Consider the following 138,645-nt stretch of genomic DNA (forward strand, 5'->3'; position numbering starts at 1 on the left):
ACACTATTTCTTTTTTTATCCATCCTAATCTATTTCCCCTCACGTGAGGTTTTTCCCTCACTTTGATTTTGGCATCTTTTATGCAGTTTTCATACAAAAGAAGGCACTTTTTCATATAAGGAGTTTCCCTAGGAATTTGTTCCCAGATAGTGAAAGCAGTCAACTTGGATGGTTTTTAATGGAATTTGACAAATTCATGGAGGATAAGGCTCTCAGTGACTACTAGCCACGAGGGCTATCTACTACTTCCAGTGTCAAAAGGAAGCATGCCTCTGACTGTTATTTGCTGGGAAACAAGGTACAGACAGTTGCTGTTGCAGGCATCTCACAGGCCTCTGAATGCCCACTGCAAGAGGAGGATACTGCACTTGATGGGCTTTTATCACAATCCAGCTGGGCTCTTCTTTCTTTCTTTTTGTAACGAAAAGTAGGAAGTTGGTGGCGGCAATATAAAATAACCTTTTGAGATGTACAAGTTTTCTGTACTACTTTTAGATGCTTAATATATTTAAATGCACCAAAGCTAAAATAGAATTTAAAAAAACCCAATTCACCTTTATGTATAAAAATGTAGGTCCATGTTTGTTAGGCCGTGACGTTCTCCAAAACCATTTGCCCGATCGCGTTCAAATTTGGCCACAGCGTCACATGGGGATATCCGAGTGTTTAGATTACCCACGTCACACCTGTGCCACAAAAACCAGGTAAAACCCACTGGTTTGGAACCCTGAAATCAGAGGGCCGGGGAAGCTGGGAAATAGAAGGCAGAAGAGGTTGCAACACAGCGCCCTCTAGCGGCGGCTATACTGGTACTGCAGCTACTAGGCCGAATGGAGGCTCGCATTTACAGACTAGGCCAGGCATCCCCAAACTTCGGCCCTCCAGATGTTTTGGACTACAATTCCCATCTTCCCCGACCACTAGTCCTGTTAGGGATCATGGTAGTTGTACGCCAAAACATCTGGAGGGCCGCAGTTTGGGGGTGCCTGGACTAGGCCGAACGGAGCTGAGGACTTGCCTGGGTGTGGGTTGGGGGCAGGATAGGTCATGGATCGGGACAGGGTGGGGGGAATCACAGGGATGAGCCACAGCAAGGCGTGGCTTGGCCAGCTAGTTTTCAATAAAAGTCAATGTAATAATAATGAGAATAATAATAATAAATAAGAATAAATTTTTATTTATACCCCAGCCTCCCCAGTGAGAGCTGGGCTCATGGCGGCTGACATCAATAAAATTACCATTACAATAAAACATAAAAGAAAAAACAATTGATTAAAATACAATTTAGATTAAAAAAATAATAATGTAGGGAGAAGATGCTTTCCAGAACCAATCCAGTTACTCAAGATTTCCAATGTTGGTCAGGATATTTACCTAGGAAAGGAGGTAGGGGAGAGAGAAGAGCAAGAATTTTAATTCCTCTGTTATTTGTTACATTAGCACCTTTTAAATCCAGTGCATACTAGATTACAATGCATACATTTAAGCTTTACAAAGAATTATCACAACCTGTATCTCAGCCTTGCGTTTTAAAAACTCACTTGGACACCACAGGCCAGCTTTCACCGGCCTGGTGCCTATTTTGCACAGCTGGAGGGCATGAGGTTGGCAAAAAGCTGCCACAGGCAATAAGAAATTCCATTCAGGCTAGCAAGCTGGCTGGTGGAGAAGGTAGGGACCCACTAATCTGCATTCTATGTTGGCTGCAGAGTAATGAGCTTTCTTTTTTGTGTGACCAAGATGATAATAATGTATTTAGGCTGATATGAGGGATGTAGTGATATGAGGGGGGGGGTGATGCAAATCATCCCCCACCAGCCTACTTGATTTCTATGCTGGCTCTGAGAGGGCAGGCCTTTTCTTTTGTGCCCAGGAGGGAAATGAAGCAGGGAGACAGAGATACTGATCCCACACCTGCCAGTCTGCCAAGCTCAACAGAGGCAGGACATTTTTCTACTTGTTTCCCAAGGGACAGGTAGAAAAAGTTCTGGATAGTAACTTCTGCTGCTGTACACAAGGCTGCTGTGCCCCTTGCATTTCATGAAAAACTTAAACTTCTGTTTACAGTTTCTCCCTCTCTACCTATTCATCTGCCGTCCAAGGATAAAACTCCATTCATCTAATGTGATGGACTCTACTCCAGATAAGCTTATAGCCACAGTGACTGAACTGAATTAAATACACACCTTCAGAAAAGAAGCTACTTGTTTGGCAGAGATGCCGTCGACTTTCCCAAGGTCCTCCACCTGAGAAAAGGAGGAAGGAGAAATGTGTAGGTAACACAAAGCTGCAAAATCATGGAGATACTTAATTATTAAATTTGTGTACCACCCCTCATCCATAGATCTCAGGTCCACAACAACAACAAAAATATTCTGAGGGAATAGCAATACTGCAGTAGTAGAGCATTTTGCTTTGCTCAGCACCTGGCATTTCTAGTCTCTCTCAACAATTGGCCACAGTAGCCAAATGAAACCTCCACATTCAAAGGTAATATTTATTTTTTATTTCATAAAATTTATACACCACTTGATTTTTTAAAAAAATTACAACCTCAAAGTGGTTTACAAAAAGATAAAACAAGAAAAAGGAGAAATATTCACAACCCTACTGTAAAGCATACAAAAGTTAAAATACTAAAACAGATTAACATTACCTCAACTTCCTAAGTATCTGGGTAGGCTTGCCTGAACAAGAATGTTTTAGCAAGCGCCAAAGAATACAGTGAAGGCACTTCTTGATCTCAAAAGGCAGGGAGTTCCAAAGTGCAGATAATAATAATAATAATAATTTATTATTTATACCCCGCCCATCTGGCTGGGTTTCCCCAGCCACTCTGGGCGGCTTCCAACAGAAAAATAAAACACAGTAATCTTTTAAACATTAAAAGCCTCCCTGAACAGGGCTGCCTTCAGATGCCTTCTAAAAGTCTGGTAGTTGTTTTCCTCTTTGACATCTGTTGGGAGGGCGTTCCACAGGGCAGGCGCCACCACCGAGAAGGCCCTCTGCCTAGTTCCCTGCAACTTGGCTTCTCACAACGAGGGAACCGCCAGAAGGCCCTCGGTGCTGGACCTCAGTGTCCTGGCAGAATGATGGGAGGTGGAGACACTCCTTCAGGTATACTGGACATTAAACAATCGGGTTCTTACAAATGCAGAACGGGTATTATGTGGCAGCTTGCCAATTCTGCCAATTGAACCGGTTGAGTGGAAATATGTGGGGCAAGACGATCTTGTAGGTAAACTGGTCCCAAGTTGTAAAGGGCCTTTATATACTAATAGTAAAGGTAAAGGGTCCCCTGACCATTAGGTCCAGTTGCGGATGACTCTGGGGATGTGGCGCTCATCTTGCTTTACTGGCTGAGGTGGCCAGCATGACAAAGCTGCTTCTGGCGAACCAGAGCAGCGCACAGAAACACTGTTTACCTTCTCTTTATCTACTTGCACTTTGACGTGCTTTCGGACTGCTAGGTTGGCAGGAGCTGGGACCGAGCAACAGGAGCTCACCCTGTCGTAGGGATTCGAACCGCTGACCTTCTGATCAGCAAGCTCTAGGCTCTGTGGTTTAACCCACAGCCCGGTAGGAAATTGGCAACCAGTGCAGATCTCCAAGCACAGGTTTTATCCACTGACAAGGCATCACACTGCAGCATTCTGCATTCTGCAGAGGGCCTTCTCGATAGTGGCGCCCGCCCTGTAGAACGCCCTCCCATCAGATGTCAAGGAAATAAACAACTACCTGACTTTTACAGAACATATGAAGGCAGCCCTGTTTAGGGAAGTTTTTAATGTTTTATGTCTTATCATGTTTTTAATATTCCATTGTGAACCGCCCAGAGTGGCTGGGGAAACCCAGCCAGATGGGCGGGGTACAAATAATAATAAATTGTTGTTGTTGTTGTTAGCCTCCCAATTCTAACTGCCGGGGTGGGGGGTATTGCTTCCGTGCCATGCTGGTGGGCTTCCCAGAAGCTTCTGGCTTGCTACAAAAACGTTGGACTAGATGGACCTTTATTCTGACCCAGCTCTTACGAGAATAGGGAGCTACTCCCTTCCCCTCCCAGATTTAAGAATGAGCAGGAGTCCTCCAAGACTTAATGCTCTGAACTTGAGCAAGGTCTGAACGTGTTAAAGCCTTGCATGGCCTACCTCCTACCTGAAGATGAATTTCCTCTGCACAGTAGCTGCACCTGCACACACCTCAAACGATGGAAGAGCAGCTCTGTCCTCAGAGCCCACTTACCTTTTCAAAGGACCCATGCTCTCCTCTCCAGGCCATAATGCGATGAGCCTTCTTCTTGCCAATCTGGTGCAGGGCCATGAGATCCTTCACAGAGCCTGTGTTCAGGACAGCCAGGATGTTCTCCTTGGTGCGGGCCATCAGATCAGGCCGAACCACCATCTCCCACTTAGAGGGAACCTTGTTTTCAGAGCCAGGGGCCGAATCCTGGATATAGCATGCATCATAAAAAGAAGTGGTGTGGTGTCGCACCCGTCTGTTTCCTGACTGGCCCTCATCTCATATTCTTTCACTGAATCACAAACATACCCTGGCTTCTCAGATCTTATAAATCTCCTGCCTTTTACTTATCAGGGGTTCGTCAATGAGATACCAGGCATGCAGAATAAAGTTCTCCAGAAGATAAGACAGACAACTGTCACTGCTGAGTTTACCTTCTCTTGTTTCACAGGCCTGTGTCAGGGTTTTTGGAATCTGCTGAGAGCCATGTCCCTGAAGCAGGCCCACTGGAAACTGCCGGAGCCACCTTATTAATAGTATTTATAACTCTGCCTTACAGCTGAACGCACTCTCAGAGAGGCTTACAAAAAACACTTCTCTCAGGCTGATGGTCTAGACCAGAGGTCGGCAACCTAAGGCCCATGGGCCGGTTCTGGCCCATCGGCCTCCCGGAACCAGCCCATGGCCAGTTCTGTGGATTGGCGTGGGGATTCCAAGGTGGAACCTCCTCCCTCCTTGTGCAGCAAATTGCCAGCCAATCGCCTGCTAAGGTTTGAGGCCCTGGCCAATGGGCGAGCGGTGGCTGCGCATGGTTGAGAGGAGGAAGGGGGCTGGGCTTAGCTGGCCAAGCACATTTCCAGCAGCCCCTCGTCGGAGCAAGCTGTTTGCCGCCGCCACTGCCTTTGCCATCACTCTGCCAAGTGCAGCTCCTGTGCCTGCCCTTGCGAGTGGTAGAGGCTATCGGTGCTGGCGGAGGAGGAACGAGCAGCTCGAAAGCAGCCCTTTCGGGCTGCTCTTTCCTCCTCTGTTGCTGCTGCCACCAGCCTCTGCCTCTCGGCAGCACCCTAGGTAGGCAGGGGGCGGGGGGGGAGAGAAGCCCCCTCTGCCGTGTGCGCATGCGTGCACACACACAAACGCACTCTGGCCCACCGGGAGGTTTGTGGTGTGGTGAACTGGCCCACCCCCCAAAGAAGCTTGCCGACCCCTGGTCTAGACCATCCTCCAGGATCCTCTGTAACGTGTCCTGCTGCATGCTTGGCAACATGGAAAGTCTGAAAAGCACCAATACAGCCCATGCCCCAAGTTCAGTCTCCAGTGAGGCAGCTGGACAGGGTGAGCTCTGGCCTAACAGCTGAGAGAGAGAGAGAGAGAGAGAGAGAGAGAGAGAGAGAGAGAGAGACTGCTGCTCTGAGGCAGTGAGTCCAGAACTTTGATCTGGCTTCCTCAAGACACTTGCAAAGCTACTTTCTTTCTGTTCCTGGAATGAACCATTTCAGGCTGCTTCCCACCAACCTTACCCATAAGAATTTAAATTTGCTTAAAACAGGGAAAAGGGGGGGGGAAGCATGTGGTCAGCAGGAACAGCCCTGATTTTTCTGATCTGGCTAATGCTACCTGTTCCACTCCCAGATTTGATCCAGAAACACGGTGCGTGGGTGAGGGCGGATGTGAATTCTTCTGGGTAAGGCTTGATATTTGCCCCACAGCTAAGAATAAGGCTGTCTGAACATGAACCAACAACAGGCAATAGGTAAGGGAATCTGTTCTTTGTTCTAGGGCAGAAGATCTACAGGAGGAAGCCTGCTCTGGCAGAATCCATATATAACTTTATTAAACCATGTTTGTAAACTGCCTCAAAAACCTAAGGGGTATATACACCTGTTAAGCAACTCTGCTTCCCACCATCACCAGCCCCAAGTTCAACAAAGCCCCCACCCCACCCCCTTACGCACCTTCTTCTTTCGACCTCCCTTCTTTTGCTTTACAATGATGATGCTATCTTCGTTCGCAGAGTTCTCCGGGTGCTGCACTGGAGAGGTAAAGAAGGAGAGCTGTGATCTCATAGGAGGGAGGAGCATGAGAAGGGAGTCCTGCTTTCAGACCCAGCACCCTTTTACCTTGCTTGAAGGGCAATACCACTGGTCCTTGGTGTTTGAAAGGCACCCATGGCCCATGTCCATGCTTTTTGTCCTGCAGAACCTTGGTTTCCATTTCCAGCTGCTGCTTCTTAAGCCTCTGTAGGGAGAGGAAGAACAGAATGAGCACAAATTCAGATGGAGGGAACGGGGTATGCGTTCGGTGGCCTCCAGGAATGCGTGGGGCTGCCATCAGGTTCCCAGCCCAAAAAGAATCTTATTGTATAAGTTGCCAGGGGCATAATGAAGCTGGTTCTCAGTGCAAGATGGACACAGTTCAATTTATATTAGAATCTCCTCCTACAGGACGTACTTAGTGCTACATCTCTTTCTTCCTTCAAAGCCGGCCTTTACATTGGAGCCATTGGCTTAACCAGAGTTGCCCTGGCAGGGCCTCCTGAGTTTAAAACAACAGCAGCAGCAACAAATAGCCCTCCTAGAAAAAAGCTAAGAAGCAAAATGTGTAGGTAACATTCTAAAAAGCTTCTGTGACTTGAACCAGCTTGGCTGTTCTCGCCCATCATTGTTTGTAGCCAATGAGTGAAGTTGAAGCTGTGATTGATAAGTGAGTTGTTTGGACACCAGGCAAAAGGAATCTCTGGAGTCCTGAAGAGCTGCTGTTCCCTCACTTTCCCTTTAATTGCACTTTTCCTGCCCCTTTAACTGCTCTATTTACCGCCTGCCACTCACTTCAGAAGCTTTTTTTTTTATAAAAATAAAAAAGTGTGTTGCTGTAAGGGAAGAAACATATTAACCACACATAGAAATTTAAAAATTTGATCAACAAATGAAACACCGCAGACCTCACAATAAACAAGGCATTGCGTTTGTTTACGGGAGTTAGCCCATTGCAGTCTTTGACAGATCACGATGGGACATAGAGAAAGAGCAAACCCTTCACCTCCAGCTCACGCCGAGTCTCATCCAGCAGCCTCCGCAATTCCAGCCGCTCCCTGCGTGGGGTGTTGAGGAGGGGCAACGCACAACTCTTTGCCCCTGCCTGCTGTGTTTCCAAGGCCTCCAAGTGCAGCAGCTTTTCAGCCAAGGCCGGCTCAAGATTCTCCATTGGCAGGAGGGAACTGGTGGGGAAAGAGACCAGAAAGTAGGGCCTACCTTTTCTAACAAGCCAGAGAGAGCTGCTCAATGCTTTAAGGGGGGGGAGTGACCATCCTCATGAAGTGGCAGGAAAGAATTTGACCGCACCACAGAAGCACTGCTTGCCTCTTCACCAAAACCTATAAAATGTTTGGTGTCTCACCTGAATGGCTTCTCTTCAACCAAGCTGGGCTGTTCCTCCTCTGGACAAGGTCTCTTGGCTTCAGGGCCTGCATCACTAGAAGCTGGGCATGGTCTTTTCGATGCTGCTGTGTGGGGAGGATGTTTTTAATTTATTTGATGTGTTTATTGGACCTTGGAGCCTGCTCCACCTGGACTGCCCTCCTTCACCACCACTGGGCCTCCTACCACCAACTGGGCTCCAGAAAGGATCCTGTTTTGTTTGGATATTCTTCGCTGTAATTTTCCTACAAAGTTACTAGTAAAATGCCTTGGAATAATTTGTATTCCCAATGGTGGGATATCAACAAAGAACAAATCGTGAAAATTATCCTGGCCTTATCAGAAACATTTCGAGTCACCTTACAAATCACCAGCTTGCAAACTACGTATCAGAATAACTTAATTGATATTAAAATATTTTTTTTAAAAAAATACCCTAGGGGGGGAAAAGCCACAATCACAAAATATAACTAAAAACACAACGAAGTTTTTTAGTTCTTAGTTTTTAGTTCTTAGTTTAGTTTTTAGTCCTATCTGACGAAGTGTGCATGCACACGAAAGCTCATACCAAAATAAAAACTTAGTTGGTCTTTAAGGTGCTACTGAAGGAATTTTTTTATTTAAAAACACAACGTAAGTGTAAACATATCCACCCTATGGGCAACCAAGGGCACCAAGGGCAAAAATGCTTTTACTTGATACCTAAAACATGGACCTAAACCAGGCATCCCCAAACTTCGGCCCTCCAGATGTTTCAGACTACAATTCCCATCTTCCCCGACCACTGGTCCTGTTAGCTAGGGATCATGGGAGTTGTAGGCCAAAACATCTGGAGGGCCACAGTTTGGGGGTGCCTGACCTAAACCCTTGACACCACTCACATAATCTCAGTAGGCACAGGAATCCAAAGCAGACCCTCCTCCCCAGACGACTGCAAGGCACAGACTGGTTCTGACAGGAGTCAGCTGGTCATTGATGAAAAGGACAGACCATGAATGGTTCTAGTGTATATGTATCTGAACCATGATAAAGAAATATGGGGCAGTGAATCTGTATACTACACCCCACTCTGTTCTGGGGTAGCCCAAGAATCCTGCCCTTCCTTTCTCAAAAAACAAACAAACAAAACAAAACCCCTTGTTTTGCCCCCCTTCTGCTGAATTTTGTTGTTTTCAGGCCAGCTCCCTTCCTCACCGACATCCAGCAGAGTTTCTTGCGTGAAGGGTTTGTTCACCACTTGCTTGGATTTGGCAGCAAAGTTGAGGCTTGTGAGCGTGTCATAGTAGTACTTCCTCTCAGGGGCGATATTTGCAATGATCAGGCTGTGAGCACTTCCACCCAAAGAATCCTTTAAGGAAAGAGAAATATGCTCAGTAAAATAAAATGCAGCTCTTCCCAAATCCACAGCCCCACCAATGAACCCAGGCACCCCAACTACCTGCAGCAGGCGAGTGAGTTTGCTGTCTCTGTAGGGTACACGAGGCAGCCCCTTGTTGAGGGCATCGACCACCTTGCTAAGCACAAAGAGTGACGTGTTGATGGCCCCGCTCTCCTTCAGGCGCACCCCTCTGTTGCCTGTCCGCCGGTTGTCCTCCGAGCCGGCTAAGTCGATAAGGCAAAGCTTGGCAGCCCGCTGGGCATATGGTGGCCAGCCCTGGGTCTGGCTCACGTACACCAGCAGGACAGTGTGACTGCGGCTCGAGCGATGATTCAGCTGTGTGGATGCCACTGTACGGTTGCTGCTGGCAGGCAAGAAATGTTTCTCAAAGTCTGAGAAGTTGGTTATTTCTCTCTCCGTCAGACCAGGCACCAGAATGTGGTGGTTTTGATCCTCCCGGATTGGCAAGTCACGGAGGGAGGGCTCTAGGAGGTCCAAGACCTGGGGAACAAGCAGACTAGTGTTTTTTTTTATTAATAAACATTTTTATTAGATTTTCCAATTTAAATATCTAATCCATTTTCAAATTATACAAATTATACAAATATCAATTAAACAATTAATCCAAATCTTCTGCCAAATTATACAAATTTAAATTTGACTTCCATGCTTCAGACTCAGAAAGCCTAGTCCTCTTATAGTCACTGCTTTCTATCCAAGAGTCTATTAAAATCCTTCTATCTTCTTTCAAGCCCCCGAGTTTTTCGAGCAAGCAGGCTCCCACGGGGGCTTTCCACCCAGTGCCCCCAGCCTCTCCTTCCTTCCGAAGTCGAAGCTGGTGGTGGGCATCTGCGGATGAGACTGCATCTTCCTGTACCCCGGAAAGACTTCGGGAGGCTGCATACTCCCCTTTACAGCCTCATAAATTACCCCGTGGGAACCGGAGAGATGGTATTTTCAGCCATCTTCTACGGCGATCCAAGCGGAAGTCCCAAGCAGACTAGTGTTGGTCCAGGTGACACCTCAAAGCCTACCTCACTTACTGGTAAATCCCATGGTTTCTCAAAAGCACATGGAGAACAACATAAATTTACTTGAACAGATTGTGTGGTTTAATCAAGTAGGGTACAAATCCAGCCTTCTGCAAACACCGAATAAGTTCTCTAGTTTACCTCTTGCCCTCCTCTGTAAGAGACCTGCTTTCTCCTGGGCACTTCTGGCTCATCACCTTTAGTCTCCATGCCATGCTCTGTTCACTCCTCCAAATTTCCCCCTCCTCCCCTGTCCTTTCTACACTTGTATTCAATCATTCTCCTCCTTCCCAGGCTCCATTCTGTCTGCTTCCCCCAAGCATCAATAACCTAAGGCTCCCCAGAGCTTGTAGGACTCCAACTCCCCTCAGCATGCCCAATGGTCAGGGAAGATGGAAGCTACAGTCTGGCAATATCTGGAGGGCCAAAGGTTCCCCACCCCTGCCTTACTCCATCTGTCTTCCCTGCCCTTCTACTGCTCTTTCCTTTCTTCTCTCCCCCTTTGCAGCCATTTCGGCTTGCTTTTGACCCAGCTGCCCAGTCTCTTTTCCCATTCCCATCAGCCACGCCTCAGTTCTTCACCAATCTTCAAGCAGGCCCAGAGCACACATATGACAGCGTCAGCAGGCACTGAGACGGGACCCTCTCTAGATCAGACTAGTAGCAGATGACTCACGGATCTTCTAAATACCAACCGGGAACAGAATGGAGTTTTGGTCACATTAACGAACTTCCCAGGGGTCAAAACACTGCCAGTCTTCAATACAACAAAAAAGGAGGCCAGAGTGTGTGCAAATCTGTTGCCAGTATCACTTGCTGTAGTCTAATTAGGTCATGCCCTCCCCAATACATCTGGCTCCTCAGCCCCATCTTGTTCTAAGCTGCTTTCTTCCCCAAAGATCCCACCATTCTTATATACTAGGCTCAGTTTTCCCCTCTTATGCATTTTGTCCAGCACCCGTTACCTTCTCTTGGTAGATTTCCAGGTATGACATAGAGACTGAGTACTTTCGCTCATCCCCCGAAGCATCCCTTGTCATCTGCAAGAGATTCTGAACTGCTCTTGGAATCACCCCCGGCTGCTCCGGACTCCCCAACATGGTGTGCGTCTTTCCTGCCATTTTAGGGAGGGGGAACAAAAGAGATGTGAAGAGAGAGGGGAAACCATCACGTCCACCCTTGGCGCAATTCCAAGCCCCAGCCCACCCGCTGACCCCCAGCAACTCTAGGTTGGGTTCATCCCTTTGTGCACTGTTTTATAGTCACCTGCTCCGGTAGGCCCATATGCCAAGATGCTGGCATTCTGCCCTTCCAGCAGATGGTGCAAGATAGGCTGAACTGACCCCATGTAGACATCATACTGCGTGGCCGTTGCACTGTAATAAGCGTCAAATCTGGTGGGAATAGAGAAGTGGGATTGAGGCCTGCTGGCTTCTCTGAAAGTTCAGCAATTTCTACAGCAGAGATAGGTAACAGGGGGCTTTGCAGAAGGAGTGGCAGGTGTCCCTTAGGAGCTTTCCCCCTAGCATACCCCCATTCGTCATGTTGTACAGACTATTATCAACATAAGAAGGCCCCTGCTGGATCAGGTCAATGAGACACCATCCTGTTCTCACAGTGGCCAACCAGATGCCTGTTGGAAACCAGAGTGCTATTTAGGGCTGTGCAATAAATTGCTATACAGTCCAAAGCCGATTTTGAAATGACATCAACTGTTTCAACCAACCAATATATCAAGAGAGAAATGTGAACGAAAGGTAGGGACTGACAGCTTCTCAGGGTGGGGTGGGGGATTCAACTGAACCAATACTTTTCTCAGCAGGAAGACATCCACCATCTCTCCCTCCTTTGTTCACTCTCTCCCTTGCCTCCCTCCCCTCACGCTGAGAGGGCAGCCAATTTCACCGATAAGCCCTCGCCTGCAAGCAAACAAGCCTCTTTAAGCGTAACTTCCTGCTCTCACCCCAAAAACTTTCAGAGCTCAGCCAAATATGCAGAGCCCGCTAACAATCCGGCAGCAACCCATCATGCCTAGATAATCAAAGAACAGCAGTGGCAAAACAGGCAGAAGCAGTCACTTTAAGCCAGTGGTTTCCCTTACCTATCCTGTCAGTTGCAAGGAGAAACAAATGGCAGCGAGGGGCCTAGAGGAAGGCTTCTGTTGCTTCTCATACTGGAAGAGAAGGGCTGCTATTCCTCCAGACACTGCTCAGTTCCAACTAATATCCCTGTTAAAAACCATTGTTGTAAACAAAATCTGCCCTTATTCCCTTATGGGGTACACAAGAGCCCTTTGTAGGTTCTCCATCGGAAGGAGAATATAACAGAGGCCAACCAGAGAAAATTGAGAAGCAAAATCTTTATTATAGCTGTTGCAACAGGGTGACTCCCCTCACATACAGGAGAGGGACCCAGAGCCATGTGTGCAAGCCCTTATATAGACATTTCAAAAATCCCTCCTGGAGTCCAGGCACACCCCCAGAAACCTCACACACACATCACAGAAGGGTTACAGGTAGTAGCCGTGTTGGTCTGACGTAGTCGAAACAAAATAAAAAAATTCCTTCCAGCAGCACCAACTAAGTTGGTCTCTAGGGTGCTGCTGGAAGGAATTTTTTTATTTTGTTTCGATCACAGAAGGGGTGTAGCCCAGATACATCATTGAACTTCACACTATAACATTTTGTTGCAGGTCCAATTTGTACTTATTAGTATGTTCCAACCCCTTGTCTCAAGGGTTGGGTTTCTTCAACAAATATACAGTACTGTACATCATGAAAGGGGAGGTCTAGTGGCAGTAATCTGAGCATCCTGGACCCTGCCCCATGCCTCCTCTTGCCCTCTACCAAAAACCCATCAAGTGAAACGAGATATTTACATTTCCCTGTTTCCGAGCCAAGTTAATCACACCCTTTTGTCTTCATCTGGGTTCTGGCCACTCTTGTCATTATAACTACTTAATTCCTGAATATAGGTCACAGGCTCACACCCTGTTCATATCTTGAATGTGCCCTTAAGACAGGATTAGTGAGGACAGCAGAGAAATATTTGGTCCCTTTGCTGCCTTAGACATGTGGCCTATACATTCATGTACAGTGGTGCCTCGCAAAACGAATTTAATTCGTTCCGTGAGTCAATTCATTTTGCGAAAAATTCGTCTTGCGAATCGCGGTTTCCCATAGGAATGCATTGAAATTTCTTTTTTTGCCCATAGGAATGCATTAATTAAATTTCAATGCATTCCTATGGGAAATCACGATTCGCAAGACGAATTTTTCGCAAAACGAATTCGTATTGCAAGTCACCATCAGATCGCAAAACGCATTCGTCTTGCAAAAAAATCGTCTTGCAGGGCATTCGTCTTGCGAGGTACCACTGTACTGTACATGTTTGCTTGGTACACTTATGAACATTTATTATATATCCAAGACCTCAAAATTCCTATTACACCATCAACAGGGGTACCATAGGGCCACAACCTACATGAAGCCTGCTTCTTCCCAACCCTCTCTGCCCAACTCACTTGTATTTCATTGTCTCCATATTATTTCTCACGTTCAGGATCTCCAGGGAGCAGGAGTCCACGCCACGTACACAAGGGGCTTCCTTTCCCTCTCCTGTTCCCACGCTTGGCCGCAATCGCACACAAACCCTAACTCGAGCCGGTGCATTGCTGGGGGTTCGCTGGGCTTCATAACGGCTTAATCGTTTATAAGATGTCATTGATATCTAAGAAGAGAAAAAGTGCAGGGTGAGATACAAGTACCAGAAGAAGCACTGAACTCCGCACCAGCTCATCTGTGAACTGAGATCATTATTGAAGGTCCCCTTATAAAATTTATAGGTTATAAAATTTTAGGATGCACACACACTCCACAGAAAGCCAATCCTTTGTCCTGGAGAGCCAGTGTGGTGTAGTGGTTAAGAGCTGTAATCTGGGGAACCGGGTTCGCATCTCCGCTCCTCCACATGCAGCTGCTGGGTGACCTTGGGCTAGTCACACTTCTTTGAAGTCTCTCAGCCCCACTCACCTCACAGAGTGTTTGTTGTGGGGGAGGAAGGGAAAGGAGAATGTTAGCCGCTTTGAGACTCCCTCGGGTAGTGATAAAGCGGGATATCAAATCCAAACTCTTCTTCTTCTTTGTCCTTCAAATTTTAAGAATTATTCCCTTGAGAAAATCACACATTATTTTAGCACACAAAACAATCCCAAAAAACCATCTTGGCTCCCCTAATGTCTCTAAATATTTCCTCTATTTCAGGCATCCCCAAACTACGGCCCTCCAGATGTTTTGGCCTACAACTCCCATAATCCCTAGCTAAGCGGACCAGTGGTAGGGATGATGGGAATTGTAGTCCAAAACATCTGGAGGGCTGAAGTTTGGGGATGCCTGTCTTAAGGGCATTTTTGTGCAGGAAAGGGTGGCCTGTGACCTGGATTCTAGAACAAAAGCATTTACCATCTCAAAAGAATGGACAGACTGCCCAGGTAATGCAATCAGTAAAACATTATCAGGTATCCTGGCCACTCTCTCAAATTTCTGTGGTAGAAGTATGCTGAGTATGGGAAAGAGGAAGACTGAGAGGAGATAGGATAGCCACCTTCAAATATCTCAAGGGCTGTCCCATGGAAGAGGGAACAAGCTCGTTCTCTCCTGCTCTGGAGGGCAGGACTCGAACTAGTGGCTTAAAGTTACAATAAAGGAGGTTCCGACTAAACCTCAGGAAGAACTTTCCGACAGTAAGAGCTCTTCGACAGTGGAAAGGTCTCCCTTGGGAGCTGGTGGATTCTCCTTCCCTTGGAGATTTTTAAGCTATCTGCCATGGATGCTTTAGCTGAGATCCCTGCATTGCAGGGGGTTGTACTAGATGACCGCCGGGGTCCCCACTTCCAACTCTTAAGATTCTATGAACAAAGGCTCTCGCGGTGACCAGCCGCGAGACCACAACGGGAAGCCCCAAAGCAGGCCGCGGGCACAGCGGCGACCCCGCTTCGCTCGCTACAACCGGTAACTAGCGCCCAGAGACGCGCAGGCGGGGGGACACTTACCTTCCCAGGCGGGTCCTTCACCAAACGCATCTCCGAGCAGCTCCCGGACTTCGTTTGAATTTGACTCTAAGCCCGCCCCAGGAGGGAGAAAGCGGCCAATCGGAGAGAGGGAAGGACCCAGCCGTTGATCACTGCGCCTGCGCAGAGATCAAGTTCCGCCGGAGAAAAAGCGGCCGCTTCCTCCCCCCTTCCCTTTTAAGCCGCGCGTGCGCAGTTGAGAAAGTGACCGGTACTTTTGAGTACCGCCTCTCAAGGCAGCAGCCCCAGCAGCGTTCGATAGTTCTTAGACTCGACTTTTGCGGGCTAGTTTTGGGTGATCGGTTGTGCGCCGCTCAGCTTTTGATCCTTGGTTGGTCCGGGGCGAAGGAAACAGACACGGAAGGGAAGCGCGCGAGCTTCGAGGTCCGGATAAGACCCGCCGCGGGTGGGTGAACGAGCCCTTCCTCCCTTCCCTCGCAGGCCACCTGCTGTGATGAAGACTTAATCAGCGATCGTGGTTCGTGTTTAGTGCCCAGCCGTAGAAGAAATGATCCGATGAAGTGTATTTGAGCGTGTGCAGAGTGACTTTGAAAAAAAATTAAAAAGAGGGGCGGGCAGGATCCTAAGACAATAGAATAGATCTTCTTTTAGTTGACTTTGAGCATGATCCAGCCGAAGTTAAGCATTTTAGGAGTGCCGCGGATTTATTTATTTATTTATTTCAGTGGCAAAAGTATAGAACCTCGTGCAATGTCCTCTTTTACTTATTAATACAAGGGAGCAAGATGGAGTGACTTACGGGTAGCTGTTCGGGCTTAACTCTGCCATTGAACTCAATGGGCCGTAAGAAATGCATAACTTTGGATCATGATCATACTTAACTAAAAGAAGGATGTAGCTTTGGAGTTAGCTGCACAGCTCTTCTCCAGAGTGGATAGTCAAGACACTTCTCTTTTAAAAAAATTAGCATAGGCCGGATGCCAAGCCCTGATTACTCTTGACTGGAGTAAAAAAATAAAAGCAACGGAAGAAAGGAATGTTAGTTTAATATTATAGCTGCTATCAGGTATGTTGAGGGTCCAGAATGACCAGTAGAAGCTCTTAGGAGTGCTTTTCTCCCAACCATTAACTTTCTGTAAGAAAATTTTAAGAGGCTGTGGAAAGTGGCATGCTTGGCAAATTCTAGTTCTGGGTTGGGGTGGGGTTCCTGCTTGAAACTGTGATGAAATAACATCTTTATGAAAAACTGTGGGAGAACTGGTGTAGAAGCTTCCTCTCGCTGGACTACTGATTTAAGGTCCTTGCCTGGCAGCAGTGGTTATATTGTTTGCCTCCATCTTCTATCCTCTACCCGAATATTTGGGAATAAACCAAATATTACAAAAATGGCACTGTTCTCCAGCAATGTCTTCTCCGAAAGAAAGCTAAAGCCATGGATCATTGCCCATGAAACTTCTATCTGCTTTTCTTGGAATGTCCAAGCTGATGTGTGTGTAACTTTATTCGCTTGCTGCATTTTCAACAATATTGTACTGTGTTCGGTTTATGCAACAACCCTGTGAGGTAGGTTAAGAGGCTGTGACTGGCCCTAGGTCACCCAGTGACCTTCATGACTAGGTTGGGATTTGAACCCTGGTCTCCCAGGTCCTAGTCCGACACTCAAACCACTACACTGCACTGGCTTCCTGGAGTACGTATGCCATTGGGCAGCTATATAACATAAATTAAATAGGTAAATAAATATGGGGAAAGCAAAATGTCACTTGGAGGAGGATCTGAAATATTTTCCTTGAAGCTTGAATTTGTTTTATTCTTTATTGCTTTATTTGACATTTCAATGTGTTGTAAACAGCTTTGAGACTTTTTCTTTAAAATATAAAGTGATACAGGAATGAAATGAAGAATAACAACAAATTTCATTGGGGGGATGGCACCTAGACATTCCATTGTGGCGACTGTAACTCATGTTTAAGGCGCCGTTTGGCGCTTAGCTTATTTGTCTGAGTTTCTTAAGGGGCTTTTGTGAAAAGTAATATTTTGCCTTCTAAATCACTGCAGGGTTGGGCTGAGACCATCCTCTTTAGGAAGCCGCAGTTGTGAAGACATTGCTTCTCTGCATATCAATTTTGATCTCCAGTGGAAGGGACTTTCCGCAGGGTCTTCCTGCTGACCTTTGCCCCTGCTTGGGCTCCTAAAAAAAGGTATTTTTTGTCGTTGTTGCCAGTGTGATGTTTGGGTCTGCTGGGCCATCTAAAAACAAAAACCCACAATGGAGGTCCTTATGAGCAGCTGTGAAGAACGAGCCCAAGGTCTAAATGTTTGCGGAATAGAGCTTGACTGCAGTGGTAGAACTTCCTGGGTCATATTGATTGCCTAAGTGCAGTGAGAGCGAGGAAGAGGGAAAACTCAGTTTCCTGGCAAGAGAACTGTTCTTTGGCTGCTGTCCTATTCTCAGTCTTCTGGGCTTGGCAGTGGAGCTGTCTAGCGAGGTCTGTGGCTTGACAGCCAATGTACTGAACAGCAAGGAAGCTGTCTAATGATGCCAGCCAGGGTTATCAAAAGCCTGAAGAATGATGCTGAAGAGCAAGTGAGCTGCTTATCAGGTTGCTGGGACAAAAGGATCTGTTAAATCTGGGGGCAATAGATGTATATTTGGGGGCCCTTTATAAAACTGCCACCCAGCTGATCCCCAAAATAGGGTCACACTACCTCAGGGGACTGTTGATCTAAAGTGAGCCAAGTGGAACTGAAAATGTGACTAGTGAGAAGGGACCAGCATGAGAGTCAGAAAGGTGACTGGGTAAAATGAGAGAGCTTCTAGGCCAGGCATCCCCAAACTGCGGCCCTCCAGATGTTTTGGCCTACAACTCCCATGATCCCTAGCTAACAGGAGCAGTGGTTGGGGAAGATGGGAATTGTAGTCCGAAACATCTGGAGGGCCAAAGTTTGGGGATGCCTGTTCCAGGCCCTAGGGAATTAGAGATTGGGCAGGTAGTCAAATCAAGGATGTCTCATCTGGACGTTAACCTGGGGGAATGGCCTTCCTGAATGGATTTGCCTATTGAGAACACTGACTATGGCGTGCCTCTGTCTGACTCATCTTGCTACCGGTAGTGTCGTCGTTCTATCTGGGACGGGGGTCAGCAACCTTTTTCAGCCATGGGCCGCTCCACCATCCCTCAGATCATGTGGTGGGCCGGACTATATTTTCGGGGGTGGGGAATGAACGAATTCCTATGCCCCACAAATAACCCAGAGATGCATTTTAAATAAAAGCACACATTCTACTCATGTAAAAACACCAGGCAGGCCCCATAAATAACCCAGAGATGCATTTTAAAGAAAAGGACACATTCTACTATGTAAAAACACGCCAATTCCCTGGCTGGATTGAGAATTGGGCCGCATCTGGCCCCCGGGCCTTAGGTTGTCTAACCCCTGATCTAGTATGCATTTGCAGTTTTATGGGATTCAAAGTTGGTTGTAAGGAGCTTGTCTCAGGAGTCTAAAGCAAGAGACTTCAGGACTTCAAAACCCCACCCCGGCGCTTTTTGTAATCAATTATCCCATCACCATTATTGCAACATAGCTCCCTGAGGAGGAGTTAAGTTTTTGGATCCTCGGGACTGAATAGAGCTCTGAACTGGATTTGCTTATGCTGCAGTCTTGGAGTGAATGAAGTTATAAGACCACAAAGTCAGGATGTGTGTGTGGGTCCTGTAAGGACTCTTGGGGTCTCCTGATTCTACAGGTTCTCTGGATGGAGCACAGGGTGGATAAAAAGCAATGTTTTATTTTAAAAAAATTAAAAAATCAGATTTTTTTATTGAAATAAAAAAATATTTAAATCATTTTTTTTATTTAAATTGGATTTTTAAAATAAAATGCTTTTGGAGTTACATTATAGTTCAAAGGCTATTCATCAAGAAATAAGTTTTTAATGTGTGCTAAAACTCAGTGTAAGTTGTTTTTTTTAATTGTTTAACCACATCAGTTAACAAACATGAATACATATGCTATAATGTTATTGTTTTAGCTAAATAAATCATAAATGTTTATTTCTGACTGACGGTCGAATAAAGTCTGATTGATTGATTGATTGGTTAAATAAATTGTTTAAATTGTTATTAAGGAAATGATTATTTTTCTCCTTCCAATAAAATACAGCAGAAAAGTTGTCCAAATATAAACAATAATTTCATAATTACCTGTTTTTGTATTTCTAGTAGTAAAACCAAATCAGTAATTTTTGATATAACTGTAAAAACTACTCCAAAAATTTATTATTCCAAAAATGAAACCTTCCTCTGGTTGTAAATATTAAGATTATACCAGCAAGAATGAATCTTTCTGTAAAAAATAATAATGATTTAAATCAAGTCTTACTGACTAGTGATTTAAATCAGGTTTTACTTAAATCAAATCCACCCTGATGGAGCATCTCTGAGTTACGGCCTTGGAGGGAAGGGGGTTGTTCCTCATGGTATCATCTCTCCCCCTCCCCCCCTGACCAGGAATACAGTGGGAGCTGTGGGAGGGTCTTCTCCGATATGGAGGTTGCAAGGATGGATGGGCCACCAGAACCTTGATTCATCTCTCAGTGGACAGGAGTCTGATACAAGGTCTGCTTGGTGCATCCTGAGACATCTTCCCCTTCTGTGCCTCTCCCTCCTTGCTCTTACCCTGGCATGAGCCACAGGCTTCCTGGTTCTTCTTGCAGCAGAATGAATAACAATTGGCAGCTTCAAAGAGATCTTTATCCGGGGCGCTTCCTCTGAACAGGGGCGAATTCAGCTTCATTATTTATGGGAAGGCTGGGGCAGATCAAGGGATTATTGATCTGAAAGGGGTTAAGAGACAGAGCTAAGATGCCTCTGAATTTGCTGGCGGAGGCAGCAAGAAAGAGGAGGCATGAGAAGTCTTCCCAGGACATACAATTTTTCTCTGCACTTTTCATGACAGCTAACTCTACTCCCTCAACTGCAGGCAACTATGAGAGGTATCTAAGGAGTTAGTTTGGAAACACTGTCAATTCATCTCCTTGAGCCCCATCTCTGCGCTCCCAAGAAAACTTCCATTGGAGGATGTGAAAGTTTGGAGAGGAGTCTCTGATGCCAAAAGAGAAAGATAATCTTGCAGGCCCAGCCTGCTTCTTGAACTGCTGCACCACGCTAGCTCACATTTTGCTGTAGGGGTTTTCCAAGATGGCCGCCCTCTTGTACCAGGCAGGTCCTTGCCCGGTTATGTTAGGGTCCTGAAGTCTCGCTGTTTGCCCTGCCTCTCTCAGTTCTGTGGCCTCTTGTCTCTCCAGCAGCCATGGAGGAGGCCAGCACTGTGGAGGAAGGCGAAGTCACCTCGGGGATGCAGTCCTTGGCAGTGGAAGATGAGCCCGCCTCAGAGCTACCTCCGACCACCGAGGAACAAGATGACGCACCCGGGGAGAGAGATGGGGAGCAGTCGGCGAAGGGAGACGAATCGGCCGAGGAGGATTGGTTCGTCCCCTGCAGCGATGAGGAACTGGAGTCCCCAGACGGCTGGATGCCTCCCCCTGAGGAGATCCGGCGCCTCTATGAGCTCATTGCTGCCCACGGGACCCTAGAGATCCAGGCAGAGATCCTACCCCGGCGCAACCCTACCCCAGAGCTTGACAGCGAAGAGGAGGATAAATCTGACGGGCAGCTGGAGGACCAGGAAGAAGAAGAGGAAGAGAAGTGAGAGCGCATGTATTTCTTTTTTGCGGGGAGAGGGGTAATATTTGACTTGAAAAGGAGTTTGGGGAAGGATCCAAAATTTGAGATGGTGTTGGTGACAGGAAAGGAGGGAGGGGCTACAGGCTCTGGTGCTGGGCGGATTCCAAATTTTCTCTCTTCGCTGCAGGCCCTACGTGCCAACAGAGTTTGACTTCGATGATGAGCCTGCCTCCCCTAAGAGCTCCTTGATCGATCGTCGAAGAACTCCTGGTATGTTGAAAAGGAAAGCCACCCGCCCACCCTGGCTGTATTGGGACGATTGGATTTCTCCCTAAACACACACACCTTCCAGAGAATCCTGGAGTCATGCTTGATTGTCCTTGTTCTCTTTTGAGGAGCCCCATTTGCTACCTCAAAATTTAGGTTATGCTCTCATGCACCTTGTTCTAGCCTACTGCTTTCACAATACTGACACTCCTCTCTCAAACCGAGAAGTAGGGAACCTTCCTCTTGCTTCAGTCGGGGACCATTGGCCCACCCATCCACCCCCACCTCAAAAAGTTAGGGTCACCTCCCTTTGTAGGGTTTTGAAAGTTTGGATCAGGCCTGCGGACATCCGACATGAGCAAGGCATTCACCTTCGAAGGCATAGAACTGCGTTTTCAAAAGTGCCCCTCTCCAAACAGGAAGTCAGCCTCTCACTTGGGGAAAGGTGTGAAGGTGCTCACAAGGCCCAGCTGTCAGGCAATCTGATCCACAAACATAAAGCTCTCCTCAGGGATGCTGGAAGAAATGCCACAATGGTCTGGATCTTGCACCACAAGCTGCAGATTCTCCTTCCCTATTTAAATGCCAGGAGTCCAGAATATTGCTCTGAGAATCCTGGCTGAAGGTTTACCGGTAACGTGTGAGACTCCCCTATGAAAGTTAAGGCAAATTGGCTGACAGTTTTCTGTTGTCTAGACCAGGTGTGGGGAGAACCAGTGTCCTTCCAGATGTTGTTGGACTACAACTCCCATCAGCCCCGTCAAGCATGGCCAGTGGCCAGGGATGATGGGAGCTGTAGTTCAGCATCATCTGGAGGGCCAAAGGTTCTCCACACCTGGTCTAGACAGGAACATAGGAAAAGCAGAATGGTATGGACAGGAAGACCTACACGGCATGCTTGCTTGCTTGTTTACTTACTTACTATTTATTTATTTTATTGGATAAAATTTATACACCACTTGATTAGAGAAAATATCAAAGCTTATTTACAAAATACTTTAAAGGTCCTCAAAGAAGAGATGGGGACATTTTAAAACTATGCAAACTGTAGGGACATGCAGACCCTCTTACTGCTGTGAAAACAGTGTAGATTTTGATCTACCTAGGGAAGAACAGTGGTTTCCTGGCACCTTGCATTTGAAGCCTACCTCTCATTTTTTAAAAAGCCTCGGCCCAACTTGCACTTCCCACTGAGTCCACAGATCCTAACTGTTGTTTATTTATTTTCAGGGACCTCAGCTAAGAGCCAGAAGAGGGAGGCTCGCATGGACAAGGTGCTGTCAGATATGAAGCGCCACAAAGTCTTAGAGGAACAGATAATGAAGACGGGCCGAGACCTCTTTGACCTTGACTCAGATGATGTACCCACTCCAAAACGGCCACCAGGTCTCTTCCTACGCCAGCGCAAATACTGAGTGCCGTGGAGGCGATGGGACCTTTTAAAATCCTTTCAGGCAAAGTGGAACTGTGTACTCCTGGGTTCAATGCGAGGGGAAGGAAATTGCTGGACGGACCCATTGGGTCAGACCATGTACTTTGGTTCGCATCCTGCACTGACTGGCAGGAAGCACCTGCTTTGGGTTATTTGAGTGTAAATAAAAGCTAGTGAGTTTGTTTTTACTTGTTAAATTCTTGTTTTTGTTCTTACAAACTTAAGAGTTTGGTGAGGGTACAGAGTGTCTTCTCCACGGTGGTGCTCTGCTTTAGAAGGCCTTGGAGGACCTTCGAAGTACAGGGCGCCTGCAGCAATAAAGCTCCACCCCCTCACCTTTGTGCCCCACACTTGGACCTGGAGAGGTGGGCAGGGGGTTGTTCCTGAACTCATGCTGTCTTTAGGGATGTGAGGTCAGGGAGGAACTCCTGGTACATACACATTGTGACTATCAAGGCCAGCCAAATTTTGTGGACTGCTACCCAGGAAAGCAGCATGAGCAGGTGTGTGTGTGTGTGGCAAGCTGTTCTCTCTTCCCACCTCCTGCGGCAGGTGAGGACGCAATGACACTCTTGCTCCTGGAACTGTATGTACCAGGAAGCAAATGTCTGTGTTCGATGTTTTCTGGCAGGTGCAGAAAAAAAACTTGTTCAGGAGGAACAGGGAAGAAAACTGGGTATTTCAGACTTCGACAGATCAAGTCAAAGTCTCTTTATTTTTTTAAAAATGGGAATGCGATGTGACTTTTCTTTCTAACCCTGTAGCAGGTTTTTGCCACTTTTTTATTATTTAAAAAAACCGATTTTTTTTAAAGAGGCTGGTATTGAAATCCAATGAGCGTGCCCCAAGTCATTTACAGTGCATGTTTACTTGGAAGTCTATCAGTGTCCACAGAATACAGTGGTGCCTCGCAAGACGAAATTAATTCGTTCTGCGAGTCGCTTCGTCTTGCGAAAATTTCGTATTGCGAAGCGCAACAGAAACCAAGGAAACCAAAAGAAAAAATATTGAAAAAAGGTTGTCTTGAGAAGCACGGCCATAGCAAAATCCGTCTTGCGAGTCACCAAAAAAATTGCAAAACTCTTTCGTCTTGCGAGTTTTTTTGCTGCGCGAGGCATTCATCTTCTGAGGTACCACTGTAATAGAATTGTCGAGTTGGAAGGGACCCCAAGAGCCATCTAGTCCAACCCCCTGCAATGCAGGATTCTCAACTAAAGCATCCATGACAGATGGCCATCCAACCTCTGCTTTAAAACCCCTAGCGAACCTCCCGAGGGAGTCTGTTCCACTCTGAAACAGCTCTTACTGTCAGAAAGTTTTTCTTGACGTTTAGTCGGAATCTCCTTCCTTGTAACTTGAAGCCATTGGTTTGATTCCTACCCTCAGTGGGGTAAAGGCTGCATTCCTAACCCCACTTATGTGGGAGCAAGCCCCATGGAGTTCAAAAGGGACTTGCTTTTGGGTAGATACGGTTAGGATTGCAGCCCTCAAGTGTGTTTTGGGTGACAGCCACAGAAACCGGGTGGATGGATTTTAAGCTGTCAAGAGTGATTCCACGTCGCAGCCGGCAAGATGGGGATGCAGGCAAAACATATGGATATAAAAGGCAGGCAGAAGGACTTGTCTTCTTTTGTGTGTCAGTATTCTGGTCATGGTGGAGGCCTGCGCCAATAATTCTCTCCCCGCCCCTCCCATGCATACAGTCATACCCATTATTTTAATAACTTGCATGCAGATCTGCAGTGGCATATCGCTCCCTGAGGCTATTGACGTCCTTGATCCAATCAGTAGACTTTTTTCCCAGACTGGATTTTGTCAAAGTTTCTGAGCAGTGACGTCTCAGTCTGAGGCATTTATTAAATGGCGGGGTGACAGCAATACTTCAGGCCACGGTTTGCTTCCTTCATGGCCTGTGGCTCTGCCACGCCTCACAACTCACATTGAGCCACTGGTAAAAAGGATTCTGATTCCTACACACACACACACACACACAGTAGAGAAAAATTGAGACAAGAGGCAGAGAGTTCTAATTATTTTACTGGGGTACAGGTTAATTAGCAAGGCTTTTTGGGATTAAATCCTGCCACACAAACGTCGCGGTAACAGATGCGGGGTTTGGAATTAACAAATGATCACAGACAGGTGGAAATAGTGCTCACCTTGGCTTGCTTCTCTTCCCCACCCCACCCATTTCCCCCCCCCCCAAAAAAGGAGACGTCCATGCTACTAAAATCAGGATTGTTGAACTTCAGTAGAACTCGGAGGCCTTCTGGTCCTGGATTGTAGACAGCAGCATCTGCACTTGAATGACCCCAGACTCACAGGAGATGAGAACAGGCCACAAGGACCCATCCAGATCAGCGTCTACCACCAACAGAATGGCAAGAAGAGGAACCAATGTATGCCATGTCACAAAGGTCTATAGAACAAGGGTTTTAGGTCACAGCATCACAGAGAGAGAGAGAAAAGGAGCCCCCCGCCCCATCTGTGATACATCAGATGCAGGACTCCAAAGTTGGCAGTTCAGTCTGCACAATGGTAAAATAAGAGTTTCCATTCCAAGGCAATATTGTGGGAGGCTTTGATGATTGTGAAGAGCAGCAAACACTATTGGTGGCATTATGGGGTGTCCCCCCCCCTTCTTGGCTACAATACCTGATCCTGAGCAGGCACCTACCGACCAGGGGCAAAGATATAGTCTAGCGCCTGTCGCTCAGGTCCTGCCACATTGGGATGCCAGAGATCAACAATAAATATCACCCGTGGGCCATCAGTGGGAGAACCTGCAAGAAATAGGGTTAGAGTTATCTTTTAGATGTAACCCTCAGATTATGAAAGATCCTTAGTCTTGTGAGGGCGTCACAAAATCCTGACAAGGCAGCTCAGCTGCATAAATTCACAGACCGTTGGTTGCCCATGGTGAGTAAAAGATCGACCATAGGTGATCAGCCATCATTGTGTCAAGCAGGATGGCATTATGTCACCTCCCTACTATTTTTAAAGAGGCTACAGTGGTACCTTGGTTTATGAACACAATTGGTTCCGGAAGTCTGTTCATAAACTGAAGCGTTCATAAACTGAAGCGTTCATAAACTGAAGCAAACTTTCTCATTGAAAGTAATGGAAAGTGGATTAATCAGTTCCAGATGGTCCACGGAGTACTTAAACTGAAGCGTTCATAAACTGAAGCGAGCTTTCCCATTGAAAGTAATGGAAAGTGGATTAATCTGTTCCAGACGGGTCCGCGGAGTACTCAACCTGAAGCGTACTTAACCTGAAGCATGGGTGTAATTGGTTCCGGAACTCTGTTCATAAACTGAAGCGTTCATAAACTGAAGCGAACTTTCCCATTGAAAATAATGGAAAGTGAATTAATCCGTTCCAGATGGGTCCGTGGCGTTCGTAAACCGAAAATTTGTAAACCGAGGTGTTAATAAACCGAGGTTCCACTGTATATCTCTTTAAGAGAAGTCACATGGGTGAGCGGAGCAGGCAGTAAGGCAGACCACCCCCTGACAAACGGATTGCCAAATCTGCAGTGACATGAATGTTTCCCCTCCCATTTCACAGACTGGGAAACTGAGGCTGAGTGTATAATTTCCCCAGGCCAACCCCTGCTATGATTTCTTTAAAAAAGGGTGGAGGGGGAGCAAACTCAGTTTAATGCCCTAGGCCAGCATCCCTCCATATACTTTGGACTACAACTCGCAGCATCCCTGATTATTGGCCATGCTGACTGGAGCTGATAGGAGTTGTAGTTCAAAACATCTGGAGGGCATCAGATGTATAGCCTTAGCCCAGGCACCCCCAAACTGCAGCCCTCCAGATGTTTTGGCCTACAACTCCCATGATTCCTAGCTAAGAGGACCAGTGGTCAGGGATGGTGGGAATTGTAGTCCAAAACATCTGGAGGGCCGAAGTCTGGGGATGTCTGCCTTAGCCTGTAAAGCCCACTGTCCATTCTCTTACCGTTGTGAGCCGTGGTATGCAGGAAGGAGTCGTCTACTAGGAGGCAGTATCCTTCGGACCAGCACTGAGGCTCACCCCCCACCACCAACTCACAACCAGGAGGTACCTTCAGCCCTAGAAATGAAAGAAAGAGGTGGCTGTAACAAGGAAGCTTCCTAAGTTTGTGTATTTATTATAAGTTTGTGTATTTTATGTGGATAAAATGCTCGTATGCAGAGCTCCTTCTAGAAAAGACTTCATGGTGGGTGGGGGAGAGAGAGAGAGAGAGAGAGAGAGAGAAAGAAAGAAAGAGAGAGAGAGAGAGAGAGGATGGGCACAAAAAGCAAAGCACATATAATTTTTTTGACAGTCTTGATCTGAGTCTTCGCGTTGTCTGCCTGATTTTACTTGCAAATGACAGAGCAAGACGGAAATATGTGGGTGAGGCATAACAGAACGTTTCTGGGGAGGAGGGACGCAAAGGCTGCATTCACACATCACAGAAGGCCAAACCATAGCTTAGGGCAAACAGAGGAGGAGGAGGAAATGGCAGCCATTTTGCTCCCTGACCCCCATTGGCTTTTTCAGTCATCACAGCATGGCAAGTAAACTTAGCATCCAGTCCAAATCCATGGTCAGCGTGTTTCATCTTTAACCCCGATTTGTAGCCAAGGTAGGCCCAATGGTTAGAGGTAGTGGTTAAAGAGAAGAGACCTGAAGTATGATCCCAGGTTTGAACAACACAAACCTTGGCTGAGCTCATGTCTGGTCTGACCCAAAAAAGTTCAGGGAAGAGCACAGCAGGTGCAAGTTCCTGTTTCTTCTGTGACATATTAGGAAGCCAATATGTTTGCGCCACACTTAGGCTTACAATGACAGGCAAACCAGGCCATTACCGGAGATCAGAAAGGGTGGAACAGGACTTGGTCTATTTATTTGTCTCCATCATTATTCCTATGAGCCTTTCTTGTAAAACCCAATCAAACGTTATGGAAGGAAGGAAGGAGCGAGCCTGGGGCAATGCAGGGCATACAAATTTGCCTTATGCATAGGTAAAGGTAAAGGGACCCCTGACCATTAGGTCCAGTTGTGACCGACTCTGGGGTTGCGCCACACATCTCACTTTACTAGCCGAGGGAGCCGGCGTACAGCTTCCAGGTCATGTGGCCAGCATGACTAAGCTGCTTCTGGTGAACCAGAGCAGCACACGGAAACGCCGTTTACCTTCCCGCCGGAGCGGTACCTATTTATCTACTTACACTTTGACGTGCTTTCGAACTGCTAGGTTGGCAGGAGCTGGGACCAAGCAACAGAAACTCACCCCGTCGCGAGGATTCAAACCGCCGACCTTCTGATTGGCAAGCCCTAAGGGTCTGTGGTTTAACCCACAGCACCACCCGCGCCCCTGCCTTATGCATAGCATACTAGAGCTCTTTTGAGAATATTGCATATTTTCAAATATATCTGAGAGCTAGAAACTTGCTTTTTAAAAATAGACAGATAGATAGATAGATAGATAGATAGATAGATAGATAGATAGAAGACACTCAAGCTCTGAACAGCTGTGTGATACCATTACATTTTCTTGTTGAAGGCAACTTCAGGTCTTCTGTTCCACTTCCATATATCCAACTAATATACTACTAGTACATGCTTTACAATGGTTAATGTTTGAACAGGGCCGGCTCTAGGTAGACCCCCGGTGGCACAGGGCACCACGGCGCCGGCCCGCCAGGAGGGTGCCGCGAGCTGCACCCGCCCGCTGGCCGGCCGGTCCGCCGGTTCGACAACCGCGCTGTGCCCGCCCACCGCGCTGGGAAACGGGGCGGGGGGCGCCGGAGGGATCCGTCGCTCCACGGCACCAGGGGCGCTTAAGACGGCCCTGTGTTTGAACCTAACAACTACACTGCAAGATAGATTATTATTTCTGTTTTCATATGAGGAAATTAAAGTGAGGAAGCAGCCAGTGACTCATCCAAAGCCACCAAAGTTTCCCAGACTGAAGGCCAACTCTTAACTGCCAGCCTCTAAAAAGGTCTTAAGAGATTCCTTTGCCATAAAATGATTAGGGCTGTTGCTCTGTTGAAAGAAATATTGTTAATTAACTGTATGAGCTTTAGCTGATTAATTGAAGCGTAAATCAACATACATTTCAGCATATAAAAACAATAGCTCTAAAGAGAAAGAAAGCATTCTTTTGATTTCTAGAGGTGTCTCACGGCAGAGCCAAAATCTTACTGGAAGAAGCATTCCCACGCACAGGAAGAAATGCCTCTTCTATGATGCCACTTTCCACCTGCAAGTTTTTTGGAAAGTACTTGCATTATTCCAAACAATTTAACAGATTTTCTAGTTGGCCAATTGATCTAGGGCACCTTTTCAGTCAACTGAACTGATTAGGCTGACTGATTAATCAACTATATATTGCAGCCTTAAAAATGACCCCTAAGGGGTGCTTATTTCTGATGCTTATAAACAACAGAAGTCCTCTGCCTCCTGTTTAGGGACTCAAGAATTTCCAGCAAGTGGACAATGCATGCATGGTGGAAGACTCGGGCCTTGCAAGCTTCCCCAAACACTGAAGCCCCCCCTATCTTGCCCGCCTTGCTGTTCTCCCAGCATTTGCTCACCTAAATGGCATCGCACCCGGGTGTTGGTTGGCCCGTAGGTCCCGGGCAGCACAGTTCCAGGCTGCAAGACGCTGAAGCAAGCGTTTCCAAAGCGGTTGGCATTGATGAAGGTGCGCAGAGCACTGAGTGCCCGGTACGTCCACGGGCAGCTGCGACAGTTCTGTGCCACGCACTCCCCTTGCCTGTAGAGGTAATAGCTATGGCAGCCAGGATTGGCATTGGCCGTCCACCCCTGCGGGGTTGGTGCTCCAGGCGCAAAGTCCCACGCGATGCTTTCGAACTCTCGCAAGATGGCCGGGAAGCTGAGTTCGAGGATCTCCACATCGTGGCGCTGGGACTCGCGGGGGAAGTAGGGGGCAGAAGGCAAGTCCGGGAGGTAGAAGGCGCTGGGCTTCTGGATCGCCAGGCGCTCGCCCAGCTGGTAATGGGCCTGGTCTCGGATGCCTTTGTGCAGCCGGTTCATGCCCGACCACGAGTAGCGCTTGGCGTAGTCTCGCAGGCTGCGATACAGGCGCTGGTTGGCAGCGTCGCTCCCGAGGGTACGGCGAGGGCATCGCTCCTCCGTGGGCATGCCCTGCTGGTGAGAGGCGGGGGCTGCTTGCCCGCTCCCCACACGGTAGCAGTACCAAACAAACAGCAAGGCCAGGGAGCCCAGCACGGCTATGGTGGGCTCTGGCCGAGGGCGCCAGGACGAAGTGTCAGGGAGAAGTGGCGAGAGAAGGCCGTGCAGACCCCAGTCGGCCATGATAGAGGGCATCTTCAGGTGGCCTTAGAGCACCCTATCAGCTCCTTGCAACCTTCCCATTCTTCAACGTCTGACCCCTGCCCTATTGGCCGGGTGCCCTTTTAACCCCTTGCTCTTAACCAGGTGCACCTCATTCAGTATTTTGCTCGGCCGCAGCTACACAGACCTAGCCATTCCTCTGCCGCTTCGCTTTGTTTTCTCAGGGCGGCTGGCTTCAAGCCTCATTGACTCAGTCATTTCCACTGCTACATTCCTCATTTCCTCCTCCCGCCACCCCAGCCATTAAGGTCTTAGCTCTGTTTTGCTGTATTCTGGGCCAGGAAATCTCTCCACATTTCCTCTTTGCAGCCCACCCACAATATTTCTAGGTATCTATCTCTCCACCCATCTATTTGCCCCCTCCTCATCCTCAACGCCCCCCTTAATCGCTCCTCCCTACTTGAGCCTATTCCCCCAATATTCTTCTTCTTCCTCCCTCCCCGCCTTTCATCCCCTCCCTCCCTCTCTCACCCCCTCCTCATCTCTACCTGAGGGCTTGCAGTCTCTCCAGTCCTCTGATATTGCTGCCTGCTCTTCCAGCTTCCCCAATCACTTGTGATCCTTCCTCTGATTTCCCCTCCGCCTCAGCCCGGTTCCCTGTGCAGCCTCCTCTATTGCCGTTTTCCTAATTCCTCCCCGTGCACGTAGGCTGCCGGAGACATCCGGGAAAAGATTAGGGTGCCCCCCTTCCCTTTCCCCGCGCACCCGCCGAGCACACCCTTCCACCCGGCCCGGGATGCCTCCCTCCCTTTGACGTCTGTCTCCTTCCTCGTATCAGCACCAGGCCAGGCATCGCTGCGTAAAGAGACGCGCCCCCACCCCCCACTCCACCCCCGGGATGATGCATCTATCTCGGCAATGGGCAACGGGGCCCTGCATCAACAGCCGCCCCCCCACCGCCCGCCCCACTCCCGGGAGTGAGTGCATTACAGCACATGGGGAAGGCAGCGGGGGTCCCTCCCTGAGTCCCACGGGGGGCACACGTGCACTGCAGAAGGCGCCAGGCACAGGTGTGCAGTAAAAGGGGGGGGCGTCACTGCCCTGGGGCCGAGCTCATCAACAGCCACCACCCCCCGCCTCACTGTAGCATGGGCTCGCCCACCGAGACCACCCCTAGGAGATCATCTCTGCCCCGGTGCCCGTAGCAACCTCCTTCCCTAGCAATGGGCCTAGCAACCCCGCGCCTAGCAACTGCTCCTCCCCAGCATTCACCTTGACCTTCCCAGCATCTCCATTGGTTACGCCAGCATTTCCTTCCTCACCCCATCCGTGAACCATGCCAAGAGGCCCCTCTGCAGTAGAGGTGGAGGGTGGCCTGTGGTGTTGTCGGGGGGGGGGGTCCCAACACCAATCATCGGGGTGCCAGCTTGAATAAAATATTGAATAAATGCTGCCAACTTGAAAAAGATACTGGGGGGGGGGGGCGAGGCATAATCGATCATAAGACACAGCACACACACACACACACACACACACAGAGAGAGAGAGAGAGAGAGAGAGAGAGAGAGAGAGAGAGAGAGAGAGAGAGAGAGAGAGAGAGAGAGAGAGAGACCAGTTTAATGGCAATGCCCATCAACTTGGGGGTGGGGGCTGAAACCCTCGAATATTTTCTTGAGGGGGCCGAACTTGGGACCTTGGCCCCAGGAGTTGGTTCCTACACCCATCACCCCCGACCGCTCGCTATCCACTGGATGGGAGTTGGGAGTCCAACCTCATCTGGAGGCAGGTAGGTAGCCGTGTTGGTCTGGGTCGAAGTAAAATAAAAAAATTCCTTCAGTAGCACCTTAAAGACCAACTAAGTTTTTATTTCAGATACCTATCTGAAGAAGTGTGCATGCACACGAAAGCTCATACCAAAATAAAAACTTAGTTGGTCTTTAAGGTGCTACTGAAGGAATTTTTTTATTCTCATCTGGAGGGTCAGAGAGTTGTTCCCTTTCCCTGCTCCATCAGTCCCGTAGAGCAGTGGTCCTCAACGCATGAGACTCTTAATCCCAGGGTCATGGGTTCGAGCACCACTTTGGGCAAAAGATTCCTGCATTGCAGGGGATTGGGCTAGATGACCCTCCTGGTCATCTCTGCATTTCTATGCTCTCCAGGGATAAACTGCTCCACGAGCAACTGCCATATTTAGCCCCTTGCTGGCAGCTACAACCTCAGCTGTGCCCATGGCAACTGACCCCCAAGGAAACTTCATGGACCACCCAATTCTAGAAAGCAGAGCCTGCCCCAAAAAATAATAATGCTCAAGTACTGTCTCCTCTGGTGGGCAGCAGCTCTCCAGGGCCTGAGGCAGAACTTCTTATGTTGCCTGCTACTGGAGATTTTTAGAGTGGTGGGCAGTTCCGAGATGGCGGTTCATTATGGTTCAGGGGTTGTTCAGCTCCTTGAGGTGAAACAACAAGTGGAAACACACATGCCAGTGTGCATAATGCCCAAGGCTGACGAGGATATTTTGTAACCCAATAAGATCCCATAAAAACAGTCTCCCTGGAAATAAAAAATGCAGTAATAATTAGCAGATAACAATGTGTGTCTTCTCAAAGCACCCCAAATCAGCTGCCTGTGGTGGAAACCTCATTCTGCCTAGTGGCAGGGCCAGGCAGCCCTGTGAGAAACCCCACAAATACGTTTTGCCCCTCTCTTGGAGTGCTCAGTGGTATCTGCCAGGAAGCATCTTTTTACAGGCTACACTCAGCAACACATACGAAACTTTAGTAAAAAAAAGACTTAAGAAAACAACACCTTAACTTCTTGTTCAGCGTTGGGAATCCGTTTTCAGCTCAAGGGCCACGTTCCCTTCTGGGGGACACATGGCAGTGGTGGGTGGGGCCAGAGGCAAAAGTGGAAAGACCAATATATGTGAAATTCATCTTCATATATTCATATGATCTTTTACACATACCCACTCCTTTCTATCCTCAATACAGCACAGCAAGAGGCATTATCACAGTTCAAGGACGCATTCCAATTAGGCAAAGCCACTCTGTGAGGGTGCAAAGGAGGAAGAAGAAGAAGAAGAAGAAGAAGAAGAAGAAGAAGAAGAAGAAGAAGAAGAAGAAGAAGAAGAAGAGGAGTAGTAGTAGTAGTTTGGATTTGATATCCCACTTTATCACTACCCAAAGGAGTCTCAAAGCGGCGGCTAACAATCTCCTTTCCCTTCCTCCCCCACAACAAACACTCTGTGAGGTGAGTGGGGCTGAGAGACTTCAGAGAAGTGTGACTAGCCCAAGGTCACCCAGCAGCTGCATGTGGAGGAGCGGAGACGGGAACCCAGTTCCCCAGATTACAAGTCTACCGCTCTTAACCACTACACCACACTGGCAGGTACTGCTGCGGCGGGAAGGTAAAAGGCGTTTCCATGCGCTCTGGTTTCCGTCACAGTGTCCCATTGCTCCAGAAGCAGTTTAGTCATGCTGGCCACATGACCCAGAAAGCTGTCTGTGGATAAACGCTGGCTCCCTTGACCTGAAGCGAGATGAGTGGCACACCCCATACCGTAGTCGCCTTTGACTGGACTTAATCATCCAGGGGACATTTACCATTTTACCATTTATTTTATTTATACCCCATCTTTCCTCCTAAGGGGTCTCAGGGTGGCAATACATTCAGTAGGAGGTGATGAGAAGGCCCTCTGCCTGAGACTCTGGAAAACTGTTGCCAGTCAGAGTAAGCAATACTGCACTAGATGGGCAAATTGTTCTGATATAAAGCATTTTTCTATGCTCAACATTTGTTTGCAAAGGAACTCTTGTAGATTGCAAAGGACTGGGGTGAGTGTGTGGGGGGGTATGTGTTTAGGATGCGCACTCACTTCTTGGTCCTCAGAACTGCCCCACATGATGAATAGGCAACTTGCCCTATAATGTTAATATTTATGATCTATTAGCACTATAAATATGCATGGCACTCTTAAAAACTACAGGAATGCTGAGATAAAGATGAAGAATATGTGTTCAGTTCAGTTATGTATGCTTCAGGTTCGTTTCAGAAGCCTAGGACTCACTCATCACTCCCTTTGGGTTGCATAGGGCAGGTGCAAGGGTGGTTGTGACGGACAACATGTTTTTCAAATAGGCTTGTGTGTCATGGGTGATTTTCTCAATGAGAAACCCAAGGGTGATCCAGAACACAGCTTGAAAACTAGCAGAATAAGACCCTTGCCTTATTTCCTGCTGTCCAGCCCCCTCTCATATTGCAGCCAAGCCCTGAAACTGCACATCCGTCATCCCTGGTACAGTATTGCCCTTAGCAACTTCCCTACCAGTCTCTGGTACCTATCTTAGCAACTGCCTGGCAACCACAGTGCCTCCCTTAGCAACCGCTCTCCCACTGCAACTCCCATAGCAACCATTGTGAGGGAAGATTAAGTTGAAGCAGCCAAGGAAGGGAGATTCCCCTCCTTTCTGCTGTTCCCCACAACAGCCACCCCACCCTATTCGAATGTCTCTCCATCCCACACACACCCCACCACCACTAGTGCATAACTCCTCTTGGCCCCCACATCCATTCATTTCAGGAACTTCCACACACCCACCTTGATTCTCTCTCTCTCTTTCTCTTTCACACAGTCTGTGATGAAAGGGGGCAGGGTTGTTGTTGTTGCTGCTGCTGCTGCTGCTGCTTTTGCCTTGCTGAAGAGGTTTATGGGAGTGATATATTTGATGGCAGAGGTTGTTGAGAGGGGTACCCAGATATGGGTACAGGAGGTTGCAAATCTAGCAACATCTAATTTTGGGAGAAAGGGAGATAAAATTAGCAGCTTCCTAAAGGACAGGGATGAACTGTAACCCCCTGCCCCCAATAATTCTGGACCACTGCAAAAAAAAAAAAGAGGAAAGGAAATAAAGGAAATAAACAGAGTGATGTATTCATCACTGAATACAGAGTGATGTATAAGGGTTTGAGGACAATTAACTACATTTGTGAGAAAACTGAGGCCTGTAGTTTGCACAAACCCATAGTGAGCTAAGATGCTGAAGGTGGCATAAAATACAGAGAAACTGACGTACTGAATACTGTAGATGCAAATCCAATGTCTCTGCCTGGATATCTGAGTTGAATTTGCAAGAACTGCATAAAAGCTGCTCTTCTTTTGCAAAATGGACTAAGCTACTTAGGCACCTTGTTGTGGTACGTTTTAAAGTGCTACCACCTGCATCTCTCAAAAGGAAGTACGGTATCGAAATATGACCCATGTTTAGCGGACAGTCATATAGTAGTCAACGTGGGTTGTTGTTGTTTTTCTTCTTCTAAAATTCCAGCCCACTGCCTATTAAAGAAGCATAGTTTTGCCTTTGCATTTCCCCCCTGCCATGTATTTATTTTCACTCTCAAAGAAAAAGAGATCTGCTTATCTGTAGGTATTATTTTGCAGATCCAAAGGCTGCATTTTAGTTAAGGACTCAGTGCTGCTTGCAAAACAAGCATTGCATTATCTTCATTTTTTTAAAAAATAAAAAAGGTCAGGTAGTTATTTTTCCTTCATTGCATTTGTAAGTCTTATAGGCACCCTCTAGGGTGGGAGTGGAGGATCTAGATTCCACATTCTGCAAAAGGCTACCCTAGGACCCAGAATAATCTGTAGCTACCGGCTGCATTTCTGTTGCAAATGCACAGGCTGCCATCCATTGGGTTTCATTGTCAAGGACAGAGAGAGCTAGAAAGAGAAAAAGAGAGAGAGCGCTACTTGATTTGCCAAACGAATTGATAGGCACCCAAGGTTTTACTGTTGTTGTTTTTTAAAGGGCAGATTACTGCATCCATCTGATCTCTCTTTTTTGGCAACTGAATCTGAATTGCTTTGGCAAGATTGGGAGGGGAAGGGGGGGGAGAAACAGTGTGCCATGGGTAATAAATGTAAAGTCTCTGAAATAACAGGAATCTATATGTGACTTTTCGGTTAGGTGTGTAGGTGGGCTTGTTCACAGGTTTTGCTGAAGGGTTTATAAGGTGTCATACGGGTTTGTGGAAAGACAGGACGATCCACTTCATTCATCCTGCTGACAAACCAGGGAGCCAGTGCCTTTTCATATGCAAAGAAATGCTTCTCTGCATCCTGCATTTTCTCTCTTAAAGTGGGCTTAGGTAGCTGCTATATTCTTAGGGCAAAAACAGTAAGAGAGACAGAGGTAGGCATTATTTGTCAAAGAGGCCTGGAACTGAAAAAGAAAAGGTGTTACGCTGCTTCACCTTTAAAATATGTATGTATATATATTTATCTAAAGGAAGGTGTCTATATGATTTATCTCTCTCTCTCTGTGTGTTTTTTTAAAAAATAAGTGTTGTACGTTTGCAAAAGAACAACTAATGAGCAGCAAAAATATTTCAGAAATAGCCGACTGACTGTTTCTGAAACACAAATCCTAGATTGCTTTTGAAAGGGAGAGGAGAAAAAGAGGAAGGAAGAAAATAACACCGGAATAGCCATTGCAAGGGAATCTACTGCATTTTCATTTGCTAAGCAGGCTCCTGGCTCCACGGCTCCCTTGCCTGGTAGGAGAAGGAAATAGCTAGACTAGGTATTCTGCAGGTCTGAAGAAATCCAAAATGGGCTGTTCGGAAAAAGCAGCGTCCAAAATGCTGTTCCTTCTGCTGCTGAGCTCTGTGCCTCTTCTACAAGGTAAGGGGGCCGGCTTTGTCGGGAGAGGGGTTTGGGGGTGTGTGTGTACCAAAACGGAATGGGCTTGTTGCATTTTGACAGTGTTTTGTACCAAAGGAAAGGGGATTGAAAATGCATCCTCATCTCCCCCCCCCAGGGTGCAAATGGCAGGTGGGTATGTTGTGAACGCGGTGTTGCAGGCATATGAGCAATATTTCCAAACGCACCTTTAAAAAAACAACAACCTGAAATATTTTTCTGCCTTGCATGGAAACACATGGATATTAAAACAGCTTTGGATATGAGATTGTGATGGGAGGGTACAGGAAGGCTACCAGGGTTATTATATTAAGCGCTTGGAAAATGAAACGAGGGATGGAAAAATTGTTTCACAGAGCTGGGAGGTTCTGTGCCTCCTTGCAAAAAAAAAAAGGGGGGGTGATCCTCTTTGGGGTTTGTGTTGGTGGAATACAGTAGCATGCATCAGTACTAGCAAACGAATGATAATCAAGGGTGTTCTAGGGGAAATGGACAGGGAAATATTCTGTTTAAAATATTACAAAATATAGTACAAAGGGGTCCATAAACTGCCTTTGCTTTTGATTATTAGTATGCCCCCCGCAACATTGTAAAGGGGAGCACAGGCTTCAAGGGAACCAATTATTAATAACGGGGGAGGGGTGTCAAGTTGTCGCAGAACATTGCAAGTGAAGCAGAAATTTGGGGCTGACCCTTGATTGATATGAGTGCAGACAGGACATTTGGGGTTGGGAGCTGAGTTGAATTTTGAAACGTGGAGGTCAAAGAATTGGGGTACAAATAGATGCTGATGTGTGTAAGAAAAAGAAAGAAAGTGGGGTGTTACATACAACACTGCAAAGAAAAACAGATTCAGGATTCTTGCATTGCTAAAAGGAGACATGATTTTTCATGCAACGTAGAAACAAAACAGGTTTATAAGGCCCCTCTTAATAAAAATGGATCTCTTTGCAAAATCAGAAAACGGGTGCCCAAACATAGGGATTGTGTTTCTTCTTCATTGTCATTCAGTTCTGGGGTGTCCAGCATGCAGGGTTGTAAAGAGCTGACTAGATTTGGGGAAATATGGCATAATGGAAAGGGGGGGGGCAGGCTTGCTTGGGCAATGCATTTCCAAACAAGGATCAGCGATCATGCAGCTTTGCAATGCAGTTAAGGTGGGGAAGAACCTCGGTGTTGCTGGACGTATGTGGGGGGCTCAGTTGGAGCAGCAAGCTGCTGCATTTTCAAGGCCTTAAAGTACCATGGCAGCAAGAAAAGTAGATGTGGGAAGGCAGAAGGGTTGTGAGGCAGAATGGTGAACGATGAGGCTAGGCCCAGGACTCCATGAAGGTTGGGGTTATTATTGATGCACTGCAGGAACTAAGGATTCGGGAAGCATAGATTTTTCCATTTGGGTGTGGAGACTAGATGTTTACCTGGATTCCAGTTAACTGTGTTCCTTCCTATTCTATCTTGAAATCACAGGTGTCACCCACCTTCGTTGATTTTTTTTTATTTTTAATGGCAGGGGGAGGTTATATGTGAGCAATCACTCACTTAGGAGATGCTGGGTGTGTGATGTGCCACCAAATTAATGTGGCCTTCCACAGAAGGTTATCTTTTCCTGTCTAACAACCATTCTCTTTCCCACCCCAGAGGCAGCTGCTGTTTGATTTTTGACATCTGTCTCCCGTTGAGGGGGTGGCTGGCTGGCTGGCTAGGAGTGGGTGATGGATCCCTAAATGGGATGGGCGAGGCAAGCCTTCCCACTCCGTGGGGGTCTCTCTGCCACTTTACTGTGGGGTGGCGAATGACTGGGCCCACAAGGCCTGCCAGGCAGCTGGCCTTCTTAATGGAGCGAGTTCAGAGCAATTAATGGCTCGCCAGCAGCTGCCAGGATCTCACATGCTGTCAGACGCCGGCGGCGGCGGCGGCTGTCACTGCCGAACTTGTCACATCAAGGCAGCAAGAGTGATGTGCGGGGCTCATCATTCAAGGCCCTTCAGCCCGTGATCCACAACCCCCCCCCCCTGCTATCCCATCCCTGAGCTGCCTCTTAGTGCCTGCCAACCACCTTTCAATCAGGACCCTGCGTCCTAGCCACAGGCTCTTTCCCCTTCTGTTTTCCCGGCACCAAGGCCAAACTTAATGTGTAAAATATGGAGCTAAATGACGCAGCCTTCTGCAGTAAAATGGGAGGAGGGAGGCAGACAGGCAGGCAGGCATTCACAAGAACACTTAACACACATTAGTTACCTCCCAGTTTGCATTTTAGCTACCGCTTTACTCGCACAAGATCACGTCTCTACAAATCACTTGCCTTCTTGCCACACTTCAGCTGCGCAGTTTGCCAACAGTGCCACTTTATCACAGATAAATTACTCCACCTTAAACACACACTAATCACCCATTTTGTTCACAAGGCCTAACTTCTAAATGAACGGCCCTCTTCATCTTTTTTTAACCAGTGTGTTCATCCAACCAGCACTGATAAAAACAATGAGAGTTCTTCCAATAAGAGTTTGTTCAGTAGATTTGGACCCTCTAAATGGTTATGAGAACACCACTGCTTGCATCTGGAACAGGACACATAGGATTATAGAAACAGACTGAATCAGTGAGGGGAAAATATCTCATTTTTACCACACTTAAAGAAAAGTGTCGTTTGGGCTGCAATCCTAGAACACTTTTCTAGTTTAGTGAGTAAGCCCCATTGAACTGTATGTTAATGACCGCACAAAACAATTCTTTTTGTCTGGATTAATTAACATCTGAGAAAGCAAGATAACCAGGGTGGGTGGGGAGGCAGGACTAAGAAATAGTTCCACTTTTTTTTTTAATGGGCCAGCATCAAATTCTTAGCATGCTCTCATACAGAACAAAGGCTTCAAAAGTCTTTCCAGCATTGTGAAGACCCCTAGGTGCCTGCATCAAACACAGATGCAGAATTTATTTCCGTTTGGGGCAATAAGCAGGCATGTGGCCCAGGGCTCCAGTTAGGGAAGGAAAGTTTGTGTGCATGGACCCTTCGCAGTCTGTAAGAACCACCTCTGTTTTAGCCAAAGCATCACCCTCCTGTAGCTTTCTAAAAACCCCAAAAGCAGTCTACACGAATGCTAAGAGGACCAGGGGTACCTCTTCTCCCTCAAGTTAAAGCACAGAGGTGCCAAATGTTATAATAGAAGTGGCGGAGCAATGGAAGTGGTGGCCAGTGTTATGCATGCCTTTCCCTCCCACCACCAAGCCAAGGGATGGACAGTTGACCTATGGGGGGGAGTGGCTGGGCTTCCATCACCACCGATCAGTGGCCAAGTGACTTATTCCTCCTCAGCCGACCTTGTGCCCACTCAGACCCACCTCTTCCTCCTTCCTAGACAAGGACAAGGGGCATGACTTTGAACGGAGGCGGATTGTCAGGCCTAAGTCCATGCTGCCACGAGGCCTGCAGCCATTTCCATATCCCACCAGGCGGGCCTTGCTGAAATTATGAAGCCTCGTTTCAGTCAAGTATTGCCAAGTCCAGTATGTGGCCAGGCCACACTGCTTCCTCTCTCCTACTCAGGATAGACCCACTGAAATGAAGGAACCTAAGTTGGTCATGTCTACTAACGTCAACGGGTCTACTCTGAGCAGGACTGGCATTGGCTGTAACCCACTGTGCAGGGCACATGGGTTAGTTTTGTTCTGTGCTGAGGGGACATAAGGAGGGCAATGCAAGATCTGGATTGTGGTGGACGGAGACGTGGAGGCCTGTATTGTTTGACGACTTATTCGTTTATTGCATGTCCTCCCCAGTCTTCCTCTGGGGAAGCTCAAAAGCTGATAGGTTTCCATTCACTCTTCCTTCGCTGCAGGCCTGCCCCTCTGGGAAAATGACGATGTGGTCCCGGCTACCCCCTCCCCGCAGCTGGAGGCCCTGTCATCGGAGGCCATGGGTGGACCCAAGGAGGAGGAACTGGGGGTTTCAGCTGAGGTGAGGGGGTCCTCACCCCCTAGCCCTGAAGGCCTCTCTGAGTTGCTGCAGGGGGCACTGCTGAGGAAGGAGTTTCTGGGGGGCGAGTTGATGGAGGAGCCCATCCCTGGTGAGAAAAATAAATAAATTAACTGGAGGAGGGTGGGAGAGGAAGGGGGAAGTCATGGCACCCTCTTTGGGCATGGCTGAAGTAAAATGGGGTGGCTTGTGTGGGAAAGTGTGGCTGGAGGACTATGGATAAAGTAGGTTTGATTATTAACTGGAATAAATATTCCAGTTTGGTAAATATTGGTAATAAATACAGTGGCAGCTGGTCCATTGGGGGGTTGGGTAAATAAGCCTCCTTACTTAACAACCAGTCAAGGGTGTGTGTGGCTGTGCCTGTCATTTGCTCTAGCGCCACCTACTGCTGGCCTCCCAGCCTTCCGCACTACCAGTCCCATTGAGCACCAGCCACCAACTATTTCTAATAGGTAGTCATTGGTTTACTGCCGGAAAAGTGGTATGCATTTTGCAGAGTGGCTATTGGAGGGGTGTGGTGGGGGGCTACAAATGTATGCGTGTTCCCTGTCATCCGTTCTGATTTCCCTTCCCCTGTTCTTTCCTTCTCTCCCACCATCGCCATTGTGCTGTCCTAGGAGGTAGCCCTTCCACGCTGCCCCCATTCCACCCTCCTGTCCAGCACTTGGATGGTGGGATGGTCCCCAAAGCCTCTGAAGCGGCAGCCACAGGTCCTTCCCCTTTGACCACTGCTGCACCGCCCACTGGCTTCCTCCTTACGACCCCTCCGGCTTCCACAGCAGCTGCACCCCCCCGCCTTCCACCTCCACCCGATGAGACCAGGTCTGCTGGCCAACACATCTCGGCCACGACCACGGCCTTCATCCCTGAAGGCGACGAGGAGACCACCACCACACTTATCACAACGACAACCATCACGACAGTGCACACGCCAGGTGAGGGATGAGGATGTGGAGTGTGGACACATTCCAGAATCGGCGGACTTGCTTTAAAGTGTGCTTCCTTAAGGCAGCGCGAAGCCATTTTTATTTTCATTGTTTGTGTCTTCCTTCCCAAGTACTGTGCAACAACAACATCACTGACGTGGAAGGCTACGTGGAATCTCCAGACTACGCGGGCGCTACTTTCTATGGGGGCCTGGATTGCACCTACACAATCTCTGTTTATATGGGCTACGGGATAGAAGTGCAGGTAAGCTACAAGAAAAAGTGCTAGTCTGAAGCTGAAAGATGTTCGCTGTTCTAAGTGTTTTTTAAAAGAGGATGAGCAGGTTGCATAAAACTTGGCCTTTTCCGGTACGGTACCTTTGGTTCTTGTCCTTCAGATTTGTCTTGTTTTTCTGTCTGTAAGACAAAAAGAAAAATCTGCTTGTTGGCTGCCAAAATACCTTGTCTCAACGTAGGGGTGCTGACTGTGACTGAAATTTATTTGCTTCCCTCAAAGAAATAACAACATCTTGCATTACAGTCTTTCTCGCAAATAGGTTTACATTTTGTGTTCCCCAGTCAGAATTCTCAGGTTTTAGAGCAGGCACCCCCCCAAACTTCGGCCGTCCAGATGTTTTGGACTACAATTCCCATAACCCCTGACCACTGGTTCTCTTAGCTAGGGATCATGGGAGTTGTAGGCCAAAACATCTGGAGGGGCGCAGTTTGGGGATGCCTGTTTTAGAGGAAAATAATGGTGTTCTTAATTTTTAATTCTCAGACAAAAAGTCGTGGTTGTGTTTGGAGGGTGGGGGAAGCTTAGACGTGTCCTTGTAAATCATTTGTTCTGGGTTTCGGTCCAAGAGAGGGAGAGCTCTTTTTTCTTACCTTCTTTGTCCTGACTTTGTCCACCTTCCACCCCCAGGTGCAAAGTCTGAACCTATCTAAGGAAGATTCGCTGACCGTAGAGGGCCTGGGAGGGGAGAAGCCTGTTGTCTTGGCCAATGAGTCCCTGATGGTTGAGGGGCAGGTGATCCGCAGCCCAACCAATCAGGTGTTGATCCACTTTCAGAGCTACCACACCACCACCCCTGGAATCTTCAAATTTCACTACCAAGGTAAGAAATGGACATTTCAGTCACCCCTTGAAATATGTGAAGGAGCAATTTACCAACCATGTTTACAATAAGTGGCTTTTAACACTTTAAAAACAGGCCAGTTGTTTTGTGAAGTTTTGAAGTGACTTGTTTGGACCAGGCTATAGGCTATAAGACATGCCTCCCTGACCTTTTTTAGGAGGAAGGGCATTATATAAATCAAATAAATAATAAAATCAGACCTGTTGGGAACCAATCCTTAGTTGGAGTAACTTGGGACCAAACTGGATCTTACGACGTGATGATTATTTATTTATATGCAGCACGACAACAATTGTTGTGATTGCGGTAGATCTGTTTGTCTAAATGCATGGCTCTCCAAATCGCATGTAAATCCTGTTTGCTTAAAGTCGCATATAAGGTGAGATGCAGGTCTCATTTTTAGATCAAAATTTTACATGTGGGTGAGCGGTCCTAGCCATTTGCTTCTGATAGTGAAAGTTCTGGTAGTACTGTAGAAGGGAGAGAAAGGTTCTAGGGGAGTGAAGCTACTGCAGACAGTAACTGGTGGACAAAATATAACCGAGGCAAAGTGTAGAATATCATTAGTCCCTGACAATGAAGAAGAATGTGAAAATGTGGTATTTAACTATGCTGTTAAGCCTAAATTGACTAAGAGTGACTGAGAATGATGACAAAAAATAGTAGACTTTTGTTGGGTTGGGAAACCATGGCTTGAATCCTGGCAGAGTAAAGCACACGCCTCTACAGAGATATCTCATTTATTAATATGGTGCAAGAGGACGTTAAGATGTAATCCGTTTGTTACATGATTTGTTTTTGTCATCAGTATGGGATTTTTAATGTCTGTGTACAGGGAAATGTTAACAACAACAAGTGATGGGGCAGACTCAGGTTTAAACCAATGGGTGTGCTGCCATTTGGGTCTAGTTTGAGCCACGTTATTATCCGATCTAAGAGTCACAGAAGCAGGGTCAGGGTGCTCTGCAAGACCTGAGAGAAATCCTAGAGATGGTACACAGTCCTAGCTTGAGAGTTAGAGATTGAGGAGCCAAGAACAGAAGGAGGATCTCTGGGACTTGGGCAACAACTTGGAGAGGACCTAAATTGTTTATTTGGGCGGCCTCTGTAGATGCGTGAAACAAAGGCCCTCATGCTTAAAGTGGCACATTTTCCCCCTGGCAGAAATGTTGTGGTTCATCATGTGATCAACATCATCTCTTTCCTTTACATTGGAATATGGCCTGACAATCCAAGAAACCTGGATCAGTGATTTGGATTGGAGCCTAAGGCTTACCAGTTGCTGGAAACCACGGGAGGCAAGAGTGCTGTTGTTATCAGGTCCTCCTTGCTGGCTTTCCATAGGCATCTGTTTGACCATTATAAGACTAGGATGCTGGAATAGGCTACTGGCCGGATCCTGCATGGCTCCTCATGCATTCTTATTATGCCTGCCAGTTACAAATCCTTGGTTGCGTTATTTAGCTTCTCCACCAACAGATGGGGCTGAAGTCTTTTATCCTTCTTAAGCTGCTGTTCTTTATGTTACCATATTGTTGTTCTTTTGACAGCCATGTTTTGGGCTGAAGGATTGATGTTTCTTGTTTCCGTAACTAAGAAGCAGTGTCTTTCCACCACACACTCATCTAAGGAAGTAGAGGTTTAGGAGCTTGTGAAAAACATGCAAATGTTAGCTTTTGTTTTGTAAAGCTAAGTTTCCAGCCCTCGTGTTTATGGAAATAAACCTGAAAATGTGTTGGCAGAAAGGGTTAAAGGCAAGGAGTCCAGAGTATAGCCAAATGTTGTTGTTTTTTTAACTCTCTCAATTTTCTAATGCTTATATTAAAAATTTTCAACTGACTGCCGAGCGGCATACAATTTCACAATAAAAACATTGTGGCAAAAAGCGAAACGTGCTGATCAGCTGTCATCCAGCATCTTCCAACCTTTGGAAAAAACTATATGCAAATTCAGCCTGGATTTTGATGGCAGTCATTAAATCAGTCGCTAAATGCTGCAAATTTCCCCCCTCCTCGATCCTTCCCAGTTCTCATTCTTTTGGCCTCGGGCCGTGTGCTTGTTTTTGACACCGCATTCCTTTGCTGCCCCCACCCTGTCCCCCAATTCTAGCTTTCCTACTGAGCTGCGGCTTCCCCAGCCGACCTGAGAATGGCGATGTCATGGTGACTGACCTCCACCCAGGTGGTTCTGCCACTTTTAAGTGCGAGTCAGGATTCCACCTGCGAGGGGAAGAAACGCTCGTCTGCCTCAACGTCAGCCGCCCTCGCTGGAGCGGCACAAGCCCTGCGTGTGTGGGTGAGTGAGTGGGCAAAGCAATGCGGGGTTGTGGCTCATTTGGCGCCGATAGAGCATGGTGCTGAAATTGCCAATGGGTTGTGGGTTCAATCCCCGTATGGGCCAGCTGCATATTCCTGCATTGCTGGGGATTGGATGAGATGATCCTCTGGGTCCCTTACAACTCTACAATTCTATGGTTCTAGAATGGAACAAGGTAGCCTTGGGGAAAGGCAGAAGTGGGGTAGACTGCTGACCAAAGAAAGGTCTTTTGGTCCGTTGTTCAACTCGGACACTGAGGTCCTCCTCTGAGGGCCTTCTGGCAGTTCCCTCACTGTGAGAAGTGAAGTTACAGGGAACCAGGCAGAGGGCCTTCTCGGCAGTGGGACGCCCTCCCATCAGATGTCAAGGAAATAAACAACTACAGTGGTACCTTGGTCCTCAAACTTAATCCGTTCCAGAAGTCCGTTCCAAAACGTTCCAAAACCAAGGCACACTTTCCCATAGAAAGTAATGCAAAAGATCAATCCATTCCAGACTTTTAAAAACAACCCTTGAAGCAGCAATTTAACATGGATTTTACTATCTAATGAGACCATTGATCCATAAAATGAAAACAATAAACAATGTACTGCAGTCACACAATCAATCAATCAATCAATCAATCAGTAGCTGAACTGGGTCCCACACATTCACAAAAACAAAAAAAGAGCTGCAAAAACAAAAACACAAAATAAATTGCAAAAACAGACAGACCTCAGCGTAACACTCAAAACGGAAGTGTGGCACTCAAAACAGAAGCATAACACTCAAAATGGAGCATGTTCAGCTTCCGAAAAAAGTTCGCAGACTGGAACATTTACTTCCGGGTTTGCAGTGTTTGGGTTCCAAGTTGTTTGAGTACCAAGGCGTTTGAGAACAAAGGTACAATTATCTAACTTTTAGAAGACATCTGAAGCCAGCCCTGGTTAGGGAAGATTTTTATGTTTGATCTTTTATCATTATGATCATTATTATTATTATTATTATTATTATTATTATTATTATACTTTGGACAGGCAGGTTAGAGTGTGACACTCTTTCTTGTGTTTCGTAATTCATAACACAGAGAAGAATCTTGTGACTGTTTAATAGGGGTTTATAAAAGGATAAGTGGTGCAGGGAGGAAATAAATAGAAAAGATTCTCTCTCAAAACAGTGGATGTCAAGGTTGTTCAGTGAGGTTTTTTTTTATTTTTATTACTACAACAACAACAAAAAAACACAGATACAGAATTACACAAAAGAATAACTATAAACACAACATTTTCTTACCAAACAATAAAACATAAGTTGGTCTTAACACTATAGACCCGACCTCCCGTCTATTCCTTATTTCAATTTCATATTACTTTTTGCCAATACACACTTTTATCATAATTTAACATTTTCTTAATATATCTTAACTCTTATATCTAACTTACTGAAGTTCCTCGAATGCTGCAACAGAGTTTAAACTACTATAATTATATTTCAAATATTCTTTGAAAACCTCCCATTTTGAAACAAATTCCTGTTTTGGTTTATTCTTTATTTTTTCTGATAGACCATCTAATTCAGCATATTCTGTCAGCTTTTGGACCCATTCATGTATAGAGGGGATTTCAGTACTCTTCCATTTTGCCGCAATGAGAACTCTTGCTGCCGCTGTAGCGTATAAAAAGATACTCTTCATTTTTTTGTGTGGAATATCCAAATCTGTAATTCCCAGGAGATAGGCCTCTGTTTTTTTTTATTAAAGGAGATCTTTAACATTTTTTGCAGTTCTGAATGAATACTCTCCCAGAATACCTGTATTTTCTTACATAACCACCACATGTGGTAGAAAGTTCCTGAATTATCTCTGCATCTCCAGCAATTACTTGGCATATTTTTATACATTTTCGAAAGTTTCCAGGGTGTTAAGTACCATCGGTGTTGCATTTTTAGAAAGTTCTCTCTAATAGTGTAACAGTTTGTGAATTTCCAATTTTTCTTCCACTCCTTTCCAGTCAAGGAGGAGTCGATAAGTTTTGGAAAGAGTTTTTCTTTTAGAATTTACAAGATCAGATTCAAATATGGAAATTTCTGTTGAGAACCACTTTTGTTTATCAGATTTAAAATTTTCAAATACCTGGTGGTATTGGAACCTGTCTGAGATGTATTCTCTTATTTCCTCGAAGCTTTTTAATTTTAGTTGGTTATCTTCGTCTTTTAGAAGTGTTTTATATGTTGGCCAACTTTCCTGGGTATTTTTCCTTTTTACCGCTATGGCTTCTATTGGTGAAGTCCACCACGGGACTTTAGGGGACTTTAGGCTCCATCAGATCTTTATATTTTTCCCATACTGTGGAGAGTGACTTTCTAATTATATGACTCATGAAATTTTTGTGAATTTTGGCTTTTCCATATATCAGGTAAGCGTGCCATCCTCATTGGTTATCAAAACCTTCCAAATCCAGGAGGTCTGGGTCCTGCAGCATGCACCAGTCTTTTAGCCAGGTGAAGCAGGCTGCCTCGTAGTAGAGTTTCAGGTCGGGTAGGGAAAAGCCTCCTCTCTCTTTTATATCTATTAAGATCAGGTGTTTGATTCTGGGCTTCTTCCCTTCCCACAAGAATTGGGAAATCTCTCTTTGCCATATCTTGAGGCAGCCCGCTTCACCCAGTATTGGAATCATTTGAAATAAAAAGATTAATTTTTGGTTGTACAGTGAGTTGATCATTAGGTTTGGGGATATATAACACTGCTATTACTAATATAACAATATCTGGCCTTTGTCCCCTGCTAGCTTCCTGTGGAGGGACAGTCCACAATGCCACTCGTGGACGCATTGTGGCTCCTGAGGCTCCGGGGGGCCCTCACGGCCGGAACCTCACCTGCCGCTGGTTGGTGGAGGCGCCCGAAGGCCAGAGGCTTCACCTGCACTTTGAGAGAGTGGCCCTGGATGAAGACAACGACAAGTGAGGGAATATTGATGCATGGGCGCTGCAGGAGAAGGAGATGAGGGTGGCGGAGAGGTAGAAAAGCCGACAGGGAGCAGACAGGAAGTATTTGCAGCTGGAGAGCAGAACCGGGCAGAGGAGAGAAAGGACAAGAAGTGGTTGAGGGGAGGCATGAGACGATGATGGCGAGGAAAGGGGACGTCAAGGGAAGGAAATGTGGGAACAGGGAGAGCAGGAGAAGGTAAGCACATTGGAGAAGATGTTCAACTAATTAAGGGGAGCTGGATGGAAGCAGTCAAGATCTCTAGGGCTTGGGGGGAGGAAGCAGTGGGAGACAGAGGTTTGGAGCAGTCTTCTTAAGTTAGATTGAAGCTCTCAGGAGCTTTGAGGTGAAAGAATACAGTGCTTTGAGGAGGAGCAGGCCCAGTCACGCAGGGTTTTTTCCCTCTGCTCCCCAGACTGATGATCCGCAGTGGGAGCAGCGCCTTTTCTCCGATCATCTACGACTCGGATATGGATGATGTCCCAGAACGGGGGTTGCTGAGCGATGCCCAGTCTCTCATTGTGGAGCTCACCAGTGAGGGCCCGGCCACACCCCTCATCCTTAGCCTGCGCTATGAAGGTGAGAACAGAGACCTCCCCACTTAGGTGCCCTCAGAAATGGCAGGAGCAGGCCAGCGTGGAGACCGGCATTTGGTATTGGTTGCTTCTTATTTGTAATTCTAGGTGACTGATTAAATCGCAGTAAGTATAATCAAGTGTACGTATTCATCACCTTAGAAACTATTGACTTGGAGAAAATCCAGAATATTGCATTTAGTGGACTCATAAAGTAAAGGTAAAGGACCCCTGACAGTTAAGTCCAGTCGCGAACGACCCTGGGGTTGCGGCGCTCATCTCGCTTTACTGGCCGAGGGAGCCGACGTTTGTCCGCAGTTTTTCCGGGTCATGTGGCCAGCATGACTAAGCCGCTTCTGGCGAAACCAGAGCAGTGCACGGAAACGCCGTTTACCTTCCCGCTGGAGCGGTACCTATTTATCTACTTGCACTTTGACGTGCTTTCAAACTGCTAGGTTGGCAGGAGCAGGGACCGAGCAATGGGAGCTCACCCCGTCGTGGGGATTCGAACCGCCGACCTCCTGATCCTCCTGATCGGCAAGCCCTAGGCTCAGCACCCACAACGCCACCCGCGTCCCTCATATAATCCTATAAATACACATTATATTAGAATTTTGGAGAATGGCTTAATCTGCAAATAGCAACAGGGTCCTAACATTTGAAGGTTGTCTTAGTAAGTCCAATTATGATTTAACTTTTTGGGTATAAGTGTGGCACTGCAGCAAAGTATTGCAGACTTAGGGTTGCAAAAACTCCATTCTTTCCCACCTGTTTTGCCTTTCCCCCCTCAGCTGTGAGCCAGCATTTCATTCCCACTGAACAGGCTCAGTCCTCATTAGGCTATTTTGTTTGGGGTTGTTGTTGTTTTTCTTCCCATTTTCTGGCAACCAGAATCAGTTGATGCTGGTACAGCTGAATGTCACATACTGATTTGAACTAACCACCACCAAGGCCTTTGCCTGCAGATTCCTAGTCAGCAAGGGATGTATGACTACTGCCATCAACTGGCTAGCAATGATACAGTAAAGGGAGGGGCCGGAAATTGGTTACGCACCTGGGAGGCTTTCCTGACTCTCTTGCTCCTCCTCCTGGCAGCTTTTGATGAAGACCGTTGTTATGAACCATTCCTGGCACATGGAAATTTCAGCACATCAGACCCACTGTATCGCATGGGGACTGTGGTTGAATTTGCCTGCAGTGCCGGATACATGCTTGAACAGGGGCCTTCTGCCATCGAGTGCATTGATTCAAGAGACCCCCGCTGGAACGAGAGCGAGCCCACCTGCAAAGGTAATCTCTCAACCTACTCAGCCGTGCCATTTGACGCCAACTCTTTCCATTTTGTTCTTGAATTTCTTTATAACTCTGCCTTATGAATGTGTACAAGTGATCAGCGGTGCAGTGCATCAAGATTCATTTTTCTGTTGTGTTTATCAGTTCACATAACTGCTTAGGGACATGGGCAAGACAAAAGGGGGCATGGGGGGTGAGAATGATTGGAAGAAGATTTATGTCATGAGAGATTGTGCTGGTGGCACCTGGAAAAGAAAAAAGCAATTCTGGGAGGACAGAAGGGGCAAAGTCTATTTCTAGGTGAGTGAGTTGGGTCCAACATGTTAAGATCTCTGAAAGAAAAAATAACAGTATTTGTTAATAATGGGTCCATAAATCAGGAGGGGGCATAGCTGCCAAGTTCTCCCTTTTTTTAAGGGAAATTCCCTTATGCTGAAAAGGCTTCCTCGCGAGAAAAGGGAAAACTTGGCAGCTATGGGAGGGGGTGCTCCTTGTTGGGAGGGTGGGGGCTGCTTGCTCTTGGTGCAGCCCTTGTCTTTATGAAGTCTGAAAACCAAAATGGAAAAATGGCAGTCTCATAAGTAGGTTTTGATGCCACTCCACAAGCAAGGCCAGGTAATTTGGTACCCCACTGTTGAAGAAGGATTTAGACAGAGAAAATTTCTCCTCAGACTGAAGCCTCCTATTCTACAGGTTGGCCCAGGAGAACATAGTATATTTTCAAGAATGATTGCATTTAGTGCTAATCCTGAAGGCACTTATCTGTCCGCAGGCGCCATTGGAATGAATGGGTCTTGCTTCCACGTAAACACATTTAGGGTAATTTCAGTTCACAGAGTAGACTTTTAGTTTTGCACAGCTGGCTGGTGTTTCGGCCTACAACATGACACTTCGTAATAGCCTTTGGGTCTCTTTGATATGCTTGCCGTGTCAGAAGTGGTGTAGAGTCACAATCTTCAGGGCGATGAGGTCTGGGGCTTGGGTTTATCTTCCCACAATTCCACAGAAGGTTCTAGTTTAGAACTGGTTTAGGTTGGCCGTGCCGATGCACCTTCTGGTTCATCATGTGGCCTCTTCCTGACTATTGTGTTATTTCCCCCTCCAGCCTTATGTGGGGGGGAGCTCTCCGAGTCAACAGGTGTTGTCCTTTCCCCTGATTGGCCCCAGTCCTATGGGAAAGGCCAGGACTGCGTCTGGGGCATCCGGGTGCAAGAGGAGAAGCGGGTGCTGCTGGACATCGAGATGTAGGTGCAACCACCATCAGCACCACCACCCCTTTTTGGGGGGCGGATCCTCATGATTCAGGCATCGACATCCCACATTGTCCTCACATGGTCTTCCGAAACCACCATCCATCATTAGATTGATTGTTCAAGTCATTCATCTCACCCATTTAATATGGTAAGGTCCTTGCATAAGGTTTGGAGATGTCTTATCTGACAAAATAGGATGCCTTTTGTGACACAGGCAGTGCCTGATCAAACCAGACTCTGTGGCAAGTTCTTGGTATTTTAAGGAGCAAGTTTCTACATTTTAGGAGGAGGATGTTGAAGGGAAGTGGTGTTCTTAAACATCAACACAAGCAGGAAAATTATTTAAACAATAATTATGCTGCTGCTCCTTGTGATTTTTTTTTTTTGGCCACTGGCACTGTAGCAGGACTTGACGGCAGGGCCATCTCAAGGATATCTGGCGCCGTGGTTAAAAAATCCCCCCGCCCCCCCCCCACATTCAAAGATCCCTCCGGCGCACACACATACACACCGTTTCACCTTTTTATAGCGGGGAAGAGGCGGAGGCTCCGGGGCTTGCCCTCAGCGGCCGGCCGCCTCCTGGCAACCCTCACGCGCTGCAAAAGTTTGGCGAAGCACGTGCACGTCGTGGTGGGCTTTGGCAGCTCCCACCGCCATGCCCTAAGGGCCCCTCCGGGCAGGCAGCACTCCGATAGGACGGAGGTTCCGGGTGCCGCTCAGTATGGCGGAGGCGGGCGAGGGCAGCAAGAGGTGCCGCGTCTGGCCTCCACCACGCGGCGCCCCCTGGCGGCCCGCCGCCCTGCCGCATTGCGCCACCCAGCCTTGCCTTAGGGCCGGCCCTGCTTGACGGGAAATGGCAATGACAAGGTCTTTCCCTCATGAAGTTTGCTATCATGATTATGATATATAGGAGTAAAGTGATGAGAGAAAATAATTGCTTGGTTTAAATGTTGCAAAAAAAGGAAGGTTATTTATTTATAATTCCAGTTTTAATCCTACCTTTCTCCCCAAACCCACATAAAAATCTGGAGGCCTGAGGAAATGGATCAACCCTCACACCAAGCAGAAAACAACAGCAATCCCTGTGTATGCAGTTACAAGTCACATAGCGATGAAATAACTATGTACATCCATAAAAAAAACCAACAACCTTACAATAGTTTGAACACTGTCTCTGAACAGGAAGAAACCACAGTGAAGTAATTATTTATATTAAAAAGGAATAGCTGTCTGCATGGCTGGATTCTGCTATCCCTTAGCCTGATGGTTGCCACACTGCTTTTGGAAATGTACTCTCAAGTACTCACTTTGAGGTTACCTGATTGAACACCACATTGTAAAACATGTCCCTGTTTCTGCATGCTAAAAACAAACTTCCTTTAAAGAACCTCATTTTCGTCAATAGTCCTAGAAAGCCTGTGGTTCTCTAACCATCCATTCATCCATATATTCACCTGTCTATGCATCCTTCCATTAGTCTAGAAGAGAGAAATGTTGGAGCAGGTTAAGCGACCCAATCCTGCCGCTTTGCTCTTCCTCTTTCCTTTTTAACGATGGTTCCTGTTTGTGTGCTTCTCTTCCCTTCCACCCCAACTCTCCTTCTAGCCTCAACATCCGCAAATCCGATGTGCTGACCATATTTGATGGGGGGGACCTGACAGCCCGGATCCTTGGCCAGTACTTGGGTCCCCACCCCCGCTTCAGCCTTTACTCTTCAGGCCCAGCTGTCACCCTCCAGTTTCAGTCGGACCCTGGGGACCCCCTTTTTGGCCTCAGCCAGGGATTCCTGGTGCGGTACAAGGGTATGAGAAAGAAGCCCTGAGTGATGGGTGGGAAATGATGGAAACGCCATAGAAAACAAACGTATTTCTGACACATCCTGCAAATATAGTCTATCATGCCAGACCCCAAAGTCGTTTGGAAACTTCATAGTGGGATCATGGCGGGGTGGTGTGGGGAGGGTGTTCTCATATGCTCTGCTTGTCTGAGATTCCCCACTGAAAAAGAAAGGAAGGCTGAAAGAGCAGGCTGGGAGGAGGGAAAAGAAAAGCATAGGGAAGAAGAAGGGACCATTCTTGCCCATTTTTAGTTTTGGGGAGAGATAGATTGGGAAAACATGGTTATCCCACTTTTGACACCAATCCTGCTTCCATTCCAGCCTGGATTGCTACATACCAATGTAGGTTCAGATTTTGTTATCTTGACAGTGTTATTGCAGGGGTCTTTTCCTGTGAGACAATCAATAACCAGAAGAACAAGATATTCTATGTTTCCTTCTCTCTCTCTCTCTCTCTCTCTCTCTCTCTCTCTCTCTCTCTCTCTCTCTCTCTCACACACACACACACACACACACACACACACACACACACACCGCTTGCTGTCCATATCAAGTCATTCTATTTGTCATGGAACAATGGACTTCACTCACCAGACAGAAAGCCCCATAGTGTTGTGTGAAGAATCCCTGACCTGGGATTTCCCTTCAGCTTGTTGCCATCTCACTATTATCCGAGGAGAGTTGTTTGGGGGGACGGGCCTGTAGGACTCCCCGCATACCACAGGAAATTGGGAGAAGGAGAAGCCTAGGTGGCGGTGGTGGGGAACATGGCCTGAGGGAAGGTAGTCCCTAACTCCTTCCTCTCCTCCCTGCTCTGGCAGAGGTTCCACGAAACGACACTTGCCCCGAGCTGCCCGAGGTGGAGTTTGGCTGGCGCACAGCTTCTCACGCTGCGGTCATCCGCGGCACAGTGGTGACGTACCAGTGCGAGCCAGGCTATGACATAGTGGGATCCGACATCCTCACCTGCCAGTGGGACCTGTCGTGGAGCAACAGCCCTCCCACTTGCCAGAAGAGTAAGTCTTCCCAGGACCAGCAGTGGGATGGTTTTCACCCCAGGAAAGGCACCCTTTTTTCCCTTTTACCCCCGGACTCAGAATATGCCAGCAGGGACCTGGGTAGCAGGAGGGTGAAGAAAGAGGGTAAGCAAACCTGCTGGAGAGAGAGCCGTTGTGGTGCAAAAAACATGGAAACGTGGCACCTACCAGGAGTCATGAAGAAGCCATGTTTAGTTTCTGAGTTTTCAAACAGACAGAGCCTATACAGCAAAGGTGGGAAACCTCCAAGGCCCAACAAGCTTCCTCATTTGACCCGCAAGGCTGTTTGGGGCAAGCCATGCTAAATCTGCCACCACTCTGGTCGCTGAGAGCTACACAAGTACAGTATTGTATAAAGTAAGATTGGATTCCCAAGCATCAGCTGATAAGGCAGCCCTGCTCATTTTGAGTGCGCAAGAAAGTTCGCTGCCATGCTAAGCAGGATTGACCTCCCCAACGCATTGGCTGATGCAAGGAGAGGCCAAGCCTGCTGGATTCAGATGCTCAAGAGCTCCCTGCAGGGAACTCTTATCGTGCACCCCAACAGCACTCAGCAGAATGGAAACCTCTGCGTCCATGAAGGGTCTGCCCTCCGCTTTGTTTTAGCTGCAGTTTCGGTACAACTTCCTTTCTGAACCAGGAAGGGGTTTGTGCTGAATCTTGCCTGTTTGGGACTTCAGATCACCTTGCAAGCAGCATTGCCTTTGAAGGGGTTTGCACTGAAACACGCCGCTATTTCCCTTCATTTGAACCATGCCATGCTTCCACCAAATGATGCCATATGTGACATCATATGTGATTGGCATTTGGGCAGCTCCACTCACCTATCAGATTTGCAGAGTTCCTGGTAAACATCTGGCCCGTGGAGCCAGAAAGGTTCTCCATCGCTGCCATGCAGGATTATTTTGACCACAACCCAAAGAACTAGAAACTTGTTTCACTTAAGAATGGAAGATAAGAGGCTGTGGAACAGCCACAGACCCCATGTCCCATGTCCGCACCATATCAGGAAGAATTTAGTTCCCACATTGTGAGGCGTAGCACCCTCAACAGGGAAGGAAGGGGAGATCCACAGGGCCCACTTCTCAAACTCGTTTTCCTTCCTCTCCCTCTGCTTCTTCCCAAAGTTGTGAACTGCGCTGACCCTGGGGAGATCAGCAACGGCAAGCGCAGCGTCTCGGACCAGCGTTTCTCCATTGGCTCCCACGTCCAATATTTCTGCCATGAGGGCTACGTGGTGGAAGGAAGCAGCACACTGACCTGCTACAACCGGGACACGGGCACCCCTAAGTGGAGCGACCGGGTGCCCAAATGCGTCTGTGAGTAAAGAAGTGGGGTCCTACTGAGAAGGGAAGAAGCTGTGTTGGCAGAGCTGGTAGGGGAAAAACCGTTCTAGGCAAGGGGGTAACTCTGGGCAGCACCTGGAGCCCAGAAGGGAAGATTCCAGGACTGTGGGAGGTTGAGCAGGGGAAGAGAACCATAGCTGCTGCGTCAGGATTTTTAAGGGAACGTGTGCAGGGTGGCCAAGTTGGCCTTCCAGTTTGGAACCGAAGGCCCTCGGTCTCTCTTGCAGTGAAATATGAGCCCTGCCTGAACCCTGGCGTCCCAGAGAATGGGTACCAAACGCTTTACAAGCACCACTACCAGGCGGGAGAATCCCTGCGCTTTTTCTGCTACGAAGGCTTTGAGCTCATTGGCGAAGTGACGATCACCTGCATACCTGGCCACCCGTCCCAGTGGACCAGCCAGCCTCCTTTGTGCAAAGGTATGGCGTTCTCCCTGCTCCAGTCGCCACCGCACGTGGCCCACCCACTCCCCATCCCACCCACCCCCTCTGTCCGTGATTGCCTCTTGCTGCTCTCTAAATGCGCCCCCCCCGGTCTCTTTCCCTCCCCCAGTGGCCTATGAGGAGTTACTGGATGGCCGGAAGCTAGAAGGTGAGGATGGGATTGTGATGGGGAGCTTGGGAAGGGAGCGCTGGGGCAGGAGGTGGGTGAATTTGCCGCTGGGTCTGCTGCTGAGGTCACTCACACGTTCCGGTCGCGCCTTTTGTTTTGCAGTCACCCAAACGACAGATCCTTCCCACCAGATGGAAGGTGGCAACATCGCCCTGGCCATCTTCCTGCCCATCCTCCTCGTTATCCTACTGATTGGTGGCATCTATGTCTACTACACCAAGTGAGCCGAGCCTCCACAGATGGGGGGGGCGGGCGGAGGGTGCAGTTGGGCCTTGGCCAATGGGTGGGCAAGGGCCGAGTGGCATTGGGTGTAATAGGTTGCGATGGAGCAACTTGCACCTGCCCAACGAAGGCAGAAGCCTGTGGTTCTTTGGTACTGTAAGAATCTTAAATTGGAATGGAGAGGAATTGTGTGACGTCACCGCTGGATATTGAGGGTGCTCAGCCCCCTTCTGAAAAACGGGGGGGGGAGGCCGGGGCCCCGGCAGCCCGACTGGCTTGCTTTGTTCTATCTTCTCCTTCTCCTCCTCCTTTCCCCCACCCTCAGGTTCCAAGGAAAGACCCTTTTTGGCTTCTCCTTCTCCAGCTCCCACAGCTACAGCCCCATCACTGTGGAGTCTGACTTCAACAACCCTCTCTATGAGGCTGGGGTGAGATTATCTTTGTCCTGCGGCAGGTGGGGGAATGGGAAAGAAGGTTGCTAAATGAGATGTGAATGTCTGTGAAAACACCACTTTTTTATTTTTAATCATTTTTGAAAATAATAATAGGTGGTAGAAGTAGTATAGTAGTATTTCTTAAAATTATATACTGCCCTTCATTCGAAGATCTCAGGGTGGTCCACAGGATAAAAAATGCAGGATAAAAACACAAAATAAATAGAGCAGAACAAAACAATAACCACCACGCCTTCCCACAAACACATTTAAAAGGCCATTAATCAGGCAAAGGGCTGGTTGGGTAGGAATGTTTTTGCCCGGCACCTGCCTGCCGTGCTCTGGTCTATGGGGTCACGAAGAGTCGGACACGACTAAACGACTAAACAACAACAACAGCAACAACAACAACGGTGTATAATGAAGGTGCCAAATGAACCTCCCTGGGGAGAGCATTCCACAAACGGGGAGCCACTACAGAAAAGGCCCGTCTTGCTTTATTGCAAGGGTGAGGAATGTTTTTCAGCCCAAGGACCACATTCCCTTCCAGGGACCACAAGCTAATAGTGGATGTGGCCAGAGCAATCGAGGGGCAGTTGGAGAGACTGGGAGGGCCACATTTGGACCTTGGTTCTCTATCTCTGCTCCGCATGGTGTGTGTTTTAAAATAAATATCAGGGAGATTGGAATCCAAGACATCTTATAGCAGTTTCTGGGGCATGAAAAGCTCCAGGGGCTACATCGTTGTTTTGTTTCCTTAGGGATGATTTTATATATATATAAACCACTGAAAAGTCACCCTGTTTTTGTAATTTTGTAAAATTTCTGTTATGCTCTGCATGTGTAAGTGGAGGTTGATCTGCTACCCCACATCCAATCCCCAGAGAGAGACTATCCACGACTATATTTTGTCTTCGGGGACTATAAACCAGGGTATGAGCATGCTGAACAACAAACTAGGATGCCAGAAAAATCACTCTGTAGCTTTTGAAAGCTAATGTTCTTTAACAGGGATGGGCAATATTTTTCTTTCCTTCTGGGGAAGCCAGTCTTCTAGGGGCCGCATGCCAGGAGTGGGAGGCAAAATTAGCAGAGCAAGAAATGGGAATTTTACCTTTCTACAGTAGACTAGCTTCTTCCCACCCGCACAGCCTTCTCTGTCCTCAAGGCAAGCAAGAAAGCCTTATCAGGGTTCAAGGGCACATTCCAGCACAAGATGTAGCAGCAGCCACCAACTTGGATGGCTTTAAAAGAGTATTAAACTAATTCAGGGAGGATGAGGCTGTCTGTGGCTATGTTCTCCCTTTGGAGGCTGTATCAAGGAGGGAGAGTGCTGTTGCATTCTGGGCCTGCTTCCATGGACATCTGGGTGGCCACTGGGTGAACAGGATGCTGGGCTAAAATGATGCAGCAGCGCTCTGCTTATATTCTGATGCTTTTCCAAACACAGTAGTTCTGGTTGGGGGTGCTTCCAATGCACATTCAGTTTCCAGAGGAGGAATTTTCCTCAGGATCAAAGCAGAGGAAGAAAATCCCCGTTCACTCCCGCTGCGGCCCCAGCAATTATCAACCCCACAAACTGATGCTAGTTGACACTTTTTACATCACGCGTGGTCGAGTTCTGAGCGATGTCTTGGACTAAGAGTGGCTTCCCAGAAGCATTTTGTAAATCAACCGGCATTAACTTCCTAGCTGCCAAATTCCTCTGATGTTTTGGGGTGGTTCGGGGCGGGGAAAGCGTTGGCAAAACTCCACCCGGATGATAACACGCCCTTTCCCTCCTCTCAACTTCTCTCCACTGGCAGGACACCAGAGAATACGAAGTTTCCATCTAGAAGATGTCAGAGGATCTGCGTTCTTCCCCCCCAACCTGAGCGGGTTTGAGGAGCAGCGACCGAGAACGATTCCTATTTAAGGAGGGAATAGTGGAAGGTGGTTTCGGGGGAGTTTAGGGGAAACGGCCGGGAAGAGGGGGAGCTTCTCCTCTCTGCCCCACAGATTCACCTTCCTCCCTTCCTCCCCATGTTGCTGCCTCACTGTCCACTCTCCCAGCTTTGGACGCCGTCCACTCCCCCCCCCACTCCTTGTAAATACCCTCTTCAATGTGCCAAACGTGTTTCACACACAGACAACACACACACACGCACACAGGTTTTTTTCCTGCTTTACCTGTTTCTTTACCTTTCTTTACTTCTCTGTTTGTTTGTTTGTTTGTTTGTTTACTCACTTCCCTCCTCCCCACCCGTTGTTTATTATTTCCTTAGTGGTTGAGAAAGGAGGGGTTGTGCCTCATCCCTTTCTTCCCTTGTCTTGTCCCCCACGTCTTTTCTTAAGGAGGTGGATATCAGTTTTAGGTGCTGCCATTAAAACAACAAAACAACAACACTTTGGAAAGTAGATTGTACAGTAACATCACTCGAAACCAGCATTTTGTGGCGCTTGTAGGAGACCTTGCCGTAAGCAAGCTGTACTTGGTGCCAAAGGGAATGGCATAAAACAGTAGAATAACACAACTGAAAACTGATAGATGCTGTAAATCTGGGTTGGTGGCTAACCTTTTGGGGGGGGCTGCTCCTCAGCTGATCCATGCAGATTATCTGAGGACAGAGGGATGGGGGAGGCTATTGCTCCCTCCCTAAACATCAAATGATCGATCTGGTGACCTGGGACGGGGAACCATTGGCATCCCCATTGAGGGCTGGGGTGGGCAGAGAGACGGAAAGCTCTCTGCCCAGCCTAGCACCATATCTACTTAATCCCACAGCTGCCAAAAATCAGCGAGGTCTTGGAGGGCAAGAAAAAATGGAGGAGCCACATCAGGCTCCTGGGCCCGGGGGTTAGCCACCCCTGCTAAATGAAGAAACCCTAATTCTAAACACTTTACATGGGAGTGAGTCCTGTTGAGTTCAGCAGAACATACTTCTGCTATGTTCTTGTGCAACGGAGAAAAACAATTTACATCCCCTGAAATAAAACCAACACCTCCTGTCATTTGAGGGGGGGGGAGAGAGCAGGTTCACAGAACATTGTACTTCCACCTGACCATACCATAGCATAGATGGATTTTGTAAAGGCCCCACATGGTGAACCGAGGTGGCCCTACCAGAAGGAAACCAGCAACGGGTTCGTGGAGATACTAAGGTGACACACTCTGCTTAGGTGGCACCTTTGTAATTAAGCAGTATATTGAGGGGGGTCTTGATAGATCCTGCAAAAAGAAGGCACTGCTAATAGCAGCTTTATAGTGCAACTCTTACGTATGTTTACTTGGCATGAAATCCTGCTGCATTCAGCGGGGCTTCCTACTAAGGGCTTTCTGATTACACTCCTGCCATTCTTCCTCTAATCCTCCTACCAACCCCCCTTAAAGCAAGAAAAAACACCCCCTGCCCCCTGCCAAAAAGGTCCTGCAAATTACAGATCCCACTATAAGATGCTTGCTTAAGAATTTTTGTCATGGTGAGGTGGCTCGGCCTCAGGCAGCAACTTCTCAATCATTTCGTTTGTTATCACATTGGAGAGGGAATCGTTTTTGATTTTCTGTCTGAGGCAAGAAAAGGTTTTGGGATGTCTGCCCCCCAAATAAAAATAAGACTCGTATGTCCTCATTTTTGAATAAATATTCCACTGGGGGAAACAATCATTGAGTCTTCAATCATTGCGGAGACTCTTAAAACTTGAAATCTGGTGGTCCATAGACTTTTAGGGCATGAGCCTCTGGGAAGTTCTCATGAACAAGCCCCATTGATTCACTTATGTGCTTATGTTCTTCGTTTTAATGGAGCTCCCACAAGAGAACTTCCCATTGCGTTGTAACTTCATATAAGTTTCCCATAATTTCCCTCAATTTCTGCCTTTTCAGATTAACACGCAGGTGGAAAATGAATCTCAGATTTGTCTTTTAAGAAATGAAGCGGAGTGCCTATTTCTCTAGCGAGCAAGTTCCCTTAAAAACAAAACGTTGGGCTGTAGTGATTTGGGGACAAAGGAATTTCTAAGGCTATAGCATAGGCAGGTATTTTTAATGACTCAATTAAAAAATAAAACCATGGAAAGCCATTAATATTACATCTGCTTTTAAGAACGATTGTGCCAATATTTATTTTTTATTTTAGTTTGCTGCCTTTTAAAATAAAAAAACCCCTGTATATTTCTCTAGCGTGCTTACAAAAAGAATAAAAGTAACTAGGCTTTCTAGCCTCTAGTTCTCCATAGTATCCCTTGAATGATAGAACACAGGTGGATATTTACATTTGAAAAATCGTTTTAATCCTTTTAAAGGCTGGTTTTCTTATTAAAAGGTGCCATACCCATTTGCCAGGAAAATTACATGTGCACTAGATGTTAGTGTCTGCTTTCTGGGCAGAAGGGCATTTACTATTTCAGAATACATACCAAAAGCAAGGGAGAGGTTTTCCCCTTTAATCATCAGAATAGAAAGTCATTAAATGTTACTTGACACCCAGTTTAAGGATGCTGAGAAAGCATTTTGTGTGGCTCTCCCCGCTTAGGTGTTTGCAAAGAAAAGAAAAGAAGGCAAGATCGACAGTGCCAAAATGTATGAAAATAATGTTTTAAGAAATCAAGTGCTAAGGAAGAGACCTCATCCCCTTAGGACATTCTCTGCAAGCTTATGGGAGAATCCCGATGGGGAGTGCCAAATCACACACCCTAGAGAGGGAATGAAATCTCAAGTCCCCCAAGGGTGTATATGGGGCAGGGGAGGCGTTTGCCCCCATTAATAACTACATCCGTCCACCTACCTCCAATATGGGGCTGGTATATAGGTATATCACTTCCCCATCTGTCCATTTCTCATCTCCCGTATTATCAAACTTGTTGGATCGACTCTTCCCTCCCCCCCATGACCGTTCTCTTGCAGTTTGGAAAATAGCGAAAGGGATCACTTCCTCCAAGTTCTCCTCACCCTATGTGGGCAACATAGTTCCCCTCATAGTTCCATTCATGTTGGGGAAAGGGACAGTGGGATGTAACCCACCCAACCCCGTCCGCAAGGGAGATGGGATTTCTGGGGAATGCTTCCTTTTGCATCCATAACCCCTTACACCCCTATTTTTCAGCCCTTAGGTATTCCCCTCCCCACCCTCATTTGCTTTTATTTTGGAGCAATAAATAAAACGCACCATTTGTAAAAGCCGTGGTGTCTGTACCTCTATGCTGCAAAAGGGAAGGGACGAGTGTTTGTGTGCGAGAGGGGGAATAGTTGGGAATAAGATAAAAACTTTGCCATCTAACCCAACAACAACAACACACACAGGTACACTGGGCAGTGCAGGTGGGTTTTAAAGCAGATTTTCCAGCTGCACACACTTCCTGTTAGGCACCCCACTCTAAAGAAAAGTGCCAAATGAATGCAAAAAAACCCAACATGCTTTGCTCCTTGTTTAAACCCAGTATCGGTGGTCATTTCTTCAAAGGACTCGGTAGCTTTTATACAGTCAGAGGACAATTGAAATTAATGAACGGAAGTTGCTTGTGTCCATTAACTTCAGCAGGCCTACTCTGAGTAAGACTAGCATGGACTTAATCAGTTTTCACCAAGATTTCCTGATAAGCACAAATCAGCGGGTGGCTTAAAGTGATCCATTTTGAATGAACAGTCCACAGGGCGTGCCGTGCAGATGTCCAGTACTGACCCCATATGGCGTTACTGTTGGCTCACAGGAGAGGGGCATACATTTGGGTAAAACAAAGCAGGGTAACAGCTTCCCTCCCATTCCCAACCAAAAGTTCTGTGTGGCTGTCTGGCTTGTGCTTGTCCTTGGCAGCGAGGAAACTGCATCAACTATCCAACCACGGCACTTGTCCTCTGCCTTTGAGTGTCTTGTTGCTCAGCCCTTCAGCGAAAGCTAGCCCTGGTTCTGCTAAGTTCTTGCAGCAGTGATTCACTGAACATTCAGTTTAGAAAGACACATCAGGGAAAGCCACAGCTCCTCTTCCTTTGCCAAGTCTTCTCTCAATTTATAGCAGGATGCCTCCTCCCCCCAACTAGAAATTGCACTGCGTACAGAGCTGTGCAGAATATGAGCCATCGGAATGTGAGCCAGAATATAATAATAATAATAATTTTTCATTTATACCCCGCCCATCTGGCTGGGTTTCCCCAGCCACTCTGGGCGGCTTCCAACAGAAAAATAAAACACAGTAATCTATTAAACATTAAAAGCCTCCCTGAACAGGGCTGCCTTCAGATGTCTTCTAAATGTCTGCTGGTTGTTTTTGACATCTGTTGGGAGGGCGTTCCACAGGGCAGGCGCCACCACCGAGAAGGCCCTTCTGAACCATCTTCCTGATCCTTTATCAGAGGCCAGCCTTTTTCAAAACATGGAGGTAAACCTGGTCACGTGTAAATAAAAATGCTGTTAGGAGAACAGCAACCTGCCCAGTTCCTGTGAGCTGCTGCCCTACTTTTCCTTCTCTGATGCCTACCACACATCTTCATGGTCTTGCAGCCTCCTTTCTCTCATTAACAGATCATAGGTTCGTTGCCCACACTTTGGAAAGCCTTGACAGTGTATTAAGAAGCCCATGACGAAACAGTTCACTCACATGTCTGTGGCTGCCACCCTCCTAGGAAGGGCACCCATGCACTTTTAAAGATCTGAATAGCAGACCTTTAGCAAGGGAGGCTTATCAATCTGGTTTGTCTCCCATGTCAAGGAAAGCTCCTGCAGATTATTGGTTTGTCAGCTGCTTGTTAAGGGTGCAGTAGCCACTGAGCCTCTTGGGCTTGCCGATCAGAAGGTCGATGGTTCGAATCCCCACAACAGGGTGAGTTCCCGTTGCTCAGTCCCAGCTTCTGCCAACATAGCAGTTCGAATGCACGTCAAAGTGCAAGTAGATAAATAGGTACCGCTCTGGCAGGAAGATAAATGGCGTTTCCGTGCGCTGCTCTGGTTTCGGTGCTCTGTTGTGCCAGAAGCGGCTTAGTCATGCTGGCCATATGACCTGGAAAAACTGTCTACGGACAAACACCGGCTCCCTCGGCCTGTAAAGCAAGATGAGCGCTGCAACCCCAGAGTCGTTTGCGACTGGACTTAACTGTCAGGGGTCCTTTACCTTTTTAGCCCTGCTTATATAAATTCTGACACTCAGCCTGGTATCCCTTAACTTCTTAGGCAGGCCACTTACCCCTCACGGGAGAAATACTACCTTAGAGGGAGAGTTGTGTCTAGTGCACTGATTAATATTTTGTGGAGTGTATCTCTCCTTTTTTAAAAAAGCAGTATTGCTTTAATTTGTTTAGTAAATGTGGTGGTATTTTACATCCAGAGGTCTATATCTAGACTTATACAAATACAAGCCTGTTGATTCCTGGCACATTTAATTCAGTAAAGTAGATCCCATCAATTCCCAGGTACATGCTGTACAAAGTAAGTGGAAGAATTTGAAAGGTGAGAGCTACATCAACAATGGCTTTGAGGAGGTGTGAGTGTATGCCAGTGTTTTGCCCTTTGCCTTCTTGGGTATTGGGACTGCTGACAGGCAGGAAGTTGCAGCCATAGCTGCCAAGTTTTCCCTTTTCTCACGAGGAAGCCTATTCAGCATAAGGGAATTTCCCTTAAAAAAAGGGAGAACTTGGCAGCTATGGTTGCAGCCAGTGAATTTCTCTCCCACCCCATCCCTACATACCAGGAAAAGTGTTACTTGGTGTGCTGGGGCTGTTAAAAAACATGAATGTCCTGCTGGACAAAACACGACCACAGTCCTTTGCTATGGGCAAACAGCAAGCCAGAGGCCAGCTTTTGCTGCTATGACAACTAAGCCTTTTCACTCCAGGAGACCTGGCAGTTACGATAGCGCTGGATTTCTAAACAAACAAGTGCTTGGCCTCAAACTGTGCTCATAATCCCAGACATATGAGAATGGGCTGTGGTAATTTAGTGTTGAAGGAACCTGCCTTTTGTACGTGGTCAAGTCCATTTTCTTATTATTTACAGGCATTTTCTAGTCTGAAGCACTGAAAAACACCGAATTTTCTGTGGTTTTGCTCTGGTGCAGGGTGACCAATTGCAGAATAAGCATTTCTCTTTGCATTTTATGCATTAATTAGCTGAACAGCCATTTCTTCTCCACAGGAGACCCTGAGAACAGCAGTCCTCTGAGGTAATTTAGGCATCACTGTCAGGCTCCTAATCAAACGACATTCCCCGGGATTATTGGGTGATGAAATGTGGGGAAGAGGGGACAGGGGATGTATTTTTCTTATTGAATGCCTTTCTACCCCACCTTTTTATCCACAGAGCTGAACATTGTCCTCCCCTGCTCATTTAATCCCCACACCAACCCTGTGAGGTAGGCTAGGCTGAGAGGCAGTGAGCGGTCCAAGGTCACCTAGTGAGCTTCATGGGTAAGTGGAGATTTGAACCCTGGCCCAACCCTGAGTCTAACCACTACACCACACCACACTGGGTTATATATCTATAAACTCATATAAGTTTGTAGAGCAGATGTAGCTGCGTAAAAGAGAGAATTTTAGCCGGCATGTGCAATTGGTCATCCAGGGATGAGAAAAGCCACTCTTGCTGCCATGTCCCCATCTACACATGGGAGCAGCCCTGTCATTAGGCAGTGAGAGATGGGCAGATGTCTGGTCTTCCTTTCCTCCTCCATGGTCCTTGGCTGGAGAACAGAGTTGTGTGTGACAGGCAGCCTGCCTGCACGGTGCTCCCAAAGCTGTTGGTTTATTGCAGGATGTTTATAGTTGCGCCCTGTTTCACCTTTTTATTCTGGTGTTTGTCTCACTAAGGGTCCTTCTTGAGTCTTTTATTGTGCGTCCCTGATTATTTCTGCTCTCGTGAGGTACTGGGTGGCTATTCCCAATCCTGCTTCCAATATTGTTTGTACCTGCAAAAGTTTTGGCGTGCATGGGCTGTGTGTGGGCTGTGATTTCCCCTGAAATCCTGCAGCTTTTTAGAACGCAAATCTTCCACTTTTTTTTAAACTTCCTTTTGTTGTGCTACAGAGCAAAAGCGCAGTAACACTGGGGAAGCATCACAAAACAGCTAATAAAGTCGACGATGTATGGACATTCCAGTATAAATCCACCACTAATGACAATCAGGCAGTTACTTTAACTAATGCACTAATACAGTGGTACCTTGGGTTACAGACGCTTCAGGTTACAGATGCTTCAGGTTACAGACTCTTCTAACCCAGAAATAGTACCTCGGGTTAAGAACTTTGCTTCAGGATGAGAACAGAAATTGCGTGGCTGTGGCGCAGCGGCAGCGGGAGGCCCCATTAGCTAAAGTGGTACCTCAGGTTTAGAACAGTTTCAGGTTAAGAACAGACCTCCAGAATGAATTAAGTTCTTAACCGGAGGTACCACTGTAATGTGTCAATGACATGTCGCAGAATACAGCCATAAAAAAAAACACCAGACTTAGAATGTTGATGTCCTAGATACATATTTTATTCCTATTAAACACTTACTGTATATCCTTTTTCACATGGAGCTATATAGCCTGCAATTGTGGTACGGTTGTCATATCTCCAGGGAATCTGTTTACTCCATTGCATCCTGCAATGTTTCGAATCCTTTACTATGGCAGCATCTTATGCGTTATTTACAAAGTGCCACACAACCCAGTAGTTACGGTAATGCGCACTATTATTTTGAGGCGAGGCGAGCTTTAACCCGCAAAATACGGTAACGCTTTGACGCTTTCCGCATAGGAGGTGAGACGAAGAAGGCGATACGCTGAGTCACGCTTACCGTAATAAGCTAGATACAAGGACATGATTTTTTCCTCTGTTCACTAAAGCGGGCGGCGCAAACTTTAGGATTGCTATCCGTGACTTTTGAGCACGTAACAGAACTGCAGGCGGATCCCTATTGATCTTTTAAGATCATTGTGGCTCTCAGATGTTTTGAAAGTTTTAAATATGTTTTGCACTGCTTGACGATGGGACATTTTTTGTATTTGCACATTGTTTCCTGAAGCGTTTCCTCTGGAAAGGCAGTTTATAAATGTATTAAATAAATCCTTACTCAGCATCGAACTTGCCTGCAACGCACCAGCTTATGGGGCAATGGAACCAAGCCTCTTGCAGGGACAGATTGGCTTCTTTCCGTGACAAAGTGTGCCTGGAGGAGGCGTGGCTTAAAAAGAGAAACGCAGCTGAACTTTAAAAACGGCCCTGCTGGGTCAGAGCAAAGTCCTTCTGGTTTTGCGTCCCGTCTCCTACAGCGACGGGCCAGATGTCTCCCGGAAGCCCACGACCAAGGTACGAAGGCAAACGCCCTCTATTGCTGTTGCACGCTTCCAAGGGCTGCAATTTGCAGATACACTGCCCCTGAACACAGAGCTTTAAAAGGCCACCTTTTTCCTTCAAGGAAAATAAATCCCTGGGGCGGGAGGATATTAATTTTAGGGCGGCAGCTCTGCCATATATCTACCTTTCCATACCGGTCCTCTGTGTCCCACATCCACGGAGTTAATTTTTTGCAGTGTCCTAGCACAGGCTGCCGCTCGATCCTAACTTGTAGCCTTCCCAACACCTCCCCGCCCCCGCCGCCACCCCGGGGCTTTCTTATCCCACCTCTGGAGCCCCCGCCCTCCCTCTCCCCCAACAGAGCTTTGCAATCGCTTCTCCTCCAGGGACTGGAACCTCGGTTGGCACCTTCGCTGTGACTCACGCGTGTTCCCCGCACCTTCCCGCTCACAAGAACGTGGAAGCGTGAGAGTGGGGCGAGGATGATGGGCTGATTGTGACGCACAGAGCTGGGGGAGGGGAGGAAGAGGGTGGAGTGAGGCTCTCCCCGCAGTGGCGTGAACTTCCCCAAAAACGGTGACCCGAAGACGAGTTCCCAGTTGGTACTTCTCTCTGTACGTGTGAATGCCGCAGCCCGTGATTAGAGAGAGGACAGTGTCCCGTCCTGCTGCTTGAATATTTTCCACGCACAGAAAATAGTGGGGGAGATAATGTTGCCCTCATTTCCTGGAGTGGAGCCTTTTCGGATTTACTTATAAGGCTTCCCTTTATCAGTAATCTTGCCTAATCTTGAGGTTAATTTTGTAACGCTGAAGTCTCTAAGGCAGCTGGAAGAGGGGGTTTAACCTGCACAGTTTGCTGCGGAGGGAGGAGAATCTACCCCGGAAGCGGAGGCGGGAAGGGAAAATCCGTGGGTTTTCAGTCCCTCCTCCTCCTCCTCCTCTCCTCCCCCTTCGCGAGCCCCGGCTTGTGTCACTGGCTCTGACGACAGCATCCTCCCCCGCATCCCGTCGCCATGACAACCTTTTGTTACCTCCAACGCTTGAGTGGTCCAGGAGGGGAGGGGGCTGGCGAGGGTGGTATATAGGCGATGCTGGGGGGGAGCCAGGGAAGGAAACTCCTGATCCCCACCCAGAAGGAAAGAGGTGCTGGGAGAGAAGAAGCAAGGCCCAGGGAGAAAAATATATAGAGATATATATAATATTTATTAAAATAGATTATAGATACACCTGTAAAAGGAGATCTGTTTGGAAGTAGAGAAGAAGGGGATTACGAGATCGATCGGAAACAGAGACATTCAGACGTCTTCTCGCCTGTTAGCCTCCTTCCTCAAAACCATTTAGGTGGGCCAGAGAGGGTTTCTTTCCTGGGGAGAGTTTTTGAGAGCTGTTCTCAGAGCTTCCATTGAAAGACAGCACTGCCTGGTAATTAAAAAAAAACATACATTTCCTTTTTCAAAGTTTGGGGTTGTTTGGAGTAGAGGGGACAACTGTTTTGATGTTGCTGTTTGTTTGTGCAGAAAGGGTCATGATTTCTGAAGTTGAGTGGGTGGGGAGGGAAGGTCTGGAGTGGCAGCTGGGGATGTTCTTAGATGTGTGTTTATTTGAATAGCGGGAGCGGTTGGGGAGTTTGAGGCAAATAATTTGGGGTATTGAGAGGAGGAGCACATGGGATCAGCTTTGGTGGTGACATGGGAGCAAGATAAATGTAAGATTTAAAGTGAGTCAACCCACAATAACTACCACACCCTTATCGAGAGGCATGACTCCACACACACAAGCTGTGCTGTGCTCTCCAGTATGATTCTGAAGGATGGGCTGGACTGAGGACTAACATTTGCAGGGAGTGGTATTGACATAATCAGTGTTAGATGCTGCAATGCTTAATTCCAAAATCAATATTAGGTACCTTGATTGGGCCAGCAAAAGACAATGATCACAAAATAGGGTGCTAGCATTCAAATTCTCCAGAACTCTTAATCAGTTTAGGTAGTAAACAGTACCAGGGTGGAGGTTTGCTAGTGGTAAAGCCATCCATGTCTGCCTGTGGTAGAAAAAGGGTTAAAACACTGGGCTAAAGGGTTAGATACACATGTGGAAATTGTGCATTTTATGGGTTGCAGAGCCAGAGGTTAAGGGCCCAGGGTGTGGGTTTATTGGTGGCAGGCAATAGGGAGAGGGGGCTAGAGGTTTATGCATTTCGAGGTTTGAACGGAATGTGATTCAATATCACAATCATGTCTAAAAACAAGGGAGGTTGAGAATGAGAGATTTTTAGGTGAGTGGACCTCATAGGATGAGATAAAATAGATGGAGACTGGCATCCAAAGTGAGGATCCTTCAAGAGCTGTTCAGACTGGGCTTCTGTTACATCTAAACAGGGAGCAAAGCTGGTTGTGGGGGAACTCCCAAGTTGAGTGAAGAGGAAGCAGGCATGGAACACATTCTGCTTGTTAATTCAAAATACCTCCTTACCATTTTTCCTCAGCGCGCGCGCGCACACACACACAGACACAGACACACACAAAAACACACAACCTGCTACCTAAGAAGATGGAAGCCTTTCAAAATCCAGGAATTCTCTTGATTTTGGTCATTGAAGATCAGTTTAAAGCATGAGTTCCAACTGATCTGTGTTAAAAGATCTTGAGTATATGCTCTCCCTGGACCCATATCCTCATCTAATTTTCAAGGGTAGTGGCGTCTGAAAGCACCCCACAAGAATGGTTGAATGAACTCTACTTAAGTTAGGAAGTGAAATAGAATGAGAACCTCTCTGTGTGAGTTTAAAGTAAATTGGAGTGACAAGTTATAATTGTGCTTGGTGGCATATCTGAACTGACTATGTGTTGAGCCTGATTAATAGGAAAATGAGTATATTTTTGAATTCCCCAGCAAGACCCAGCATTATTCTCCAGGATGTAGCATTCCAAATGAACCCACTACAATCCTTGCAGAATACATCAATGAAAATTTTTGTATACTCACAGCCTAGTAGACCCCATGATGTCAAATATATGTTGCCCGGACACTTCAAATTTCAGGACAAACCAGAAATATCTAGTTAGGACCACAATACCCTGCTTTTTTGCTTTTTTTAAACTGAGGGAATGTTTCTTTTAGTTGGATCTTGGTGGTAGTGAGATGGGGTCAGATTGTTGAACAACTTGTGGAGGTGAGATGGGGTCAGATTGTTGAACAAGAGAATGAACACTGGGGGGGGGGGGAGAGAGAAGCAAAAACTATGGGGGATTATTACAAACATGCCCCACCTCCTATACAGGAGGAGGGAACCTCTGATGCAAAACTGTCACCCTCCCTTTGCACCAATAATAATTGAGTATGAGTCATGCTTTGAGCCCATGGCTGTGATGGCAAAGTGGGTGGGGTGCAGATAGCCAATTAGGAATGGGCATGGGTTAGGTAGGGTGGGTTGAATGGGGAGGAGCTGGTAAAGAGTCCACTGGCCCTTTAAGAAGCTGTCCACTCCCTCTCCCTATTCCTCCATTTTCCCACCATCGTCGCATCATTCCTGCAGCATCACAGTTTCTAGCTCCTTCCCTTTCTCCCTCCCCACAACTTAACCCTGAGATGAGAGCAGCAGCTGCTACTACGGAATGACTGAGGTGGGTAAGCTATTGGGAGACATTTGGCTTTGCACGGAAGCAGAACTCACTCTTTGATCTCTCTCCCTCTACATCCCCATCTTTGCATCCCGTTCACTCCCTTCGCTCCCCTTATCACCTCACTTTGCTCCGTCAGCTCATTCACAGGCTTCGTTTCACAGCACCACAAATAACCTATCCCTCTCTTCCACCTACTTTAAAAACATTGCATGTTCATTTCCCACATCTGCCTCACCCCACGCCTCCCCAAATCCCATGCTTGTTCCTGTCTTTGTTAGAATAGGGGGGATAGCAGAAAAGGAGGCGGCAGAATCAGGGCATGGGGACTTTTGCTCTCTGGGAACGTGCCAAACTCTCAGTAGCAGCTGCTCAAGTGAAAGAATGGAATCATGCATCTTTTAACTCTTCTGTTTGTTTAAGTGCACCAGTTCTTTGAACTTTATCACCTCTTTCTTCCCCCCTAGCTGTTATGTACGCTGAACCATCCGCCATGAATTTCCGGAACCACGGCTTCTTCCGCCGTTCTCCGCCTCCTTCTGTGGCCAAGCCTCCCCCTGCCGCTGGGAACACTCTGTCCGTCTTAGGAGGCATCGCTCAGATCTCCCCTTGCCTCTACCTCTCCTCTGGCAATGCTGCGTCCAACAGGCACATGGTCTACTCCAGGGCAGTGACTTGCGTCGTGAACGCCACCATGGAAATCCCCAACGCCAACTGGCCAGATATTGACTACGTCAAGGTGCCTGTCCCCGACCTCCCTCACGCTCCGCTGTCCTTGTACTTTGACTCTGTGGCCGACAGGATACACCAGACGGGGAAGAAGAACGGAAGAACCCTTGTCCATTGCGTGGCAGGGGTCAGTAGATCTGCCTCCCTCTGCATCGCCTACTTGATGAAATACCACCGGTTGAGCCTCTTGGATGCGCACGAGTGGGTGAAGAGCAGGCGACCCGTCGTAAGGCCCAATGTCGGCTTCTGGAGACAACTCATTGAGTACGAACGCAAGCTGTTTGGCAAGAACACCGTCAAGATGGTGCCCTCACCCATTGGCTTGGTCCCAGATATCTACGAGAAAGAGACCCGGGGGCTGGTCCCCCTGTGGAACTTCAGATAGACGCTGGGCAACTTTGGGAATGTGGTTGGGTGACGCGGGCTGCTTGAATTTAGGATCAAAACCTTCCACCATGTTCAGACCGCTACTAAGAACTTCCGGCATGGTGGACTTTGGTAAGAAAATGCTGTTACGATAGTCTTTTTTTGTGAGACCTTGCAATATGATTAGATCATGAAAAAGACCTTGAGTTGCTTGGCCATTTCAATGTGATTGACTGGTTCCGCCATGTCAAATGTTACTAAGAACTTACATAGTTTTGCTTGTATTAAGAGAAGATGGTTCATCGCAGAATATAGGCAGTAAATATATTTATCTAAAGCAGAGCTTCGAGGTCTGAATAAATTGACCCTCCCTTTGTGAGGAGGAAAGGGAGAAAAATAATTTATTGAAGACAGCTTCAGAATTACTTCCCGGCAATAGGGCCTGGGTTTACTTTGGTTTTAACAAACACAATAAACTCCCCCCCCCCCAAGAGAGTGAAATCTTAGCAGTAATGACAGGCATTAATGTTAACATTGCTCCCAAGGCACACATTGTTTAAGGCCTGCTTTGCCAATAAGGAGGCAGAAGTGAAGAAGTTGAAGATGATCGAACTACCAAGGGCAGCTGGTACATTTCAGCTCTGGAAAGCAGAGGGATTCTTCAGTACAATAATTTTCACTGTACAGGCTACAACCCAGCAGCCCATGGGTATAATGAATACTGCTGTTTCAGTACAATACTGTTCCAACCCAGGAAAATCCACTTGTGTGGGGAACAGAGGGTTGATGTTCATATTACCTCGGTACAGGGCTAACTCTGGAGGGCAAAAAGCACAAAGAAAGGTAAATTGTCCAGTAGGGAGGGGACAAAGTAAAACATTTATCTATTTCTGACACTGGGGAATTACCATTCAGCATTAAAAACCTGTTACCTCGCTTCCTCAGGAATAATGAACAATATGGTGGGGCTCTGGCATTATGTGGGGAAGGGCAAACCATTTTCTAATCACAAGTTGAGAGCAACTTTTTCTGGACAAAAAAAATCCCTCTCAGTAGAATGTGTGCATGTGTTTTTAAAAGCTTTTAATGCCACAGAGAGGACAAAATGATAGGATAACAATAGTTATGGGGGTAAATTTAACATCTGAGGAGACTGAGCCACAGTTAAGTATGCTAGTGAAGTGGAACTGGGTTCTATTTGAAGATTTTCTGACTATACCGGAAAGGCGGAGGTGAACCCAGAGCCAAGTGTGTGTTCAGTTAAAATTCAGCCGTTTTATTTCAAATTAATTTGAATATTTGAAAGTCAAGGGAACAGCTTGGGATGTTCAAGGCCTAGAGTTACACAGACTAGGCTGTGAGGTAGTGGGGAGTAAAATATTCCAAATGGAATAGGTTTTAGAAGTTACATAGGGTGTTCTGCCATATAAATTAGCTTTGGGGGTACAGGTTTCAGAGTGCTTTAAAGAAATTATTGGAAAGCAGAAATTTTGTCATTTTAAATCTTCACTAAATAAGAATGTTCCAGCTAGAGACCCCTGTTTTAAAGAAGTTTCCTTGGCAAAGGAAATTGGGTGGATGGGCTTAACACTCAGCAACTCCTTGGTTGTTGTTTCGTTTCTATTAGTACTGGTTTTTATTATAGTACTGTAAAATGTGTGGTTAACTAGGACTTCCACAGCAGTGCTTTTCTCTCCAGAACAAGGAACTTATTTCACCCTCACTTTTGGAAGTTTTAGCCTGCACTGACTTTTCAGAGTGATTTCCCACCAGAATCTTGCCTGTCAGTCAAGCCTGGCTAGAAAGTTCTAGAAGCTCATAGCTAAAGTAGGCCTGTGTGGTATCTGAGAAAAGGATCGCTTACTGGCTGAATATTTTAAGGCTAATTTATAAAGTGTGTGTGTGTGGAAGTGGGGTTTTTTGAATTCCTCTGTTCTCACTGCAAAATTTCTACTACATCTGAAATATCTTGAAGCATAGATAAGCAATTGGCAACTCAGGACCCTCTCTCATATTTGAAGGTGGACGACTGCCCCACACATACCATACCCCCCATGAATAAATTGAAGTGGACAATGTATTCATTTGTGTCAACATTGTCATCTATTATAGACAGTGTTAATGAAAATGTAGAAGTGTAATTTTTTTGGTTAAGGAATTCTAAACATATACATGACATATTAGGTTTTCTTTTGTAGACTAACGCTAGCACAGTGGTTCCTTATGTCAAACCTCTTAGCAGCTGAACATTCATCTATTGAAAAGACTGAGGGAAAACTATGTTGCTTTTGAGCAAAGGTCAAACACCCCTCACTCTATGTTTTCCAAGTATAGGTTTGGGCTATTTAAGGATAGTCTTGCATGAGAGAGGAAGGATTTTGAGCTGAAAGTGACATCTGGAAAGAGAACTTTTTACTCGTACAACTAGATATTCCTGCTTCAAAATCAGACACTGAACCCCCAAGTTAGAGAAGAGCATTTAAATCTCCCCAAAGGTCTGGCATCTTAATACTGTAGGTGAATTAACACAAAACAAAGAGTCCCATCTTCTAAGACTGAACACAGGACTGGTCAGTGTAGAGATATCTAGCATATACTGTCCTCTGAAAGTATCTCTGAATTGGGCTCAAACAGAACTACTGCTGTCTGAGGAGGAACTTGTTACAGAGGATGGAGCATAAGCTGGTCTTCCTTTCAAGTGGTGAATATGTACATAAAACCTCTGCAGTTCTGTATACTTTGTAAATACTAGAGGATTAAAAGAAAAAATATCTATATTAATTAAAGTTAGGGTTTCTTATTGCTTCAGTTCAATGACAAAAGATCTTAATAAATATAAAAATGTAAATGAGCCGCTCCCTGCAGTGTTATTGCCTATTGGTTTTAGCGTTTCATAAAATGGTGTTTTGTTTTGTTTTTGCATTCATGTGAGGGAGAGGGACCACACAGCTCCATGCTAGAGCATATGTTTTGTATGCATAAGAGCCTAGATTTAATCCTTGGCTAGTTAAAAGGATCTGGTGATGGGAAATAATCCTCCCTAAGACCCAGAAGAGCCAGCGCACAACCCTGGGCCAAATGTACCAACTTCCTGCCCTGATACAGCTGGTTTCAAGGAGGCACAGACAAGGAAACAGAGAGGGGATTTTGGTAGGCTTCCTTTCAAAATAATCCAAACTGGACTGAATGATGAACGATCTCACTTTGAGCAAGGCACCAAAAGATGCTGTCCCAGGAATCCCCAACCTTGCAGAGTATTTCATCAGCACATGCCACACCCATATACTTTATTAAAGGTAAAGGTACCCCTGACCATTAGGTCCAGTTGCGGATGACTCTGAGGTTGCGCGCTCATCTCCCTCTATATTAGGACCTTGCTATTTTTACAGTTTTTGTAGCTATTGCAAAACTCTCCACTGCCATTTTTTGTATGCATTCCAAGATCGGTACAAAGCATGTTGCCGTGACAGGATGAGAAGTCTGGGCAAGTGAGGCAACGTTAAGGGATCTGGAGCAACTTCCCTGTGGTGGACTCCTAGATTGTAGGGGTGTGTGTATCGGTGTGAATAAGCCAGCTGTGTGGGATCATGTCACGGGAAAGAGCCACGCAGCCACAGAAGCTCCATTCCCAATATGTTAGAGCCTCTGGTTCCACGAGATCCAGAAGTTTGCCCTTTTAGGAAAAGCTGCAATAATCAAGACGTTTTGACAGATCCAGCTTCCGCATCAGTTGTTTGATTATGGTGAATTACTCAGCCTATACGTTCATGAAAAGAGCAATCGGGAGGGTATACGGAGTCTCACTTAGAAAGTCCAATATTTATTAACAAATATAAAACATTTTAGCTGTACAATCTCCAGAACATCATCCATAATTAAATGTGGTCCACATTGCAAAGGCACATCTGTCCTCCAATCAAGTGAATCAATTTCGTTCTCATTTACCGTAGGAGGTGCCCAGACGGAAGAGAAACGCCACAAAATATGTAAAGAGGCAAGGTACCAGACCATATGGGAAATGAAGCCCCACATCCCCTCCTTTGCAATATACTCTTGCATGTGTTCTTGTTTAGGATTCTTGTTTACTGTTGGAAAGAAGGGTCATAGGGGAAGGTGACCATACCTCAACTATAATACAGCTATTTGAAGGAACTGATGGTCTCTCTTTCTGCCCATCTCCCTTAGGAGTACAAATATTTTTGGGAAGGGATGAACCTTTGCCCTCAGCAGAGACATTCATGCTGGTGATGGAGAAACAGCAACAAATATAGTAATATTTTCTTTGTTTTGTCATGCATGCTGAGCAGGGGGAAATGGGCCAAAAACATCACGACGCCCTCTCTTGGTTGTCAGGGTCAGACCAACTAGCGTTTCCCCTCAAAACTAGGGCAACAAACAACCCACAAATGCCTACGCTTCCCTCCAACACTGGAGTCAATCGCTTTCGCCATCTGAACTGATGACACCTTTAAGGTGGGACCAGTCCCTAATAGGACTGTGCACGGGTGAATCCTCTGGGGAGCTGAGCTGCTTAGGCTTGCTGTAGAGACTCCAGACGTTTTGACGCCTTGGGCGGCCTGTGTGAAGAAAAGGGTGGCAGAGAGAGACAGAAAAGAGTTTCACATGAAGAAGCAACAGCTGCGGCTCTAAGGACATTTGCAGGCCTCAATGGACCAAGCCCACTTGCTCTGTGCTCACAACCACAAGATGTGAAGTGCATGCCTTCAAGCAAAACCGCCTCTTGGCTTCTCCACTCTTACAGCACTCACTCCCCTCCCATGTAAACAAAACCCCTAAAAGTCCATCATCATTTTTCTTACACCCATGCCCCCCCCCGCATGCATGCAAAAGAAAAAAAGAAACTGGAATATCTGTAGTATTTACTTGATCACCAAAAGGAACGGTTGACGTGCATCATTTGGTCAGAAATAAGACGCAAAAACAAGACTGGAAGTAAACGACAATCGGTTAGAAAAGTAGCATACCCAAGATTGGGAAGAAGCATATCACAAGCCCCATATCTGACTTCCAGTTTTCCCACCAGACGATGCATGATATTAAATGTTAATCACATAGTGGGAGTGCTGAAATCAAATGGGCTTTAGTATCTTAAATCCACTGATGTCAGTGGGCTTGCTCTCAGTGTGACTTAGCTGGATATCACCCTGCATGGGGCAGGTGGGCTCAAAAACACATGCAAAGCAAAGGCAGAAATCAGGAAGTTAAGAGTTTCCAGGTTTCTTCCTATCTACCACTAGCCATGCCCCTTCCCTTTGGCTCCTCCCACCTTTACCTTGTGTGGTGATGATGTTGCAGAGATCAAGCGAAGCTATTTCGGCGGCCACTTCCCGCTTCTGCTTCAAGGCCTTGCACTTGGCCAGAGATGGTGCCCCTGAGAAAAGGGGAGGGAAAACACAGGCCAAGAAGTGAGACACTTGGGCAAGCCTCCCCCTGTGCTCAGAAGGATAACTCAAAATAGCCACAGTCTGAAAAAGATGTTGCTGTAATTTCCCTGAGGTACAGTGCCTTTAAAAGAGCCTGATGGGTACAAATTCAAACAGGGGCAGCTTTTCATTCATGTGGGGATGTAGTATTGAGGAAAGCAAGTTCTCTTCAAGTCTCACAAACCAAAGAAACCTTGATGGCTGGGAGAAACAAGAGAAGGGCTTTAGCGCAGTGACAGAACATATGCTCTGCATGCAGATGATCCACGTTTCAACCCTTGGCATCGCCAGTTAGGGCTGGAAAAGCCCCCTGCCTAAAGTGCTGGAGAGTCACTGGCAGCCAATGCTGAGCCAGAAGGAACAGTTGTCCAACACATTAAAAGACAGCTTCATCTGACGGATTTCCGGATCATGCAAAGAATCTGGCTTTTGAGGGTGTAAAAGACAGTCTCCGGAGACACCTGTTTAAATTTCTGAACCAGTAGGAATTACAGTAGTGAAGGCGGCGTGTGTGGTCACGGGACTCCCAACAGCTCTTTCCATAATCGCACAAGGTCAGCCATTGACTTTGAAAATGGGCTGTGCGTGTGTAACTCCTACAGGCTGGTTGCAGCACCCACAACTTCCTTGGTCTGAACGTGGGGTTTGGAAGCAAGCACACACAGTGCTCCTGACTCTTAGTTCCTGGATCCAGCCTCTCTCCTCCCCTTGAGAATAGGCTTTCCCTGCGCTTCCCAGTTTCTGCCTAAAGCATCCAACTTGCACCTACCCTTCAGGCCGAGGTTTTCCAGCTCCTCTTTGAGCACCTTTAACTGAGCTTTGCGGGAGTGGCAACCGCTAAGCAGCTTCTTGTAATTCCGATGGGCACCACACTCCCGGATGTAGCGTTTCAGGCGTCGGATTGAAGAGTGCTCCTCCTGCTTCCCGGAGTGATGCTCTTTGTCCTGCAGCAGGTGGGCAATGGGGAAGAGATCGCAAAAACTAACATGGGGTCCATAAAAACGCTGTATTTTCAAAAGGCATCTGTCAGGGGCTCCCACAGGGTCCGCAGGAGGAGGTGGAAGGAAAATCGAGGCACAGGGATCCCCGGCCCCTCCTCTCCAGTAGTACCGCTTCAAGCCGGGAAAGCAGCAACGCCTCCAGTGGTGAGGAGGGGGAGGTGGTCAGCACGGGAAGGAGGGGGCTCGAGGATGTTGGGTCGGAGCCCTCTCACCACCTTCGTCCGGAGGGCTCAGAGAGGTAGACACCACTTCCGTCGCCCCAATTACACAGGGGGCTTAAGTGCAAAGAGGGGAGGAGGAGACTGGGGGTGCCTAAGATATTTTGCTGGGGTCGTAACCGGAAGAGGGCACTCCCAGATTCTGCTAGTGACTGAGATGGACATGAACTTGTAGCTCTGCACTGTACATAGTGCCGTATATGCACAATAAACTTGTAAATAGTCAGGAGTTTGGCGTGGTTACTCGTCAGCAACCACCACACAATCCTGACAGCATCCATTCCTTTAAAATAATCATGCTGTGTCTTATTTGCAAGGGAGGGGAAACTTTTCCAGCTGCATTCCTTTTTGGGTGCTGCATGCTAGTGGAAGCTTTTAATGCAGAAGGTCCCCAGGCTCAACCCCCAGCCTCTCCACACAGGGCTGGGAAAGATGCTGCTGCCAGTCAATGTAGGCAACAATGAGATACCGGTAGATGGGCCAATGGTCTGAGACTCTGTTCTTATGGTCTTAAGTGAAATGCCTTGGAAGGAAGTGTATCCTGAAAGGCAGGATGCATAGTTAAAATACACACACAAATTTGATTTTTGATATAGAAGCAAAAGGAAAGAGTAAAGGTGGGCAGCTTGCTTAGACTAAGGGCCCCACTGGCCATTAATCCCCATACTCTGTGCTCCCTGCGTGCCTGACATTTGCACAATGATTCAGGTTACTTTTGAGAACAAAAGCTCGTGCCAGACTACACTCCATGTCCAGGCTAAATATACACTGACCAGCATATTATGATGCTGGAACTGCCACCCAGAACACAAAAGACTTGAGTACAGTGGTACCTCTGGTTAAGGACTTAATTCGTTCCGGAGGTCCGTTCTTAACCTGAAACTGTTCTTAACCTGAGACACCACTTTAGCTGATGAGGGCTCCTGCTGCCGCCACGCCGCCAGACCATGATTTCTGTTCTCATCCTGAAGCTAAGTTCTTAACCCGAGGTACTATTTTTGGGTTAGTGGAGTTTGTAACCTGAAGCGTTTGTAACCTGAGGTACCACTGTGAATATCAATCTTGGGAATATCGTAACACATGCTGGGGGGGAGGGAGGGAGAGGACAAATTGTGCCCGCAATTGTACTGAGCTATAAATGTTTTGCATTGCCAAGCAAAGATCTTCTTACCTTTCCTTTGCGTTTGGAAGAATGGGGCTCATCTTCATCTCCTGAGCTTGAACTCGCTTCCCTCCTCCTTTGGGGCTTCTGCATTCCCGTCTTCGGCAGGCCTTTTTTCCTTCTCACCAATTCACTTCCACTGTCCTCTGAATCCGTCTCCAGATCTTTTTCAGCGATGGTACGCTTTCTCTGGGACTTCTCTCCTTTCTTTCTCAGTGACTCTTCCTCTGAGCTATGTTCACTCCCAGACACACTCTTGCCCTTCTTTTTAAGCTCACTTTCCTTTCTCCACTTCCCACTTTCCCACTCTTCTGACCCATTCTCTGATTCGTCACTGCTCCCAGACACCTTGGATTTGCTTTTGCCCCTTTCCATCTCCTCTGTCTCACTGCACGATTCATCTTCACTACTGCTGGGCTTCTTGGTCCCTTTTCTTTTTCGCTCTGAGCTCTTGCACTCATTTGTCTCGCTTTCCAATTCTTCCCTGCTTGTGCTTCGCTTGGGAGGCTTATGCTTTCCCTGCTTTATCTCCTCCAGTTCCTTCCTCTTCTGTGTCTTTTCCATTCCTTTGCTGGCCTGCCTCTTGAACTCCCCATCATCTTCAGAATCGCTTTCTGAGTTATGGCTCCATTTCTCACTTTCCCTGCTTCGTTTACTATTTCTCATCTTGTTTTGCCTGCTGGGCAGCTCATCCTCTGAATTGCTCTCTGATTCTTCCTCACTCTCACTCTCCTCTTGAGCCTTCAAATGTCTTCGTCTTGGCCTGTTCTGAGCCTTTTTGCCGCCACTGCCCATCTCATCTTCACTCTCACTCCCATCAATTCTTCCCCCCTTGCACATTTTTCCTGCCTTGGGCAGCTCCATGTCCTCTTCCAACTCTTCTTCCTTTTTTATCCTTTGCTCATCCATATTTCTGTTCTTTCCTTTGCCCACTGTCTCAGACCGCTTCTGTTGTTTGCCAAACCCTTTCTTTTTCTGGGGCTTGTAGTTGCTCAGCTCTTGTTCAGAGTCACTCTCTGATTTGATTCTTTGACCTTTTGCTGCCTTCTGTTTCCTGATCTCTTCAGGGTCACTCTGTTCCACTTCTGTTGTCTCCTTCGACTCACTCCCTGATTGTTCTCTCTGTCTCCTGCTCTGCTGCTCCCTGGTTGGTTTGCTACCTTTCCCCCTCTGGGGTTGTTCCATCCTTCTCTTCTTTGCACTTTGTCCATCGCTCTCAGATCCACCAGCCTGCCCTTCTGCTCCGGAATCTCGTTGGTCGGAGGAGCTAGATTTCCAATCTCCAACATGCTTAGGGCCACAAAGGAGTGGTATCTTCTTGGAATCAATCCCAGAATCTTCATCATCAGAACTGACTTCTGGAAGATAAAAAGTGAGCAACATGACAGATATTGAGAAGGGGCCCTAATCAGCCTACCTGGCTGGAAATTTGCCTGGTCACCTGTGGCAAGTTAACAACTGTCATAGTGGGTTGCTATGCATAGCAACCCACTATGAGGAATATACCCTTGTCCGACTTTAATTCAAATCATTTCCCGTCCTGTTTCTTTTTAATGTTTGTTCGAATTTTTTTAAAAAAACAAAGAATAAAAAACACAATTTTATTTGCTGACTCAGTAGAATTAATTCAGCAAACAGCGGAGGAGAGAAAACGCCACAGAGGAAAGCAAGTAGGAATCGTTACGGTGATCCGAGGTAAAAATCCATCTAATAACAAACAAAAAACAACCTGCTAAGGAAAAAAAAACCTCAAAAAGGGGCAAATCAAACACACACAAAGTAACTGCACTCACAAGAAAACAGCAGTTAAAGGCCCGAAGAACACCAGTGATTAAATTAGCCTGCTTCAAGCAAGGGTAGAAAAAATGAATTGCTGCTTGCAACTTAGAAGCCTCCGATAAGGATGGTGTTTTTACTACCTAACATTTTCCCACTGTCCTATTTTCTACTGGAGAGAGAAGAATTACAAACCTGAAATACCATAAATAAAGGAAAAATAGCAACACTACTTTTTAAATAAAGGATAAGTGCTTATTTAAAGTGTTTAGAGAATCAGTATTTATTATTTATTTATTTCATAAAATCTATATACTACTTGATTGTAAAAAACAAACAAACCTCAAAGCGGTCTACAAAAAGATAAAACAATAAAGTAGGTTCACAGCCCTACTTTAAAATGTACAAGAGTTAAAATACTAGAACAGATCAAAATTACCTCAGCTTTCCAAGCATCTGGGTAAGCTTGTCTAAATAAAGGAATGTTTTTAGCAGGCGCCGAAAAGCGTACAGTGAAGACGTCGGCCTGATCTCAAGAGGCAGGGAGTTCCAAAGTGCAGGTGCTGCCCCACTAAACAATCGACTTTGCACCAATGCGGAGTGGGTATTACGTGGCACCGTAGTAGTGCCAACGTGAGTTTCAGGCAAATATTCCAGAGATGTTCCACCACCTCAGGCCACCATCATCTACAATCAGAAGATGTGGTGCTTCCCTTGTGGCCTCCTTCTCCCAGCGAGGCCTGTTTTTAGCCTCAACCCATGGAGGAGAAAGCCGACAGTGGCGGAGTTAATGTGTGTTCAGAAAACAGGAATGAATGTTCCCCCTTACATGAAAAACTCTCTGCATTTTGATAATTAAGAGACATGCTAGTGTTCCATGGGCATCTAGCCTTTTCATTCTTTGATACATTTAAAAATGTGTTCTGAAAGTGGCAGAGAGCCTATAAAGGAGGTAACCACGGGCTTTCTGTGAAAGCCCTTTCTCTCTACACATAAAAATGCAGCTGACACAGATCTCCATTAAGGCACTTCTCAACATAACTAACAGAATCCTTCCAATTCTACAATTCTATGATGCAGGAATCTGGCTGAAGCTAAGCAGGCCACCAGTGATGGATGGACGGGCCTCAGTGTGGGATAGAAGACAAAACAAAGTGGATTTTTAAAACAAGAGAAGCTGATTTCAATTATTTGCTGCTATCAGAAAATATACTTGCAGGAGGAAGGATCCCAAATACTTGGAAAGAAGCATATATAACATTGATTCCGAAACCAGGTTCAGGACTTATAGGACAAGAGATTGTAAAAGGAGATCAAGTATTATTTATGTATGCGACAACTGCGGCAAGGACTTTGTTAGCATAAAATTGGAAAACTCAGGAGTTACCGACGATCGAAGAGTGGCAGACAAAAATGATAGACTATGCAGAACTAGCAAGACTGACTAGCAGGATCCGAAACCAGGAAGAGTCAAAGTTCCAAAAAGACTGGAGTAAATTTGTGGACTATATGGAGAGGAATTGTAGAAGTTTAAAGACACTTGCAGGATTGAAAAAAATCCTACGAAATGACTTTAAGTAGAAGGAGTAAAGGAACTGCGAGATAAGAGTTGATAAGAAAACCAAATGAGGGGAGGGAGGGAAGTCAAAGCTCGGCAGAGCATTGGGAATTCGAGATAGGTGAATAGGTGTTAAAAAGAGAAAATCTGTGTATGTCATGTTTGTTGTTGAATGTTTTGTTACTGTTATTGTTACTGTTTAATGTGTTTAATGTGTTTATTTGAAAAATTTTAATAAATTGCTTTTTTCCCAATTATTTGCTGCTATCAGCCCATTATCTGGACTGCATGTCCTTCAGAGGAAGGTCCCAGCAATTTCCTGCCAAAAAGCAAGGTCATCCAAGCAAACTGAAAGCAGTGCATACTGGACAGGCAAGAAGCAGCACTTCCTCATGTACTGTGCAATTGCTTTAAACAATCACAGAACACACACACACACTCATGCTCCAAGAGTCTCAGATACTCCCCTGTGGCTGGAAATCACAAGGAAAGGATGGTAATGTGATGAGTAACAAGTAACCAAAGGGTTAACTGTGTTCTGTATAGCACCTGACCACTGAGGAATATCATGTTACAGAATGTACCAGAAGTGTTTCTGTATGTTGCAGTTGGTTTCGTTTCTGCCTGGGAGACGGTCGCAAGATGTCTGCGCTCTCACCAGGTTGTTTGTTATTTTCTCTCTAGAATAAACTTAAGTAGTTATTAGAACACTTTGGACTCTGTGTGTTCTTAAGAGGCTTTTTATCCAACGGCTATACAAGCTTTCGCTGTGTGAGAAGAAGAACTCTGCTGTGTGTGTGTTTTACTGCCAGCCCGGTTCTACCGAAGCAGAGAAGCGCAGCGGAAGCGCGCCGGGCGATAATCAGAGGCTCCTAATTAAGTCATAAACAACTCAACGGAGCCCTATACCCGTCACAGGTTATGGGTCATAGAACCTAATCAATCACCAAAGCAATAAAAGGTGATTGCAGCTGTAAAAGCCGTGGAGAAAGCCGGTGTAAAGAGCTAGCTGGGAGAAACCTGTTGTTTTGCAGTCGGCAATCAATAGATGCACTCGCTAGCAGAAAGACCCTGTACCAGAAGGCTGGGATCCGCAGTCTACCCGGAGGAGCAACGTGAGCTATTCTGAGTGAGTACACAGACACGGAGCCCGGGGGTGGACAAGATGGCGGAGCAGCTACAGGAGTCATTTGTCGTGCCGTTCCAGAGGTTGAATGGCGACAACTATGCAGAGTGGAGAGAAAGGGCCAGAATGTGGTTGCTAGGAAAGGATTTGTGGACTTGTGTGTTGAATCCTCCAACCCCTGTCGCTGATAATTCAGCAGGTGAAGCACAGAGGTTTGCAGCAGAAACCAGGAAAGACAATAAGGCTCTATGTGCAATTGTCATGAGCTGTGATGCTACGCAACTGCCCTATGTGCAAAATGCTGAAAATGCCAAGGAAGCCTGGGACAGTTTGGAAAGGGTCCATCAGAGAAAAACAGCTGGAGCTAAGCTGCATGCTATGAGGCATCTCTTTGAGTTGAGACTGAGACCAGGGCAACCCATTAAGGAGCACATTGCCAATGTGATTGATGCATTCCATAAGCTGCAGCGGCATGAGCTTGTGTTCAAAGAGAAGGAAAAAGTTTATATTTTGCTGTCTAGTTTGGGAAACGCCTATGAACATTTGTGTTTAACATTTGAGTCAATGCCTGAATCTGAACTCACGATTGCTTACGTTTCTGGGCGTTTGGCGGATGAGGAACTGAGACGCCAGAAAGAATCGGCTGAGAAGGGGGGCCGTGGGCACAGAGAAGCCAGTGGGGGTGCAGTAAAAAGCACTGAGGAATCCACTGTGAGTGCGTGCGCAACAAGGCTTTGCTATCGGTGCCAGCAGCCTGGGCACGTAGCGAGATTTTGCCCAGCTCCGGAAGCAGCCAAGGTCACTCAGCCAGGTGCCAGGCAACCCAGCGGACGTGGTCGTGGGACTAGCCAGCAGCGCCGAGGCAGAGGACGTGGGAAAACTCCAGATAAGCCTGTCAGCCGTCTTTCTGCTGCCTTAGCAACGGTTCGAAACAAAGGACAGGACAGTTTCGCTTTTATTATCGACTCAGGCAGCAGCCATCATCTTGTACCTCCTTCAGGACAGATCCTGAACTGCAGGCCACTTGAAGATGAAAAAAGCCTGCATCTTGCTGATGGTTCTTCTGGAACAATTAAAAGCAAGGGTGTTTTTTATATGCAATGCTTAGACACTAACCTTGATGTTTATGTTGTACCAGGCATGGAGAATGGTCTTTTAAGTGTGTCTTGCTTATTGCGTGAGGGCTTTGAAATAAGTTTTGCCAATGGTGTTTGCAAAATTGCCAGAGATGGGGCTGAGCTGGTAAGTGTTACTGTTGGGTCTGATGGTCTGTTTGTCCTAGATGGGAGGGGGCAAGCAGGTGGAAGTAACACTGGTGATGCTCAGGCTAAAAGTGCCAATACCCCAAAGGGCACAGAGGGCGCTATCCATAAGGATTGTATTCATGCTTGGCACAGAAAATATTGTCACATGTCTTTTCCTTATGTGAAAAAAGCCCCTGGAGACGCATTCATGTTAGAGGGGAAAGATGTGGGACCAAGGCGTTCAAAACGCACCACGAAAGGTAAACCACCTGAAAGGTTTTCAGCTGTCAGTGTATGGGCGAACCTAGCAGTGTGTGAGCCTGAAAGCTTTGAAGAGGTGCAACAGTTGTCAGTAGAGGAAGCTGGTAAGTGGAAAGTTGCAATGGAGAAAGAGTTGAACTCCATGCAATCTCTTGGTGTGTATAGCCTAACACAGTTGCCAGAAGGCAAGAAAGCAGTCAGTTGTAGGTGGGTCTACAGGCTGAAACCCACAGTGACTGGAGAGCCTCAGTACAAGGCTAGATTAGTGGCTAGAGGTTTTACTCAGAAGAAAGGAATCCACTACACAGATGTCTTTAGTCCGACTTCGAGAGCGGAATCTTTCAGGATGCTTTTAGCGACTGCAGCGCAGAGAGGCCTAGTGGTCAACCACTTTGATGTGGACACCGCTTATTTGAACTCTGACCTCCAGGAGGAGTTGTACATGTTGCCTCCTCCAGGGTTTGAGAGTGACGTGCCAGGTCAGGTGTGGAAGCTGCACAAGTCGATCTACGGTCTGAAGCAATCAGCTAAAAATTGGAATTCATGTCTTGATTCTGTTTTGAAGAGCCTAGGTTTCAGGAAGAGTCTAGCTGACAGTTGTCTGTATCTCAGAGGTGAAGGAGAACAGCAAGAACTGTTGCTTGTCTATGTTGATGACTTGATCTGCTTAGCAAAGAGCCAGATGCAAGTGCAGAAGTTTGCAAAAGAGCTAGGCAAGAGGTTCAAACTCAAGAATCTAGGTGCAGTGAATGTTTATCTAGGTGTGCAGATAGACAGAACTGAGGATGGAAGTTTCTTGCTCAGTCAGAAAGGCAAGATTGAACATTTGCTTGAGAAGTTCAGAATGTCTGACTGTAAAGGGGTCAGAACACCCATGGAGACAAACTTTGTGAAAGATTCACAAGTGAAGGACAAAGTAGCGTTTGAGAGTCCTGAAGTGTTTCAGTCAGCGCTAGGGAGTCTGTTGTATTTGTCACAATGGAGCAGACCAGATATTGCTTTTGCAGTCAATTTGCTCAGTAGAGAAGCATCGAAACCTAGCATGCATGCTTGGAATGGCATTAAGAGAGTGCTTAGGTATTTGCAGGAGACCAAAGAGTATTGTTTGGAGATGTCAGCGCAAGGTGAGCCACAACTCACTTGTTTTGCAGATGCTGATTGGGCCAATCAGGAGGACAGGAAGTCAGTGACTGGTTTGGTAGTCAAGTTTGGAAATGCCCTGATTGGTTGGCGGTCGCACAGGCAAAGCCTAATAGCAATGTCTTCCACGGAAGCCGAATTCTGTGCGTTGTCTGCGACATGCACTGAATTGGAGTACTACAGATGTTTGGTCCAGGAAATCTGGGGTGATTGTAGCCAACCTATCACTGTTTGGGGCGACAATCAACCATCTTTGAGACTGGCGGAGTCTGGACAGTTCAAGGCCAGAACCAAACACTTAGACATCCGCTTCCGAAACGTATGTCAAAGCATACAGGTAGGCTTGGTAAAGTTGAGGTATTGTCCAAGTCAAGAGAACCTAGCAGATGGGTTCACAAAACCCTTGAGTTTCCAACGGCATGGGGAATTCTGTGAAGGGTTGGTTTTGGGGTAAGTTTGGATACCCGCTATCCCCAGTGTTCAGGTGAGAGGGGGTGTGATGAGTAACAAGTAACCAAAGGGTTAACTGTGTTCTGTATAGCACCTGACCACTGAGGAATATCATGTTACAGAATGTACCAGAAGTGTTTCTGTATGTTGCAGTTGGTTTCGTTTCTGCCTGGGAGACGGTCGCAAGATGTCTGCGCTCTCACCAGGTTGTTTGTTATTTTCTCTCTAGAATAAACTTAAGTAGTTATTAGAACACTTTGGACTCTGTGTGTTCTTAAGAGGCTTTTTATCCAACGGCTATACAAGCTTTCGCTGTGTGAGAAGAAGAACTCTGCTGTGTGTGTGTTTTACTGCCAGCCCGGTTCTACCGAAGCAGAGAAGCGCAGCGGAAGCGCGCCGGGCGATAATCAGAGGCTCCTAATTGAGTCATAAACAACTCAACGGAGCCCTATACCCGTCACAGGTAAACAGGTGGGAAAAGGCATCTTTCCCAAAAAAACCCTGTCTGTCTGCCATTTACAAATAATTGTGAAAACCAAATGTGGCGTTTGCCCGTTCTTTTGGAAATGTCTGTACAGGGGGAGAGAAAGGGTTAATAGATAGATCAATAGAAAAGCCCAGAGGCGGAGCCTACCTGCTTTTAAAAAGGCTTAGCCAGTGGTTTAGACAGTTGGGAATACAGTTGGAAATAGAGAGGCAGTTCGGTTGGTTTCTTGTGGGTGGGAGGCATAGGAGTCAGAGAGAGTTAGAGACAGAAGGGAGAGAGAGTGAATCGGATTACAGTGTTTCAAAGTATTTAAAACTTGTTTGCATTCACAATAAACTGGAATCTTTGTTAATACGTTACAACCTGACTGAGTCTGAATACAGTGGTACCTCGACTTACGAAGACGATCCATTCCGGGGCCGTCTTCGTAAGTCGAGGTTTTCGGATGTCGAAGCCCGATTTTGCGCTTCTGTGCATGTGCTGGCCGTGTGCGCCGGGCGCGCTCGGCAAAAAGACTTCTGGGGTTGTCTACTTCGGAAGTCGAAACCTTCTGAAGTCGAAGCGTTCGGATGTCGAGATATGGCTGTATATTACCGGGGAAACCTAGTTGGTGGCAGTGGAAGAGAATAGGTGTGGTGACACAGGGGGCTCTGTGTGAACGCCACACCAACCTTAAGAAAGACCCTTCCACAACCAAGAGACTAAGACTACACCAGGGAGCATTTGCATATAGGACAGCATTTTGCAACCTTGTCACGTACTTAGTATGCTTCCAGTTCGCTGCTTCTTGAGCTCTTGGATTTCTAACTCCTCGCCAGAGGTATGAGAGTTGCAGCGAGGTCGCTTCTGGCTTGTGGAGTTGATGTGAGTCTTGAATTCTGCCATGAACACTACGGCATTTGCGGACTCCCCCTCCTGTAGATGACATGAAAATGAAAAGTTTCCAGCTTTAACCATTTGGACCCCTTTTACTGCCCCTGGCTCTCCTCCAGCTGGCTCTCCCAGCAAAAGTGCTGCCCTCTCCTGCCCTTTGCCCACTAACTTGCCTGCACCTCCAGACGGTGCAACTCTTGATCCACCAGCTGCCTGAGTTGCTCCTTTTGCTCTTTAGCCATATTCTTCTGCCCGGCATGGAGGAGATATTTCTTCCGGACTATAGCATTTGTGAGGGTGCTGCAAGAAAAAGCAATAATTTCCAGTTTCATCTCCAGTTCCAATGCATATAAAACAATACAATAATAAAATGTCAACAGCCACCAAGCCACACAGAACCAGCAAGTCAAGCATAACCATCTCCAGCACCAATGAACGGATTAACTGAAAGCTGGGGCAAATAAACACATTTTTATTTGGCACCAAAAGCCCAACAGCGTTGGCACCTGTTAAATCTGAGAAAGGAGGGCATTCCGTTATTGATCTGCCAGTCCTGAGAGCACCCTCTTGTGTTTTGCCACGTAGCAAGTGCTTGATAAATATAACATACGGGCAGGCTTATATGGGAAGAGGCAATGCACAGAGTATGTAGGTCCTAAGCCATGTAGGATTTTACATGTCCACAACCTCCCGATGGGAGACAGATGCACTATGTACTTAAAAGTACTTGAGCAAAATGGTCACAGCTGGTGTCTGTGGGCTCCCTCATCCTAGACATTGGCCTTGTTACCAGAGAACTGGCCTATGTGTGTAAAAGGTAAAAAGGTAAAGGACCCCTGGATGGTTAAGTCCAATCAAAGGCGACTATTGAATTGCGGTGCTCATCTCACTTTTCAGGTTGAGGGACCCAGCATTTCCCCCACAGACAGCTTTCCGGGTCATGTGGCCAGCATGACTAAATGGCTTCTTACGCAACAGAACACCGTGAAAGGAGCCAGAGCGCAAGGGGACGCCGTTTACCTTCCCGCCGCAGCAATACCTATTTATCTACTTGCACTGGCATGCTTTCGAACTGCTAGGTTAGCAAGAGCTGGAACAGAGCAAAGGGGGCTCACCCCGTCGCGGAGATTCGAACCACCAACCTTCTGATTGGCAAGCTCAAGAGGCTCAGTGGTTTAGACCACAGCGCCACCCTATGTGTGTACTCGCCCCCCCCCTAAGATGTCAAAGCAATAAACTAAATGTTCAAAATACACAGGGTGGATGCACATACATAAGTTTACTGTATAAATAAACCATATTCTGAAAAGACGTACTGTAGTGAGCAATTCTGAAGCCGTTTCGATTCTCTTAAATGACCTCAACTATTTCTCTGCAGTAGAAGGAAGGAGATGAGGGAGAACACCTCCCCCAAAATAGTTCACTTGTAAATCCTGCTAATAGATAAAATTGCTTGGCATGTAGGGGGCTTACCTCTCCCTGGAAAACTGGTGGTCTGGCATGTATCTGTTAAGCTGTCAATAGAGCATCTGTGTATCAACAGGTGTAAGTTTGTGAAAGAGATTCAGGAGCCATCGTCCTTGCCATGTCAGAGGGATATTCTGGACGCCCGCCCACCTACCCCCGGCCAGCGGGTGTGGGCTCAGCAGTTCAATCTTTCCTCGCGTCACACCCATTCAGGAGGAAGTGTCTTTCCCCACCGCCTTCCCCGACGCGAAAGGCGCCGGCTATGCGGTTTATTTCAGCGGCGAGGCAAACGCACTCTGTACATGCTCAGGGACACCCCAGTCTTCCTTAGTCCCGAGCGCGGAAAGCACGTTTCAGGGCCAAACGCCGCCGGCCCCAGCTTCGGGTTAAGCCTTGCAGGCGCCCCCTAGAAGCCTTGAGCAGCTCCGGACTCTCACCTGAGATCGGGCTTTTCCTGGAAAAGAGCCCTGACGAACGCTTCCATGCTCCGCAGCTCCGCTGCCATCCTTTCCCGCCGACTGGCTCCTCCAAGCTGAAGCGGTCCTTCTCCCCGCAAGGCTTACTGGGAAGTGTAGTCCCGGGTAACAGCGACCGCAGCACCAGCAACCAGAGGAGCCTTTCACCGTGGCGGGTGAAGAAATAGGGGAGCGACGCAGGGTGGCTCGCGAGGGTTAGCAAATAAGCCAATGGGAGCGGATTCGACGGCATCGCCGGGCCTGACGGGAAACGTAGTCCTAGCAACGCGTGCGTGCCCGTAGCAACGGGGAGGTAGCGGGTACTTCCGGGTGTGACCAGCCAACGCGCGTCCAATGGGGAAAAGGTTGTCTTTAAATTGCGCATCGCTGCCCTTTGTTTAATTCCCTGAGTTTGGGCCTCTCCAAAGCTCCCATGCCATGTTTGAATAATAGGGGCTCCAGATAATAAAAAAATTAAAAAATCGGGGGTTGCTTGTTGTGGAAAGAGCCTCCCCGCCCCGAGGCATGCTGGGAGTCGTAGTCCTGATCCTCCTGCGCATCCGCTTTGCTGAGGTATCTTCCCGGAGCACACCGGGAAATGTAGTTCTTCCACTGTAAACCCTCACCCCCACCCCGGCTCTCTCTCGCTTCCCAGTCTCAGTTCCTGCCTCCGGTTGCTCCCCCAGGTGGGCATGAACGGGGCGGGAGAGCCTGATCCTGGCAGCGGGGGCTACAAAAGGCGCTACAGGGCCTTGAAGAGGAGGCTGAAGTTCCTGATCTATGTGAGGAGCTTGGAGGGGGGGCGGTGGGGGGAGGGGAGGCACTGGAGGGAAGGACCGCTGGGGGGAGCAGGTAATGTTATTTTTGAAGGAGGGGGCAATTTTTACCTTTGCAAGCGGAGTGAGTTACGGAAGAGTGAGAAACTGGATGGGAGCCGAGGTTGGGCCGGTTATGCTGTGTTTCCGATTCCATGGGTCCAAAACATTGTGGGCATCCTGATCTCTTGGGGGGGGGGAACAGCACGTGGGGCGTCCCGGGGTTAAGATCTGTTGAATCAACCCGCGAGTAGATTTTAAAACTTTTATTGAACCGAGACTGGATAGCCTGGTCAGTTGTAAGGGAGCTGAGAGCGGAGTTGGTTTCAGTGGGGTTTGTTCCCTAAAAAAACATGCCTAGGATTTCATCTTTCGAAACCTAGTGTGATGTCGAACAGCTCTTACTGTCAGGAAGTTCTTCCTAATGTGGAGGGGTGTGTATAAGTCTCTTAGTTATCACAAGAGCTTGCAAAAATCACACTTTGTTTTCCTGTAATTAATTCCAGAATGGCTAACAGGTTGGCATTCTTTTCTTTTTTTCAATATTTTATTAATTTTCCAAAACCAATCAAAATAAAAAACAACAATAATACTCACATTCAAAAATTTAAACATTAATCTTAATAGACTTCCCTCCACTCCCCCTCCTGGTTCCATTATTTTACTCTTATTCATGCACGTCCTTAAAATCTTATATTCTTAACAATCCAATTTTTAAACCTTATTCATCTTATTATAAGTGACTTTTAAAAGTTTAACTAATGTAAAAGCCTATCCACAAAGCTTACAAGGTTATGCTTTAAACATTTCCCTTATATAAAAAAGAAAAAAGAAGAAACCAATGTCCTTTTGGGTTTCAAATTGTCTAATATGTCCTGCATAGTTCACTAATTTATTTTACCAATCTTCTTTGGCGGTGGCTTCTTCCTTCTATGGGGGTGGGCGGGTCTTGGCCTGGCGTCCACTCTCAGGTGCAGGAACAAAGTCTTTTGCCCAGTAAATCCATTAAGTCCTGTACCTTTCAGAATCATAGCTTCTATTTTTTTTAAACAAAAGGTCATTTTCAACATTCTCTTCAGATCTTTATATGTTACCTTCCAGGCCGCCTTAATAACTTTACATTGCCACCACATATAGTAGCCTCTCATACCATTTTCCCTTCCTTCCTCTTTCGTATCCATCAAAGTAAAATCCTCCCAGATCAATTCACATGAGGTGCCATTTTTACTGTGGATCACCTTTACTTTCCCTTGTATTTTCCTTGAGCCTACCACTGCAACCTTTCCCACCTCTCTGGTTTGTGTGTTCACCTCTTTAAGTTGTCCCCTGGCCTCTGAAAGTAAATTAGTATTTTCCCAGATTTGAGAAGCTGCTTTATCAACATTTTCCTTTATCTCGCACAATTCTCTTTTAAATTCTGAAAGCAAATAATAAAATTCATATCTTATATTCTTTTGACTTACGACCTTGCTTGTTTGAACATTGGATTTTTTTCTTCTACCATTTCTAATTTAAGGTGGAGGGGGGTGGAATCTCTCCCCTTTTCCCAGCTTCCTCTCTAAGATTAAATTCCAAAACAAAAAGGCCTTTCCCACCAAGGAAGGTATCATTTTGGCTTTGTCAGTGCATTTTCAAGGCCATTTCACTAGACAGTTAAGAAACCAGAACTTCCAGCTTCTTCCTCCCCCCACTTCAACTTTACTCACAGAGACAAATTTTAACAATTATATTTTCCCATCTTTACATCCATTCACAACAAAATAATTTTGTTCAATATTAAGAAAATTGTAATATTGATATTAATATTGTTTTAAAGTCTCATTCTGACTTGCATGGTCTCCCTTGTTATTTGTCAGGAACAAGAATGTTTCCAGGAAGAACTGAGAAAAGCGCAAAGGAAACTCTTAAAAGTTTCACGGGATAAAAGGTGAGCTGATGCAACAAAGAAGGGCAGAGGGGGTGCAGAATGGGGAGGTGATGGGGGAGGTTGTGGAGCTGACACTGAGAGATGCTTATGGGCCTGGTGCGGGAGAAATGAAATATTTTAGTGATGAAGGGTGGGGTATCAATTCTAAAAGGTAAAGGGACCCCTGACCATTAGGTCCAGTCGTGACTGACTCTGGGGTTGCAGCGCTCATCTCGCGTTATTGGCCGAGGGAGCCGGCGTACAACTTCCAGGTCATGTGGCCAGCATGACAAAGCCGCTTCTGGCGAACCAGAGCAGCACACGGAAACGGCGTTTACCTTCCCGCTGTAGCGGTACCTATTTATCTACTTGCACTTTGACGTTCTTTCGTACTGCTAGGTGGGCAGGAGCAGGGACCGAGCAACGGGAGCTCATCCTGTCACGGGGATTTGAACCGCCAACCTTCTGATTGGCAAGCCCTAGGCTCTGTGGTTTAACCCACAGCGCCACCCGCGTCCCAATTCTACAAACAAATAAATAATACATAGGGTTGCCATCTCTTTTGGCAGGGTTCCCGGGTCCTTAAAAGCTATGTTACAGGGGCAAATCAGTAGACCTCTACGCATCTCATGATAGGGGAAACTGCACCTGTTTGGTTTCTGCCTGAAAAGCTGCTAATAATGTTGCACGCGAGCTTTGCCTTGAAAAGGTGACTGTTCTGTCATTGGAGGGAAGGGAGCAGGTATAGGATATCTGAGGTGGCAGCAGGACTTAGTTTATGTCAAAGATGTCTAGCATTGAGATCCAGATTTGGTTTTCAATACCAGAGCAGTATTTGAGCACTAAAAATAGAGAAAAGTGCCTCAGTGTACGTGCAGAGTGCCTTTCTTCTGCTACTGAATTTTCTGGCGCAATCTCTGTGCACTTGGGTTGGAAGAGCAGGGCTTCTGAGGCAGGGGGCACGAGTGCTGGCCTCAGACATTCTCCACTTAGAAATTAAGTGTTGCATTTGAGATTGTGACTTCCTCTCCTCCTGATCATTTCCTGTTTCCAGTTTTCTGCTTGATCGCCTGCTCCAGTATGAGAACGTGGATGAAGAATCATCAGGTAATTCAAGGCTCACGACTTTCTTCTGGTTGTGTGCTTTGGGGAGGGTAGCCCACCCACACTATCTTGGACACGTGCAAAGAAGTGGAAGAAAATGAAATGTTTCCACAGCAGCAGTAAGAGCCTTTTCCAAAATAACAAAGCAGTGTCATGATTATGCCATGGTAGTGTATAATTCAATAAATGTGGTGGTAGAAAGACTGGTAAAAATAATTTGAAAGGACATTATAGCTTAATCCTAAATGTCGGCAGTTTGAGGCCCAAAATGAGGAGGATCTGGGGCAAGAGCTCTTGGGCTAGGAGTTCATATGAATCAGTGCAGTGAAGCAGCATGAGCTTAGGCTGGGAAGACACGAGTTCAAATCCACCACTCAGCCTTGAAGATTACGGGATAATCTTGCCCAAATTGTGTCTCTCAGTCTCCTTGGCCGAACATTGGTATTCAGATCTGACTGAAAGTAATTTTTCATTTCAGACTCGGAGGCAACAGCCTCCTCTGACAATAGTGATGGGGAGGTTCCCAAGGGGACAGAGCCTCAGTCCCTAAAGAGGTGAGTGCGTGAGCCCTGGTCTCCAAGATGAAGGGTAAGGATCAGTGTCCAAGATCACTGCCACCAACCACGGGATGATATATCCTGTGGGCTCCCCCAATGGGCAGAATCCTTCTGCTTGGCCAAGTTCAGCAGGTTTTCAAAATGTTCTCCCTTTTTAGGAAGCAAAAAAGATCATATGTTGTTTTCCTACATGACATTTCAGGACCACTTTTAGGTATATGCCAGGGGGTGATCTTTACAGGAAGCAAAGATGTCTGTTTTGCTGATCGTCCATTGCATGCCACAATAAGCCATGAACCACACATTACGGCGCATGAGCAAATCACCCCTGCTTTCCCCTACTCCAAACATGCTGGGAGGAAACATAAACAGTGATTCCTGGCTTTGTGTTATGTCTGAACCGTGGACTGCAGTTTTCTTCGCTCCCAACTAAACCACACTCTGTAGCCAAGTTTTGTTGTTCTTGTCTTACTGGTGGTGGGGGTTTTTTTTGGAGCAAAACAAACCATAATCCCAAGTTTGGACTGAACACTGTGCCAGCTATCATGGCTTTGTTTTTTTAAAGTTCATTTATTACATTTATATACTGTTCTCCATCCGAAGATTGCAGGGAGGCTTACAGCATAAAAATGCAAAATGAGAACACAAAATACGTAACAAACCAAACCAATCTTTATTTCTGTCTTGTTTCCTCCCAGTCCAAGTGGGGAAGAGTCATGATCAGCAGATACAGCCTTGGTGGTGGTGGTGTTGCCACTGGGGGCTGCCTGGTTGGTGTTGACCTGTGACGGGTCTTTCGAGTGGCCATTCCCAGTCTGTGAAACGCCCTCTTTGGCGAGGTGTGTCTCCCTCCCTCAGTATTGGCTTCCAGGAGAAATTTTACCTGAACATTTGACAGCTGAAAGACACTGTTCCTGGCAACTCCGGATTTTCTTTTCTTTTTTAGAATACAAAAAAGTATTTACTATTTTGACACCCTGGGCTTCTTTAAAGGGAAAGGTGGGCTATAAATCCAATTGGAATTGAGTAATGATAGGCATATACAGGGTAGATGTGTGATGTGTAAACTGAGCCATTCAGTATGATTTCTTTGGCACCATGCGCAAACCATGCCCGTAGGTGCCCTGGCCTTGTGGCTTGCGCTCGTGGCAACTTTTCATCCACATGGCAACTCCTTTCTCCTTCTGCCCACAGAAAACAAAGTCCGCAGCTTGGCAGTGCTTCGTCCCCTTCGTCTTCAGGCCTTTCCCTCCAGCCAACTTCCGGCTTTGGGCTCCCGGCTTCAGGGACGCCCTCTCCCTACTTGACCTCTGTGAGTAACTCCATTTTTGTCTGGGTAAAAGGACTGGGTAGGATAGGGCTGCTCAAATCAAACCTTGCGGACACTGCCTTCAAATGCTATGAACTAGGGAAAGACTTGGGCCACCTTTACCCCGTAGGTTTAAAGCACTGAGAGATAGTGATAGAGATCCCTGGGAAGAGGGATTGACTGTTAAACCACTCTGGGAATTGTAGCTCTGAGAGGGGAATAGGGGGCTCCCTAAGAACTCTCGGCACCCTTAACAAAACTCCCAGAATTCTTTGGGGGAAGAAGCCATGACTATTCCAAGTGGCACCCTAGTCCTTTAAATGTGTGGGGTAAATATGGCCTTGGATAAGGTCCCTTTCAAACGTCAGAGATGGCTTGGCTAGGTTTTAGTTGAGCTAACATGGCCTTTAACATAGCATAGAATACAACCCCATAGAAAACCCCATACCATTCTAAAAAAGAACATAACATGACCTTTAACATACCATAGAGATGAGGCAATGCTGTCAGGGATTAGAGTGGCAAAGAAGTTCCCTTTGCTTTCCTAGGCCAAGACGAAACAAAGGCGCTCGTCTTGTGTACTATCCAACATGGCTGCGCTGGCAGACGCTTGAATGCCATTGCCCACTCTGGCTAAGATTCTTGGCCAGCATTCAAAATGGTCACTCTGGTGTCTTTGGTATTGCTGCTGAGTTTGGCAGGATACCCATTTCTCATTACGGCCACAAGTACTCTGGGCCTCTATCTCAAAATGGCTTCCCTAATACTTCATGGGCAGAACTGACATTGGATATGGATGTCAGAACGCCCAAGGCTGTTCCTCACCCTCTCCTTCCCATACCACCTCCATTTCGCTTCATTATTTTCTATTACAGCATTTATTTGTGGTTGCTAACATGCTATATAATATAGAAATGAAAGCGAGCCTCTCTCTGCCTTGGCCAGAGATAGCGTAATATGTTGGGAGAAGTGAGTTCACCATACTGGTATGCAGGGTGGGAGTGGGGGCAATGTTTAGTTACCTAAACCTTGTATAATAATGCACACCCATGCAGTGTTTGGGTCTGAGCTATGTGTTTGGGTAGTCAGTCATGTTTTGTATGTACATCTGGTCCCCTCAAAGAGGAGGAGGCCCATTTCAACGAAGGCTTGACGTTTGCTTGAAAAGGGCAGCCAAAATGATCAAGAAACTGGAACCCCTCCTCTACCAAGGAAGGGCTAAAATTTTATGCCTTTTAGTGGGGTGGGTGGAGGGGGGGATGACTAACCAAGCAATCCTAATGCATGTCTATTCAGAAGTGAGTCTGGGGCTGATGGGACTTGTCATCGGAAACTTCCGGCAGGCACCAGAGTAGGGAAGGCTGTGATAAGAGATTTATAAAATGACACAAGGTGGGGAGAAGGTGGAGAGAGACTCCCCCCTTCATAATACTAGAACTTGGGCTCACCCAGTGAAAATGATGGGAGAGAAGATTCAGCATCGACCAAAGAAAATATTAGTTCACAGAACGTGCAATTGCTTATGGAGTCCGCTGCCACTGGGGTGTGATGGCAACTAGCTCAGGCGGCTTTAAGAAAAGTTTAGACAAATCTGCAGAGCGGGAGAGGTCTGCCAAAAGCTACTTAGCTGTTACGGCTGTGTAGAACCTCCAGATTAAGAGGCACGCTACCTCTGAACACGAGTTGCTGGGAGGGGGCTGGATTGGATGGCCTTCTGGGCTGATCTTAAGATGGTTGGTGATGATGTTTGACCAGCTCAAGCTTACAGGCATAGATTTCTCAAATGATATGTGTGTGGCTTCTTACTTGGAACCCCTTTCTGGGGCTTGCATGCTCATCATTCATACTTTGATTTCTTATTCCATCTCCCCACCCTGCCTCCACCTCTTTCCCACCCAGCTGGCCTCACCCCCTTATGCTCCATTCCCCTCTGACTACCTGGCACTAGAGCCTGAGCCTGGGCCCCCCCAGCCTGATGCCAACGCCACCCGCTCTGCTAGGCGGCCCCAAAGGCCCCGCAAGCTCAAGGTACCATCTAGATTGTGTTGGTGGGGTGGGGGGGTGGAGGGTGTCTGCAATCCACCAAGTGGACAGGTTGAAGTCTGAATGTAGGGGACTGAATTAAATTTGGGGCTCATATTGCTGTATTGCAATATAATTTGGGGGTGGGGAGAATAGAATTTAATTTTGGGTGTGTTTCTCTCTCTCTCTATATATATATATACACATACACATTGTGATATTTTCTATGCACATAAAAATTATTCTCATTTCTATGAATTATTCTCATTGAACACAGTAGGGCATAATAACACAGAAAAGCAATGAAGCTGCAACTACACTGCAAACTTAAAACTCATTTTGAACCTCTGTGGTATCATGGCGCTTCTCCAGGGAACTCTGGGAATTGTGGAGGGTTTTTCTGAGCGAGCCGCTGGGAAATTTCACTTTCCCTCACAGAACAATTTTTGTTTGTTCTGGGGGATTGTTTGAACCCATCAGTATGTCACCTATTTAGCCAAAAGACACAGAGGCATTTTAAGAAGAAAATGATGTGGGGGAAGGCAGAAAAAGGACTCTTGGATGGGTCTCAGTGCTACATACAACATTGTAGACCCGCCCTGTAAATTATTGGAAGGCTCGCTCATCCTGTCCTTACACATCCTGGATAAATGCTAAGGTCTCGGTAACAAGCATGGAAAGTTCTAGAAGAGACGTCAAATGTTATGGGCTTGGGCAGGCTAAAATAAGTAGATTGTTACTCCGTGCGGAAGGAAATTTCCGCAAAATTCTGCCATTTCATACAGGGGTGGGCAACATGCTGCTCCTTTCTGCGTGGGATTAGATAATGCAATGCAGGAGGAGGAGGTTCGGCGCTGCCTGGCTTACTCTCCCACCCACAATTTCTTGTTCTTTTCCCCACTGCAGCTCCCGCTGCCCCCCACCTCCCACTCTGACTGTTCATCTGTGGTGGTGGGGTTGCCCTTTCCTTCGCCCCGCGGGACCCCCAAGCTGCCGCCACCCACCATCCTCAGTACGGTGCCCCACCAGATGTTCAGTGACACAGGGGAGGGAAGTGGCGAAGACCCCCTGGATGGTGACGATGAATTGGTAATCGACATTCCCGAGTGACAGTGGCAAGCGGCACTCTCTGCTCAAAGGACACAGGCCTCGCAGTGGTGTGCATGGGGATTGCGCCCCACAATTTTTATTTTTATTTTGTTTACAGACTCCAAAAACATGCAAACCAGTCAATAAATGGGATTTTTTATATATATAAAAAATTCCAGTTGCAGTTTCTACACATACCCTCCCCCAAACCCTCACCCAAACTTCCCTCTTCTCCTAAACCCCATGAGCCCTTAGAAGAATTTGCCTCCTGCTGAGGCCAGAGGTTTCTCGATTCTTTTCAGGCATGTACCTTCATCTACAAACTGTATTGTTTAAGAAAAATATTTGTGAAAAAGTGCATCCCTTTACGAGGTGGGAAGAATCTTTTCTTTTTCTTTTAACTACAAAAGAAAAAATCCCTTTAAAGGCAGGGAACTCTGAAAAAGTGCTGGAAATCTCCTGAGGGGAGAAAAAAGTGAACGTTTTTAAGGACTAGGAGAGGTTTTTGCTGCACGTGTAAACATTTGAAGTCAATCTACTTCTGAATTTTTTTTGTGGAGAAGTTTATCCTTCAAAACCCACTTGTGGATTGTTTTACATAAAATAGAAAGATCACCAGTGTTTTAAAATATATATATTTTACTAGATGGTTTCTAGTAAGCACCCAAATTTTGCTACTTGTTGCGATGTTTTTATTATTATTTTTGCTACAGATATTTTAAAGTGGTAGTAGGATGTATACAAGAAACCATCCCATCGTTACAAATATAAGTGCGCGCACACACAGTAATCTTTAGAAACTGGACAAAAAATGTCATGATTCATGCCTGGGTGACAGGAGGTTTAAGGTAAGAGCAAATGCCAATTTTTTGCCTAGCTGCAAACATTTGCTCAAAAGGATAGATGGAAGACTCTGCCTTTCGAAGAGCTGATTCACATTTAACCCAGAAAATGGGTGTGTCACTTGGGTACTGAACGTCTTCTGATGAACAACTGAAATGTTTGACGGGGAAATAAGTGTGTCTAGCTGAGATGGATACAGATGGTTTTGTGCCTGATGTGGAAAGCTAAAATGGGCCCCCCAAAAATGTGTTACTAAAAGAACATTAAGTTAAATACATGACAATCTGCTGCCCTTAATGGTACCACAAATGCAGTTGCTTGTGGCAGGCCTCCCTATCCTGTCTAAAAGTATGGCCAGGCCAGGCCTGGAAGTGTGTGATGGACACGTAAGTCTCCCTGGCTTATGCCCACTGCCTGTTCCCATGACTCTCCATCAGAATTTGCAGCATTGACCAGGATAAATCCCGAAAGGAGGAGTTACTAAAGGCACTATTCCAATGTGAGAAGAAAATGGGAGACATCTCAAATAAGCCAGTGAGAGAAGGAAATGGGACCTTTCCCCCCCTTAAAGCCAGAGCAGCTGTAGAAAAGCCTAATGAGCTGAAGATTTAAAAAAGGCATGTACTGTATAAGAAATGGATGGGAGGGCAGGCCACTAGGATTGTGTGGTCCAGAAGATTAGAATAAGCTGAGGCTGGTGAATGCTACCAAGAACAATAAAAAGGTGTGTTTGAAGGAAAAGGAAGGACACTAGACCTGTTTCTCAGTAAGGATGGTGAAATATTAACAGGTGGCACAGAAGGCTGGATTACTCAGTTGCTATTTTGCCTCTTGTCTTCCCCCCCCCCAAAGGGGAATTTTGTTCCATCTTCCATAAGTAGCATAGTCAGCACATGAGTAGTGTGGCCAGAGCTTCTGTTTGAGATTGGTAAGAAATTTCATCAGGAAATGCCTCACTACCTGAAATTACTTCGTCTCAAGGACCAGATGAATTGCTTCCTAGAGGGTACTAAAAGGAACTCACTGGTGTACTCTCATAACTTCTGTCTTAATCATCTTTGGGAGATCCCGGAGAACAGGTGAAGTGCCGCAGGGCTGAAGGCAATTGTTCCAGATCTTGGAAAGGAGGATCTGTGAAACAAGTCTATCTGACTTCAGTGCTAGGGAGGATAACTAGAATAGATTTCAAGGGAGTCAGTTTGCAAGCACCTTGATAGCAATGCAGTGGTTAGCAGAAGCCTGCACAGATTACAAAGAATAAATGTGTGTCTATATATACTGTGTGTGTGTGAGGGAGGGAGAGAGAAATAAACAGTGGTACCTTGGGTTACAAACACTTCAGGTTACAAATGCTTCAGGTTACAAACTCCGCTAACCCAGTAATAGTACCTCAGGTTAAGAACTTTGCTTCAGGATGAGAACAGAAATCGTGCTCCGGCGGCGTGGCAGCAGCAGGAGGTCCCATTAGCTAAAGTGGTGCTTCAGGTTAAGAACAGTTTCAGGTTAAGAATGGACCTCTGGAATGAATTAAGTTCTTAACCAGAGGTACCACTGTATATAAAATCAAGTTACTAGTTTAGTGGATTGAAGAACGACTCTGCAATGCAATGCTTTTGGTTTCAGCAAAACACCTAAAAGAGTCCCCCATGATAATGTGATTTGCAAGCTGATTAAATGCTATGAACTAGGAAAAGATAGCATGGGAAACTGGATGAAAGCAAAATGAGATTCAGCAGAAACAAATGCAGAATTTTGCATTTAGGCAAAATAATCATGGCCATAATCAAGTGCACAGGTATAGGGGTGGAAGCAGCAGTAAAAATGAAGAGGATCCCAGGAATAGTTGATCTTGAGCTGAACGTGAGCCAGTAGTACTGTGTAAGACTCATACAATTTTAGGCGGCATTAATACAGCCGTCATTTCCAAGAAATGAGAAGTAATAGTTCCACCTTATTCTGTGCTAGTTGGACTTCATCCGGAGTACTTTGTCCGTTTGTGGATGCTACACTTTAAGAAGGATATAGACAAGCTGGAATGGGTTCAGAGAAGGGCAGTGAAGATGGTTAAGGGTATGAAAAACAATCCCTATGAGGAAAGGTTGAAGGAACTGGGTATGTTTAGCCTGGAGAAGAAAGCACCTTTCAAATACCTAAAGGGGTCTTACATAGAAGACTTGCTTTGCTGCACCAGAGTGCAGGACTGTCACTGGATGTAAAGGGCTTAAGTTACAGGAAGAGCAGGTGTTGGCTGAACTTTTTCATAGAAATAGCAGTTCCACAATGGGGACCCAGTTGCCCAGAGACGAGGTGCTCTCCCTTCCTGGAAGTCTTTAAGAAGAGGCTGGGCAGCCCGCTGTTAGGATTGCTCTCGCCCTGGATCGCCTCCAGTGATTTGAGCTTTCTGGCAGAAATGGAAGCAAGAATCAACAGCACAATAATTTCCTGCAACCTTGTTTTTTAAAAACTGCTTGGGTGGTGGTGGGGTCAACCTTGTTTGTAACAAGAGGCACTGCAGAGTCTCTAACAAGGGATAAACAGTTATGTCGGCAGGCCTCTAACAATGAGTTAGCACGAAGAAATGTGCCAGATGAATGCCCCTATAATCCATGCAGGAAATTGCAGAGGCAATAAACAATAGGTTTTTTTCTCCAGCAGTTCAGGAGTATAAATTGTATTTGGCACTCTGATGTTAAGTTGAGTAGAGAAAGGAGCTGGTGTGGAAAGAAGAGGGAAAGCTATTTTGGACCGCTGAAAGAAATTCCATATGGGCAAGTGGGTTTTTAACATGCTTTAAAAAAGAAAAAGCAATCTAAACCGATGCTTCAAATTTTGTGTGCCAGCAAATATCTTGTCCTTTAAAATCCAAGCTAAGCCTTGGTTTGAAAGTAGTGGGATTTCAGAGCGATGGGCAGCTTGGAAAGACAGGTGTTAAGAGAGGAAGATGACGGATAATTATTTCTGTGACTTTTCATTGATTCAAATTCTTTTTCTACAAGCGGCTTCCTGGGCTCCTCCTGTTCTTCCTTGGCTCCTCCGCTCTGCTATGACCACCTCCCACTTCCCAATGCCTCAAAACACACGGAACCAGAAGAGGCGATTCATTCCATTTAAGCCCTTCCCTAGAGCGTAATATAAATGGACACCAACGACAAGAAATTTTCAAAACGTGCAAACGTCCTCGTGCAAAGGAGGGGCCCCTGGTGCTGTGCCCCTCCCTTTTTTTTGGCAGGCAGGCAGGGTGGGAGGATGCAACTTTATATAGGCAATCGAGGTGGCTTCTCAGGGGCCAAAAGTGGAGGAGTCTGGGAGCTCGTTGGTGAGCGTGTGCCAGTGCTCAAGGCGGCAGTCGGGGGTCTGAAGGCATGAGAGCCAGTGCTGTCGGCATTCTCCAGGGGCCCCTAGACCGAGGGTCACCCCACCTGTAAAAGAAAGATAATTGGTTCTTGATGTTTGCAAATAGCGCATCTACCCTGAAGCACAGGGATCCCCCTCATGGGACGTCCTGTGAAATAGTGGGCATGCTTCTATCTGTTTTATACCAGTTTTGGTGTTGTGGCTTCTCTAGCAAAGAATTTTGGGAGCTTTAATTTGGTGAGGCATCTGCAAATCTTATCCATAGAGACAGCCGCGCACAGGAAATGGCAGTTTCCACGGCCCCTTGAGAGCCACTTTATAAATCTATGACGTTGGTTGAGGGTCCCAGAAGGCATATATCCACATTTTGTACCCCAGCCACCTCCTCCCTTTGCTCTTCTCACCAATGAAGTCGTTAGATTTCCCAATGTCGTAATCCCAAACTGTTATCTCCAGGGATTTCTGACCAAGATCTGACTGTTCGATCTCATAGAAAAAGTCCTGTTGTGGGGCACAGAAAAGAGACAAAATTAGAATTATTGAAGCATGTTGGCTCTTCAATCTCCCCTCGCTCCGACTGTGCCTCCCAAGTCCCAGAACATGCAGTTACTTCACTCGTCCTCCTTTCTTCACCTCATTATATTCTGGGTTCAGCGTCTTCTTCTTCACGGTTGTTTTATGCTTTGACTTCTTCTCTACGTCTGGCCTCAGGTACCTGCCAAAACAGCAACGGGGAGTGAGCCTGTTTGTCTAGACTATTTGTCGTCTTCCTTTCTGTCTCCTTCCCCCAAAAGGCTGCGAGCCACCCTTAAAATTCTGCATGCAAGTGCTAAAAACCACCACCGTACAACGGCAGAACATTATAAACTCCAAACGCCGGAAATATAGAAGAAAATGCAAAATGACTACACAGACACAGCATTATAACAAAGTTAATTCCAGGGTCGTTAAAAACAATCCCTGAAAGCTTTCCTAAAAATGGGACTTCCTTTTTCTTTTAGTCTTCTGCATATGCCTGCAGGCTAAGGCAAAGGGTAGGCCTCTCTCTTAGGGCCAAGTGTAAGCGCAATTCCTCACGTTTTTACATAAGGGTCTGAGTATCCACACACATCCATGGCAGCTAAGTGGGCACAGCGAAGAATAGACACCACCAATCCACGGCGCTCAGAGATGTACGTGAGGGCGAGCAGGATACGACCCCTTTCTTCCAGGGCCCAGCCGGCTGGGGGTTCTAGCTATGGAGTGAGGAAAAGGAAAGAGCATGGAGTGCTTTTGTGCAAAATATCCACCCAGCAGCCTCCCAAAAACAAACCTTTGCAGCCTGTCAGGGCTGGGCAGCCTGGGCATTTTGACACCCCAGGTTAAGGCTTCAGAAGGCCTCTTGGGCCTCCTTCACCCATCCTTGGCATTTCTATGGCACATTGCCTGCTAACATTGACTTGATCCTCTTATCCTGTCAGGCCCGCTATCCGCTTGCCCAAAATTTCAGCCTGGCAACTTATTTCTGACTCAACCCTATTTATTTATGTCACAAAATGAATATACCACTTGACTGTAGTAATAGTAGTAGTAGTAGTAGTAGTAGTAGTAGTAGTAGTAGTAGTAATAAATAATAATAAACCTCTGAAGTGGTTTAGAAGAAAGATGTGTTTGAGGGTGAGCATGATAGCAGGGTAAAATACTAAAAATAGCCAAAGTACCGGTACATGTTTACCCCCCCCCGCTTTTTCTCCTCACAACAACCCTGTGAGGTAGCTTAGGTTGAGAGGTGTTGACTGGAAGTCTCCTCCATGATAATTTTATTAAACGGTTGAAATTGGAATTAAAATACTGGGGCCCTCCACTCCTAGCCCAACATTGTAATCACTTTGCACCAGTGGACCATACAGCTTCTCTTCACTGCTGAATAATATTTGGGGGAAAGAGCCTGCTTGGCAGCCTTAAGTTCTGGGCCCTAATTATATAAATAAATTGTATCAAGAGATACTTTACATTGGTCTAGCTGGGATTTGGCCAGTACTTGTGGTGGTGGCAGTATTCCCACCCCTGATTTGCATCTTCCTTGGGTGTTTTTGCCTGGCTGGAATAAGTCCTTGAACTCGGATAATGGTTCCTGCTTGCTCGGATTGAGGGTAAAAAGGGTGTGTGTGTGTGTGTGTGTGTGTGTGTGTGTGTGTGTGTGTGTGTGTGTTGAAACTGTACAGAGGTAAAATTCACATTTGTTTCTCTGTCCACTTTTAGCTCTGGTCCCACCCACCATTGGCACGTAACCTCCTCAAAGGTTGTCTAGAAGAGAATGTGGCCCTCAGGCTGAAAAATGTGGCCCTCAGGTTCCTCACTCTTAAACTACAGGTTTTATAATGCTAGGAATAGGAAGGGGGCGGGAATACGCTCTCACCTCTCTCAGGTAACAGGAGATGCCACGCAGAGCTGCTGTCATGGAAGAAGGGGATGCCAGCTGTTGAGGGAAGTGAGGATGGAGGAAAAAACAATCTGTTTTCCCTGCTCTTCCAAACAGAAACATGAGCAAAGTTGGAAGAGTCAAGGGACAGAGTGAGTGAGCAAGTGCACAGAGGAGGGAGAAGAAAAACTCCCTTGACATTTGGAAGTACAGACTGCTACACAAGTATGATGGATTGTAGGCATAAGGGATTAACCCAATAGAATCAAAATGCAATATATCCGGTGCATGGGGTGGGTGGGTGGAATCAGTGACAAGATAGAGGTGTGTTAATTTACTACACCCATAAAATCTGAATTCTGTGAAAAGTATTAAATTTTAGAATGGAACTGCACACTTGCTAGTAAGGTGCCGTATTTTGCTTGTATTGGTCACTGGGGAACAGCAAGGAGACCCGCCCTCACCACTCAAAATCCCAAATTATCTCCCCTCTTTGCCCCTTCTGAGACACCTTCTAGCCCCCTGGAGGATCACAAAAATCATGTGCATAAAATATGCTACAGACAGGTTGCTGTCTACAAGTCTTTTCACCTCCACTTGTTGTGAGTTAGCTGGGCTTTTTATGCCATTAAGTGTTCACAACTATTACAACTGCTGCTGACGAAGAAGAATAAGTTGTGAGATGCTGGTGATCGGCAGAAAGCACTGAGTTTGGCAGAGCAGGGGAGAAACTCAGGCAGGTCCCAGGGAGAGGAGGGGCCGTGAGCTGTTAGTGGGGATTGGGACAGGGGGACAAGTGACTGGGCAGCCAAGTAGCTAGAGGATGTGCTTGAGGGTCCTTATCAATTCATAAAATAAACCAATAGATCCTGATTCCTGACTCATTTTGAGATATGCAACCCGCTTATGCTCGACTCTCACTGGCTGTTGTCTTTCCAAGCAGAGATTGAAGTGTCTCTTCTGGCCAGGCCGGAGGCGCCTCAGGGGCACCCGGGTCTCTCCAATGAACTCGTTGTGGGTCAGTTTGTCCTCATCGCAGACGGAGATTCTGGGAAGCAGAAAGAGAGAAAAAGGATCCAAGGGTGTGAATGCCAAAGGGAGCATGGGAATGAAAGAGGGCCCTGTAGATTGGGATTCTAAGCCAGCGTTCTTACCGCAGAGTTTTCCGGGCCATATCCTCAGCTGTTATTCCATTGTAAGTCAGAGCCTCATTCCACACAGGGTTGAGAGTGTTGTGCTGGGTTCGTGTCTTCAGTTTGTTCGCCTGGAGAGGATAAGGTTTTTGGGGGGACGGGGAGGCATTGGCATGGAAGAGAATATTCTAGTAAGACCAGAGGCTTACCTGTTTCCTAGGCTGGAAACAGGAGAATGGTGGGATGGAATTATCAATGTCTTTCTATTTATTCTCTCCTGATAATTACAGATAGCCCCTTTTCCAAACTATGCTTTACTGAATGTATTTTAAAGAGCCTGCAATAGAATAGTCTGGTTTCTCATATTTGCCTGATGTGGCTTAGTTTACTGAGGTGCGTGGCTCTGGCTTGCTCCGTCTTTTTCTCCCAGTATGTTGAAGAGAGTGGCCGGCTGCATGAGTTCCTCTGCTTAGCTACAAAGAAACAGGGAGGAACTGTCCTTCAACCTATTTGTCGCTGCTCAGTGTTGACCTGGGAGCAGAACCTACCGGAGGTATAGATGCATGAGTTACAGTAAGTGAACTCTGGGAATTGTAGCTCTGTGAGGGGAACGGGGGTCAGCTAACATCGCTCAGTCCCCATAACTACAGTTTTCAGGATTCTTTGGGGGAAGTGAAGACTGTATAAAATGGTACGATACTGCTTGAAATGTTTGGCGCTGATGGGGCCTGAGAAACACTGCCTTCCTCCTGTTCTATAGGGACACAATATCTCCAGCTTGGTTACACACCTCATCTTTTCTCTGCATGGCTTCTTGGTGGTGGTAGCTGTGCATGTGTATATTGGATAGTGCTAGGCTCAGGAACTGTGAGACAGTGAAAGTGGAGGCGAATCTGAAGCCATGTTTACCTTGCAGGCTCCGGGCAGAAGGTGCAGTTTGACATAGGGGTCAGCCAGGCCGTTGAAATCCATCGGTTTCAGACCCTGAGAATAAGAAGACAGTGATCAGCTCCCCTTTAAACAAAATATTGTCATTATACATTTCATTAACATCTCAAGAGAATGCTTCATGCTTTTTTTCTCAGACACACAGTCCTTAGACTGTTGCACACATGGACCACATTCCTACACAGAAGCAGGAAGAAGTGTGGCCCTTGTCTTGAATCATAGAATCATAGAATCATAGAGTTGGAAGAGACCACGAGGGCCATCCTTATGCACAGTTACCTTATGCACAGTGTTTCTACTACATATCTTGACTTACAGTATAAGTGTTTTGAATGTCATGGCTAACATCCCACCTTTCCATGGACAGACCTCGGAGGTCGTTAACATAACGATGAAATAGAAAGGACCAAAGCACAAGCAACAGCAAAGCAAACCTGTAGCAGATAGATTTTTTTAAAAAAATTAGCTGATACCTCAAGCCGAAGCCAAATCAGTAATGCAAAGGATTATCCCCATCCATACAAATGCTTAAGAAGCCAGGTCTCTGCTGCTTGACTAAAAGCAAGCAATGAGGTGGTCTTATGGGCCGCTCAAAACTTAGCTTTGCCTGGTGTCCTTCTCTTCCACTGTATTTCAGATACCAGGGTAAGGGACAGAGATCAGGGTTTCAGTTGCTGAGCCACATGGCCAAGCAGGAGGGGAGGAGGGAATCCCAACTGCAGGTACAGCAAGAGATGGGGTTACCTGTGCCCTCACCCCAATGCTGATTTAGGGACTTAAAGGTTAAGACTTGCACTCAGTCAGGCCTGCAAATGAATAGGGAGCCAGAGATATGGATATAGCACTGGTATAAGGGAGAAACGTGCTAAGAGGAAGGCACGCTTGGCAAATCCACACCTGTGATCAACTCCTGCATGGAAACCAATGTCCCCACTGTGGAAGGACGTGTGGATCCAGAATTGGCCTCCACAGTCACTTACGGACCCATTGTTAGAACCGTGTTTATGGAAGACAATCTTACTCGGCTACGAGTGATCACCAAAGAAAAAAGAAGATTCTGCTCTGGGCACCTCAACCTAGATCAGGCATAGGCAAACTTGGCCCTCCAGATGTTTTGGGACTACAACTCCCATCATCCCTGACCACTGGTCCTGTTAACTAGGGATGATGGGAGTTGTAGTCCCAAGACATCTAGAGGGCTGGGTTTGCCTATGCCTGCCCTAGATAATAAGCTGGTTGCTGCCTTCTGAGCCAATGGAAGTTTTTAGACACTCTTCAAAAGCAGTGAGCTTTGCAGAATCTGTGGGACGAGACAAGTGTTCGGGCAGAGAGGCCTTCTTGAATAATCCTCATAAAAGTGTCGGCTTGCCTTTATTGAAGGGAACACAGGCTCAACGCCACTTGTGGCTAAAATAAATTATTCTGAGTGTTGGAATGGTTCGTGCTGTGATTTCTTAAACACTGTTCAGAGCCACTGCTAAAGCATCAAGCTAAATTGGTTTCGTTGAAGGATTGCCACAGGGAAAATGGCACTTCCAGTTATATATAAGGCAGGAAAAACAAAAAACACAACATGTTAACACACCCGGAATAGTTTGGGAGGAAGCCCCTGCAAGCTGGGGGAGCAAAGAGAGAAGAGAAAGGTATGTGGGGTGGGATTAATGGTCATCAATCATGGGGGGGGGGAGGGAGCCTGAGGTGAGGTGGTGGGGCTCTGGGTAATGATGATGGAGGGCAAGCGTTACTTTTGCTGTGGTTCTGAACTGCCGCATTGTTTCCCTTGCTTTCCCCATCCCTTCTCTGTTGCCACGGCAACCCCAGATGCCTGCGGATACCCGGTTGCCTGGCGCGTCGCCGAGGTGCTTGAAGATGCTGCAAGCCCACCAGCTGGCAGGGGAGAATGGGCTTGTGTTTGTTGGCATGTATGTGAGGGTAGGGGTTTGTGCAAACAGAGCCAGCTGAAGCCCACAGGGGTTTGTGTGAGAGAGGTGGGCCTTTGAGTGAGCCTCTCTGCTTTCCAGAGGCTTGGAGGAGAAGGAACTGGTTGAAATGCAGGCAAGAGAAAAGAAACAGACTGAAAATGAGCAGCGCTGGCTCCGTAATGAGATTTTCCCTCCTTGTGTGGCCTCTCTTATTAAATCATGTCCCTTTGTTGTGAAAACGAGACACAGAATGCAGAAAGCCTGCGGGTCGGAATCAAAAGGCATCATCCATTTGCAGGAGAGCAGGAGAGCGGTTGTTTTTGGGGCACTTTGCCAGATTGCCATCATTACCTTGGCCCGTAGGATGGTGCAGTCAAGGGTGCAGTTTTCGGGATCATAGAGAATGTCAAATTCAAGGGTCCCAAGCAATGCTAGTAAAGGAATTGGGTGCCAAACAGAATGAAGAAAAGGAATCAGTCAGTTGCATATGAATTTTCTTTTCCCTCTCACTTCCTTGTAATCCTACTCACAATCTGCCTGCATATTGAGCTCCCTCCATCTGCCTATATTACCTGTCGACCTTTCTGCACTGCTCACCATTATAGGTTTCTGTAGAAGTCATCTGTCAGCCAGCTGGCATATAGATGCAGCTGTTTTCTCTGAGATCGGAAAAAAAAATCGAAACCCCACCTCTCCCAGAAACCCAGGCACTAATAAAACTGGGATGTTATGCTGCGACCTGCATAAATCATGCCAGTTAGGCCAATTTACCTAAGTATGCATAATTTATTTTGCTTCTGCTCAGGGGAGGAGAGAATCAAAGGGGCTGAGCAGTGCATCAGAGCCCTATATCCTGAGTGCTGTAAACCCTGCTGAACTCCCTTCCCATTGGTATACTTTATCAGGCATAATCCATATAGTTCTGATTCCGTCTTTACAACCATCAGGTCTAGGAAAAGTGGTGTGTGTGTGTGCGCGGGTGCATGTTCTTTTTGTTTTTACAGCAATGGAAGGTTCTTAGCAAGACCACGTAACACCGGTCTTGAAAGACGTACATTGGCTCCCAGTACGTTTCCGAGCACAATTCAAAGTGTTGGTGCTGACCTTTAAAGCCCTAAACAGCCTCAGTCCAGTATACCTGAAGGAGCGTCTCCACCCCCATCGTTCTGCCCGGACACTGAGGTCCAGTGCCGAGGCCCTTCTGGCGGTTCCCTCGCTACGAGAAGCCAAGCTACAGGGAACCAGGCAGAGGGCTTTCTCGGTAGTGGCACCCGCCCTGTGGAACGCCCTCCCACCAGATTTCAAAGAGAAAAACAACTACCAGACTTTTAGAGGACATCTGAAGGCAGCTCTATTTAGGGAAGCTTTTAATGGTTAATAGATTATTGTATTTTCATGTCTGTTGGAAGCCGCCCAGAGTGGCTGGGGAAACCCAGCCAGATGGGCAGGGTATAAATAATAAATTATTATTATTATTATTATTATTATTATTATTATTATTATTATATTTATTTATTTAATAAAATTTATACAGTACTTGTATGTAAAAACAACAACAACCCTCAAAGCAGTCTACAAGAAGATAATGGAGAAAAATTCACAACCCTGCTTTAAAACATGCAAAAGTTAAAATACTGAAAGAGATCAAAATTACCTCCGCTTTCTAAGCATCTGGGTAGGCTTGTCTAAGCAAGAATGTTTTTAGCAGGTGCCGAAAAGTGTACAGTGAAGGCACCTGCTTGATCTCAAAAGACGGGGAGTTCCAAAGTGCAATAAACGATAGAATTCTTACCCCTGCTGAATGGGTGTTCTGTGGCACCTGTAGCTGTGCCAATTCCACCAATTGAAGTGGCTGAGTGGGAATATGTGGGGTAAAGGGATCTCATAGGTAAAGCAAGTTGTTAAGGGCTTTGTATACTAATACTAACACCTTGAACCTGGCCTGGTATGAAATCAGCAACCAGGGCAGATCTCTGAGAACAGAGTTGGATCTTGCCTGGGCACACCCTTTGAACCTGCATGGCCTACCTTCTGATCTCAGGTGAATGGGGAGCAGCTGTAGGTACTCAAGGTTCTGTGCTCTGTGCTCTCCACATGCTCAAAGGCATTGTTACCACTCCATATATTCTAGGGTAGAAACCTAGTGTGACAAAAAAGTAGGCGTCTACCTACTCCAGGCATCTTACATACGTTATTGGTCTTTAGCCGCAGATCCCTTTCGCACACAGTTTTCCACCCACAAAGTTGAAATGCGTGGAGGCAGAAGAGGACCATGCTTTTGTCTGCATTTCCAGCCATTTTATACCTCAGTTCCGGGTACACAGAACAGCCTACATGCGTGCAAAGTCGTACATGCACAGGTGTTCTCCGCACAGAGAGAAAAGCAGGCTGCATGGACAGAGAGCCTGTGTGGTGTGCAAGTGGTACACTTGTAGCTTTGTGCAGAGCTGGGGAACACATGGAGATGGGGAACAAGGAGAGCAGTGCAATCCTGCTGCTCCCCCACTTACGCAGCCAGGATGCATGATTGGAAGACTGTGTAAAATGACCTTATGTGTCAGTCCACCTACAGATTTGTCCCTGCTTTTTTCCATCTGGGCGCATCTTTACTTGCACTGGTTCATAAATTGCTTTCTGTCCATCCAAATCCATCCATCCTCTGGCATTGACATTTTACCTTTCTGTCCTTATCCATCCATCCATCCATCCATCCATCCCTCTGCCTTGATCTATCCATCTTCCTTTCTGTCTTCCTCCACTCTGGCTCTCCCTTACCACCACCACCCCAATCCTTCCACCCCTCCGCCTTTCCTTCCCTCCCTCCTTTCTGGGTGTGTGTAATTACACATGCAACTCTATGAGCTTGCTTGCGTGCAAGTGTGTTGTGTGCACATGCGTAGATGAGAATACGAAACTGCCTCTCTCTTAAAGGCAGGCTGTTGTGTCAGTGAGGGTGTCAGTTTGTGTGGGTTTGTTTTTGTTAGGGAAGGTGGCTGAGCGAGCCATTTGTTATGTGCGAGTTTGTCCCCAGAAGTGTGTGACTGTGTTCCTTCGTGCATCTCTGTGTGCGTCTCTTGTGAATCGGCACCATATGGGAGCAAAAAGCTTCTGCTGTCTGCACCAGAGTGCTTCTCGATGACTGCTGGGGCTGTGGTGTGTACAACGTGGTGGCATGGTGGCCTCGCTTGCTTGTCATGCTAAGCCAAGTCTCGGCTTAGTGCAAACGGACAACTGTGCTGCCGACTGAGAGAGGAGATTGCAGCTGCTTGGCTCCACCCAGCTCTTTCTGCTATTCTGCTGCACCAAACTAAGCTTTGGTTTCGCTCAGATGTTGTCCCAACCGGGGCTCGTGGTGTAGATCTCGTCTGACTCAGCAGAGTTGGAACCAAGGTTTGCCCCACGATTCACAGCTTTAACACTGCAGTGGATCTTGCTCCCCCATCAAGACTTCTAGGTCGGGGGGGGGGGGGGATGCACACAAAATGTTCTTACAGAGACTCAGAAGGCTCTCCAACCGTTAATTCCTATGGCAACACATCACCTGTGCTGTTACTTAAACAAAGCCAAATTTCTCTGGCAGGCTTAACCACTAAGGGGCTGGGGAACCTCAGGCCTAGGTGCAGGGGGGGGGGGTTATTGGTTTGTGCTGTTGTTTGCTCTTGTTTTTATTATGTATTGTGTTTTTACCTTGCTTTTTTATATTGCGAACCTCCCTGAAATCTACGGATGAAGGCCGGCATACAAATTCAATAAATAAACAAACGGTGGCCCTCCAGGCTGCGCTGTCTGGCCCTCGGGACACTTCCCAGGCTAAGCCCCGTCTCCCAAGATCACACTTTCCCCAGCCCATCCTGCTTTTGCCTGGCTGGAATGTATCCTTGAACTGAGATAGCAACTCAGGGGCCAGGATGGAAAGATACATGTGTTTTGTGTGATGTGGCTGGAACAGCCAAACTGTTGCCTCATGTAGCCACTGGTACACAGCCCCTGGTAGGCTGCTTACAGGTGAATGTGGCCCTCAGGCTGAAGAAAGATTGCCAGCCCTTGACTTGAGCATTACTTCTGTTGTCCAGACCCCAACCTTACCGCCATAGGATCTTTGCGATGGATGGGGACTCCTAGTCCTATAATGATATGAGGGCAAATATTTGGAAGTTTTGCCTGTGTGTGAAGCATGGATAGGATTGTGCTGCACATCTCCTGTGTGAACTGAGAAAAGTTGTTTGTGATAAATAGTTGTGGGGAGGTATACGTTTGGTGCACAACTTGTATTATTGAGACAATTGTATTAAAGGTAAATGACCTCTGGACGGTTAAGTCCAGTTAAAGGTGACTATGGGGTGCGGCGCTCATCTCTCTTTTCAGGGCGGGGGAGCCGGCGTTTGTCCACAGACAGCTTTCCGGGTCATGTGGCCACCATGACTAAACCACTTCTGGCGCAATGGGACACTGTGACAGAAGCCAGAGTGCATGGAAACGCCATTTACCTTCCCTCCGCAGTGGTACCTATTTATCTACTTGCACTGGCATGCTTTCGGACTGCTAGGTTGGCAGGAGCTGGGACAGAGCAACGGGAGCTCACTCCGTTGCGAGGATTCGAACTGCCAACCTTCTGATCAGCAAGCCCAAGAGGCTCAGTGGTTTAGACCACAGCTCCACCCGCATCCCTATCTTCAGAGGTAAGTCCAGAAGTAAGGTCAGGGGGTCTTCCTCTCGTAGGACTGCATGTATCTCAGGAATGCCTTGATGTGTGTATAGAAGGAGGCAGGGAGGGAGAATGAGGGTCTGCATGCAAGGCTGTGAGTGAGCCTGCAAGGGAGAACTTTCCCGCCAGGTGATGTGATTGCTGAGTCATTGTGTGGTGAAAACAGGGCTAGCCACAAGAGCCCTCTCAATGTATTGACTCTACACGTAAAGGAGGTTCTACGGGGCACCCCTTCTGAGTGGGACTTTTGTGTTTGTGATATGGGAGAGCAGGCAGGTATAGATCATCTGAAAGGCTTGGTGTTTCTGAGAACTGCTGCATGAAATGCATTGTGACAAAATGCAAGACTGTCAGATGCAGGTGAGAGATAGTGTCTAAGGAAGTACTGGTAAGTGTGTGTGAGAGAGAAAAAATAGAGATATAAAAAGGGGGGTGGCAGGACTCTTGCAGTGAAGCGCTGGGTGACAGTATGTGAAAAATTTATGGACATTTTAATGTGTGAAAATTCTCGAATTTGTGCCTGTACGTATGCACATAAGGCAGAGCTACTAGTTGCACATTCACTCAACATTTAAAGCACATGGCTTTCCCCCAAAGAATCCTGGGAACTGTAGTTCACCCCACAGAGCTACAGTTCCCAGCACCCTTAACAAACTACAGATCCCAGGATTCTTTGGAGGGTTTCAGTGTAATTAAGCAGGTGGTGTGTATGCAGCCACTCTCTCTTGTGCACCTGTGTGGCTGTAAAAATGTGCAAAGGCAAGAGAGCTGGTGCGTAAGATGACAACCAGTGTGTGTGTGTGTGTGTGTGTGTGAGAGAGAGAGAGAGAGAGAGAGAGAGCGCCTGCATGTGTGAGAGAGTCTGCCTACACCCCTCTCCACCCTCCATGGAATGAATAGATGGTTTTATCCAGAACACCTGGGTCCTCTCCCCTTCAAAGGCATGGAAGGGAGGGTTCATACTCACTGTTCTCATCAGAATCGTCTCCGTCTGCCGATTCGCCTTCCCCGGTTCCAGGGGGCATGACCGCAGCCCCTTGACCCCTCATTCTGTCTCGTGTCGCCAACACTCCCTCCAGCCCAGGATGTGGGAAATAGGCAGAGATTTGGGCAATGGGCCGGATTGGCCCTGGGGACACATCAATGGCCATGTGCTCCCGGATAGGGACTGGAGCACGTTCTCCACGTCGGACGGTCATTGGATGTGCAGTCAGCTGTGGAGGATGAAAAGAGATGTTTATTTTGATTAATTATTCCACCGTGAGCACCAGATGTAGGCTGATGTGGAACACAATCCTATGTCTAATTACTCAGAAGTAAGTCTTCATGGGGCCGTCGCTCTCAGGTAAGTGTGCCCAGGTTTGTGCAGCGGTTGAAGGATGCGCGCACACCATGTATTTAAAGTACATTACTTCTCCCACAAAATTTTGGGAACTGTGGTTCACCCACCACAGAGCTACAATTCCCAGCACCCTTAGCAAACTCCTAGCAGGTAGTAGTCAAGGGCATAGTCCCTCCTCTGACTATTGTGGTTCCATTTAGCCCACCTTGACTGACAGCCATCAATGAGTGGGACGTGCAGCAAAGTGTTCCAGTGAATCGTCACCTAGCAAGAGTACTCCTGCTTAGGGTGCTAGCCAGCCATGCCTCCCACCAGGGCACTCCATTCTACCCTCTGATTTTCTGAGCCTGGGAAGGGAGCCCATCTAGAAGAAGAAAAGCTCTGATCCTAAACCTCTGCTGCTTTGCAGGATGTCTTCAGGAGAAGAAAAGGCTAGGGAGTAAACCCTACACAAATCCAGAGAGGAATCCCTAAGACAGTTGAGTGGTGCCTTGTACACCTTCCGGCAACTCCTGCAGCCAAGCTGGTGCCAAACCTATTGCCCTGCTTTCCTTTGGACCACATCATCGAGGCCAACAGAGGGATCTTGTCGTCTGGGGCAGCCCAGGACCTCCATGTGCACTGCTCAGGCTTGTTTCCTGGGAGGTCACTTCGGAGCTCCTAGCGCAACGGTTTGAAGGCAGGTTTGAAGGCACACTCCATTGTCTCTCGAGACAGAAGGATGCCAACAGCAACAATTCCATGGCTACCGAGCATGTTCAGCCCTTAATGGGTTGTTTTAAGCCCTCCCCACCCTCACTCTAGGGATTTATTTATTTTTACAAAAGTTTTTTGGTAGGGGTACTTCTGCAAGCATGTGAAAATCCCCCCCCCTATCCTCAGTGGCTCCAATTCCAAGTTAACTATTAGAGGGAACAATAGACACCCTCCATGAAATTTTCTCATTCCCCTTTAAAGCCATCTAAGCCCCAGACCACAACCACTACATCCTGTGACAGCAAATTCCATAAACCAATTACACATCGTGTTAAGAAATGTTTCCTGTACCCTGATCTTTTACACATCAGTTTTACTGGATAATCCCAAATTCACGTGTTCTCTGTTCACAACAAGTGTAAATTTATGCTCCTTGACTGTGACCCTTCCCCAGTAATAGTTTCCCTAAGAGAGAGCCCTTAAATGTGTTGGCCTTTTCTAACCAGGCAGGCTGATTTCTGATTCCTTACAGCTGGTTCCTGAGTCCAATGTTTGTTTAGAGAGCTACAGATTTCGCCTTCCTTCACACGTTATAGGTGTCAACTGAGCCACACAAAGATCTGTGCTGGTGCCCATTTTCTATATGCTTCCCATTCTCTAAAGAAGGGAAACTTTCCCAGTAAAACTGAAAGGAATGCTTCAGCTTAATGGCGGATTTCTCTCTCTCTTTTGCTGGAAAAGACCAAGGAAGAACTTTCAGTTGCATTCTGTTCACATTATGCAGGAAATCTGCTCTCTTCTGTCAATCTTTTTTAAAAAAATGAGTTTTACGTTCCTTTATTGAAAGTCAAAAGTTACAGAGTGAGGCTCAATGGGCAAAACTGATGGCTCTTTTTTTCCTCCTCTGAAGCATCAGAACTGAGCTCTTCAGAGGTCCATCCATGCGCTGAGGCTGCAATCCTGCACATACTGACCTGGGAGTAAGTCTCACTGAACCCAGTGGGGCTTACCGCTGAGTAGACAATATAGGCTCGCATGGCGAGTGACTTCTGTTTTTTATTTGTTTTTATGAAACCCCACAGTGTGTTAGAAGTGACATTAAATGAAGCATTCACAAATCGATGTCATGTTGTAATGGAACGTCGATGGGCCAGGCAGGAAGATTTACAACTCCGTAGACACACAGGCAAAAGCTGTAGAATTCATTTACTGTGCCGGGTTGTGTGTGTGTGCGTGTTTGTGTGTGTGTGTGTGTGTGCGTGCGGTAGTGAGCCGATTCTAATTGAATAAGGAAATTGCATCGCCAGAAGCATAATGGCATTTTGATATGACAGTTCCTTTAGAGACCGGCGTTCCTGCGAGGGTTATTTTTAATTAATTGGTATTGGATTATTAACCGATTTTAATAGAACGAGTTTGCTAAATTGAGTTGTCTTTTTTATTATTTCTTTTATGTCTGTGTGGATTTTCTCTCTCTCTCTTCACTCGTCAATTCTCAATCAGTTTCACCTACTCTCAGAATTGCCCTCTGATCTTCCTGCCCAGGATCTGCCCCACAGATATGTAAATCAATGCAAATAACCTGTAATTACCTAACATCTTGCTCCCCCCCCTGACTTATTCCCTTCCCCCACACCGTCCACCCCACTTCTAAGCAATTTACCCCTTCACTTCTCCCCCCCCCCACTTTCCAAATACATCCTTAATTCCCCACCGGACTCCAAAAGAGATGCCTGAATTGCTATTTCCCTGTGATTCCATCTCACCAGCCCCACACCCTAAAAACTGCCCCTAGAAGCTGCCTTTTCTACCCCCCAACCCCCCCAATTGCACTAGCGCCCCCCACCCCAATACACAAAAAGACCTCTCAAGCAACTCTTCCAACTCCCCCACTTCTTCAGAAACTCCTCCAGAACCTGGAACCCCACATCTCACCCCCTTTCCCCCAACTTGCCCCCCACAACTGTCTTCCCACCTTCCCCCAAAGTAGTGCCTGCACCTTATCCTCACACCCACGGGACCCCGACCTCCCCCCCCCACCCTCTGCCCCAATCCTACCTGGGTGCTGCTCCTGTCAACAGGTAACGGTGGGGAGGGGGATAGCGCAGCGAATGAGAGGCGGACGATTGGGGGATCCCAGAGACTTAGAGAGAGAGGGAGGGAGGGAGGGAAGGAGAGAGAGCGCGCAAGGGAAGGGGGGGGGGTTGCAGGCAGGGAGGTGGAGACAATGGAGAAGCGGCGAAGGGAGGTGCAGGGTGCAGAGATCTGATATGCAATACATAGATTCGATTCGATAGACGATGAAGGGTTGACTTTATCTGTGTCTAGCAAGAGAAAAGTGGCTGCACGTCTGTGCATGTATTTACACCCAGAGAGAGTGATCTGGCATCTGATAACCAGATCTAAAGATTGGGGCTTGATAACATAGGAATAGGGGGTGATACAAGCATATCTGATCTGCAATATTTAAGCAGAAAGTAAAGGGTTGGATATACGAATCCCCAATCTTCCCCTAAGTGTGTACATAGTGAATAAGGGGAAGGAAAGATAACAGGTTGAAGAATTTTGCATTTTTTAAAAAGCCCTGGTCCCATCATATGCTTTAGTCTTAGGGTAGGTGGGGATTTTTTTTATATAAAAAAAACAAGCTTTGCAAAACCACATGGAAAATGCAGTTTAAAACACCTACCAATGCAATGTATTGTCTAGGGAAGGAATGGGCTACAGACAGGAGAAGGGGTCTGATGTGACAGACTGGGTGGGAATTGTGTGTTTGTGTTCAGTGTGTGTGTGTGTGAAAGATAGAGAAGAGTATTTGCAAGTATGGAGAATGGATGGAACCCTGCAGCAAGACACTGTACAGGGAAAAGTAAAGGAAAAAGTGGTGTGTTTGTAGGTGTGGGTGATTCAGTGGGGAGATGGCCCAAGAGGTTTGGGGCCAGGGTAAAAGGATGAAAAGTCATTGGCTTAATTCCAAGGGTGGATGGGGAGGGAGGGAGGGAGTGTTGCGTGCCCCATGGCGGGTCAGTTTGTACAAGTTGTGTGTGTGTATTGAACCTGGGCATGGAGAAAACCATGCCAGAATTGGGCAAAAGGGCAAGCAGGCACAGGAGCTGTATGGGCAAGTTAGTGACGGGAAGTATATGGAAGCAATTCATTGACCCAAGCATGTTTTAAAACCCGGTCTGGGGGTTTCTCCGAAGAAGTAAGCCCTGGACCATGGTCCTGCCATCTCAACCTACAAGTTCTTGCCCACCCCAGATGGGTGGGGGTGCCCCCCCCCAAGACTGTGAATTCTACCTAGCTTGCCACTCCATTTTCGTTTTATGTGGGTTGTGTCGTGAGGTTGCAAATGCAGCCCGGAGGACCTTTAAAATAACTGAAGCTGCGTGGCATTATCACGTCCCTTGAGTTTTGGGGAACTGAAGTTTTTTTGCTCACCCCCCTCCCTCCCTCCCCCGTTACTATGGCAACCCTGTCCTGGACCTACTCCAGACCAGGAAATATTTGTGATGCTGTATATGCTGTTGAATTTTAAGTGAGTTAGTCAAATAGATAAACCTGCGTTCTCAATAGGCAGGGGAGCCCGCCCTGAAATCCTGAGTTTCTTGGAAAGTGGGGTCAGAGTCATGGTTTGCGAGGGCCTGCCTGGAATATGTGGATCAGAATAAGGCCCCCACTCCAGACTGGAGGATGTATTCCGCAACATGTTTGTGACACAACATGGTGCATTGGTGGTGGATTTATTCTGCTTTATCGGTCGTTCTGCAATGCTTCCCCAGTGCTGCTACATTATTGGTCTCCGGAGGGGGACAACCCCGCCCTGCCCTCCACAAATCTGTGTTATGAAAAGTTATGGGATTTCAGCAAGAAGTTACAGGATATGCACTGATTGGAAATAAAGCAGTAGGACCACCTCGAAACCTTTTGCACATGTAAATTGTGTATTGAAAGCAGGGTTGCGTCTGACCTCCCTGATAGCATCCTGTGCACAAATGATCATGAATAAAAAGGATGTCTGGGGTGACCCAAAATGTGCAGGTTCAGAGTGCCTTCTGTCCCAAAGTCTCCTAGGTTTGGAGTAGGAGAGCAGGGGGAAATGGGATCCACAACTCCTGGGATCCCGGGAGGTGTATAGATGCTTAATTAACACTAGGCTCATGATAAGATTTTAACTAGGGCTGGAAGCTGCGAAATCAATTAACCAGGGCAATTCATCAACTGGAGTTTTAATCACAGATTCCAAGAGCATACCGATTAACCAAATAAACTAACCTTGGGAAAGAAAACTCTTTATTGTGCTTCAGAAGCGACCTCGGATTGAGTAAACGGCTGTGAAGCACAGGTTTTAAAAGAAAACCCTGTATATTTCACAGTGACATTTGGGCCTTGCAGCAAGTGTTCAGCATTGCTGCCATTGCGAAGAAGAGCCACACATATCTCTTGCTTCTGCTCGGCTTTAAAAGTCTGAGCCCCAAACGTCTGACTGATTGGGAGAACATTTACAGTGTCGGCTTGTGTTATCTCTGAACTTGACAGTTAAATTCATAACTCAAAGAAAGGCAGCGAAGGTAGCTGCCTTCGCAAAACTGTCAGAAATAAGATGACTTTCTGTTCTGTGAAAGCGAGCGGTGGCATTTTGTTTTGTCTTTTAAAAAAATGTCATATTTGAAAAACTGCCATTTTCATTCATCAGGATGTTCCTTTAGCGATTGCATGTAGATTTAATTCATTCTGCATTCAAATTCATCATCCCTAAGCTAGGAGCACATTATTTCCACACTGGCAGCTTTTTAAAAATAAATATATAAAAAACCCTCTCTACATAGTGGTGTTTGCACACGACTCTAAATACCTTTTCTGCCTCTTTTTATGTGAATGCAAAAGGTGCATTTGCTAGAATGTACATTGAACACCTATTTTTTTCACTTCCCCTCTTGCATTAACCGCATTCACACATGCACTGGCATGAATGGTGCTCAGGCCACATGCAAAAAATGCCAGGAGAAACTTGGATTTTGGGGAGGGGTCTTTCCCCTCTAGGGGGCACTGGAACTTATTCCTGGACAATCTGTCTGCTGGCGGCTGTGGTGGTGTTAACATCACAGGCCCCAGTATCTGGCCTTTACGGGTTTATTTCCCTCTGAACCACAGCGAGAATAAGGATCAATTTAATTCCCTTTGCAGCCATTAATTTTCTCCGCTATCTGTCACTTTCTGAAGCGAGAGGGGCTGAGAGACTGGAGAACAGAGAGTTTAATTAAGCAGATAAACAGCAGGGGGATGGGATATGGACCACTTTTGCCAATTGCCCCGCCCGACCCCAACTTCTCATTGCCACCTGAAAGGCAGTCCCAGGCACCCCCGCTGCGAAGCAGTGCGGGTGTGCGAAAAGGAATTATAATAGTTTTATGTGATATCTCTCTTTCTTATTAATTGGCTGCCTGATTATAATGCAGTTGCCGTCCAACTGGCGGGTGACATTTTGTCCCTGTCCCAGCCGCTGTACACGCCATGCCTCTGGCATTTGGGAAATGTAGAGCGGTTGGCAGGGTGGCATCGAGAAGCAAGGAAGGGGGACCTCTGGAAATGGTGTGTTCCTCTCCCCCACCCTGTGCCACAACTCTGCTCTCCCCACCCCACCCGCTTCCCTCTTCCCTCTTCATCCCAAGCCCCCTAATCATCTAGCACAGACTGTCCAGATTTTGCTTGGCACGTTTCTGTCTTCAGCTGCTATTTCTGGAAACATTTTCACTCCCGCCTCCGGGGCTGTTTTGAGGGGGGATCTTAAACAGAAGCTTCTGTTTTTGTGTGTGTGTATGTGTATGTGTGATATTTTGGTTTCAGGATCTGGGCGCTGACACCTGTCTCTGGAGGCGTCGAGGGAGCTGAACAAAGGCGAGAGTTGGAAGCTTGCATTTCTGCCAGGACCTTGTCCAAACTCCCCTCACCGCCCCCCCCCCCAAAAAACCAACAACAACTCATCAGCAATACCTGATCCCTCCAGATATCCAGATGTGCCTGAAATCTCTGGGTTTTCTCAGCGCTCTTCTTATCTTCCTCCTGTATGAGATCCAACATACAGGAGTGGCTGCTAGAGGGTTACCTTCTGACGCTTCTCTATTATGGAGGTTGTCTTGATAGGTAGGTGAGGCTGGCGCTGACTGCATGCCCCCGCTTTGCCCCATGGGCTCACGGTCCTTTCCACCTGTGTGCTCCCCAATAACGGGGAAATAACTCTTATGCCAGTGATGCTATGCAAGAGGGCCATGTGACCCTCTGCACAAAGACTAAGAAGATTTGACCAATTGTAGCTTTGCATCTTATAACCTGTGACTTCCGGTACAATCATCACACCTGTCAGTCCGGGTACGTGGCCCTCATTCCTCCCTGTAGAAAAGCCCCTTTTTGTGTATGAACTGTGGGAACATGGGGTATATCCCTAGACTAGAAGATCAGTGACCTGCCACCCCAGTGAACTTCATGGCTGTCTGAGTAGAGGCCCTAGAATCATAGAATCATAGAGTTGGAAGAGACCACAAGGGCCATCCAGTCCAACCCCCTGCCAAGCAGGAAACACCATCAAAGCATTCCTGACAGATGGCTGTCAAGTCTCTGCTTAAAGACCTCCAAAGAAGGAGACTCCACCACGCTCCTTGGCAGCAAATTCCACTGTCAAACAGCTCTTACTGTCATGAAGTTCTTCCTAATGTTTAGGTAGAATCTTCTTTCTTGTAGTTTGAATCCATTGCTCCGTGTCTGCTTCTCTAGAGCAGCAGAAAACAACCTTTCTCCCTCCTCTATATGGCATCCTTTAATATATTTGAACATGGCTATCATATCACCCCTTAACCTTCTCTTCTCCAGGCTAAACATGCCCAGCTCCCTAAGCCGTTCCTCATGAGGCATCATTTCCAGGCCTTTGACCATTTTGGTTGCCCTCCTCTGGACACGTTCCAGCTTGTCAGTATCCTTCTTGAACTGTGGTGCCCAGAACTGGACACAGTACTCCAGGTGAGGTTTGACCAGAGCAGAATACAGTGGTACTATTACCAGGGCCGTCTTAAGCGCCCCTGGCGCCGTGGAGCGACGGATCCCTCCGGCGCCCCCCCGCCCCGTTTCCCAGCGCGGTGGGCGGGCGCAGCGCGGTTGTCGAACCGGCGGACCGGGCGGGCGCAGCTCGCGGCGCCCTCCTGGCGGGCTGGTGCCGTGGTGCCCTGCGCCACCGGGGGTCTACCTAGAGCCGGCCCTGACTATTACTTCCTTTGATGCTATACTCCTATTGATGCAGCCCAGAATTGCATTGGCTTTTTTAGCTGCTGCATCACACTGTTGACTCATGTCAAGTTCTCTACCAAGACTCCTAGATCCTTTTCACATGTACTGCTCTCAAGCCAGGTGTCACCCATCCTGTATTTGTACCTTTCATTTTTTTTTTTGCCCAAGTGTAGTACTTTACATTTCTCCCTGTTAAAATTCATCTTGTTTGCTTTGGCCCAGTTGTCTAATCTGTTAAGGTCATTTTGAAGTGTGATCCTGTCCTCTGGGGTATTAGCCACCCCTCCCAATTTGGTGTCATCTGCAAACTTGATCAGGATGCCCTGGGTCACTGGTGGACAGTGGGCTTTCAAAGTTCAGCAGCACCCTGTGTGATGCCAAAATTTGGCACCCTCTGGCCTCTTGCCTTCCCTTCTAAGTCATTGTGGCATGGATGATAGCCTCTCTTGTTGCTTGGCTAATGTTCAGGGCAGAAATATCTCTGTGACAACGGAAGATTTCAGAGACAGGAGAGGTCCTGAGAAGTCTGTGCATGCCTGTCTGTCTGTCTGCATTTGTTTCAGGCTAGCCCAAATGTGTAAGTGCTGGCAGAAGATAAAAGTGTGATTTATGGGTCACTGGTAAATGGGATCTCCAGAATACAGCTGGCTATACAGAACTCCGGTGTCCCGAAACTGATCTTGCCTATTTTCTACTTTCTTTTTGGTAACGGGCAGTTTCACTTTCAGGGGTTAATTTATAATGAGAAGGGTCTGCTTTTATGACAGTATAAATGATTAACAGGAGGGTGGATGTGTCTGTTGGCTATTTGTAGTTGGGGGGGGGGGTTGTGCATCCTTGACAGTTGCAGTTAGTCTTTCATCTGGGGGACAATTTAAGCGGCAGGAGATAGGAAAGTAGCCAAGATGGGATAAAAGTCTGGATAATAGTCTGGGAGATAACAGGAAGAACACTTCTGAATTGAGGTTTGAAAGCATCTAGGAAAATTGAGGGTTTTTTTGGGGGGGGGGACCTGGTCTGAGGTGGGCTTCAGGATTGTGTTAAAAGGGAATATAGAGAATGCTCCAGAATAGCTGGGAGAGAGCAGCTCAAAATAGATTCAATAAAAAAATTAGTCAGTCAAACATGGTTGTAAATTGTCCAGCAAATTAGGTAATCAAGTACCAACTTGCCTCTAGAAAGTACTGTGGAAAAGCACACATTTTGAAACTTCCAGAAATCTGTTCAGAAGAAAACCAGGAATGTGCCTGAAAGACATCTAAAGAGGAGGAAAACTCTTTTCAAATCAGCTGGTTGGTTTTAAATTATTTTCCAAGTGCCCTTTATGCAAAAGATTTTATAATTATTATTGAGCCCGATGCATTTTGAACCGAGCTCTTTCTCAGGGGCACTCTTAAACAACCAGTCCAGTTTCAATGATTTTGCAAGTGTGGAGAGACTACGGTAGGATTGAAAGTGGTTGCTTAAGTGTGTCCCTGAGGAAGACCCGAGTTCGAAACACGTGTGACACCATATTATTTTCACATACCTGGAGGTTCCTTAGATAGAGTGACCTTAATAGTCGTGAAGAAGAGGGGATATCAACAGGTGTTGCTTGCATGATAACGGTGCTGGAGCCCTATTCTCTTTTTCATGCTTCTCCCAATAAGGTGCCCTTCTTTCCTTCCGATTGATTCCTTTTTATTTTTCCTTTCCTTCTCAGGTTGTTAGCATACCCATTTTACAGATGGGAGCAACTGAGACCAAGACACAGGTGCTTGACCACCATGGCCAATCCGGCGGAGTTTGTAGTGGCTCTCTCATTGATGGGCCCATCAAACCCTTCACTCTCTTCAAACACCTGCCCGGCTTCCAGTACCCTCTCCGTCTAACCAGTAGCTCCTCTGCTTTCCTGTGGTGGAATCCTGACTCCTCTGCCTTTCTGGCTGTGTCCCATTAGGCCCTACTTTCCTCCCACAAAACCCAGGAGTCCTGTCATAAAGCAAAGGCAGGGAAGTAATGAGTGACGCATCTGCTTGCTTGTGTCCCAGCAGAGACCTAATTAAGTGGCAGGTTCCGTGGTGAGAAAGCAAGTCACACTGTGCTAATGAGATCCTAAAACATCGCCTTGTTAACCCTCCCTCCTCCGCCGAGGCTGACGCATTTCCCTTTGTCCCCACCTGCCACCCCGTCCGATGCCAACCTTTTCTGGACTGGCGCCAAGGCCCTCCTCAACCAAGCAAAGATTCCCCCCCCCCACCCCACCCAAAACACACACTGATACCCTGATAACCTTCCCTGCCTTTTTGGACCAGCCAATTCAATCTCTCTATCCTTTTCCAGCTGAGGCTCCATTCTCTGAGTGACACCTGTCATTTTGGTCTCACCTCACCAGCTGGGCCCCATTTCTTAATTATATCCCAACGGGGGCGGCCATTTGACAGGCAGTAGGGGAATTTTATGGGGAGCTGAGGAGAATCTCTAACCTTTAAATCCATAGTCTCGTTTGGCGGTTTCATGCTGGCCCAATTAGTATTTTTCCCGCTCGCACTTCTTTTGTTTCCTTCCCTGTCTAGATCTGTGCTTCGATCAATGGCAGCTCTGGCCTCAACCAAGGCTTTCTAAAACTCTTTGTTGTAACACTTGCCAGCCTGCTGATAAAACCTTCAGCTTCATTTCAGGAAAAAGTGTGTGTGTGTGTGTGTGTGTGTGTGTGTGTGTGTGTACGGCACACACACACTCACACTCACACACTCCGAGATCAATGTGAAATAAAATATAAAATGGGCATGCAGCAATTTATTCCACCTTCTGAATACCGGTATTCATGCTGATTGATGAAGAGTGCTGTGATACCTGAAAGCTTGCACTGCCCTTAAAACTGCTGACTGGCCCAGAAACAGTGTGTTGTGACTCTTCCTATACATTAGGAGCTAGACGTGGGTGACTTTGGCTTTAGGGATCCTCTGCAAGGTGCCGACAGTGCCTCCGAAATTGACTGTGTGGATATAGGCGGGGCCAGCTCAAGTCATTTTTTGGTGGCCTGAGGCAAAAACAGCTCATTGCTCCCTGTATCTCCAAGTCCTAAAGCACAGAGTACGCAGGACTAGCCAAGTTATTTTGGCACCTGAAGCAGAAAATCTCACCCACATTTCCCTTCCCTGGTAGTACAAGTCCATTACCTATAAATTAGCTGCCTGAGGCAGCTGCCTCCCTCTGCCTATTAGTCGGGTCAGCCAGGGCCGGTGCTAGGGTTTTTTGCGCCCTAGGCGAGATCGCCTTCTGGCACCCCCCCAATTAATTTTAAATAAATAAATAAATAAAAAAAACAGGAAATAGAAAAAAAATAAAAAGTAGAAAATATAAAAACGTAGAAAAAATAAAAACGTAGAAAAAATATAAAATATAAAATATAAAAAGTAGAAAAAATAAAAATAAAATAAAAAACAGCTGAGAGGCGCAGCGAGGTGGCCCCAGGCTCGCGCTCCCTGCGCGCCTCCGGAGCTTCGCGCGGGGAGCGCGAGCCTGGGACTGCCTCCACTGCGCCTGTCAGCACTCCTCTGCTCTCCAGAGGCACGCGTGCACCTCAGGATAGCAGCCTGAAGCCGCTCAACAGGTGACAGGCGCAGTGGAGGGGGCCCCAGGCAGCACCAGCGGGCGGCGGGGAGGCTGGCCTTTGCCCCCTCCATTTTGGCGCCCTAGGCAGCTGCCTAGTTTGCCTTAATTGACGCGCCGGCCCTGGGGTCAGCCTTGTATTGTAGAGGATCCTCTCCTCCCTCCCTGGCCTGTGATACTGCTGTGCCCTGTGTGTGTGTGTGTGTGTGTGTGTAATGGCAGCCAGACATAAGCTAAAAGGGTGACTGTCCGAAGGAGGACGGAAATCCCTCGACCATAGCTGTAATACAGCTGCAGCTGGGGGGGGGGGGTGGCGGCGTAGGTGGTGTTTTGTACAGGGATTCCTCCGTCAGTTCCAAGCCGCAGACACCCCCATCTCTAACCTTTCCCGACTCTTTGTCTGACTGCCGCAGTCTCTACCTGAGATGCCTTTTCTTCTCGGGCTTTAATTATAAGCCAGCTCGCCTTGCTTTCTGTGTCTCCCTCACGGCCTTCACACCCCCACATCCTGCCAACCCGTTTACTTGTGCACCTTGTCCCTCCCTCCCTCCCTCCATCTATCTCTCCCTCCCTCCTTCCCCTCTTCTCTCTTGCTTTGTTATCCCCACACCTGCCCTCCCACTCTCTGTGTGTCTCGGTGAGGGTACCTGAGGGTGAAGTTTGTGTGCGGTTATTTCCGCTGTTTATGCACCCTCTGGGATAATTAGCTCTTTCTGTAAGATTGCTCTCCTATCTGTGCGTCCTGTGATGATTTCTTCAGGTGCATGCATTCGTAATAAAAGTGTGTCTGTATGTATGAGTGAGTGAGAGAAAATCTGTATGTGCGGGGATTGCTTCATGTGTTATATAACTCCTTTCCCTATCAGTGTGTGGCTTAGCTTCACACACCTCCGTTCAACTCCTTTTTTTTACCTGGCTATAAAGATTTTGATCTTAGGTGTCTGTAATTGTCGCTGGCACCTTCGCTGATCGTTTGTCAATGTGTTTCCGTGAGCCATTAGCGTTTTGAGGTTCAGCATAATCCCTTGCGGTTTGTGGTGTGTGTGAGGAAGGGATTGGGGGGGGAATGAGTTTGGGGGCTGACAATTTCTGCTTTGGGGAATGTGACTGTTCAAAAGCAACATCCTTGTTGTGTGAGTTTGTGATGGCGACAAACGTTATTTCGAGGCGTTAGCGTACTTCTTTCGCTGGTGATGGTTTTATGGCTTGCCTGGGAACGCTGTAATTATTTTCTAATGCCTGAGCATGACTTCCCCTCTCCCTGGAGAATGGAGGAACCTGTGGCTATGTAGTAATAAGCTGAGGTGCTTGGATTTGACTAAGCTTGAGTTATTGGCAGGAGGTTTTGTCATCACTTTAGAGCATTTCTAAATGTGCAAGCGCTGATGGTTCTGATTCGTTACCCACCTTCACCCTCATTTCTAATATTTATGAATCATACTAAGACAGGCCTTTGAGGAAGGCTGCAACGTCTCCCATTTTACAGGCTAGAAAACCGAGCACAGAAAGGCATGGTTTCAAACAAGCTGTCACCCAAGTCATTCCCCTCTTCTTGCACTGCAGTTTTGTTACTTTGGCAGTACTGTGCACCTTGTTTTGTGTTTTTTATTTTATTATTTTAATGCACCCCCCCCCCCTTAATAGTCGTCGTAACATTAAAGCGATTCCAGTCTGAGTTTTACCAGTTCACCGTCTTGGAGGAACTCCAGCCCAGGTTTTGTGCAAGAGCTCAGGAGTCCTAGAAATTAATTAGGCCCTGAGGCACTTTGAGGAGAATGAGATTTCTGGTGGGCTTTTCCTCCTGCCTCATGTGTTTTGGAGGTTGTTCTTGTAAAAGTGACCTCTTACAATTGTGACAGTTTTGTAACCTGCCTCGGGGCCACATCTGGTGGTGCCTGTAAGCACAAACAATAAAGGATAAATATATAATAAGCAAGTACTGGACATAAACTTGCATTGGCTGCGCGTAGTCAGCTGTAGGGTAGGCGAAGTAAGGAAGAGGGATGAGAGCACCTTTAAGCATGCATGGAATGCCTTTCCCTCATTAGCGAAGAGACACCAAAATCTGCCACACATCTAGGATAAAAAGGAAATATTTCCAGAGTGTGGGATGTTTCAGAAAGTAGGCACAGTAATGTGCGGGTTGCACAGTTTCGTGATACGATGAGTCGCTGTATTATTCACAACCTCTCTCTTCCTCTCTTTTTGTACTGGCATGAATGCAGCAGCAGCAGCATAACTGAATTTCAAATATTTGAGGTGAAAACAGTCGATATCTGCTTAATCTCTTGAATCAACCATGGGAGAGGAACACAGTGTCTGAAAAGGCTATTTCACCCAGCTATTTCTGTGCCAGAGGACTGAAGGCTTGATACTCTCTTATAGAGCTGTCTAAATGGCCTCTTTCAACCATTGAGGTGGGCAGGCAGAGGGACACAGGGGTAGACTACAACCACTGGATCATAGAATCTCTGAATTGTAGAGTTGGAAGGGACCCCGAGGGTCATCTAGTCCAACCCCCTGCAATGCAGGAATCTCAGCTGTAGCATCCAAGACAAATGGTCATCCAGCCTCTGCTTAAAAACCACCAAGGAAGCAGAGTCCACAACCTCCCGAGGGAGACCATTCCGCTGTGGAACAGCTCTTACTGTCAGAAAGTTCTTCCTGATGTTTAATTGGAATCTCCTTTCTTGAAACTTGAAACCATTGGTTCGAGCAAGTCCTACCGTCCAGAGCAGGAGAGAACAAGCTTGCTCCATCTTTCATGTGACAGCCCTTAAGATATTTGAAGATGGCCATTATTATCTCCTCTCTGTTGCCTCTTTTCCAGGCTAAACATACCCAGCTCCTTCAACCGTTCCTCAGAAGGCTTGGTTTCTGGACCCTTGATCACCTTGATTGCCCTCCTCTGCACACATTCCAGCTTGTCAATATCCTTCCTAAATAGCAAGTTAATGTCAAAGTGCCGCTGGCCAAATGAGTGGACTCAACAACAGTGTTGGTTTGTCTCAATAAATTCTGCGGTAAATTGCTGCCGGAAATACATTTGCAGCTCTCTTACGAATCCTAGTCCTAAATAATCTTATCTATCCATACATTGTCCATCCACCCATCCATCCGTCTCCACCCTTGTCTCCCCTTCTTTCATCTTAGCAACAGCACATTGATCTCGATCTTGTATAAACAGCTGGGTTACCTTAAGGGCAAAAGAAATATTGGCAGATGCTGACAAAAACAAAGAGTTCTGCACGTAGGATTATTTCCCCCCTCAAATGGATGGAAACTTCTCAGCAATAAAGGCTGAAGAATAACAGGTTGTTCTAAAGCAAAAGGGCTGTCAGCCAAGATCTCTGGGGGTTCTGGGAGAGGAATAGGGCTTAGCAGATTTGAGAGATGGGGGTACATGTGCAGGCTGGGGTGGGTGAGAAAGTTGTAGAAACTTTCTATTCTGCTTTTTCTACTGCAAAGGGACCCCCAAACCAGCTTTCAGATTGAAAATAGAAACTTTAAATAAAACAATCACAGATCTTCCAAGTGTCCTTTTCCAGGGACGTCTCTGTTTTAGAGCAGCCGTCTTGGTTTCTGATTTGATCCCGGAATGTCTTACTTTTCCTTAGGATGTCCCTATTTTCATTGGATAAATGTTGGAGGTAAGGAGTTATCTGAACCCGAGCCCATCTGAAGGCAATCCGGTATAAAGAAGTTTTTAAAAATGTTTATTATTATGTTTTTATATATGTTGGAAGCTGCCCGGAGTGGCTGGGGCAACTGAATAAGATGTGGGGGGTATAAATTGTCAAATTATCATTATGTAATGGGACGTCCCTATTTTCATTGGAGAAATGTTGGAGGGTATGCAATCATAGAAGGGATCCCAGGGGCCATCTAGTCCAACCCCCTGCAATTCAGGGGTCTCAGCTAGATCGTACATGACAGATGGCCACACAACCTCTGCTTAAAACCTCCAAGGAAGAAGTTCATCACCTTCTGCTCCACTGTCAAAAAGCTTCCTGATGTTTAATGTGATAAAAACAACTAATATGCACCACTTAAATCATCACATTCCGTGATGTGCCGAACTAATGGATTACGTGAGGAAGTAAGAGAGATACTGGGTCCTGTCTACCTTCCCAGTTCTATATATGAGGAGATGGGCAGACTTTGGTTACTCAGGAAATGCACTCTGCACAAGCTCCGAGCAACTCTTTTCTTCCTTGTCTGCTTAACTTTTCTCTGACCTGTTGCATGCTGACATGACCCCCCATCTCAGATGAACTCATGGAATCAAGGCTTCAAAGCAGAGAGGGGAAAGGAAAGAACAGTCGTAATTAATAATAAAATATTCGGCTCCTTCGAAGACAGCTGGGATATAAGTGTTAGACAGAATGGAGATATCTATTCAACCTGCCTCCAAGGAGCTGGAAGTGGCAAACATGGTTCTCCTCTTCTCCATTTGGTCCCCACAACAACCCTGTGAGGTAGTTAAGCTGAGAGACAGCAACTGGGCCAAGGTCACTCAGGGAGAAGGGATCTGAACCGGGGTCTCTCAGGTCCTAGTGCAACGCTCTGGCCACCCCACCCCCCCGGGCATCAGTGCTATAAAGGGCACTTCACCATGCTCATTATTTTGAGAGGCCCCCGGTTTAAAGAACACGTTCAGCTTTTGACAAACCAAAAAGGAATCTTGTGGCATCTTACATATTAATGGACTTATAAATATTAACAGGTTTGCACAGAGAGGGCTCTGGTCCATGGAAGCGGATGCCATAATAAATCCATTTGTCTCCCAAGGGGATGTTCACATTAACGGCATAAAATGCAGTGAGGTCAGCCCCCTTCTGCTGCATTTTGCAGGGATGTCTTCCCTTGACGGTGCATGGACATTTTGGTTTCCCTGGCCCTGCAATCCCGCCACCTCCGCCCTTGGAACTGCTATGCATGAGGCTGCCACATTACTGCTTACCCCACATCCAGATTTTATTGTCGGACTGAAGCTGGGTGGAGGAAGAAACTCGCCGCAGAGCAGTATGTAACAAAAAAACAACAGGATCCATATGGATTGAGGCTAACATCCTGTGAAAGATATCTGTCAGGGATTATTGCGACTACTCCTGAGTAACGACCTTCCACATACTTGTCTTTCAAAAGTCTTTATTAGTGCACATTATTTACAGTGTAGTGAGCTGTCGGTTTCGTGTCTTCTCATTCCGAATCAGAATCCGGCACTGCCCCCTTCCGCGATTTGGACCAGCATAAAAGCCTCGGGACAGCGAATCTCCTCCCCTTTCTCCTCCTCCCTCAATTCCAGAGTCGGGAGGAAGGGTCTACGTTCTGCCTGTGTCCTCTCCTCTCTTTCCCTCTCCCTCTCTTCCTGCCTGTGGAGCAGGGGCTCCTGGATGTTGCCAGAGGTCTGGCACTCCCTTTCCCGTCTCCTGACTTTCCTCATCCGTCCCTTCACTTTCATGACTGCTTGGAGATGGGCTGCTTCTGATGAGGGGGGGCTGTTCTCTATAAGCCCTTCCCCTTACAATATCAAACAAAACAGAATTTTTCCAAAGGACGGCAATGAAGACACTGAGAGGTTTTGAGCCAATTCCTTTAAATGTTTAAAAAAGAAAGAAAAAGAAATCCTGGCCGTTTTGGACTTTCCAAAGATTGAAAAACCTCACATTTAAAGGTTTGGGAAAACACTGGGATGCGGAGGATGTCATGTGGATGTCCCAATACTAACAGGGAAATGTTGTTGTTTAGTCGTTTAGCCGTGTCCTACTCTTTGTGACCCCATGGACCAGAGCATGCCAGGCACTCCTGTCTTCCACTGCCTCCCGCAGTTTGGACAAACTCATGTTGGTAGCTTCAAGAACACTGTCCAACCATCTCGTCCTCTGTCGTCCCCTTCTCCTTGTGCCCTCCATCTTTCCCAACATCAGGGTCTTTTCCAGGGTGTCTTCTCTTCTCAGGGAAATAGGCTGGAGGAAATCCACATTTTGCTCTGGTGTGTACAAGATGCAGGCCTCTGCCCCAAGGGGGCTTACAATCACAGAGGAGATGTCAGAGAATGGAAAATGGAGGCAAGGATAAACAAGGGAAGACTATGTGTTTATTTCAGTGACAGAAATAGAGGCTTTCTTTTAACTCTGGTTTTCAGCTGGCGGGTTTGTGTACCCCAGAGTGGGTTGTGGTCCTGGCCTCACACCATTCATTCCATCACTATTTTCCTATTTTATAATTTTTAAAAACGTGGTAAAAGGGACAAACAAGCCCTAAGAAGGAAAGCATAGGAGAAAGAGGAAGGAGGTGTACATACACTACATACATTTTATACATTATACACCACAAACAAACAAGAGTAGATCTGATTTATATGGTGGGAAATGAAAGCTGGAATCCTGCGCCCCACTGAACTCACCGGGACTTTCCCCCAAGTAAACTTGCATCAGTGGGTCCCATGGTCTGAGTAAGTTCAATACTGTATTTCTGTCTAAAGAGATGGGCTTTTCTTTTTGCCTCCCTTTCTCCTTTTCCTGCAGAGTAGCAAAGGTCTGGCACTTGGCACTGACTATGTGGCTCATAGCGCACCGCAAGTTGGATGCTGTGTGGCGAAAAGGTGTGGGTGGGAGATCAAGCAGCTCAGCCCTTGGGTATGTCACGAAACGCAAAACATCGCAGCTGGGATTGTGCAGGCAGCCGTGTTTTCGCTGGTGGCAGATGGTGGGGGACCCAAGCTGGCAAAGAGTGGGAGGGAGGAGAGGGGGGAGGAATACCTTTCCCAAACAACTGCTCCAGCCATGTTTGCAATCATGTACACTGTATGGATGGGGGCCATGCATTATTTTGTGCCTTGATGCAAGCAAAAGAAAAGTTCAAAATGTAGTATCCCGAGAAGCCTCTCTTTCATTAAAAATAAATCCAGTTTCTAGCCTTTAAGGCTTCAAAGGGTGGCTTCAAAGTGTGTGGGCAATGTCAGGGATTGGGGTTGGTTTGGGGCTGGTTTTCATTGCCAAAGTACATTCAAGATGGGAATGCCTCTGAGTGTGTTCAGACTACCTTCCCCTCACACCTTTTTGGTTCAGAAAACATTTTCTCAGAATGCTTTCAAGAGAACACAGGGCAAAAGCTTTCTGTTGCTCCCTCTGATTATCAGAAGGGGGAGAAATTATGCCCTCCTGTCCTGCATATGTCAATTTGTTTATTCCATAATAAACATTCCATAATGCCACAAAATGACTGGGGCAATCCAGTCAGATGGCGGGACGACGACGACGACAACAACAACAACAGCAAGAAGATTTGAGAAATCCAGATTTCTACACCATAGAAACTGCACATAAAGCTGTTGCCTATAGGGGAGGAAGGGCAAGGATAGGCAGACTGCAAGACGGTATATGAATCTGTGAGCAGCACAACTTAGATTCTACTCCTTTTGAGTTAGTGAATCCCTACATAAATTTGAAGCTATGATGTTGCCTTATACTGGATCAGGCCATTTGCCCATCTAGCCCTGTCTGCTTTGATTGCCAGTTCTTCTCTAGGTCATCTGACATCCCCACCACCTGCTGCTGGACCCTTTTAACCTTTACATCCCAAAGCATCTGGGAGCAGCGGTGGAATGAAGGTCAATACACGAAAGGTTACTCCTGACAAGATGGAGGCGTTGTTGGTGCCTTGCTCTCGTGGAATGGTCAGCTGGCCTTTGCCCTCCCCGAGGTGGGGTTGCAGCCCGACTTTGATCACATTCACGATTTAGGAGTCTTCATAAATCCAGCTTTGTCCCTGAAAGCCTAAACAACCTCGGTAGCTTAGTCTGCTGTGCCGAGTTCAGCCTGTCCTGGACACAGATAATCCAGTCAAGGCCATCCATGCTCTGATAAACCTGAATTCAGGCGCCTGCAACACAATTCACTCTTCTTGGGAAGCTCTTTTTTCAGAGGGCATTTGGGGACTTGCGGCTATTCCTGGTATTTGGTGGTATCAGTTTTTCTGGCTTTTGTTGGCCTCCTGATTTTGAATGTGGGTTTTCCTTTTTTTCTGTTTTGTCTGGTTGTTGCCCATGTGGTAATGCTGTTGTTGGGTTGAAAATGCTTCCTTGCCCCTGCTCAATATATCACAATGGCAGACCAGTGGCAGACTACCTGCTTGGACGCCCAGTGCATGGGGTGGGGTGGGGTGGGCTAGGGTGCCCTAGAATCCCAGTGCCAAAGCCCCTTTCGGCTCTGGTGCCCTGCAGCCCCACATTGCTTTTTCGAGCAGCGCAGATCTGATTTGATCCCAGAATCAAAGGTAAAGGACCCCTGACAATTAAGTCCAGTCGTGGATGACTCTGGGGTTGCGGCACTCATCTCGCTTTACTGGCCAAGGGAGCTGGCGTTTGTCCACAGACAGTTTTTCCGGGTCATGTGGCCAGCATGACTAAGCCGCTTCTGGCGAACCGGAGCAGCACACGGAAACGCCGTTTTCCTTAGGATGTCTCTATTTTCATTGGAGATGGGTTGGAGGGTATTGTGACCATGCATAGGGAAGTTTTTTAATGTTTAATGTTTGATTATGTTTTTATAGATGTTGGAAGCCGCCCAGAGTAGCTGCGGTAACCCAGTCAGATGAATGGTGTATTATTATTATTATTATTATTATTATTATTATTATTATTATTAAATAGAATATTCCTATTTTCACCAGAGAAATAAATGTTGGAGGGTATGCGATGGCAGCATGGGTGCAGGGCCGTCTCTCCGGAGGCGTGTGGGCCTGGGGCTGCCTCCGCCGCGCACAGGGGCGTCACAACAGGGGGTGGCCAGGCTGGATGTCGCAGGGCGCCGGCCCAGAAATGGGGCAGGGGGGGCACCGGAGGGATCCGTCGTGCCAGGGCGCCAGGCATGCTTAAGACGGCCCTGCATGGGTGCTCTTTTTCCATAATTGCGTCCTGAGAAGAAGAAGAAGAAGAGTTTGGATTTGATATCCCGCTTTATCACTACCCGAAGGAGTCTCAAAGCGGCTAACAATCTCCTTTCCCTTCCTCCCCCACAACAAACACTCTGTGAGGTGAGTGGGGCTGAGAGACTTCAGAGAAGTATGACTAGCCCAAGGTCACCCAGCAGCTGCATGTGGAGGAGCGGAGACACGAACCCGGTTCCCCAGATTACGAGTCTACTTCTCTTAACCACTACACCACACTGGCTCTCACTGAGGCACTGCCGTAACATTTACAGGCCCTGTCACCTGGATGGGGGTGGCTCGGGTGGGCCTTGGTGCTCAGTTCTCAGTTCTTGGCTGCCATCAGGGACTCGCCTCACCTTTTAACATTACAGCACCGCTCTGGGATGAACGCACCATAGTTTCTCCCAAGCCACAGCTTCTGCATCTGAGAGGGCTTTCTGAAAAGATTGGACAAATTAATGGCGGACCAGTCAAACCAAGGCTATTAGCAGTGGCACGGGTGTGTGGGGCTGCAACAAAATATTAAAGTGTGAAGTGCTATCATTTTATTCAATTCCGGGTTCTCTCCCCTCACAACTGTCAGTCAGTATTGTGGGCCTGCTGATTATGCTCAGCACATGGCTGTTTGATCCCTTCCTTGTGTGTGTTTGTGTGGTGCCATTTTGGGTACATAAGCAACAACGTCTCTCTCTCTCTCTCTCTCTCTCTCTCTCTCTCTCTCTCTCTCTCTCTCTCTCTCTCTCTCTCTCTCTCTCTCTCTCTCTCTCTCTCTCTCTCTCTCTCTCTCTCTCTCTCTCTCCTCCTTGGAATTGTTTTGTGTTACTGGCTTTATTGCTGTGTGAGTGTAACCAACAGGTCTGTATTGTTGTACCGGTATGATGTACAGTGAGCAAGAAAACAATTGTTGCTCTGTGCTCAGAGCTGGATTCTGACCCCTTCTTCTCTCACTCTTTGGTTTGCTCACTTTTTATGTCAACTGGTAGACAGGAAACTAGCCAAGTGTCAGAAGAATTGCATTTATTTTGGAAGGTGTTCCAGTCATTCTGCCCCCTGGGGACCTCCGAGGAAACAGGTTTTCTGTTTGAAGGTGAAGCTGCCTCAAGTTCAGGATATGGCCCATATCCCAGAACCCAGAACCTTTTCAATTATAGCTTGAACTTTCTGTTTCTTCCCCCTCTCTGGGCTTCTGTGCCACAAGTCCAGTAATTGGAAAAAATGCCTAACAATCCCTCACTGTCTTTGAATCACCAAAGCCTATTATTCCCTTCCCCTTTTGAAAACATTTGTCTTTCATTAGTATACTGTCTTAAGAAGCTGAAAGCAAAATCCATATTTTATTTTGCTTCTGAGAATGTTGTGGAATCAGATGAGCTTTCCAGCTTGTTTTCTCATCCTTTTAAATTATATTTCTTATGCACACACACAACCTTGGGGGATTCTTTTTTCCTAGTTGCTTTTCTTTTGTAACCATGATTACATTTTTAATTGCACTGCTTTCTTAGTCCTTGGCTCCTTAGTCCCTCAAATGTTCTTAGGTGGGGGGTTTTTTGTTTCCCTTTCTTCAGGAGCACAGATTATGTTGAGGGATTTTTTGGGCATGGCACAGTGGGGGGATGACTGGATAAACGGACCATGTTCCCCAGAGTTGCCAGATCAGGAGCATCCCAGACCCTGAGATTTCAGGGCCCAAATCTGAGACTTTGGGATAATCTCTGGTGATGTGCTGATTTTCCCTCTGCATTTCTTCCCACCACTAAGCTCAGGAGACAGAGGTTAATTGGGAGAAGAGAGGAGGGAACTGAGGAATGTAGACCCTCTAGAGCAGACTTTCTCAACCCAGATATTCTCTGGGTTCTCTCTACAACTCCCGTCCTGGGCTCTGAGCCTTCTTCCCTTGGGGTTCCCCAGCTGGCAAGAGGGCAACACCTCTCCCCTCCCACATACATCCTAAAGACTGAGCATGCTCTGTAGAATGCCAACTGGAAAATAGTAATGGTGCACGGGAGGTTGGGGGTGGAACAGGAGTGGAATGCTCTGCTTAGATTCTGACAAAATCCTGAACAAGAGCGTTCCTTTTAGCATCACAATTTTGTTGCTGGCCCCACTTGTATGTCTGGTTTCCACATCTCTGAAACAAACAGCAGGGGATGTCCGCCTAGCGTGATCTACTTGTGATCTTCCACGGAGACAAATTATTTAGTGAGGTGGTGCTGCAGTAGAGAGAGTTTTGATCTAATCCAGCAAAGATGATGGGCATTTTTTGATAGTGCTGTTTCTTTCCTCCAAACAAACACATTTTCCTATCCCATGGTGAGCACTAACCAACCACAACAAACCACCGTTCTGCAGGTTCTCACTATGGTCCAGTTTGAACTGGGTAAAGGACACCTGTTGTCTGGTTCCAGTGGTATTGCCCTGAATACTTCCAGCCTTCTAATACCTTAAGCAATTTAAAATATCTGCACTTTATTTCTTTAGCAAACTGAAGGCTGAATCTATATACAAATCAAAATTCATGTGCCAGTCTGCAGAAGAAAATAAAAAGGCAGCCTGCCTGATTCATGAGATGTTAATACAAGGTTGACAACCTCCTTGATAAGGAACTGTCTCGCTGATCCAGCATTTGACTTGCTGATATGCTTGTTTGTAACACAAACTTTGAAGCT

General features: G+C 46.9%; 8 protein-coding genes across 18 annotated transcripts; 4 read left to right on the top strand and 4 right to left on the bottom strand.

Annotated features, from left to right (window-relative positions):
* Positions 1 to 1,159: 1,159 nt before the first annotated feature.
* Positions 1,160 to 15,221, bottom strand: KIF22 (kinesin family member 22). 4 transcript variants are annotated; one of them, XM_060281675.1, is made up of 14 exons: positions 15,112 to 15,164; positions 14,093 to 14,207; positions 13,585 to 13,790; positions 11,328 to 11,455; positions 11,027 to 11,175; positions 9,091 to 9,531; positions 8,847 to 9,000; positions 7,633 to 7,738; positions 7,276 to 7,453; positions 6,357 to 6,474; positions 6,192 to 6,268; positions 4,243 to 4,446; positions 2,187 to 2,246; positions 1,160 to 1,374 (listed from the first exon to the last, which is right to left on the bottom strand). In XM_060281675.1, the coding sequence occupies exons 3-14, from the start codon at positions 13,782 to 13,784 to the stop codon at positions 1,339 to 1,341; spliced, it is 1,851 nt and encodes a 616-aa protein (XP_060137658.1). In that variant the 5' UTR covers positions 13,785 to 13,790; positions 14,093 to 14,207; positions 15,112 to 15,164; the 3' UTR covers positions 1,160 to 1,338. The 4 variants fall into 4 exon arrangements, with proteins under 4 accessions (XP_060137658.1, XP_034991400.1, XP_034991398.1 ...); XM_035135509.2 differs by lacking the exon at positions 14,093 to 14,207 and having other exon boundaries at positions 7,633 to 7,735; positions 15,112 to 15,221; XM_035135507.2 differs by lacking the exon at positions 14,093 to 14,207 and having other exon boundaries at positions 15,112 to 15,221.
* A 142-nt stretch (positions 15,222 to 15,363) lies between these two features.
* PAGR1 (PAXIP1 associated glutamate rich protein 1) lies at positions 15,364 to 22,663 on the top strand. 3 transcript variants are annotated; one of them, XM_035137031.2, is made up of 5 exons: positions 15,364 to 15,607; positions 17,149 to 17,291; positions 20,405 to 20,801; positions 20,968 to 21,050; positions 22,278 to 22,663. In XM_035137031.2, exons 3-5 carry the CDS (start codon positions 20,407 to 20,409, stop codon positions 22,460 to 22,462), a joined length of 663 nt encoding a protein of 220 aa, XP_034992922.1. In that variant the 5' UTR covers positions 15,364 to 15,607; positions 17,149 to 17,291; positions 20,405 to 20,406; the 3' UTR covers positions 22,463 to 22,663. The 3 variants fall into 3 exon arrangements, with proteins under 3 accessions (XP_034992922.1, XP_034992920.1, XP_034992921.1); XM_035137029.2 differs by having other exon boundaries at positions 15,365 to 15,607; positions 20,402 to 20,801; XM_035137030.2 differs by having other exon boundaries at positions 15,365 to 15,535; positions 20,402 to 20,801.
* A 2,017-nt stretch (positions 22,664 to 24,680) lies between these two features.
* ASPHD1 (aspartate beta-hydroxylase domain containing 1) lies at positions 24,681 to 30,232 on the bottom strand. The gene is made up of 3 exons (XM_035135772.2): positions 29,058 to 30,232; positions 26,449 to 26,562; positions 24,681 to 25,262 (listed from the first exon to the last, which is right to left on the bottom strand). Exons 1-3 carry the CDS (start codon positions 29,812 to 29,814, stop codon positions 25,153 to 25,155), a joined length of 981 nt encoding a protein of 326 aa, XP_034991663.1. The 5' UTR covers positions 29,815 to 30,232; the 3' UTR covers positions 24,681 to 25,152.
* Positions 30,233 to 36,136: 5,904 nt separating this feature from the next.
* On the top strand, positions 36,137 to 61,267 carry SEZ6L2 (seizure related 6 homolog like 2). Its single transcript, XM_035135398.2, has 18 exons — positions 36,137 to 36,463; positions 40,318 to 40,545; positions 41,075 to 41,392; positions 41,515 to 41,648; positions 42,309 to 42,501; positions 44,632 to 44,817; positions 47,604 to 47,775; positions 48,216 to 48,379; positions 49,471 to 49,665; positions 50,774 to 50,912; positions 52,527 to 52,723; positions 53,580 to 53,774; positions 54,923 to 55,114; positions 55,369 to 55,560; positions 55,694 to 55,732; positions 55,856 to 55,973; positions 56,301 to 56,403; positions 58,215 to 61,267. The coding sequence occupies exons 1-18, from the start codon at positions 36,391 to 36,393 to the stop codon at positions 58,242 to 58,244; spliced, it is 2,868 nt and encodes a 955-aa protein (XP_034991289.1). The 5' UTR covers positions 36,137 to 36,390; the 3' UTR covers positions 58,245 to 61,267.
* A 5,047-nt stretch (positions 61,268 to 66,314) lies between these two features.
* Positions 66,315 to 75,100, top strand: LOC118095105 (dual specificity protein phosphatase 14-like). Of its 3 annotated transcripts, XM_060281678.1 has the most exons (3): positions 66,668 to 67,063; positions 67,906 to 68,072; positions 70,738 to 75,100. In XM_060281678.1, the coding sequence occupies exon 3, from the start codon at positions 70,743 to 70,745 to the stop codon at positions 71,382 to 71,384; it is 642 nt and encodes a 213-aa protein (XP_060137661.1). In that variant the 5' UTR covers positions 66,668 to 67,063; positions 67,906 to 68,072; positions 70,738 to 70,742; the 3' UTR covers positions 71,385 to 75,100. The 3 variants fall into 3 exon arrangements, with proteins under 3 accessions (XP_034991975.1, XP_060137661.1, XP_034991976.1); XM_035136084.2 differs by lacking the exons at positions 66,668 to 67,063; positions 67,906 to 68,072 and adding an exon at positions 66,315 to 66,660; XM_035136085.2 differs by lacking the exons at positions 66,668 to 67,063; positions 67,906 to 68,072 and adding an exon at positions 68,084 to 70,273.
* A 63-nt stretch (positions 75,101 to 75,163) lies between these two features.
* Positions 75,164 to 90,141, bottom strand: HIRIP3 (HIRA interacting protein 3). Of its 3 annotated transcripts, none has more exons than XM_060281676.1 (7): positions 90,010 to 90,141; positions 88,285 to 88,405; positions 87,994 to 88,147; positions 79,200 to 80,548; positions 77,579 to 77,753; positions 76,659 to 76,757; positions 75,164 to 75,942 (listed from the first exon to the last, which is right to left on the bottom strand). In XM_060281676.1, the coding sequence occupies exons 1-7, from the start codon at positions 90,075 to 90,077 to the stop codon at positions 75,800 to 75,802; spliced, it is 2,109 nt and encodes a 702-aa protein (XP_060137659.1). In that variant the 5' UTR covers positions 90,078 to 90,141; the 3' UTR covers positions 75,164 to 75,799. The 3 variants fall into 3 exon arrangements, with proteins under 3 accessions (XP_060137659.1, XP_034991974.2, XP_034991973.2); XM_035136083.2 differs by having other exon boundaries at positions 79,200 to 80,545; positions 88,279 to 88,405; XM_035136082.2 differs by having other exon boundaries at positions 88,279 to 88,405.
* A 513-nt stretch (positions 90,142 to 90,654) lies between these two features.
* On the top strand, positions 90,655 to 102,933 carry INO80E (INO80 complex subunit E). 2 transcript variants are annotated; one of them, XM_035137074.2, is made up of 7 exons: positions 90,655 to 90,809; positions 92,699 to 92,769; positions 93,803 to 93,855; positions 94,331 to 94,406; positions 95,604 to 95,721; positions 97,618 to 97,746; positions 98,647 to 102,933. In XM_035137074.2, the coding sequence occupies exons 1-7, from the start codon at positions 90,720 to 90,722 to the stop codon at positions 98,848 to 98,850; spliced, it is 741 nt and encodes a 246-aa protein (XP_034992965.1). In that variant the 5' UTR covers positions 90,655 to 90,719; the 3' UTR covers positions 98,851 to 102,933. The 2 variants fall into 2 exon arrangements, with proteins under 2 accessions (XP_034992965.1, XP_034992966.1); XM_035137075.2 differs by lacking the exon at positions 97,618 to 97,746.
* Positions 102,917 to 115,334, bottom strand: DOC2A (double C2 domain alpha). The gene is made up of 10 exons (XM_035137111.1): positions 115,103 to 115,334; positions 109,782 to 109,861; positions 107,470 to 107,544; positions 106,582 to 106,691; positions 106,349 to 106,475; positions 105,425 to 105,484; positions 104,104 to 104,261; positions 103,660 to 103,741; positions 103,431 to 103,527; positions 102,917 to 103,091 (listed from the first exon to the last, which is right to left on the bottom strand). Exons 1-10 carry the CDS (start codon positions 115,332 to 115,334, stop codon positions 102,952 to 102,954), a joined length of 1,161 nt encoding a protein of 386 aa, XP_034993002.1. The 3' UTR covers positions 102,917 to 102,951.
* Positions 115,335 to 138,645: the final 23,311 nt, after the last annotated feature.

This window comes from Zootoca vivipara, chromosome 13 (assembly GCF_963506605.1).
Source record: "Zootoca vivipara chromosome 13, rZooViv1.1, whole genome shotgun sequence".
NCBI lineage: Eukaryota > Metazoa > Chordata > Lepidosauria > Squamata > Lacertidae > Zootoca > Zootoca vivipara.

What these genes read in the sequence shown, in the direction of transcription:
- INO80E (XM_035137074.2), top strand. Translation starts at nt 90,720, where the DNA reads ATGAACGGGGCGGGAGAGCCTGATCCTGGCAGCGGGGGCTACAAAAGG. An exon ending in GGCTGAAGTTCCTGATCTAT is followed by an intron (nt 90,810 to 92,698) that starts GTGAGGAGCTTG and finishes GTTATTTGTCAG; the next exon opens with GAACAAGAATGTTTCCAGGA. An exon ending in GAGCCTCAGTCCCTAAAGAG is followed by an intron (nt 94,407 to 95,603) that starts GTGAGTGCGTGA and finishes TTCTGCCCACAG; the next exon opens with AAAACAAAGTCCGCAGCTTG.
- LOC118095105 (XM_035136084.2), top strand. Translation starts at nt 70,743, where the DNA reads ATGTACGCTGAACCATCCGCCATGAATTTCCGGAACCACGGCTTCTTC.
- DOC2A (XM_035137111.1), bottom strand. Translation starts at nt 115,334, where the DNA reads ATGACCGTCCGACGTGGAGAACGTGCTCCAGTCCCTATCCGGGAGCAC. An exon ending in GCACCATCCTACGGGCCAAG is followed by an intron (nt 107,545 to 109,781) that starts GTAATGATGGCA and finishes TCTTATTCTCAG; the next exon opens with GGTCTGAAACCGATGGATTT. An exon ending in TCTCCTGTTACCTGAGAGAG is followed by an intron (nt 104,262 to 105,424) that starts GTGAGAGCGTAT and finishes CTCACTCCATAG; the next exon opens with CTAGAACCCCCAGCCGGCTG.
- KIF22 (XM_035135507.2), bottom strand. Translation starts at nt 15,141, where the DNA reads ATGCGTTTGGTGAAGGACCCGCCTGGGAAG. An exon ending in AGGGAGGTCGAAAGAAGAAG is followed by an intron (nt 4,447 to 6,191) that starts GTGCGTAAGGGG and finishes TGCTATATCCAG; the next exon opens with GATTCGGCCCCTGGCTCTGA. An exon ending in AGCATGGGTCCTTTGAAAAG is followed by an intron (nt 2,247 to 4,242) that starts GTAAGTGGGCTC and finishes TCCTTTTCTCAG; the next exon opens with GTGGAGGACCTTGGGAAAGT.
- PAGR1 (XM_035137031.2), top strand. Translation starts at nt 20,407, where the DNA reads ATGGAGGAGGCCAGCACTGTGGAGGAAGGCGAAGTCACCTCGGGGATG. An exon ending in GAAGAAGAAGAGGAAGAGAA is followed by an intron (nt 20,802 to 20,967) that starts GTGAGAGCGCAT and finishes TCTTCGCTGCAG; the next exon opens with GCCCTACGTGCCAACAGAGT. An exon ending in CGATCGTCGAAGAACTCCTG is followed by an intron (nt 21,051 to 22,277) that starts GTATGTTGAAAA and finishes ATTTATTTTCAG; the next exon opens with GGACCTCAGCTAAGAGCCAG.
- SEZ6L2 (XM_035135398.2), top strand. Translation starts at nt 36,391, where the DNA reads ATGGGCTGTTCGGAAAAAGCAGCGTCCAAAATGCTGTTCCTTCTGCTG. An exon ending in CCTTAGCCTGCGCTATGAAG is followed by an intron (nt 48,380 to 49,470) that starts GTGAGAACAGAG and finishes TCCTCCTGGCAG; the next exon opens with CTTTTGATGAAGACCGTTGT. An exon ending in ATTCCTGGTGCGGTACAAGG is followed by an intron (nt 52,724 to 53,579) that starts GTATGAGAAAGA and finishes CTGCTCTGGCAG; the next exon opens with AGGTTCCACGAAACGACACT.
- ASPHD1 (XM_035135772.2), bottom strand. Translation starts at nt 29,814, where the DNA reads ATGCCCTCTATCATGGCCGACTGGGGTCTGCACGGCCTTCTCTCGCCA. An exon ending in CCGGGTGCGATGCCATTTAG is followed by an intron (nt 26,563 to 29,057) that starts GTGAGCAAATGC and finishes TTTCATTTCTAG; the next exon opens with GGCTGAAGGTACCTCCTGGT. An exon ending in GCATACCACGGCTCACAACG is followed by an intron (nt 25,263 to 26,448) that starts GTAAGAGAATGG and finishes TATTTCTTGCAG; the next exon opens with GTTCTCCCACTGATGGCCCA.
- HIRIP3 (XM_035136082.2), bottom strand. Translation starts at nt 90,077, where the DNA reads ATGGCAGCGGAGCTGCGGAGCATGGAAGCGTTCGTCAGGGCTCTTTTC. An exon ending in GCGAACTGGAAGCATACTAA is followed by an intron (nt 80,549 to 87,993) that starts GTACGTGACAAG and finishes TTTATCTTCCAG; the next exon opens with AAGTCAGTTCTGATGATGAA. An exon ending in CAACATCATCACCACACAAG is followed by an intron (nt 75,943 to 76,658) that starts GTAAAGGTGGGA and finishes TTCTTCACACAG; the next exon opens with GCCGCCCAAGGCGTCAAAAC.